This window comes from Diadema setosum, chromosome 4 (genome assembly GCF_964275005.1).
Source record: "Diadema setosum chromosome 4, eeDiaSeto1, whole genome shotgun sequence".
NCBI classification, from domain to species: domain Eukaryota; kingdom Metazoa; phylum Echinodermata; class Echinoidea; order Diadematoida; family Diadematidae; genus Diadema; species Diadema setosum.
In genome coordinates this window covers 9,760,289-9,904,467 of record NC_092688.1, presented here as the reverse complement: position 1 = coordinate 9,904,467, position 144,179 = coordinate 9,760,289, and the positions used below count along the sequence as shown (strand labels likewise).

General features: G+C 38.2%; 7 protein-coding genes across 10 annotated transcripts in view; 2 read left to right on the top strand and 5 right to left on the bottom strand.

The window, feature by feature from the left end:
- Positions 1-52,811, top strand: part of LOC140227550 (branched-chain alpha-ketoacid dehydrogenase kinase-like) — a 53,886-nt gene extending 1,075 nt beyond the window's left edge. The window contains exons 2-11 of the mRNA XM_072307957.1: positions 2,718-3,261; positions 4,261-4,329; positions 4,776-4,934; positions 25,736-25,855; positions 26,442-26,540; positions 27,077-27,150; positions 28,010-28,138; positions 35,336-35,425; positions 51,899-52,057; positions 52,634-52,811. Coding sequence (XP_072164058.1) covers positions 3,019-3,261; positions 4,261-4,329; positions 4,776-4,934; positions 25,736-25,855; positions 26,442-26,540; positions 27,077-27,150; positions 28,010-28,138; positions 35,336-35,425; positions 51,899-52,057; positions 52,634-52,778 — 1,287 coding nt within the window. The 5' untranslated portion in view covers positions 2,718-3,018 and the 3' untranslated portion in view covers positions 52,779-52,811. The remainder of the gene's footprint in view (positions 1-2,717; positions 3,262-4,260; positions 4,330-4,775; positions 4,935-25,735; positions 25,856-26,441; positions 26,541-27,076; positions 27,151-28,009; positions 28,139-35,335; positions 35,426-51,898; positions 52,058-52,633) is intronic.
- Positions 44,594-49,189, bottom strand: LOC140227016 (piggyBac transposable element-derived protein 5-like). The gene is made up of 2 exons (XM_072307448.1): positions 49,122-49,189; positions 44,594-46,652 (listed from the first exon to the last, which is right to left on the bottom strand). Exon 2 carries the CDS (start codon positions 46,649-46,651, stop codon positions 44,594-44,596), a length of 2,058 nt encoding a protein of 685 aa, XP_072163549.1. The 5' UTR covers position 46,652; positions 49,122-49,189.
- Positions 52,812-58,874: 6,063 nt separating the features above from the next.
- On the bottom strand, positions 58,875-103,930 carry LOC140227549 (lysine-specific demethylase 2A-like). 3 transcript variants are annotated; one of them, XM_072307955.1, is made up of 18 exons: positions 103,788-103,930; positions 92,831-92,969; positions 91,854-91,932; positions 90,897-90,943; positions 90,467-90,639; positions 89,680-89,786; positions 88,606-88,699; positions 87,986-88,139; positions 87,390-87,505; positions 84,914-85,489; positions 78,951-79,037; positions 78,096-78,305; positions 77,094-77,318; positions 75,554-75,607; positions 71,725-71,787; positions 68,550-68,600; positions 61,034-61,991; positions 58,875-60,416 (listed from the first exon to the last, which is right to left on the bottom strand). In XM_072307955.1, the coding sequence occupies exons 1-18, from the start codon at positions 103,818-103,820 to the stop codon at positions 60,223-60,225; spliced, it is 3,360 nt and encodes a 1,119-aa protein (XP_072164056.1). In that variant the 5' UTR covers positions 103,821-103,930; the 3' UTR covers positions 58,875-60,222. The 3 variants fall into 3 exon arrangements, with proteins under 3 accessions (XP_072164056.1, XP_072164055.1, XP_072164057.1); XM_072307954.1 differs by lacking the exon at positions 103,788-103,930 and adding an exon at positions 94,529-94,705; XM_072307956.1 differs by lacking the exons at positions 68,550-68,600; positions 103,788-103,930 and adding an exon at positions 94,529-94,706.
- On the top strand, positions 96,449-97,339 carry LOC140226852 (uncharacterized). The gene has a single exon (XM_072307282.1). The coding sequence runs from the start codon at positions 96,466-96,468 to the stop codon at positions 97,321-97,323; it is 858 nt and encodes a 285-aa protein (XP_072163383.1). The 5' UTR covers positions 96,449-96,465; the 3' UTR covers positions 97,324-97,339.
- An 11,098-nt stretch (positions 103,931-115,028) lies between the features above and the next one.
- Positions 115,029-125,094, bottom strand: LOC140226851 (2-Hydroxyacid oxidase 1-like). 2 transcript variants are annotated; one of them, XM_072307279.1, is made up of 9 exons: positions 124,818-125,094; positions 123,852-124,013; positions 123,233-123,384; positions 122,632-122,893; positions 121,022-121,194; positions 119,099-119,190; positions 116,929-117,090; positions 116,186-116,255; positions 115,029-115,179 (listed from the first exon to the last, which is right to left on the bottom strand). In XM_072307279.1, the coding sequence occupies exons 2-9, from the start codon at positions 123,989-123,991 to the stop codon at positions 115,106-115,108; spliced, it is 1,125 nt and encodes a 374-aa protein (XP_072163380.1). In that variant the 5' UTR covers positions 123,992-124,013; positions 124,818-125,094; the 3' UTR covers positions 115,029-115,105. The 2 variants fall into 2 exon arrangements, with proteins under 2 accessions (XP_072163380.1, XP_072163382.1); XM_072307281.1 differs by lacking the exon at positions 124,818-125,094 and having other exon boundaries at positions 123,852-124,069.
- Positions 125,095-136,058: 10,964 nt separating this feature from the next.
- On the bottom strand, positions 136,059-138,174 carry LOC140226850 (calcium release-activated calcium channel protein 1-like). Its single transcript, XM_072307278.1, has 2 exons — positions 137,995-138,174; positions 136,059-136,699 (listed from the first exon to the last, which is right to left on the bottom strand). The coding sequence occupies exons 1-2, from the start codon at positions 138,103-138,105 to the stop codon at positions 136,187-136,189; spliced, it is 624 nt and encodes a 207-aa protein (XP_072163379.1). The 5' UTR covers positions 138,106-138,174; the 3' UTR covers positions 136,059-136,186.
- A 1,902-nt stretch (positions 138,175-140,076) lies between these two features.
- Positions 140,077-144,179, bottom strand: part of LOC140226849 (uncharacterized) — a 10,293-nt gene continuing 6,190 nt past the window's right edge. Inside the window, exon 9 of the mRNA XM_072307277.1 lies at positions 140,077-143,543. Within this exon, the coding sequence (XP_072163378.1) occupies positions 141,954-143,543 (1,590 nt within the window). The 3' untranslated portion in view covers positions 140,077-141,953. The remainder of the gene's footprint in view (positions 143,544-144,179) is intronic.

Genomic DNA, 144,179 nt, shown 5'->3' with positions numbered 1-144,179 from the left:
CGAAAAAACGCGTTTAAGTACGCTTTATACGTATTGTCAATAGAGGGCGGGGTGGTCGGTCGATATGAGCCCGGCAACTGAGTGCGGAAAAAATGACACCCCACGCGTTCGAAGCCGCCATCTAGAGCGCGTACCTCAGATCGCATTTTCAGTGCGCGCTTGTGAATCCGGAGTATTTTCTCCACACGTGAGTAAAATTTCAGGCAAATTGTGAGATTTTTCACGTTTCTATTGATAGAAAAACGTTAGGTGTCCGATATTATGAACACCCAACCATACTGGTTGAGGTGGGGATTCATGTTTTGAACATTCCTAATAAGTGAGATAATGAGAAACCTAATAAAAATATGAAAGAGCATGTAATTTTAAGAAGGATTCAACATTCATTTGATGAAAATTAGTTTTCAAATGGCTGAGATATCTAAAAAAGTGATGAAAAGGTGACAGGCCATGCCTTTTATTAGGATCTCTTTGTTTCACCTTGTTTTTGGATATATCTGAGCCATTTCAAAACCGATTTTCATCAAATAAACTTTTGATACCCCTTAGACTTGCATTCTCTTTTAGCGTGGTTTCTGAATATCTCGCAAAACGTTAAAAGCTAAATCCTCACCTGTACCAGAACTGTACACACCCTTTAAAAGACAAGAAAAGAAAGAAAACAATCAGTCAGTCAGATATTGCTTGATGTCAGTGTGATGATAAGTTGATAATTGTAGACTCTCTGAGTCTGATCCCAGACACTAGACTATGCCATGAAGAGCTAGCTTTTGTTCTTTGTGATTTACATGATGATATTTTGTGATGTGCAGAAACCATAAGTCATCTAGTTACATTATATAACACAGATCTAGTATAAAGATTGTGATTTGGTAATTGTACAGTGTACGGTATCTTTTACAGTTTTACAAACTTGTCCCAAACCTCTGAAATAATGCTCACGCAATAGTGTTAAGTTAAGTTGACAGTGCAGTAAATTTACATGATCAGGTACCAGAGGGGTGAGCCACATGCAAAATACAGCTGCCATATAATATTGTTCTGGGCATATTATGAGTGTCTCCTTCATTTTATCAGGGGGGGTTAAATTTTTCTATGCTTCTTTTCCTAAATACTTGTAGATTTTATAGGGGGCCTATATACTTTTTTTTTCGAATTTCCAATATATCAGTCATGCTAGTAAAGTCCATATCAGGCATTTTCTTTCATCATAAAGGCACTTTTTTGTTGCTATCAAACAAATGACCAATCATCTGTAAAGATATTCACACAATTTCCTGCAGAGTGTGAGAACATTAACCTTATGCAGACATACTGTATGATAATTTGCCATAGAGATGATATGACACTGATGTACATAGACTGATACCACATCGTCATGTAGAGAAGAGCTTTATAATGGCGCGGTAGCTTGGTGCACTGGGACGGCTGCCTAGCCCAATTTAGATAATATCATAGGAGAATCTCCATTTCAAATGAATTTTGTGTAGCTGTATCACTGATCTCTATTCAAGTACCGTACACATGTGGCCAGAGAATTGTGACTGGAGTGTTCGTAATGTTGTTTATGTTAGAGGGAGAATTAATACAGAAAAGTGGTTGTGTCCTTTATCAAATTGGTGACCATATCAAACTTGTTCTGCCTTCCAAGCTGTCTACTCTAGTACTAGTCAAAATGGTCTGGACAGTGTGATAGCCAAACGAGGATCCTTTGATGTTAACAGACAGAAGAGTCTGTCTAGTCTTGAACAGCATGACTGTAATTTCACTCAAAGCTCAATTGTGGTTGTACAAAAGTTGAATAATCCTTGGAAAGATTGGAGAACTTGTCATAAATTCACATGAATGTGAAAATGATTGGTTGGTATATGCAATTGGGCAATTCCGCAGTTAGGTGGACATGACATGGATAAAAGAAATGTGCCTCTTTATCTTACCCTTTAATCTAGGTGTCAACTAATGCCATGGATTTCACCAATCATTAGGGTCTTTCAAATTCAGTATATTTTATTTTTCGTATTCATTGATTTTGTGAGATCTAAAACCATCATTTAAAATGTACATGTGGGACTGGGGACGCTGAAATTCACTTAAATGCAAATTACAGTGGGTTCCTTTGAAATTTTTTCCTCAAAGTTTTGCTAAAGGGTAAAAGATGAATACATTTAAATACTCCAGAAGTCATGTGACATTTTGTCAATTACAAAAGGGTGAAATGACCTGCGGGATTACTCCGGACAAATGTAACGTTACTAACCTTAACGTTACTAACCATGCTTTTGGGGGTCTAGCTAAAAAATTATTGGTCGAACTGCTAAAAAAATTTGCATGAAGATTTGTCATGATGCAATAATTGAAATTAATGCTTATTGCAACACTTTGTGTGAAGTAACTTGAATTTTTGCACACTTTTTGTTACAAGACATTGATTTTTTTGTCATGTTCTTTTTTCGTAACGTTACTAACCAGCCCTTTAAGTTGCTATAGCAATTCTAATATTTCTTGGATTGTGTTCATTCTTTTCTGTATCATAAACCTGGGAAGGATGAACATGTTTTTGACATAATTTTGACTTGAGGTGAATAAATGGTAATTTAGTGGTAAAAACAAATATCTAAATTTGTTCAAATGTAACGTTACTAACCGCGGAATTGCCCAATTGCAATGCAAATTATGGAAAAGTAATCAGTATCAGGATGGTTGTTCTCCTCTTCCAGGTCACGCCCCTTGATGGATTCACTCTCATGATGATAATGATTACAAGCAGCTTGATGACCAAGAGAAAACTTTCATAGATTTTTAAACTTCCAGCTAGAGGAAATTAGGAGTGGAGACATTGGATTCCACATTGTGATGGCCAAAACGAATTGTTTAACTCATTAGCTTTTCCGCAGTGATTCCCAGTCGATTGAAATAACCAGTGGAATAAGAGGGCTACGTGTCCCACCCTTGCAAAGCCCAGCTGAATAATTTGGAGTTTTCTTCAGTGGTGGCATTTTTCGTGAGAATCGCCCAAGCATGGCCCTTTCAACTATGAGATTCCAACAAATCCAGCCGTCCCTCAGGCAAGCGATCAAAGTAGACCTTCTCTCTGGGAGGAAGTGCACTGTTTCTGTTCTTAGAGCGAGCCTCACTGCGTCCAGTCTTCGTTCCCTGAGCAGCTACTCCACTGTACATGACTACAGTCTGCACAAGGAGAAGAAATCGAGGCCGGTAGTGTCATTCTACAACCAAAGTGCAATAGATCTAGCAGCCAAAAAGGTAGGTATATATGCTTGCAGACAATCCATCTTCTGTGGGATAGACAGCCAAAAAATGTACATGTCATTATTGAACGTAACCCAATAGTCAAAATTTGTCTCACAAATCTGTCTCACAAATTTCTGTTCAAGCAAAAGTTTATTGTTTGTGAATATGTTCACACACATTACATGCATCCGAAGTAAAGCCAAAATGTTGTCAGTAACATTGTCAAATTCTGTTTCACAAGCTTCTATACAAACCAAAGTGTTATGGTTTGACTGTGTGTTATATCTAAAACTTATTTCATCCATGTAATATACAAAAGTTGCAATTTAACGGTAACTGCATATAAAAATGTATCATATGTGTTATGTTTACTCTCAGTCCACAAGAGTTGTGTCCTTTGTGAAATATTGCTTTCTCTGTTTGAAGGTTGTGTTTTCAGTAATACATTGCAAGTTATGTGTTTATGAACAATGATATGATTTTTTTTTTTCATCCTTGAAATTAAGACAAAAGAATGCTTTCATATTGAATCGGGGAAAATAAGTTATATTACAAGGGAGTTATTATTCACTTCATATCTAATTGTGCTGTTAAAGGGGACTTGCAATCTAGACAATATTTGGAGTACTCATACAGTAGAAATGTTTCACACTTGGTAAGCCTATGTTTTGTTTGCCCTGAAATTACTGTGAATATCTGTCAGAACTTCTGAGCAGTATTTATGGTTTCCAATTTATTGTTTAAACCCAAGTTAGAAATCCTGTAAAAACACCGAGCACCTTGATTGCAGGGAAAATTAAATGAAGTGCAAGGTATGGTTACATGCCTCAACTTATTATGAGGTCATTGATGCCACTTCCTTAATAATATTCTGCATTATGTGTGTATGTGTGTGCTTTTGTTTTTGTTTTTGTGCATTTGTGTGAGATTCTGTTCATGTTTACTGTCAAATAGTTCACAGTGTTTAGAGTTTGATAGTGAGGCCTGCATTTGATTTCCCTTCACCCTCAGCCATCGGTGCGCCTGACTCCTGCTACTCTGCTCTACACGGGCAAGTCTCCTGATGGAAACCACTTACTGGTGAGTTCAGGGGACTGGTTTATTACGCAGACTCACCTACATATAGTGCCTCACGGTCTTAACTATAGGTGATAAGACAGTCTAACATGCTGTAGTTTTTAGTATAATTTGTCGGTCAACCTTTTCAGCCATGTTCTGTCTGTATGTGAAATGCAATTTTTTCAGTCAGTCATTTCAAAGATTAAGTAAAGGAATTTATTAAACAGCTGTAGAGTATCTAGTGCTCTTTTCTCCAGAATCAGTCATCTTTTGCCAATTGGATTGGATGAAATCTTCAGCAATGTATAGAACTTTAATGTTCAATATTATTGTACTTTAGAAGTTAGTCATACTAGTAATGACCGTTTTATCGCACTCAAATTTACAACATTGCGTTAGATTTTTAAAACATGATTTACAGAACTGATATGATTTGCTCTCCATGCTGCATTTTGTTTTTCCAACAGAGAAGTGCTCAGTATCTGCACAAAGAGCTCCCAGTGCGAGTGGCACACCGCATCGCTGAATTCCGCGGCCTGCCCTTTATCGTCGGCTGCAATCCCACGATCTTACATGTCCATGAGCTCTACATTCGTGCATTTCATCTCTTGTCAGAATTCCCGTCTGTAAGTACCACCTTTGTGTTGTTTGTTTGTTTGTTTGTTGTTGTTGATTTGTATGTGTGTGTTTGTACATAATTTTTGTATCAATTGTGCTCAAACTTGTTTTATTGTAGGCCTACAGTGTATAAGGGCACCCCAACACAAGTTACCTGTTAGTGTACTGTAAAACAAGGAATGTTCGCATGCATTTTAATTTCTCAAATTTCGTGGGTGCCAACATTCACGAAATTAAAATGCACGCGAAAGTTCTTGCCTACACAATATGCATTGGATATCAGTTGCAATTCGCCAAAATTCCATGCTGCGAGAAAGGCCATGGGGGGCCTTTTTGGCCACCCCCCCCCCCCCCCAAGATCTGGGTCGTGGGTCCGTGCAATACTCACGAAAATTTGCACTAAGGTAGAGGCCAATGTAATCTACAAGACTGTATAGTTAGATTTTTCAAATTTTAATTGATGTATTTTATATTAATTAATTTATGCTAATTTATTCAGAATTTTTTTTTTGTTATTTTTTTGCCTATAAATAAAAAAATAAAGCTCCAAGACTTCTAATTTTTGGTGAACATATTTTCAATATCCTCAACAATAATATTGAAGCAAAAATTCCTCTTCATGAATATTTCTTATATATTTTACTGTTTTTTTGAATTTCTTATGTATTTCTTTGTTTTTTTCTTTTTGTTTTTGTTTTCTTTTCATCAAAATTTGTTGCAGAAACTTTTTAAAGCATAATCAGGCTGAAATAAATCATTATCAGCCATTGAAAGTAAAAATATTTATTTTTGTATGAATTAATTGCAAAAACACAATTTACATTGGATTTTTACAAAAAATCATGTTTTTGAGCAATTTTTGGGTCAACAAATTTTTTTTCACAGGGGCATGGCTTCAAAACGGTATGCCTGGGAGCGACAAATTTGGTCTCAAAAGTTGCGCGATACTTGAAAAAAAAAAGTCATAAAATGTCGTGTTGCGGAATAATCATGCAAAACGTCGAGGGGGGGGGGGGCCAAAATGCCCCCCCCCGATATGAGGTCTTGTTTGATCATTTGACTTTCTGGTACAGTGGACTCCTGTTATAACAAAGTCCTGTGGGCCTGGCAGTATTCTTTCATTATAACGAAATTTCGTTATGACCGAATAAATAAATAATGATAAAACATAGAGTGAATAATGTTACAGCCTGAATTTTTACTTAATTGTTCCCGAAAATTTGTTATAATAACCATGTTCGTTATAACAGGAGTGCATAATGAAGTTACACACCGTATAATGAAGTCCTCGGGACCGGCAGTTTTCTTTCGTTATATCAAAATTTCGTTATAACTTAACAAATAAACAATGTAAAGGTGCATAGTCCCGGTAGTGTAGAGGGTGCTGTTGATGATACTGCCGATCACCGTTAGCATTGATACGAAGATTACTGAAGTTGAGCTGTCATCAAGAGTAAAGTGCGTAGGTGTTGCTAAGTAACGTTGCCTTAGTTGTCTTCTTTGCGCATCGCGCAGTCTGTAGTCATGCCAGGGTGCGTGCATATGTGCTTGTCATTATGACATCACAAAAGAAGTTTGCTAAAGCTGTCATCCCCCTCAGCCAAATCATGAGCCGAACTGTGATCGGACCACTGACTACAGTGAATCGGACTTCTTCAGACTCGGGGAAGTGGGCCACAGCGTTTAAGCGCTACAGAAGAGTCGATAGCATAGGTCTCTATAGGAAACTTGCGCCGTGCGCCCGCGTACGCATTTGACTAAAACAACGGGACCATGCACCTTTAAAAGTAGAGCGGATAATGGTGCAGCCTGAATTTTCACTTCATTGTACCCTAAATTTCATTATTCAACCGTGTTTGCTATAACAGTAGTGCACTGTACATTATTTCTCAAGCATTGTTGGCCTCTTCTTCATACAAATTTTGTACTTCTTGTAGGCCTATAGAGACAGCAGTTTGTTCTTTCACAAAGAACTCATAAATATGGTGTTTAAAGTAAACTTAAACTTACATGTAGATCATCAAGAAGCCAGAAATGTTCCGATTGATGATTGTCTGTCTTGTGGAGAACAACTGACATGCATATGATATGTACATCAGTTTCAGTTACTCTCCAATAGAAGACATGGTATTATCATTTCAATGAATTTTCTCAAAGTGTACAATGTATGTGGAGTATATGTACTGATGTTGATGTAATTCATTGTCAGTTATATTCCCCAGTACAACAGATCAACATACACTCTTCAGAGATGAAAGCATTTTAATTTTGAGTATGAATGTAAATATGTTACCATAGTGGCTATCTTGTCTGACTGGCAAAATACTATTCAGTCAGTAAATATGCATTGTAGGAATATGATTAATTGGAATAATATTGCATTTAACAAAGCAATAAGAGACCCCCACCCCACCCTTTTTAGGCTCTAGACAGAGTTTGCATTAGGAGTGAATACACTTCACCTAGCCCCAAAAGTAACAACTCTTTCATTAGTTTCTATATCATGACATATCAAAGGCATAATTTACCATTCGCAGATGAAACAAAAACCCAGCCTTAGTGCTTTAAATAGTTCTAAAATATGAGTTAGGAATAGAAACAACCAATGTAAAAATTTGAATCCATCTTTAATAAATGATATTAAGTAATGTTAAATACACAGAATGTGAACAATAGCTATAACAAAAAATGTTTCCAGACTAAAATACAGTTCTAGTTTATTGAAAAACATACTGATATCTCCTTATATTTTAGGCTTTATTGCAAAAATATTACATGGTAAGATGTTTTGTGATACAACAGACCTACACATAAGTGTCTAATGTGATATGTTGAAAATCTTTTAAATCATTGCTCCCAAAGGTAAACCGAACCTTTAAACTCTGTCACTCAGTTAGTGTGCTTTTCACCAGCACAGAATAAACTGCATTTGGACTGTAAAATCAAGTGTGAAAATATTGAGAGGTCTACATATGATGTAATACTTGCAAAGCTTGGATTGGTATAAGAAGAATAGGTCTTGGTGGTTTACCAAGTAGTGAGTCATTTTTTTTTGTAATGTGATGTTATGTTTTCATGTATTTTTATTATTATTATTATCATTATTATATGATAATAATAATAAAAAATAATAATGATTATTATTATTATTATCATTATTATTATTATTATTATTATTATTATTATTATTATTATCATTATTATCATCATCATTATTATATGTTTCCAAGTGGGTTACATAAACCTGCCACCAAACTGCTTAATTCTTGGATGCTTCCCAGTCCTGTGCGATCAATCATTTTTGTGGATGTGACACTTTGACTATTATGCTGCTTAAAATGCTATTGATCATACTTTGTGTAGACATACTGACCGTAGTGCTTGGATGAAGCATTGTTAACCAATGTTTACTCATTCATGTGTACTTGTATTCAAGTACTGGTAGCAGCTGTTCTGTATGGCTTTATTTAATTAAGCTTGTAATACAAGGAATGTGTTGGGATTATGAAAATAAATGTTATTAGATATGCCGTGTTAACAGAATGAATCTAATAAGCCAGATTGTAATAAGGGGATCCTCAATATAAAATGTGGTTGTAACAAATTTCCACCATTCAAGAGGGGAAAAACGGAGAGAAATGGAAAACACCATATGGTGAAATGTGTACAAACACAGTCATAGAGCTGACAGTGAAAATGAATGATGAGGATTGAAATGTACAAGATTGACATGTAGAACTATATGCGTATGAGTACCCTGTGGTGTAAAAAGACATTATTAGCACCAGCAGAAATAATGAAACAGATAGATAAAAGTATATTTCATAATCACATTCTTTCACACAGAACATCAGTTTGGATTCAGAAACTGTATATTTTTGTACTGTGTTTCGAATACGTAATAATATTGTTATTAAAATTGTAGATTAAAACATTGCTTGAATTCAACTCATTCCACTATACAGGTCCAGTATACAACATGATGACAATAGACTTACAATAATGTATTATCATTGGAAGTAGCCTGATGGCAAAGTGAAAACATAATCTACACGGTAGTGTGATAGGTTTGAACATTAGCGTACATCGTATTATACATTTAATGTACGTAACTTGTACAAACTTTGGATACACTAACCTTCATTGGATATCAACAAATTGACAACCTTATAATAGAATATGAACAGGAAACATGACCATTTTTATAATGGAATAAAGTGAAAATGTTGCATTAAATCAGAGTTATATATGCTTTGGAGGAAAGAAGGTCTCTGTCAATGTAGCAGATCATTATAGCCAGGCTTGCACTTAATGTGGAATAACTGTCAAATGCAATACTTTGAAGAAGGTTTAACTTTCCTCCATATACAAACGTACACTGTAGCAGAATTTATCAGGATAGAATGCAGTGCTGGTTTGAAAAAGAGTGTCCTTGAATCAATACATAGATTAGAACTGAAATTTAATGTTTAGATCAAAATCAAATTTAAATGTAGAGCCGATCAACATGCCATGTTGCCAAAGGAGCCTCATTTTGTTGATTAGATTTGACACAATTTTACACTGAAATACAGAGACCAAAAGAAAATCACACTCCTATCTTTATATTAGTAATTATGCATTGCAAAAGGTGTGCTCACTTCAATGACTTTGTGAATTTCTTGAGTCGGTATACCCAGCGGCTGTTATAACGGCAGTCTCATTCATTGACGCGGAAATGAGCACACAGCAAACCTGGGAAGCAATCTCGTTCGTATACCATGGTACTATTGATTGCCGTCTGTGTACCACCTGTCCCTATCCTGATTTACTCTCACTTGTGTCGCATGACCACAACATGTAAAGACTTCCCCCATCTGATGCGATGATGTCACTCTGAGGGGTGCTTGGCGTTCCAAAAAGCCAATTCCCCTGGCTGCCCTGACAGCAGACGTGTATAATGCCATCGATCTCCCAGTTGAGGTGACAGGCAAGATTAGCAAATCAAAGTGAAGTGCATCCAAGTGTCATAGATACAATTTATAACATATCATATCGAGATCATATCATGAGTGGTCATTCCAGTATTGATCAAAGAAATTTGTCGTGAGATTTCATGGTAGCTTCATGATAGACAAACAAAGAAAAATTGCTCCACAAAAGGTTTTCATTAAGTCAGTCACCAACAATCACAAGCCACATGGCTCTGTCTTTTCATGGCTCTTTCAGACATTAGTATCCGTATGCCCATTGTTTCAATGCACTTTTAAGGGTAGTCTGTAGGTAACCTGATCTTCGGTTTCCCGCTACAAATTGAAGCAAGTCGTGCAGAAGCGTTTCAGGTTCTTTATCAAATTGAATTGCCTGCTAGACCGCCCAGCAGCTCCCAGCAAGTAGCTTTTGCATCCATTTTCTACTCCATGTGCAGATAAATGGGTTTATTACTTACTCCAGTACCTGCCCTGTAGCTGTGGAACCAGCAAGTTGCTGGCAGCCTTGATGTTCCCAGTCATTTGTGTATTATCTCAAAATATTTTGGCATTACTTCATGCAATATGACATCAACAACAAGGGATTAGGTCAAAAGGTCAGCTGGCAGGCCTCTCAATCTCCAACAATGCTTGTCTGTTTTCAAGGTTGTAGGCTGTTTTGTTTTTGAATTATTTCTCCTTTCACCAGAGGTACATGTATGATTTACACAACATGCTTTAAAATTGCAATCAGATTTTCTTTGTTGCCCCCCCCCCCCCCATAGTAGCCTACCTGTAGTGTCAGATATATCATGAGCTTCATTTTTATGACAGCACAAGCAGTATGCCTACATGTACCTGCATCAAAAGAGTTTACTGGATTGATCATTTGCATCGTAAGGGAAAAAAATAGTCAGTATGTTCTGAAAGTAAGGCTAACTGAGTCATGCTCCTTGACATTGCTGGTTTGAGCGTTGAGGTTCAGCAACCTCTGCACGCATGTTTCCATGTGCAGTTCGCATACCATCAAGGTCTGCCATGTCCTAATTACACCATTGAACGTGTGTATGTGTGTGTGTGTGTGTGTGTGTGTGTGTGTGTGTGTGTAGTCAAAGTCATGCAGTCATTGCTGGAAACTGAAACCGACCAGGAATATGGGGGGGGGGGGGGGAGGGTGTGAAGGAGGGTGATAGAGTGTGCATAAATGACTCTTGTTTAGTCCTCTGGACATTTTTTTTTTCTTCAGACTATGTCAAAGACCAAGTTCTTACAATCGATCTCAAAGCTGCAATTGCTGGCCATGCAATCGTGAAAGAGTCAGTTCAATAGAGTGTGGCAAACATCCAAGCAAGTGGGTGCAAAAGCAGTCACTGGCATGCAGGTAGTGTTTGGCAATATATTCCATGATTACAGACATAAATATAGGCCCTACATTCTGTACACTTCTAACCCCTTCTTTGTTGCTCCCTTTCCTTATTCCAAACTCTCACCCATATTAGGTTGGCAGTCCTGCAATAGACTCCGTGAGCATCCTGTTACAGGGTGTCTCATGGATGCTTGCAGGATGAACATTGTATAATATCTTTAAAAACAGAATGTGAATGTCAGGGCTTGCAAGACGTGGTGTACATCATCAATATTTTCAGTGGTTTAGAAAAAGCTGTTCATAATCACGTAATTTAAAAAATATATATGTGAAGCAGGTTTCTCTTGATGTGTTTGGAGTACAGAGTGTTTGGATGCTGTACTGAGTTTCATTGCCGACAGCTATAATCATGACAAATATCTTTCAGTAGAACATCTGTGTCACAAGCTCGTTGGCCTGTAGGTCAATCAAACATTCTCCATACACTGACTAACACACAGTCCATACCCATGTGTGTGATATGATGCATGCGCCAATGGGGAATTACAGAGCTACCAAGTCTCACGCATTCTGCGTGAGACTCAAGCATTTAGGGTCTGTCTCACGATCTCACGTATGGCACCCATTTTTCTCACGCATCTGGTGAAGTCTGCAATTTGGGCCAAAATTAAGGAGCATAGCTCAAAGGATTAGAGTGATAGTTGCAATTGAAGGTATATTTCCCTTTTGCCTTTCAAAATATAGTAAAAAACAGTCACTTAAGTATACACCAGATCGGATCATTAAGAGCTAATAATTTAAAAAAGCTCCCTACCATGGTAGGGGGACGCGCGCGAGGGGGACACCCTCCTCGTTCGCGTGCGCATGCGCCGAGACGCCGAGTCATAAAAATCTCACTCATAAAAGTTTTTTGAACTTGGCATCTCTGGAATTATATGCTAGGTCCAGCTAAGAGCTCTTCCCCCTACTCAATCATGATTTAGAGTCAGACTGTTCAGACTGAATACATGTACACTCATCGAGTTACTCTAATCAAGCCAAACCCAATTTGGAAATACCCTCCTGCCACACAATTGGCCGAAAGTTTATTGAAAAACACATTTAAAGTTTTGAATGTGATTCAAGTTTGTTTTCACACTTTCTAAAATAAACAAGATAAAAGAAGAGATTATTGTTGTAGGCCTAAAACATGTGTTTCAATATTTACAAACAAAGTTCTTTTCTCCTCTGAAAGGATGGACTATATAATATATTGACATTTTGAGCAAAGATCTGAATTGAAACATTTAATACCTGTCATTCTTTTTTTATAGTCATAGATGCTGACTTTTGTTATTGTTTCTTAGAGGATTTTGAACCGGCTTCAAAAATTACTCAATAATGAACCTATTAAGTCTACATTTGATAGTCAAAGATATGCGGATACAGCTGATGGATTTTACAACGGGACATGACTTCAATTCAGTACATTGTGTATAGTGTACATGTAGAACAGCAGAATTGAGAAAACTGTAATAGTCAAGATGGACTATTGATGGATGCCAAGTTAAAAAAAAAAATTTTATGAGTGAGATTTTCATGACTTGGCGTCTTGGTGTGCATACGTGCGCGAGTGGGGGGAGGGTGTACCACAGTAGGGAGCTTTTTCAATTTTTAGCTCTTCTTAATGGTGCAATCTGGTACATACTTAGTGACTATTTTTTTTTGTCCCCGCCGAACGAGTTCGAGCAGGGGACTATGAAACGGGCTCCGTACGTGTGTGTGTCCGTGTGTCCGTCCGTGTGTCCGTCCGTGCGTCCGTGTGTGATCAAAATGTTCAAAATGCTACTCCTTCGCCATTTCTAACCCGATTTTGATTCTGTTTGCTTTATATGATAGCACTACATGAGAGCTTTGAAACTTGTATACAGAATTTCAGTTGTGACCTTTGACCTTGACCTTTGACCTATATTGTACATTTTGCTTCAAAATGCTACTCCTTCGCCATTTCTAACCCGATTTTGATTCCGTTTGCTTTATATGATGGCACTAGGTGAGGGCTTCAAAACTTCTACGCAGAATTTTGACCTTTGACTTCTTTGACCTTTGACCTTGATTTTTGACCTATATTGTACATTGCCTACAAAATGCTACTCCTTCGCCATTTCTAACCCGATTTCGATTCCGTTTGCTTTATGTGATGGCACTAGGTGAGGGCTTCAAAACTTCTACGCAGAATTTTGACCTTTGACTTCTTTGACCTTTGACCTTGATTTTTGACCTATATTGTACATTTTGCTACAAAATGCTACTCCTTCGCCATTTGTAACCCGATTTCAATTCCGTTTGCTTTAAGTGATGGCACTAGGTGAGGGCTTCAAAACTTCTACACAGAATTTTGACCTTTGACTTCTTTGACCTTTGACCTTGATTTTTGACCTGTATTGTACATTTTGCTACCAAATGCTACTCCTTCGCCATTTCTAACCCGATTTCGATTCTGTTTCCTTTATGTGATGGCACTAGGTGAGGGCTTCAAAACTTCTACACAGAATTTTGACCTTTGACTTCTTTGACCTTTGACCTTGATTTTTTTACCTATATTGTACATTGGCTACAAAATGCGTACTCCTTCGCCATTTCTAACCCGATTTCGATTCCGTTTGCTTTATGTGATGGCACTAGGTGAGGGCTTCAAAACTTCTACATAGAATTTTGACCTTTGACTTCTTTGACCTTTGACCTTGATCTTTTTACCTATATTGTACATTTTGCTACTAAATGCTACTTCCGGCGGGGACATATATTACGCACCGCGTGATTTCTACTTTTCCTTGTTTTTACTTATTTTGAAAGACAAAAGGGAAATATACCTTCAGTTGCAACTATCACTTTAATCCTTTGAGCTATGATCCCGATGCGTGAGAAAAGTGGATGCTATGTGCGAGATCGTGAGACAGATCCTAAATGCGTGAGTCTCACGCAGAATGCGTGAGACTGGTAGCTCTGGACTTCTGATAACTCAAACTATGAGGCATGAGGGATACATTATAATTTATTTGGTGATCACCCAGCACCTTTCTGAGTAACACCCCCCCCCCCCCCATCCCTTTTCATTTCTCCTCAGTGTAAACATTTGCATCATATTGAGGCCCACTCACATTACCAGTTAATCAGTCACCCCCACAGTTTCTCATGTTACAGAATGGGCCTATTGGGAGGTTGGTATAATGTGATACTGGAAGTAGTGCCGTTCAGGTACTGTACTATCAGTATCAGGTTACTTGAAATGCTGAATTTAATTAACATATCACAGGGTCATTATTCTTCACTTTATTTACATCCCGTAAAAATGCACATTAAATGCAGTTCAGTTGTTATCATGTCCTAGTTATTAGCATAGTAAAAGGACAGGTTTGTTTAAAACAGAATATGCATCAAACTAGGTCCAATATATGCCTATCTACTACTATAGCTACATGACAGGGCAATGTGTAGCATAGTATGAGATGCAGTGTGTACATTTATTTAAAGCATACATGCAACGTAACATGATTCCCTTCCCAATAGGTCATATTGCAGTACGGTACTTTACGTCATGTATACTGTAGGCCTACTGTACTTCAGATCACCCACAGATACCACCTTTTCCTGTCTTTAATATGAAATTATTTCTCTTTCAGAGTGTCACATTTTTCCTTGGAAGTTATCATCCAAAAATGTAAATAAAAATTTTCCAAAAATGAGATCATTCATCTTTAACATGTCCCACAATATGCTTTTTTGCAAAATCAGTTACATGGTATTACAAAAAATTTGAAATGAAATCAAAGTTTAATATCAACCAGTTCAACCATCACTTGTACACAGGTCAATGTTTGGGACAGTTAGCATTAAATGCAAATACACAAAAATATAAAAATAGGAGCCATTACGTTCATTTGTTCATGTCACTGGGAATTACAGTTTGCATTATTACCAAGTACAGAGTTACATGTAATTGTCAATACATCAAGCAATCAAAGTTGGAGGTGGCTGAATCTTACTCCCCTCCCCGCCCCCCCCCAAAAAAAAAAAAAAAAAAAAAAAAAAAAACAATGTTCTCGGATCATCTAGCAGCACTGATAAGTGAGAAGACTCATTGCTGTTTAATAAACAAGAAATATTTGTGGTGTGAAAATTTCATGAATTGGAGTCAACAGCCTTTTTTTGAGGTAGGAAATTTTTGCAAATTGCCACCACCATTCAATGCATAGTGTAGACAAGAACTTTCACACGAATTTCATCGTGTGAATCTTGGCTCCTTGCAAAATTGCACAAAGTTCTCATTTTACAGCATGTTGGAGATCATGGACTCGATTGTGAGTACCCCCTTAACAATGAAATCCTAGCTGTTACACACCATAAGGCCTAATACATCCATGCATTTTGTTGCATTATCCTTAAAACACACCATGCTATTATCACATACAACCCTCATTCATTGAACCCTTCACAACTATAGCCTGCCTTTATAGCTATCCGTTTGTGATGCCAGCAACATGATACTATGGTGAACTCCACTGAGATTAAAGGGTAAAGATATCTTGGCTGAGGTTACATCAGCACATTGCTCATCACCACAACCCACTATTCGAACACACCCTAGTTCACAGCATGCACCCACTCCTCTACCCCCCCCCCCCACTTTTTTGCAAAAAGGGGGGGGGGGGGGGGGTAGCAGAATGGGAGGAGATACCGGTAGTTGAGATGAAGTATTTTTTACATTTCACATCCAAGTTTAGAAGATGTTAACAAAATGCTGACAATTCGCTCCTTTTTCGGTGTCAATTCCCTGTCCTTGTCCAATTTCTAAGATATATTCTTAATTCTTGTGATATTCTTGCCCTTTTCTTTCTTTTTTTTTTTTTCCTTTTTTTTTTTCCTGGGGTGTGGGGGGGGGGCTTAAATCATGGTACATGTTCATATATCATCTGTGCTCACATGGCAAAACACATGGCTCAGCACGTTATCCAGTGAGTGATTGTAAAATGCTCGATTCATATCAAGTTGCCCTGTCTACGGTGGTGACCTCCTTTTCCACCCCCCTGCCCTCCCCACGCCATGAACAGCACACTGAGGTCAGGAGTTCCTCTGTCTACCTATATGCTCCTAGATCATCATCATAGACAATGAACACAACTTGTCTGTAATAGCTGGAGTGACTCTCACATGTCTGACATTTCTTGGAAAGTGGCGAGGGAAACCCTCTCATTTAAATCCATCGACCCGATTTCCACAGCAAGCTGTGACTCATTTATCGTACATGCAGTAAGAACAAAAAATGCCACACACATTTAGTATTTAATGTTTCATTGATTTACACACATACACACAGCACATGGCGCACCTGACATTACTTGGAAAGTGGCAAGGGAAACCTTCTCATTTAAATCCATCGACCTGATATCCACAGCAAGCTGTGACTCAGTTATCATACACTGTACATGCAGTATGAACAAAAAATGTCAACCACATTTAGTATGTTTCCATAATTTACACACATCCACACAGCACACGACGTACCTGACATTTCTTGGAAAGTAGCAAGGGAAAGCCTTTTTTTTTTTTTTTTAATCCATCAGTCTGCTTTCTACTGCGCTAGCTGTGACTTGCTGTAGTCATCATACATACTTATATGCAATATAATTATGAACAAAAATGTCACACACATTAGTATTGATGTTTCCAGTCATGTGATATGCTTTGTCTACAGCTGTGTAATCCTACATGTAGTGTGTAACATTGAATTGTACTCTAAACATTCAGTGGTGCTCCAAATTGTGTTTTTTTTTTTAGGTCTAATCTTAATTTCTGTCACTGTAAAGCTGTTTAACTGATCATCATCCAGATTACTTTAATTACATACTTGCCAACTCTACCGCTTTGGGCGGTAGACTACCGCTTTTTAGAGGTTTTGACCGGCTACCGATTTTCTCTTCTGATCTACCGATTTTGTAGCAAATCTACCATAAAATGAAATGGAAGTCATATTTTCCCTTCACTGTGCCTTGATTCCCTAAAATAAGCTAGTAATTAGAATACTAATAATAATTTCAAGTAACTCGCTCCTCAAAAATGCCGTGTTCAGCCTTCTAATATGCACACATAGTCATGTATGCACACTGCAGTGGAGTGGCGCACTAGTCTCTATCATAATTATCTACGTGCGTGCAAGACTTACTGTACACGTGTACGTGTAGCTAGAACCACGCGTAATAGTAATGTTTTGGTAGCTCACGTTCTGCAAGAGTGAATGCTACGAATGGATACCCTCCCAAACACTGCAGAAGAGAGCAAAATCTGCCACGTACAGGAATCTCACAGCCAGGTCATCTGCTAATTAATTTAGATTTGGTGAGGGCAACATTATGTCTTATTCATCAAACTAGCTCCACAATAGAAAGTACACTATAAGGGGATAAATTATTTGCCAATATGTTTGATTACTTTTTCACATGCTTCCTTAGCCTACAAAAATTATTTACCAATATGTCTGATTTCATTTTTATATGCATAGTCTACAAAATAGTTCATAAATTAATTTACATGGATTATATGTTTTTTTTATCAATACCAAGAACCCTTTAAAAAGGTTAAAAAGCACGCACCAAATCTCATATTTTGATATTGAAAAACAAAAAAGTCCATATCGTGGGAGGGGGGACATCCCCTCCCACACCCCCCCCCCCCCCCCCCCGCTGAATACAATGCCAAGAAGTTAAAGTGGTCAGAATATAACTTATTTTTTGCTATAGAGCTTGTGACCATGCTTAGTCATTTTACATTTAAATCATGCAAGATCTGCATACCATTTCTTAGTTTGTGTTGTACAACAATAAAATTGGACAATGATTGTGGCTACTACATTTGTATTTGTTGATACTTAATAAAGCAAATGTTGATTTGTATTCTGTTTTGTATAGAGGTCCTTTAATTTGGAATATTTTGCCACAGGCAATTAAAATGAGTCCATATTTAAATGTTTTTAAACGAAGATTTAAATTATTCTTAGTGGAAAAAGAAAAGCAATCTACGCATTCGGGTATTACTCTGTGTCTGTTTGTTTGTTTGTTTGTTTGTTTGTTTTTTTGCCTTGTTTTTATGTGTCTATTGTCTTTCTCTCAGCATGTGTTTTTAATTCTCGCTATCGCCAATGACGTAAAAAGTACCCGGATGTGGCTTTTTCGTCAAGATTTAGTGCACTTCGTAGCAAGGGCACTTCCGGCGCGGGGCATAATTTGCACAGCGCTAGTGTGGACGTATGTGTACCTTGCCTATAGCGCCGCGCCGACCACGGATACTAGTACAATACTGTATATAGGCGGCTATACCGCCCGAGCCAGCGAGTGGCCAGGCCTGTCATACTCGTACACTGTAGTCCCCACATGCATTGCCCCAGGCCGGCGGCCGGCCTTGCATTAGCATGCACCACTGCACGTATAAGCTAACACACACCGGTACAGCGTACTGCTTGATCATGCGATCGATGTGCACATCACAGATCAGTCATCTCTGCATACGCTGAAAATATGCTGGAAAATATTCACCCACCTGGATATCGTCATGGAGTACCCATCTTTTTTTTACTTGTTCTCTGTCAAAATGTCGCGAACACAATCGGGAGCGAACTGTGATCTCGAACTTATCCTGTCTCTGAAGCAACTTCTTCCAAGTAAGTACGTAGGCACTAGGCCTACTACCACTACTAGTAATTAAAGTTGCGCGCGCACGTACTGCGCTGTGGAGTCACCCGCAAACTTCACCCACGCGGCCACGTCACGTCTCGCATGCCAGTAAGGGTCCTATTTCTGCAGATTTTTTTCATTTACTGTCGTGCGAACAACACATGGCAGCTTCGCAGCAACAACCAATAGTCGTATTAACAGCAATTTCTTAAGAATGGAGAAATTTCAAATCATATTAAAGCTGTAATTCAAGTCGAGAAAACAGGAAGTACACGTAGAATACAGTCGTTTGTGTGTGTAAATAGCATTAGTCACGTATCAGGAGCATACGAACGGAAGTGACTTTGCTACCGGACTATCCCATAATGCACCGTAAATGACGCTTAAATCAACATCCGGGTACTTTTTACGTCATTGGCGATAGCGAGAATTACTTTGCTTCTAATTTCTATGCAAATGTATTTGTTTGACTTAATATGACTTTTATTATAAACGCTTTTGTTATGGTGGCAGCTGCTCATAAAATGTTGTTTTTCTTGCTGTCTCCACATTCTGTTCAATATGAATTCATTTATATACCTTGTCTGAATGTTTTTTATCTGTTTGAATGAAGTAGACGCTAATTGCGAATTGCGAATTGCTATACTTTTGCAATAAATCCTGGTCCTTTAAGACTTTTTCAGGCAGAGGTATAGTGAATCAAGTGTTGTAGGAGGTTTTCTGTTCCCAAGAATTGATAGTCTTGTTAAGCCACTATCAGATACATTGTATTTTAATACTACTTCATCAGTAATGTTGATCCAGTGTGGCCTTCTGCAGTGTCATTTCTTGTTTCTTCAAGCATTCAAGGGTAGGGAAGCCATAAAAAACAACAAACAAACATAAATTAATGTTGCACATGATCTATTAATAGTACTTTGAGCAAAACAAGCAGAACATATGTGCAAATGTACGTATGTTGTTCCATTCTTTAAAGGTCCAGTTTACCTTTGGGAGCAGTGATTTCAAAAATGTTCAAGATATCACATTTGATACATATGTGTAGGTCTGTTGTATCACATAACATCCTACCATATAAAATTTTTGCAATAAAGCCTAAAATATGAGGAGATATCAGCATTTTTCTCAGTAAACCATAACTGTATACGGTTTAGTCTGGAAGCATTCTTATTATAACTATTGTTCACAATTTGTGTATTTAAAAATACTTAACATTGATTATACGGATTCAAATTTTTACAGTGGTTGTTTTTATCCCTAACTCACATTTTAGAACTATTTCAAAGCACTAATGTTGGGTTTTTGTTTCATCTGCAAATGGTAAATTATGCCTTTAATGCTGGTACCGAGGTACCTGTAAACACATGTGAACTGTACAGCATTTCCATTCTCTGCACATCTGTGGAATCTACAGACACCTGCAGAGAATTATGATCCATGGCATTTTAATGTGAAGGACAATTCAGACCATTTTCCATGTGCCAACCTCTTAAAATCACATGAAATTGTTGTTTTTATGCCTCCGCCACGAAGTGGTGCCGGAGGCATTATGAATTCGGGTTGTCCGTCCTTCCGTCCGTCCGTCCTTCCGTCCGTCCATAATGAATTTTGTGGACAGCGTAACTAAAAAACCTTTTGAGGTATCCTAAATGAAACTTGGCATGTATGTGTATTAGGGGGTGAAGTACAGTTGTGCCTATCAACTTTTGGGTGCACATGCTCAAGGTCAAAGGTCAAGGTCAAATACGTAAAATTTCACTATTTCCACCATATCTATGCAATGCCTGAAGATATTTTCTTGAAACTTTAGTGTATACATGTATTACCCAATTAAGATTCTCTGGTGAAAGTTTGGGGTTATGAGGTCAAAGGTCAAAGGTCAAAAGGTCGAGTGGAAATATTAAAACTTCACTTTTTTTCTCTGTACCTTGGAAATTGTTCATGGTATCTTCATGGAACATAGTATGTATATATATATAACTGGCAGTGATTATCTATAGAATTTAGGGTTCATGGGGTCAAGGGTCAGGGAACAAAGGTCAAGGGCAACACTTCAAAATTTTACTATTTCCCTCATATTTATGCAGTGCCAGCAGGATTATTATTTTTTTTGTCCCCGCCGAACGAGTTCGAGCAGGGGACTATGAAACGGGCTCCGTACATGTGTGTGTCCGTGTGTCCGTCCGTCCGTCCGTCCGTCCGTCCGTGTGTCCGTCCGTCCGTCCGTGTGTCCGTGTGTGCGTCCGTGTGTGATCAAAATCTTCAATTTGCTACTTCTCTGTCATTTATGAGCCAATTTTGATTCTGTTTGCTTTATATGATAGCACTACATGGGAGCTTTGAAACTTCTACACAGAATTTCAGTCGTGACCTTTGACCTTGACCTTTGACCTATATTGTACATTTTGCTACAAAATGCTACTCCTTCGCCATTTCTAACCCGATTTCGATTCCGTTTGCTTTATGTGATGGCACTAGGTGAGGGCTTCAAAACTTCTACACAGAATTTTGACCTTTGACTTCTTTGACCTTTGACCTTGATTTTTTGACCTATATTGTACATTTTTGCTACAAAATGCTACTCCTTCGCCATTTCTAACCCGATTTCGATTCCGTTTGCTTTATGTGATGGCACTAGGTGAGGGCTTCAAAACTTCTACACAGAATTTTGACCTTTGACTTCTTTGACCTTTGACCTTGATTTTTGACCTGTATTGCACATTTTGCTACGAAATGCTACTCCTTCGCCATTTTTAACCCGATTTCAATTCTGTTTGCTTTATATGATGGCACTAGTTGAGGGCTTCAAAACTTCTACACAGAATTTTGACCTTTGACTTCTATGACCTTTGACCTTGATTTTTGACCTATATTGTGCATTTTGCTACAGAATGCTACTCCTTCGCCATTTCTAACCCGATTTCGATTCCGTTTGCTTTATGTGATAGCACTAGGTGAGGGCTTCAAAACTTCTACACAGAATTTTGACCTTTGTCTTCTTTGACCTTTGACCTTGATTTTTGACCCATATTGTACATTGGCTACAAAATGCTACTCCTTCGCCATTTCTAACCCGATTTCGATTCCGTTTGCTTTATGTGATGGCACTAGGTGAGGGCTTCAAAACTTCTACACAGAATTTTGACCTTTGACTTCTTTGACCTTTGACCTTGATTTTTTGACCTATATTGCACATTTTGTTACAAAATGCTACTTCCGGCGGGGACATATGTTACGCACCGCGTAATTTCTACTTTTCCTTGTTTTTTTACACTTGGTGTATGCATGTATAACCTAATAGAGATTCTCTGGAAACTTTTTTTTTTTTTTTCTTTTTTTTTTGCCAAATAGGTCAAAAGGTCAAAGATCAAGGGAAAGTGCTGAACTAACTTTTTCCTCCACATCTCTGTAGTGGCTCAAGTTATCTTGAAACTTACTACATATTTATGCATGTTCTGCCTGACAGTGATTATCCTATGCATTTTAGGGTCAAAGGCCAGATGAAAATGGTAACAATGTACTTTTCAATACAGAAATTGCACTTTTTCTCCATACCTTGAAAATTACTCAATGAGTAAACTTAGGAATGGGTCAAAGTCAAGTTAAAGTCCTTAAAGGGAAGATAAACCCCAAGAGCAATGTGGATTGAGTGAAAGCAGCAACATTAGTAGAACACATCAGTGAAAGTTTGAAGAAAATCTGACAATCGATGCAAAAGTTATGAATTTTTAAAGTTTTGGTGTTGGAACCGCTGGATGAGGAGACTACTAGAGGTTATGACGTATGAGTGGACAAGAATACCAAGAAAATATAAAGAAAATACTATAAAAATCCATTTTTTCATGAAAATTACAAATTCCATCAACTTGATATTGACATATGTTAAGGGTAGCAATTATTCCCCCTGCTTTCTGAAAGCGGTTGGTCCATTGCTCTTTCATAATTCTAGAAAAGTGAATTTTTGTCGAATTTCCTTTATATTTTCTTTGTATTGTTGTCCACTCATACGTCATATCCTCTAGTAGTCTCCTCATCCAGCGGTTCCAACACCAAAACTTAAAAAATTCATAACTTTTGCATCGACTGTCCAATTTTCCTCAAACTTTCACTGATGTGTTCTGCTAATGTTGCTGCTTTCACTCAATCCACATTGCTCTTTGGGTTTACCTTCCCTTTAATTCCTCAAATACATGCTCTCCTATTCATCCAATTAAACCTAGGTCAAGGTAGGTGAACATTCAACACATTTGTGACAAACTTGTCATTTTGATATTTTGCCAATTTTGTGAAAATGTAATCACACATTGTCCACATGTACTATAGACCTATTAGGAGAATCATGCATTATGGTGGAGGCATACCAGTTGCCTTAGCGACATTTCTAGTTTCCTTTTGTTAAATGTTTTGTTCTGTTGTTGTTTTTAAAGCAAGGAGATATTTGGCTGTTTTAACTTTGGTTATCAATATGTGAGTCTTGTTTTTAATCAGAAACATGCGTACCACTACCAGATCTCAATGAGATATCAAGAGATGCATGTTCGCATGTGTCTGTTCGATATCTTGTTACATCTAGATCCATTGATAGGGCCCATTGTTGATGTGGATAATTGATGGCTGCAATAATACCTTGTAACTGTCATGTAAATATAACTGAGTCACAAAGTCTGTGTTATGACATCAATTTTGTCTTCCAAGAAATTATGCGAGTGCTATCAGGGAGAAATGAGCAGACCATGCATGAATTTTAAATAGTTTGAAATACATCATGAAACTCCAAGATGTATACATGTGTGTAACAACTGTACAACAGAGCTGACACCTATTTTCTCCCAGGATCTTTTCACCTGTGTCATAACTGAAAATCTCTTCACATCTGAAATTCTATGGAATTCACATTGCATATATACAAACAATAGATGTTGCTTGGTCGATAAAGCTTTTGGGTTGTCTCTGGAGGAAAGCCTTCATTCTGGAATTATGTTCATGAGATATGACTGCACCACAAAAATGATCTGATCATCATATCACTCTAGATAGATAGAGTCATCATATGTGAATACTACATACTTGCTATAGAACGATTTTTACACACATACCCTATACTATCTAGGATGTGCCACATGCTTGTATTAGGGTAATGTGTACATAATAAACACAGATGCATAGTAGGCCTACATTGAGATAACTCAGAGTGTAGACATCACATGTAGCACTTGGTAAGTAGTAGTAGTAGCACTACTACTACTACTACTACTACTACTAGTAGTAGTAGTAGTAGTAGTACTTAGTAGTAGTAGTAGTAGTAGTAGTACATGTAGTAGTAGTAGTAGTAGTAGTAGTAGTAGTAGTAGTAGTAGTCGACTACAGGCTTTGCTGGGCCTTCTGTTTCTACTGTAAGATAAAACATGGTGTCAAAATCATGTTAGGTGTCTGAAGTAATGCATCAAATGCCAGGTCAAGTGTCTGCTGCTCTATAGCACTGAGAAATCTTTTCTATTTGATTATATTTTATAACATGTTTTCTAGGTGTGTTCGTATATTTGAGGTATCCCTCCATCCACTTTGGATCCAGATTGTTTCATTAATTAAAGGATTACTTTTGTTTTAAGACTTAATTACCAATGCCATGCTGATTTCCAACCTTAATTGTTGCTGCATTTAGTGCATTATCTATTGCTCTTCATACATGGTGTGGATCTATGCATGTGTATGTATGATTATTATTGGAAAAGATTGACAGTCAAAGAAATGTACCAATATCTTGCAGTATGTTTGGTACATGGCCCCTTGTACCAATGGAAGGTAAAGGGGATTCACAGCAAGTGGAATAATGTGATGCACAATAATTTGTCTTTTGATCTATTGACTTTGCCGAAAATGCTTTAATTAAGACTTAAACAATCATGACACATGTGCTAAAAATGCAGGGTTATATGACTAATATGAACATGATGTATCTGTACTATTTGTTTAAATGTATGATATAATAATAAAAGTGAACATGAACATACAGCTTGCCCCATGTAGGTCTTGCCTCATCCCCAGGCCACCCCATTGATGTTTATACGTACATACTAAACTACATTTGTATGTGAAATGAATTGCACGTACAGCTAGATATATGGAATTGAAACAGTCTAGAGCACAAATCTGAGATGGGAGAAGCAGAACAGCATGATTGTGAGGTTCATACTGTGTGGCCCTGCTAGCATACAGCTACTAGATTGAACAACCAATTGAGAACATTAATCTCAATGAATTAGCTTGCCTTTGGTCCAGGGAGTCTGTGGGAAGGTACATATTTGACGATCGTACTGTAATTGGTTCAGATGTGATGGAGATAATCGCAAAAGATGATATCAAGATGAAGTATGGTGCTGTTAGTGATTAATATGAATGTTGATTAACCCCAAATGAATCTTTTGTAGATGAATACCATAAACACTCTATGTATAAGGTGCACCCTGACTTTGGATATCGGGCAGAAAAAACAACAACAACAAATTTATTTCAGACAAACACATATATGAACACAGGTACTTGCACTTGTGTGTAAGGGGCACCCCAACTTTCGATATTTTTCAGGACAAAAAGGATGTGCCTCATACTTGAGTATTTAAATGGTAATGCATTCATTGATAGATGAGGAGAGAGAGGGGTAAAATGTAGAAAGTGAGACAGATAGGCAGAGCGAAGCTAATTTGTTTTCATGGTTATTTTTTAAAGAGAATCCTCACCGTGACTTTGACGATACTTTGGACTGTTTGTTCGCCCCCTCGCATGCATAGATTCGTGACATGGAGACAGAGAGACAGTACTGCAAGATGGTGAAGACGCTACTGGATGATCACAAGGACGTTGTCACTCACCTGGCCGAAGGATTCAGAGAGTGTAGAAAGCACATCACGGTAGGCTTTCTCAATTCTTGATGTTTCATGAGTGATTGCATGTGGGTGTCCTTGAACTGAGACTATCATGACCTGAATGAATAGTGAATGAAACTGTCATACTCTCACTCTGCCAAAGAGTTGTAGATTTCAGCCTACAAGATCTGACCTAGACTTCCAAGACGTGCATATTTTCAGATGGTGGTGTACTTCATTTCAGACAGATGTTACCAGAGTAAATTTGACTAAAAAACAGTCACACTGTACTATGTTTGTGACATGATGCTGTTTATGGTTCAATGTATCTCTGTTTACAAAATGCTAGAAAAGGCACAAACAATGAAATGTAAACAAAATGGCCTCTTATTATCATCTGTCACTAAACCCCTTCCCAATATAAGAAGAAATACACCCTCTTTTATTTATCTATTTTTTAAAAGTATTTCCTACAGATGACCTCTGATAGACTAGTATAAGTTCACTTTGATATTTGGGTTGAGTGAATGCAGTGATATCAGTAGAACATATCAGTGAAAGTTGCATCATCTATTCATAGACGTTTCACACCCCAGTGAGAAATATGTACCGGTATACATGTATTGTTCAGGATGAAGAGCTGATTCATCGCTTCTTGGATCGCATCCTTACGTCACGGCTCGGAATCAGGATGCTGGCGGAACATCATCTCGCTTTGCACCAAGACAAGGTAGGAATCCCCCCACCCCCTCCTACTTGATCCTGCCTTATGAATAGAAACAACTATAATTTGCAATGTACACGTTATTGTATTGGAAATTAAATTAAACACACTATTCCAATGTGAGGTGACAATTTGTGTCAAGTTTGAATGATCTTTACTAGGTATTATACTCACTCAAGATCAAAGACATCAAAGGTAATATGGAAATGTATAGTGAAAGAGGAAGTAAAATAGTTAACATCAAACCAAAAGATTGTAGTTTCTTGCACTTGAGTTAAATTAGCTTTCCCTCTATCCAACACCTTCAATGTACCTGTGTTTAGAACTGTAGGTATTTTATAGTAGATGTTGGAATGGTGTATAAATAGGGCTAGTTATCATATGCTTGAAGCCTTGTGAAATGTACTCTGTCTTTTGTATACCATGCTTGCTTTTTTTTAAACCAAATGAATTATTTTGTAGTCAGCATGAAATGAGAATGTCAGTCAATGGTTTTCCTGCATTGTAGTTTTTCTTTTTGTGTGTGTGTTTTTGTGTCATAGAATGACTCCATAGGGATCATTGCCACCAAAATGACACTGAAGAATGTAATCGAAAAATGGGCAGGGTTTGTAAGGTAAGTGTTCAGTGCATATTCTACAAATATTGCTGCTTCAAGAGACACAGTTAAAACTATTTGCCCAGTGATGCTCTCTCAACAGTGTTCTATGCCCCAAGATGAAGTCAAGGGGCATAGCGCTGTTGAGAGATCACTGAGGGCAAATAGTTTTGACCGTGACCTGAAATGAAGCAAGCAATATTTGTTTCATATACTGCATCACATTTGATTTAAGATATTTATGCTAAATTAAAGCATTAAAATTAAAGCATTGAAATGTAGTTGTCTGGCTACAGGTCAGAGAAATTACGTAGAGTATGTAATTTCACAATGCGCAAATATACAAAATGTACCTACACACACATTAACCTCGAATTGACTACTGGGCAGTATGGAGAAAACTAGTGACTGCACCTCTGACTAGAAACAATGACGTAAAAAAACGTAGTAAAGAGGATTCGCATGTGTACATTAAAGTCACATGGTAATAGCTGTAAATATTTTGACATTGCATATCTTGTGCAGCTACAAAAAAAGTGTAAAAAACAATGAAAGATTATTACCGTTGCCATCATCAAAATCACAGTTAGAATTCAGGTAGAGATGGGGATCTCCATATTGAGTGTACAGTTATGCTGCTGTTGTGTTGATGTCTATGGCAAAACAAACTTGAAGCTGTACCAAGTGATGGCATTCCTGAGCCTATATTTTGATCTGGACAAAGGGTATCATATTTTGATATGAGCAGAAGGGTGCTTTATCTTGAATGGGCTGGGTTGGTGATGTGGGGCAGTATAGTTTACATGTTATATAGTGGTAGAGGGAGCATAGTAGGGTTTTGCATGCATACTATGGCCTGATGAATATTCATATCCAGGGAGCAGTGTGAACTGAGGTATGGCCACGCACCAAGTGTGAAAATCAACGGACATGTCGGAGCCACATTCCCCTACATTGTCCAGCCCCTGGACTACATGCTGCCCGAACTCATGAAGAATGCTATGAGGTGACAATGGTTTTTCTTTATTTATTATAGTATTTTTTCTTCAATGACCTTACTATACACGTGCAGCAAGATTAATGCTTTATCAAGTTTTTGAGAGATTGTTAGAATTGTTTTGGACATTGATATGTGTTGTATTTTTTTTTAATATTCTATGAGAAATAAATCCAATTCCAATTCAATTCAATATATGTTTGAAAAAGAAAGTAAAGACTGTTTGGATGTCATGAAATTACATATTACGTTAATACAGTGAAAATTTTATTGTAACCTTACCTCTTAATCACCATAAGATGAGAGTCTAGTTCTGTTAAATTGATAATTATTTCATTGTCATCTTTTTGATTGTTTTCTACATAAGATGATATTTGTCAAGTTTTTGAGAGATTGTTAGAATTGTTTTGGACATTGATATGTGTTGTATTTTTTTTTTTATATTCTATGAGAAATAAATCCAATTCCAATTCAATTCAATATATGTTTGAAAAAGAAAGTAAAGACTGTTTGGATGTCATGAAATTACATATTACGTTAATACAGTGAAAATTTTATTGTAACCTTACCTCTTAATCACCATAAGATGAGAGTCTAGTTCTGTTAAATTGATAATTATTTCATTGTCATCTTTTTTATTGTTTTCTACATAAGATGATAGGAAGTCTGGTTTGAAAAACAAGCTGATATCTCATGATATATATAATGTAAATATTGATATCTTAATCTAAAACTTTATGGAAAAGTGAATGTTTATTTAATTACAAAATGATTCTATAGTTTGTTTGTTCAAAGGAAAGATTTTATACAAAGACAACCTTTTCATAGTATTAGTAGTTTGCAGCTCCTAAAAATCAAGACAAAGGCCTAAGACTTTATCACTATTTGATTTATTTCACTGCCTTTTATATTATGTTCCTATATTCAAAACAGAAGCAGCAATTCTTAGTTATGAGGTTCTTCTGTTGTGTTAACACACATGATAGTACAGTATGTCAGTGAAATATATCAGGCAGCAAAATGATGCCATTTGTACAGTACACTCCTGTTATAATGAACACAATTATAACAAAATTCTGGTTACAATGAAGTGAAATTCAGGCCCCAGAATTATCAGCTATACTGGTATATTGTTCTATACTTAATTTGTTTGGTCATAACGAAATTTTGATATATAACGAAAGAAAACTGCCGGTCCCGAGGATTTTGTTGTATTGGGAGTTGACTAAAATCATGTTTGTGGGCAATTCCACGGTAACTCGCGTTACAAATAATGGGTACATTTATGGGATAATGTGCCAATATCTTTGTAATTGGAAGGATCCACAAGTTACTTTTTTCATCATTGGTTAAGTAGACATACATCAACTAAATGAATCCAAAAAGAAAAATAAAGGACAAACATGTTGGGATTCTTGAATCATTTAATTTTGGTAACTCGCGTTACACAAAAAGGACATGGTCAATTCTATAAAGGCCTCTTTTTGGAAAGTCTCCTCATACTAGACAATCCTGATAAAAGTTTTCCTACCTTGAATTGATAGTGGGTTAGGACTCATGAATTAACACTATCAAAGTTGAGTAACAATGACCTGGTAAAATGTAGGGAGCCTTTATATCGGTAACTCGCGTTACGGTAACTCGCGTTACATTATGTCCACTAACACAGGGTGACACAAATTGATGACATACAACTGTTCTGATGGCACTGAATCTTGTGTTGAATATTTTGAGAGATGCTTAGTACATAGTAAAATGAATAAATGTTAAACAAATATTTTACTAATCAACCCAATTGATAGAGAAGAATGTGTTTAAGACTAAAAAGAGCTTCACTCCTCAAAGAGACCCTGAATATGTTTCAATATATACCCAGATGATTTAGGTGTATAAGTACATAATTTTCAGAGTGTACAAATAAAAGATGTTGAATTTTTTTTTTTTTAAACAAAACATAAAGTACCAAACCCTATCGACAAGTTTACAAAAAAGCCTACAATCTTTCAAAAATTAAAATCCTGTCTTTTTGAAAACTCTAATTTCTTTGCAACTGATTGACAAATAGACCAGTTCGTAATTCCACTTTGCGCATGAGCAGAAAAGGTTCATTTGTACCAACAGGCATTTAGGTTTGTAAATTCACTGATATAAGCATCTGTGATGCGATGATTATTCATGTGATCCTTATCTAAATGATGCTTGCCAGCACATCCACCTCACAGCAAGAATGGTATTTCGCAATATAAAAGGAAATAAGCTGTTACTGCATTCAATACAAAACAATGAAATGGATGCTTGCTAAATTATAAAATGATGGGAGTATTCTGATCCCCTGATCCAAATGCAAGTTCATTCTTTTTTTTGAACATGAATTTCATAAATTGTTATGTCGGGCAAGTTTTATGCATTATGCCGCTTTGAAAAAGAGTGAAGTGCCGAACCAACTGAGAGAAAAGAAAGGTCATTTGTACCAATGTGTACATGAGCTACAGTGTAATTACGAACTGGCTTATTACCCTACAAATGTACATCAACTTAAATAAGCACTCAATTGATCAGTGTTTTAGTAGTAGCCATGATAAAAAAGTCATGGGCGTGCATACTCGAGCAGTGTTCGAACTAAGACCTCCTGATCTCCGGACGGGCATCCTTTCGGAACTAGACCACCGAACTTCCGCCCGACAAGAAGTGTTGGTTCTAATCCTTATATCATGCAGCAGGTACTGTGTAATTATTCAAATTCATGAAATTCTTTCGTTGAGATGTTATTGCAACTAATTGACAAATTGCCCTACATCAACATAATAAAAACTGAATTGATCAGTGTTTTATTAGTAGCCATGATAAAAAATCATGGGCACACATACTTGAGCAGGCCGGATTCGAACCCACAACCTCCTGATCTCCGGATAGGCGTCATTTTCACTAGACCACCGAATAAGGATTAGAACCAACACTTGCTGCTTTATAGCATTCTGTAATAAAAATTCTGTAATACTAATGCTGGAATTTCAGAAGATAAATTTTAGGTTAACCTCGTTCACTGCTGGATGTACATATGTACACATGCAGTGAAAGCCGGGCTAGACTCCTCAATGTGGCATGTGATCAGTGGCCTTGATGCTAGTATTATACAATCACAGTTTATTAGGCTACTCTCCTTTGTTTCAGTCCAGCATAGTGTGTATAACACTGGATTTGATTGTTTTCACCATGATATAGCTCAATTAAGTGTTAAAATTTGCTTACGTTGGTGGAAACTTGTGTTTTTGTAGTCGGTAACTCGCGTTACATACCGGTAACTCACGTTACATGGTAACTCGCGTTACACTTTTCATTGACATTTTTTAATGTGATGACAGTGTTTATTCAAGTCAACATCCTGTGTACAGTATCAGGGTGTGATGAATTTAGAAAATTATGATTCCCAACAAATTACCTCCACTGCTTCCTTCAGAATGAAAAATATTTCTTGTTTCGGTAACTCGTGTTACATGGCTCAAGGGCTGAACTTTCATGTGGTGATAAAAATTTTTTGATGGTGGCATAGAAATTTTCTCATGGGAGACTGAAGTAGAACCAATTTGCTTCTTTAAAATGAATTAACTGAAGTGCTAGCAGAATTTTTCTTTTAAAAAAAAATGTATATCAAGTTAAGCATGCATTTTAGCAATTTGGATGACTGAAAAATTGTCTTGAACATTTGTAGCTGTTTCTCGGGAAATATTTGACCGATTGATATAATTCTTTGAGTTTCTTCAACTTCAATATATGGGTAATACATAATCAGTAATTCTTTTGCAATATAATAAACTTGAAATTTTAGTGCCATGTCCACATTCCCATGGAATTGCCCTTGTCAGCAGTTTTCACAATAGTGGCTAGACTCAAGGTCTGTTAGGATGCTGCTAAAAACCAAACAAAAAACTCCTCAGACCAAAAACTGAAAAAAAACACCCACATTTCAAACAACAATGCATCACAGACTCTAAAGCCCAGTCATCCCACCTTCTCCTAGAAATGTGCAAGCATGTAAGAGTACAGTCAGCACCCATGGCATTTGTGGTAAGGGTGTATCCAAAGAGTGTGGAGTATGTTGATAGAGGTGGATTAAATGTCAGGCTAAGCTCTGCTCCCTGCCTGTAAACATGGTTTTGAGGTTAAAGGGATGGTAACAATTGGTTGAGGTGAGGATTCATCTTTTAACTTTTTGCGAGATACTTCATAAATCAGTTCATGAAATGTTAAAGAACATACAGTTCTAAAAGAAATTCAAAGTTTCGATGAAAATTGGTTTTGAAATGGCTGAGATATTCAAAAACAAAGTACAGTTCGACCTCGATTATCCGGCCTCCTTTTATCCGGAAATCTCTATTATCCGGACGCGTTCACGCAGTGAAGGACTTTTTTTCATCCAAAAATTGAGAAAAAACAGTGACTTTCATGGATCTATTTCACTAATTTCATAATGATGTGCATGATAGGTTTCTCTATATCTAATGAGGTAAAACATGTATGATTTCACATAAAGATGTACTTTATTTTTGTGAAGAAGGGACTATAATTTTGCGCAGGCTAGCATAGATTACACCACCGTTCTGGGGTACGCTACCTGCCTAGCTGCCAGTGCACTGGGACGGCAGCTTGGACGGCAGCTATATACATAAACATTGTGTCTCCCATATCAGGCCAATTCGCTTATCCGGATGAGCGCCAGTCCCGACATGGCCGGATAATCGAGGTCGAACTGTAAAACGAAGTGATCCTCTTCAAAGTTGGGTCCCACCTTTTATTCAGATTGCTTTGTTTTGGATATCTCAACCATTTCAAATTAACCAATTTTCATCAAACAAACTTTGAATTCCTCTTGGAATTATATGCTCTTTTATATTTCATAGAGGTTTGCCATTATCTCAGAAAATCATATAAAAAAGTTAGAAACCTGAAGCCCAATTTCAACCAAAACTGTACCATCCCTTTAACCCTATTCTAATGGGGGGAGGGGTTATTTCGCCCCATGGGGGGCATTTCGCGCCATGATTCCGCAACGCGCGAAGATTTTGCCGCGTCGCTTCATGACTTTTTTCATTCGAGTCTCCCGCATATTTTGAGACCAAATTTGCGACATCCGGGTACACCGTTCTGAAGTTATGCAATGTTTTGCATATCAGGCGCGGTGGAGCACTCCAATTTGCATCTCATTATCGCCCCGTTCTATTTGAATTTCCAACGGGCATCAACGGCTGCCCGAAACTGTGTGCATGAAAAAGTCAAATCTTTACCTTCTCCTAGTGCCGCTATGCGTGCCGCTAGTAAACTCAAACTTCCCACACTATCTAAGTTTTTAAAAACCTTCCTTTTGATGAAAAAATTATGAAATTTGCTGCACTAGAACTTGAGATATTAAAGCGTTTTGAAAATCACCTCTCGCAAAACATGCTCTCTGTTTTTTTCCGACTGGACTATGGCCGGGCTCCAATGTGTCCAAAATTGGCAACATAAGTTTATCAGGCCTCAATCCATTTATGGTGGAAGTTTTCGCATGGTTCCACCTGTACTTTTTGAGAAATCAACTTGTTTCTACAGGGTTTGGAATAGAAAATTGTAGTCAGCGAAACAATTGAAAATGACGTCATTTCTTTTCCCGTAATATTGGGCATGCGTGGTACAGAACGTGAGATTCAGGATTTCATGCTCATTGTTGGTTTGCATGTGACGCAGTCAATTTTGCTGAGTGTCGCACGGCGGTGACTGCTGAGCTGCTGCCGCGCACGTTGCATGCAGCAAAGCGTTGTGTGTGCTGTGACATGCAACGCTACAGTCACGCGATTACATATACATGGGACCGACCTGTACGCTTTGCGTTCGTGTCATTTTTGACATCACCTTCTGTTTTTTCCCGACACAACCATGGCCGGGAATATTACGGTATGACATTTAAAACTCAAGCAGATAAATAAATTAAATTTTGGTGTACTTTGTTCGAATGGCGCGTTTGTTCCGCTATCACACTTCGTGAATTTTAGGATGATTTTCGAGGCACATTTTTGGTAATTTTGCTCGCCAGGTTTTCGCTAAAATTTCACATTTTATCATTGTCAAATCCTGTAATATGTTATATGTGCATATTCGGACATGTTTTCAAATTCAAACTAACTCAATTTTAATCCGAAAATAGGTTTCCTTAAATTGTTATTAGCTTGAGAAGTTGTTTACTTTTTCTCAACTACGCGAGTACATGTTGTTTACTTTATGCAAATGAGGCTCGGCTGCCGATGGATTTCTGCGAGATAATTGGGGTGCTCCACCGCGCCTGATATGTATGTCAACCCGAAAAACGCTCAAATTCATGTTTTCGTGTGCAAATCCAATGCAAACTGTGTTTTTTTGTTTAATTGATATAAATTAGATTATTTCAACTTTTAACCATTGAAATAAATCTATTCTAATGTAGATAAGCTTGAAAAAGTGCCTCCGACAAATTTTGGCAAAAAAAAAAAACAAAAACCAAAAGATCGAAAAAACAATAAAATACATAAGAAATTAACAAAACAATAAAAAACAAAAGAAAATGATTTTGATTGCACTATTTTTTTACTAGAAAATTGTTTGATGTGTCTTGAGGAACTCTGACACAAAAATTTAATAATCCTTCAGTCTTTTTGATGGAGTTATAGGTGAAAATATGATTTCATGCATTAATTTGCATAATTAATTTATTAAAAAATATGAAATCAACATTTTTCTATTGTATGACCATGTAATCTTGTAGTTGACATCCGGCTCTATGTTCAGGCAAAATTTTGCGGCGATCGCACGATCGGCGGCCGAGATCTGAAGGGGGGGTCAAATTGACCCCCCTCAGTAAAAACTTGGTCTCAAATAGCCCAGTTAGAATAGGGTTAAAGGATTAGGACAAGAAAACGCCCAGAATCGAGTGCCAAAAATTCAATGATAGCAAAAAGAAACAACGGGAGCATTTACTAATGTATTAAAGATGACTGGAGAAGTATGATCTTTATTTCCTTTCTAATGTCAAAATCACTTTTATCAGCCCCCCAAATATTCCTTAAAACTTTTACAAGTGAGATCTTTTTACACCATGGGAAAAGTCTGAAGCCCAAATTCCCATCCAGTGAGGATGAATGCATGTAATGAAGAAAGGTTTTTCTCTGAATCAAGTGGTCCTCTCAACCTACTGTGTAGAGCCACTGTTGAAAGCCACCTGGACACACCCATGAACCTACCGGACGTTGTCGTCACCATTGCCAACAACGACATCGACTTTATCATCAGGTGAGTATTTCCAGGAGGACGGTGATTTTGTATGGGGTTTCCAGAAATATTTCTTCCATAGCTGTCACATCAATTCTACCTAAGTTTTAACCCAGGAGTAAACAATTGCCAACACAAATATTAGATTTAAAGACATGTAGTGTTCATATCTATTTCAATAGAATTAAATCACATTAAAGAAATTGTTTAAGTTTCAGTCAAGAATGGCTCTTTGAACAAAAAGTTGTGGAATAAGCATTTTTACAGTTTAACATGTTTTTATAAAACTGATAGTGGTCATAATCACATTTTACTTTTATTGTTGCTTCACAGGTTTCCCTCTAATAAGTATGTACTGGCACACAAAATTGCACTGAGTATTGTTCTTTTGAAATGTAATGAAAAGTTATGTAGTACATATCCATTGCATTAAGATTTTCTAGGGATGAAATAACTCGGCAATGACTTTTCAGTGGGAGGATGTATAGTTAGAAATTTGTTGACCAATAATGATTTTCATCTTTCGTCTGAAGCCGAGACATTATCACTTATATAATATGCACTTATTCATATACAACTGTATTATGTGGTTGTATTCAATGTCAGTTTTCTGTTAAAGTCTGCAAAACTTTAAATTCCATGTTTTGTTTTGTTTTTTTGTTTTTGGCCAAATGGACTGTACAGTTCTGGTTGAGGTGAGGATTTAGCTTTTAACATTTTGCGAGATATTCAGAAACCACTTTCTGAGATGTCAAAGAGCATGCAATTCTAAGGGATATCAAAAGTTAATTCGATGAAAATCAGTTTTGAAATGGCTGAGATATCCAAAAACAAGGTTATTATTACTTTTTTGGATATCTCAGCCATTTGAAAACCAATTTTTGTCAAATAAATGTTGAATCCTTCTTAAAATTACATGCTCTTTCATATTTCATAAGAGGTTTCTCATTATCTCACTTAGGAATATTATAAACCTGAATCCCCACCTCAACCAGTGCTGTAAAGTCCCTTTAATGCAACTTGATTTTGTTTTTGTTTTTTGCATTTTTTTTTAATTCTGTTTATGACAGTCAATATGTAGTACATGTAGTTACTTTCACACAAGAAACTTAACAAGTATTGCTAAGTGATCAGGCAGGGGTCACATGAAGTTGCTATCCATAAGCATTTAGAGTGCTTGAGTTTTACTAAAGTATTCTTCATAAATGATGTTCAAAAATCTAACTGTCTTCAGTCTGTTTTACATAAAGAACATTTGATCTTAGTAAAACTCAACTCTAATATAGAGGAAAACAAAAGGGACCTAATGGCAGGATATCAATTTGTACCTTGAAATGCTATCCCTTTTAAACCATGTTGAAACATTTTAGTCACTGTCATAGCAAATATTGACTGGAGATTTCCCAAACAAAAGAAAAAGGGGGAAAAGGTAATTATATAATGTAAAGCCAAAGTATTGGCTTGATAGCATTAACATGGCATAACTTGACCAAACATGTCCAAACTTTTGTGCAAAGAACTACCAACACTGGGATACATGGGGCAAATAGTAAAATACTCATTAGAGCAGTATTTTTTTTTTTTCTTCTTCTTCTGAAGATTCAAGTTAGAGTGGCAATAGAACATACCATTATAATAATAAGATAGTATCTTATATTTGAATACTGCCAAAAGAATATCTTACATTAGAATATTTTCAAATACATCGTTATAGAATGTTTGCCTCCAGAAATTCTGGCATCTCACCCACTTGCAGAATACAACATGGGCAGCCTGTAGAAAGGCTGTCAAGGATAAGTCTAACGTTTAATTATCCTGATGATGTTGGTGGTGATGATGAAAGTGATATGTCCTATGATGGCAGAGTAAGAGCCATTATCATCCTGGTCTGAATGCATTGCTTGATGTTGTTGTTGGTGTTATACTAGACTTACCTGAAAATATCTCATGCATTTAGTTATTTTTTAGATGAGTGAATGTTATATCAGAGTGTTCCTTTTCCTTGCTTTTCCTCATTTTAACATTCTGTACAATAGCTCTTAGTCCTAAACCGCAGGTTGTTCCTTATACAAATCACCTATGGATTAACTGTCCCATTTCGGAAAACATTTCTATCTACCAGCAAGTCAGAAACAATGACAAAAGTATGCAGCAGTCATATGACTTATTACTACAGAAGCAGTCTGAAGGTGTATGCCCTTTGCTGAAATGGCAAGTGAAGTTACTAAATGGCAATATTTGGCTCTTAACAACATTCTAAAAGAGGTGGGAAAAGAAGTAGAGTGCACTCCCGTTATAACGAACATGGTTATAACAAATTTCCGCTTACAACGAAGTAAAAATTCAGGCCGCAACACTATCAGCTCTATGTATTTTTATTGTTTGTTTGGTTGTAACAAAATTTTGATATAATGAAAGATAACTGCCGGTCCAAAGGACTTCGTAATAACAGGAGTCCACTGTGCTGTTAACAAGTACCTAGTTTGTAACATGTATGCAGCTTTAACAGAGCGATTAAAGATCAAACTGTAACAAAAGTACACTGTATTAAACATCAAACAGTTCAGTAGACTTTTGATACTAATTTTATTTTAATTGAGTTTGCATCACATGTAGTACATCTGTGCTGAATGGTACACAAAAGGGAATTGATTAAAAAGCGTGAGGATAATAACTAAGGCTGATTAGGTATCATTAAAAATGTATTAGTGTTGTGCTAGAATTTAATACATACAAAACGTGTCCACCACTACCCATACACATGCCAATGTACAAAAAACTGGAGTAAAGATTTGAGATACATATCATTCTTCCCTCTTTCTCTTTCTCTTCCTCTCTCTCTCTCTCTCCTCTCTTACACCTTTGGCCACATACTACAATTACATAACATCTAAAATCTGCATTATGTGATATTTACAATGAACAGGAAATCACGTACAGTGGCATGCTAGGGTTAACACAGTAATAAGAGTGTTGTACAATAATCTTCACCTCTCTAGAATATCTTGATATGTAATTCTAACTCAATTAATTACATGTACAGCAATATCGTCATAGCAACCTTCAGTTGTGGCACAGGGAATCCATACGAATGACATCTTTCATGATACAGATTACACAATAAATATTCACACATCAGATGGATCAAGTGCATGCGTCATCTTGGGGATAATTATCCAAGGATATTTGTCCTTAAGGGGACTTATGTCCGACTAATTTATTGTCCCTTCATCTGGCTAATTGATGGAAAGAAAGTTAAGTAGGCCTCGAGAGGAATATTGTTATCATTTCAAGTCCTTTCAATAAAAAAAAAAAGCCACAGGCAGCTGAGCACAAGAGTTTACATCATGTCAGAATATACGACAGTGGGTATATTGCCACGAGTACATTGTATATCACAAGTATCACAGACAATCCAAGGGTTTCTCCTTGTGAAAATCGTTAACCAAGGGAATAATGTTGAACCATGGCATTGGTTTCACAGTGTACCAGCTCCACCCCTGTATGATCTGTAGGGATATCCTTAGATCCTGTCTCCAGACATGATAAATAATCATATAATTTTTACATCTTGGTCAGCACAGCAATCACAAAAGTCTTAAAAGTAATGCTGGGACATTTCCTTCATTCTACTAAGCAAAGGAGACATGAACAGTTAGTTTGTGCCTGGGAGGTTTAGGTATGCTATCTTGGATTTTGAAATAAATAACTTTAATTATCACTAGAAATGTGATAACCTCCAATGTAGACATCATTCTCATCTTAATATGGAAGAATGCCATTGGGTGCAAATATGCCAGCTTCCACTTGGACCCTCAAAAACATATACATGTACACACAAATTCTTTCTTCTTTTTTTTTTTTGGTGGAGTTGATACCAACTTGGAAAATGTGCAATAAAACTTGATAATTTCAAAAGCTCAAAAAGTAGAGTGATTAACCATGAATATATCCTGCAGACAGTAAAGAATTTCCTTCGCTGCTGTCTACTAAATCCCTACAACATACAAAATTGTTTGGATTGTCATTAATAAAAACAAAGAAAAAGCACCCACAGATGTATCAGCACAATTCAAAAGGTTGTGTGTATGAAATTATGACTCCCATCAAAAAGAAAGAAAAGAAAACAGTTTTGTGTAGTGGATGTTCGATGACTGATAACTGTATCACTGCATTTTGAATTTGGCAGAAGAAACTTACGGTGAGAAAAAGGACAAACTGTCATCCTTTATTTCTATTTTTTCATGAAAATTTGAAGATATATTGTCTGTTCAGTCAGAGGCAGATATTTCTATTAGAGCCACCCATTCATCAGATGGCTGTTAGCACAGGCGTAGAAAGTATATTATCATGAATATGCACAAAATGATACATTGTAATAATCCACACAAGTACATTGTATAACTAGTTCATTGCAAGAAAAAAAAAAATACTAGAATCATACTCTACAAACACTTGTTTTTCCCATTGCAAAGTTGATAGAATCCAGACAAGTGAACCAATAAATGTGCAACTTGACATCTGCCTAATATGATTGAATCTACTGAACAAGGAATACGTATGCATATTTTCCTTTTTTAGCAAATCACCTTATGCATTATTGACTGTGTGTCAGTACAAGTATATAAAAAAATCTGCAGCTTTAAATCGATAGCATCAGATGTGTAAATAAGAAGATACAGCGCTACACCAACAGCAGTTGTGGATTTGAGGAAAATCAGGGTTCAACTATGAGTATGACATAGACTTTGAGACATGTGAATCATAATTTACATAATCAGAGTGATACCACTATAATGTGTAATAGAATGTGAACATACGGTGTAAGATGTCATATGAATGTACACTGTAAAGCCGCAATGCATATCATACATCATTATATGTCTATGCGCAAAGCTGTTAGTTTTGGTTCATGTACCCCAACAGAGAGTATTAAAACTGATCTACCATCAAAAGGCAGCATTTGCAGTGGCGTATGCAGCTGTGCCATGATCAATGCATGCACGGTCATTCAGATCTTAATGGTCAAGAAAATCACAACATATGCTACAATGTTTTCCCTCCGGTAAATAAAACAAGCATCATTGAGATAGAAATTAAGCACATTCAATTCCATTGATACATACAATGTACCCTTCCCATGCATATCAGTTCATCAACTCCTTATTTCCATATGACTGTGGTCTCGCATGTGTGGGCACACTTCACCTGTTTTGTTACCAGGGCAACAAATACTATGAGTCACTTTGATCTGCATTGAGGGATAAATATCCTACATGTAAGTAAACATACTTTGTGGGAAAGTTACATTCTTAATTACTTGTGAACAGACACATGAAGATATTTTCTCTTCTCTATCTCTACCGAGAAAAGTGACATTCATCTGTGCGACAATGGAGTAAAATGCAAGCTACATCGTAGTCAAATATTTGGGTTCCCTCGCGATACTTTGCACCTTCACTGACAATAAACAAGTGCTAGCCTCTAGGTAGCATACATTTGTTGAGAGAAAAACAACAACTTGAATTTCATTCTATTTTTCAAGTGATAATGTGTCATTAGTCTCAACATATTTCCAATTTATTACCAAAATTGTGCATGTATTAGAAGAATTAAGAATAAAGCAAATATGCCAAAAGAAAGGGGAGTGAATACAATTCATGCAACAAGATATTAGCTCCTAGCCTAGCTCTGCGAGATAAAATGCTTTGACTAGATTTTTAAGTAGCCAGGTGTCACACAGTGGATTCCATGAGGATTGCAAATATGCAGATTTTCCTCCTGAACTCCAGACACCAGTGCTGCTGCCCGCATTTACGATCTAGCATGACTCAAATTCAAATGTTTATCAAGTGTTGAGTGTGTTTGCAGTGCATGTACCATTTATGACGTTGAAATTGCCCATGCTTTCAAGAGTAACAGAGTTTATGAGGATGTGGAAAAGATGATTTTAGCAGGTGTTTCCTTTTTCTTAGACAACACACAGACATGTTAGTTTTTGTTTTCTTATTATGAGTTGTCAAAATCATGCCCAGTGTAAGATAATATTTGGGTAGATTGGTACATACTCCAGATTAGATAAAAGCCAGGCATATACTAGTGAAAGGATAACATCTGCACCCAAGAAGTTACAGAACAAGGAGCATTTGTTTTTAGAGTTAAGCATCATGTGCAGAATTCAATGTCACAAATTAGAAGCTAGCATCTTAAAAACCTTGAGTGAAATGGTGATCACAAAAACATGAAACTAGCACTCTTTATTAGTTTCAGTCGAAATATACACTTTGCAGCTATAACCATGCAGAATACTTTACAGTGGCTGGATTTCAGAATTCCTCTTATACTTATTTCTTATTTATTTCTTGTTAAGCATACCACAGAAATTGTAAAAAAATAACACGAACACAGATGCACGTACTCTTTGGCATTAGATTATTAAACAATGAAGTTTACTGGAACTGAATGCCCACAATGTGCTTAGCTTTTATACATAAGTCAAGTAGCATGTGCTTCTCCATATTTTTTCCACTTTATGATGACACTGTAAGTCTTGGAACCACAAGGCAGCTACCTCTATAAAATACAAATGGGTGTTTTCTGTGAAGGTGACAAATGCAATCTGCTTTATACAGGTCAATGGCAAGATTGTTCTCTTGGAAACAACTTGAAGAGATGTCCCATATTATTTTACCAATTATTGCAATGATGTCCCCCCCCCCCCCCCCCCCCCCCCGGAAAAAAAAAAAAAAAGCTACCACAGCAGACATTGGTTTGCACAGTATGCACATTGGGAATGCACAGAAAAAAAAAATCACCTTATCACATTTCTGTGTCATCAAATGAAAGAATATCACATTACACACATTTTGATGTTAGTAATCATGCTCTTTGTTGCAATGGGAGGAAAGTTGAAATTACAAAGATGGTCATGATTGTACTATAGTATGAATGCCCAAAATATTGGTGACAGAGAGATCTATGTTAAAAGTACTTAAGCTTAATGAGAAACTCTGAGTTGATATGAACTGTGGTTAGCGTCAAAAATTTAAAGCGCAGTGAAATTATAACCATTAGCTACAATATTTGCATGGTTCTTTACTATTTTTGTTTTGATATTAATTAGTCCCAAACAAGCAACGACATCGCTACAATGTATGGTTTTTTTTTGTACATGGGTACTTGATGTTAGGATGTGTTTCCACGGGTAACACTACAGTCAACATTGCAATTCAAAAGAAAAAATTTGAAAGTTTGACTTCACTCAAACTGACAGATGAACCATATATTGGGTGTTGCTACCGAAAGAGCCAAACTCAGAGATCAGCTTCTTGAGAGACGGTTTACTCTGCCAGATTCAAACAGTGAAACTAAGCTTATCTTGTGAACTTGATATTTGATAACTTTCTCCCACATACTGTTAACATGACCTACAGTATCTCAATTTACACAAATATTATTCTACCATCTTGTTACACTACTATGTACAATGCTGCTTATGACAGTGTGGTGTATTGCAGTATGCTAGTCATGTTGTGCCCGACAGTGTGGCTAAATAAAAGCATAGCATGTACAGAGGAAAGGTCAAACTGCTGCTCCCATCTTACCATATTAGCACCAGTAAAGCAAGAGAGTGTTTAAATGTTCATGATATAGTATATTCTGTTTGGCAATGCTCCACTACCTCAATGCATAATTATCTCTTAATTTCCAAGACTTCATTGATTGTTGCATCGTGTCTACACAATATCCATCCTACAGTGAAGGAGAATTGGGACCATACAACTATTAAACAACTTGTGCTTTTCTATCATTTGCTTTCGCCAAATATGGCTGCTTATACTAATGACTATTGTTTGCTTGCCATGTGATGTGCAAACCATATTAGAAATGTGCATTCGAAGATTGAACCAACACAAGTGAACCAAGTGCTCCTTCTGCAATAAGCCAGACCACAATGCAAAAGTGAAGAATTTGCTAACCTTGATTTTCACACCATCACTGTGCAACAGGATCTAAACATTGTACATTGACTTGCCACACAAGTAATAATTGGGTCAGCTGAATTATCGGTCAAGTCAAAGTTCCACTCAGATGACCAACATGATTTGAATCGATGTAATCAAATTTAACTTCATGTATACTAAATGTGTTCCCTGACCAAAATCCTTTGTCAGAAAAGTTTTGATCATCCAAGCACAGACCAGCCAAGCAAGACACTTTAACGTTCAGCAAGGACCAGTATTGCAAGCTCTGAACTTGTATAATACACAGGTGAAAGAAGAGCTTATGGAAAAGTCCTAGATCAGAGGAAAAAACAACAACAAAAAAACCTGATATGAACCCATATTTTGGCACATAATATAACATATGAAAACAGACTGTACATGTGAATTTCAGGGATTAGAAATTAGCGAGCTTCACATCTGCGACATGAACGCTAAGATAATACGCTAAGACAATAAAAATGGCTATCTTACGCATGTGCAGAACACCATTTTTTGCCTAATCAACGTCATCTTAGCCTTCGCATCACAGATCTAGAGCTTGCTATTAAGGCTGAAGAGGTAAGTATTATACTTCAAGTTTGGCTTCAAACTACTACAAAACAACTTATCTTGATTCAGTGTGCTACAAAAAAATAATGTGAAAATAAAACAAGAAAATTCTGGGGCGGAGCACATGCTTATATTCATAGTGAATTTTTAAGGTCAAGTACCATTCCTTATGTTCTTGTTTGCTCGTGTATCTCAAATTTGATGTCACATATATGACATAATATGATTGCCTGAATTTGGAGGTCTGACAAACTAGTTTCAAGCACATGATCAGGGACCCCATTTTGTTATCACTCGTACTAATTGTAAGTTGCAATAACTGCAGCTACTGTTGCAAATTTGTAACTATTACTGACTGCTGTTTTCTGGCTGCAACCATGGTAATTGCAATCATTCCACCTCACAATAATCACAAACAGGTCTGATTGATTCTGACCTCAGCTGTTTTGTGTTACAATGTACCTACAAACAAATACATAATCATCAATGGCTAATATCAATGATATTCAGAGATGTGATATGGTAAGCACACTGTGGAAATCTCTATTTTCACCTGTGCATGATCAAATCCTAGTCATTACATAGCTTGGTACAATACTTGTGTTGACATTTCATTACAAAACCAGCAATGCCTCTACTCGGTGGACGTCCCAGGTGACTGTGACACTTCTGGTACTTCACCAACAGCAGGGGTGACCTCGTCTGCTGTGCTATTGTCCTCATCGGCTTTGATAGCCTCGCTGGACACATACATGGCTGCAGCTTCAATGCCAATTTTCAGTTTCTTTGGTGAGCTTTTCTTTCGGCGAGTGGACTCTTTCTTGTCGCTCTTCTTCGACTTGACCTTCTTGAACTTGACCTTCAGCGGGCCGCCTGAGCTGCTCTCTGGGCTCTTCCTCTTCTTTCCATTCATCATTTGCTCCGAGACCAGCTGTTTGGCAAGATTTTTCTTGAATTCGAGGGTGCACATCTTGCGTGTACCAGCGAGAGAGCCACTGTTATGTTGAATGTAGGTCTCTTTCATGATGATGTAGGCATTGGCCATGCATGTATCAAAGATGAACCAGAACAAGTAGTGCCACCACTTGTTGGATGTTCGTGATGAGGGATACTCGAGCCTCAGCTGGTTGGCGTGTGAAACTCCGTGGAGATATTTGTTGCAGTTGGAGATTGCCTGCGGACAAGGCACCGGCTTGACCCATCCATCCCGCTGCTTCCGTGTCACGTTGTCGGTCACAGTGGCATCGTCAGCTGTCGACAGCACATGCACAACTCGTTTGTCCTTCCATGCATAAGCACATGTGTTCCCTTTCTGAACCACTGCCGACTGGCCATGCTGAGTGAAGGACTTGGACCCCAGCTGGGCTTCTGGGAAGTCCTTCCGCTCTGCTTTCACAGTCCCTCGACACCTGATCCCCAAGTCATAGAGTCTTTCGAATAAGTAAGGGCTGGTGAAAAAGCCCTTCATGTTCAAAATGGCATTGGTATTGTGAAGATCTTTTGAGAGATCTAATGCTACTCTGGTTGCCAGTCCACCCTCCATCTTACCCTCCTGTGACTTCCCGGTATAAAACTGGAAATCGTTGACATAGCCGTTGGTCGAGTCGGCTCTCATCCACACCTTGATACCTACAGTGGTCCCATCGGCCGACCTCTGTCGCCAGCCAAGCTTCCCTTTGTATGTGATTATGGTCTCATCAATGCACATGTTCTGGTGGGGGTGATAATGCTCTTTGATGGTGCGTAATACAGTATCAAGGATGGGTCGTATGGCATGAAGCTTGTCATGATCAGGGGCAGTCACAGGAGGATTGGTGGTCATATCATTGGCATTCAAGTTCCTTGCTATGTTCTGAAAGCGGTTCTTGGGCATGATTTGCGAACATGCTAGACTTCCAAAAAGCCAATCAGTTGACCAATACATGTCCTGGTGGGGCAGACTCAAGATGCTCATGTAGATGCGAATCCCAAGATATGCCTTCATTTCAGTAAAAGTGAGTGGCTTCCAGTTAGCATTAGCCTTGTCTGATTGTGTGTGTTCGGCATATCGGTTGGTCTCTATCATCAACTGCTCAATGAGCGATTCTGGAAAGAGCATGTTGAAGAAGGCCAACTCTGGGGTGCCATGGGGTAGCAAGGGCGAAGGTCCAGGTTTGGCAGCGTTGAACGGTGGGGCTGGGGTGGCGCGGACGTGATGAGTCCACCCAGACGGTTGGTTACCGTGCTCTGCTCTGCCTTTTAAGGACGACTGTGTCGACGTTGGAGGTGGGGGCAGTTGAAGACCGTGGAATGGCATGTTGGCGGCGTTGCCCTGGACACTCATGTCTGAAGCATGCCTGGCAGCCTGCTGCACTAGCCCAAGCCCAATACTCTGAGCAAAGGCCTGCTGTATCATGCTTGAATTCAGCATTTCCTTTCTGCTGCCATCCAAGTTGGTGTAAGTCTTCTCAATATCATCTGCCCCGTCTGACTGATCATCAACGCTTATGTCATCGGAGTCTATATCTGAACAGTCAAATGGAACAGGATGATGCAGCATTGAGGCAGAGTTGTCACCCATGTTGGCACTCATATTGGGACCAAGACCAGGAGTCATATTGGGAGGCACACCTGGAGTCATTCCTGTACTCATGCCTTGTCCACCTCTTGCTGGGTCATATACACCACCTGCCATTTGCTGGATGTTTGCCATTCTGCAAAAGAAAGCATACAAATTTCTAATGGGTAATATGCAAGTCCATGAATCCATTCAAAAGTCATGAAGTTTTGAAGTTTCAGTGCCGCTTTTGCTGGACGAGAAGACTTACTTCAGTTTGTGATATAATATGCGTAGAACAATACAAAGAAAATACAAGAAACTTCATATTTTCACTTTCTTGCATAGTAAAAGAGTACTTGACTTGGACCTTCCAGAAAGCAGGGGGAAGAATATTACCCTCAACATACATCGGTAATTAGTCAAGGGAATATGTGTGTGTGTGTGTGTGTGTGTATTTTAAAGGAAATTTTGTGGAAATCTCTTTACATTTTTATGTGACATCACAAACTCTAGTCTTCTCATCTAGCAATGGCAGCATTGAAAGTTACAAAATTCTTAACTTTTGAACAGATTGTCTGATTTTTTTTTTTTTTTTTAAATTTTCACTGATGTGTTCTACACTACCGGTACTAATATTGTTGCGTTCACCCAATCCACACACTAAGGCAAACTTGTTCTTGTATGAGGTTTTTATGCATTGAAAAAAATAAAATAAAACCCAACAACAGAGAGAATAATGCACATATTTCGAGCTCTGGACTAAGATGGTTATTTTTAAAGTGGCCAACGGTGCAATATCCAGAAAATGTAATCATATAATGTTATCACCTCAGTCGTCCCAATTTGATAAGAATGTAGAATGGAAAAGGTTCATCATAGTGTAGAACGAAAAGACAGAACACTTCATTAGTTGTCACAGACATAGCCAATGAAGAGTGTTGCTCTTTGTTTGTTACGTTGCATGTCAACTGAACAGCAACAGACTTTGTATGTTGCTGTATCATCTGTGTCTTTATTCAAAATCAATTTCTCTTTGGAGAAAGTTTTTTTTTTTAAGGTCCCAACTGTACGATATAGGATGCATTGATAACATAACTCAATTTACATGTATTGGCAGATGAAGGAGACTGCACTGCACTGTTTGCAAAGGGCCTACATGTAAGCTAAAGCAGAAAGTGTGTATCCGTGTAGATGTTGGCTGAAAGTTATTCTGGTAGACTTGTCATCTAAATTATTCATACAAATTTTCCATACAGTATCAGAATAAGTCTACCAGCCCTCTTGGATGACAACACAAGTGGCTGAAAGCCTTGCACTTCAAGAGCTCTTTGGATTGTACTGTTAAACATGGATCCAGACAAGGGTATGGTGAACTGGAGTTTTTCACACATATTGTAGAGGATAGAAAGGAAAGACCCTTGTACGTGGAGGGAAAACAACATACAAAGGAAACACAGAACAACAAGGCAGAAGGTAGAATCTACAGTTGAATAGGAAATTGAGAAAGTAACACAAGTGGAAAACAACACAAAAATGATTGATAGGAAGGAAAGGAAAAGTAGGTATAGATTCTACCTGAAAATGAAAGAAAAGATAGAAAAAAAAAGAGAGAGATACAAGTGGCAGCACACATTCGTGCAGGCGCTCAACCGCTTTGAAGCTACAACGACCGCTAACACAAGACTAGGCCGAGGAAGAGAAAAACAAATTATAGCTTTTTATTGACACCACAGAGAAAGCCGGTGTGTTCAGACCGAATGCTCGACCCTGGCCTTAATTAGCATGCACTGAATGTATTTGTACTGTGCTTGTGTACAGAGCAGCATTTCAAACTACTGTAGACTCTATACATACTTGTACGCCGTTATTTTCGCATAGAGATATTTTCGCAAATGAGGTCACGGACATTTTCGCGAGATGTTGTTTTCACGAATTGTCATGGCACATGGAGGTCTACATAAGCACACTACTACCTTAGCGTATGGTGACATTTTCGCGTGTTGTTAATTTTGCGGTCCAACTGTGATTCGCGAAATTCTCAAAAATTTTAAACCCTTGCAAAAATAACAGCTTATAGAGCATCAAGATTTTCCAACAATTTTCCGACACTTGTAAATACTAAAAGTGTTAAAACTCAACATCTATTCGACTTTGGAGATTCAGATGCAAGTTTAGGTTACTGAGTAACAAGGGTGAGTATGTGCATGTTTGGAGATCATTTGACAAACAAACAGATGCGAAAGTACACTGGTCACTAGTAAACAATTAAACTTATGTCCTAAAATCTCATGGACATGTTCATAAACCATGTGAAAAATACGTATTCCTTGCTGTAAACTGTAAGGTTCATTACCCAAACATACGTCATTCATACACTCTAAAATATCATGAATACTGACACGTATTTATCGCTGCGTAATTTTGTTACCTTGAAGCAAAAGTAAACCCTCCCTTGAATATGAATTAGTGGGACTACGCTACACGGACGCGCTGTTTCGGGTAGAAAGTCTTCGCCGCAAATAAGTGCAAAATAATATCTCTTCCCCGTTATCTGAATACTTCGATTTGGACTCGGTGAAAGGCGACATGTTAATGATTTCGTATTTTATTCGATTGTACCTACCTGACAGGCAAATCGGTGCAATAGCGCCGAAATAATATGACATGTACAGGTACGATTCTTCTCTCTCGTGTCCCATGAAAAGCCACCAATACTTATTGTTTGTATTGAGTGCAAGCTGACCTCGATGTACGTAGCAGGTCAGCGTGGCATTTTGCTTCCGGGATCGGCGGCCGAATGTTTTATGTTAGATTCGCCAATCAAACTGCAGCACCTAAAAATGCACAACTTTGTGCGCGCCAGGACTAATATTATTATGGGAAAGAAATTAATGTATACTGTATAGGTACACTTGTACTAGTATCGAAATGTTTTCCCCCTTTGAGAAACGAATGATTGATATGATGTGAAATGAGCAATAACATAATAAAAAAGAAGTATCGAAATAGTTTCACGCATCAAACAAAATTTAGATATATTGTACTAGGCCTAATGTTACTACGCGAATCGTGTACCAGGTACAAGGGTCCAGGGTCAGGGGGGTGAGCACCGGTACCTGGATTCCCAGGGGTGCCCTGCTCTTTTGACATACTAGTAGATCTTATAGCTCTTATCAGGGAGGTCCCTGCTCCTATACAATGTAGCTCTGCCGCTGATTTTTTTTTTTTTTTTTTCCAAAGGGGGATCGAGGGGGGGGGGGGGGGGAGGGATTTTGTTTTGGCTAATGTTATGTGGCATTGATTCTTGGAGGTGTTGCCATTTCAGGCAAAACAGTGTGCATTCATTTCAGTATGAGCCCACAGGGTGATTTTTATTATTTCCTAATAACAAAGCACAAATCCACCTTCATATATTGAGTGAAATGCAGCAATATTAGTAGAATACATCGGTGAAAGTTAGGGGGAAATTCGATAGGTACCGGTACGGTAATCCATTCTAAAGTTTTGAATTTTCAAGGTACCCGGTATACCGGTATATTTGCACAGTCATTCCTTGATGAGAAGACTACTATGTACAGTGTATGATTTCACATGCGAAGAACAATATAGGAAAATATGTGTACTGGTATAAAGAGATAGATTCCACAAAATTTCATTTTTTGAAAAAAAAAAGTACCGGTAGGACCTACACAATATATTCCCTTGAGTCACCACTGACTTTAGTGTTAAGGGTAATATTATTCCCCCTGCCTTCTGAAAGAGGCAAAAATGCTTTAATATTATGTGAGAAAAGTGAAAATATGTTGGCTGTTCTTTGTATACTTTCCGTAATTCTACGTATGTGACTTCACAAGCTGTAGTATGGTACCGGGGTAGTCTTCTCATCCAACAATGACGGCAGTGAAATTTCAAAAATTCATAACTTTTGAACGGATTGTCCAATTTTCCTCTAACTTTCACTGATGTGTATATATACACTATAACTACTGGTATTGCTGCATTAATTCTCTCAATCCTTCATATGAATATGAAGGTGGACTTGTCCTTCCTCGGGGGCCTATGTTATAGCTGTTTCACAAAGAAGCCAAGTCAATCTTAAAATTTATAAAGAATGACTTTAAAATTGCTGTCCTGTGTGTGTCTTCAATATTGCTCAACTTTCAAGTGAAAATGAAGATTTTGGAGGCATTTTTCAATTAGCCATTGATAATACAAGATCAAAGTAGATAACAAAGGAATTAATCTAACATTAATGATAATGTGAAGTGGGTGGTGATTATGCTAATAAAATTGAACAGGGAAACCAGTGGCATACCATAATATTTGTCAATGTTGAATTTTAAGTTTGACTTAATTCTTTGGGAAACACCCCCTTGGTTACACACAAACTCCGTATGCATGCCTAGACATGTGCTTACCGTATCCGAAAATGAAATGGCCGGGGTTTGTTGATCCTTTAATGTTAATCCATTTTCGTTTTCAAATAAAGAAACGTTCAGAATATGACAAACCGTTTTTCCTTTTCAGATTAAACCTTCCGAATAATGAATGAATGTTGTTTCATTTTCGAAAATACAAACCTTTGGAATGATGAGCTATAACCTACATAGCACTACATATTCAGCCAAGTAGGGATTGCCAGTAAGGAAGTATAGGTTCCTACCCCCTGGACTATAGCTACCGGTAGGCCCTACCGGTAAATAGACACAGCATGGATCTGTCACTTGCTTGGCAACAGTCATTGGAGGATTATATAGAAACACTACCATGTATACTATAAAAGCTGTTCTTCTCATTAGGGTCAATATTTTTCATGAATTTCGCGAATCACATTTTTATATGAAAAGTACACATTACATCAATCTACTCGTTACTGACGTATATCATTCCCCCTGCTTTCTGAAAAAGGCAATAAGTCAAGTGCTCTTTCATTATATGCTAGAAAAGTGAAAATATGTTACATTTTCTTTCTATTTTCCTCATATTGTTGTCCATACCTGACGGCATAAACTGTAGGTAGCCTAGCAATGACAGCACCAAAAGGCAAAACTGAAAATTTATAACTTTTGAATCATTTGTTTAATCTTCTTCAAACTTTCACTGAATGTATTCTATAATACTGCTGCTTTCCCTCAGTCCATATTCATATTTGGGCTCTTGTTTCCTATAAAAGAGAAAAAGCAAGGCCGGGGTTTCAAAAGTAGAGGAGAGAGAGTTTGAGAGAGATATATTGAGGATTGGTTTGATGTGAAGTTCTTCATCCCAAATTTTCTGTTGATCTGTTTCACTAACCCACACAGCTTTTATACATGTGCAATTTCAAGATACACAGGAAGCATATTCTTAGAACATGGACAAGCAAGTACCATAACCCGTTTTGATTTATTTGTTAACTACCAGGATCTCCGACAGGGGCGGCGGTATCCCCCACTCCATGGTGAACAAGGTGCTCCAGTATCACTACACCACAGCTAATGATGATGCGGCCAACCAGGCGGGTGGGGCCTTTGGGACATTCATGGACACTGTGAACCAGACCACAGCTGGGCCTCTGTGTGGGTGAGTCGCTGATGATGCCATATTTCTTACATATTGCCGAAGTACACAACACCAAGTGAGAATGTCATTTATAGGGTGGTAAGATTATCACCTTTAAAGCTGATTTCCACACAAATGGTTAACTTGTGATTTGTAATTATCAACAAATGTAGAGTTCATACTGTTGTTGTTATCATTTTGTGTGACTCTTTTAAGTAGATACTCCTGGTTGAGTACTTTAAATGTGTAAATATTTTCGGTACTTTGTATATTTTCACGTATTTCGCGCCACTTTTTGCTAGCAAGAATTCTAAAATCCATGAAAATATTTTCAGAATTTTCTCTGCACATTTAATGGGTTGGCAATTGCACAGTGCGAATTCAAGAACCCGGCAATATGTTTTTGAGCAGCTCAGCACTAAAAATTAATCATGTGAAAATATCAACGTTTACAGTAGGCCTCTGTACTAATAGAATGACAATTGCTTATGAACAAAAAGTGCACATACCAGCAACGAGCCATTAGGCCTACTGATGATTAACATATCTCTTTCTTCTTCTTTTTATCATGCCATCACCTCCACCCCACAAATGCAGCTTTGGGTTTGGACTTCCCGTCTCTAAGGCCTACGCAGAGTACCTTGGAGGAAGCCTGGCCCTGGAGACCATGCAAGGGATTGGAACAGACGTCTACCTTCGCCTCAGGCACATCGATGGCAAGCAGGAGAGCTTTAGGATCTAGGAGAGCATTAAGCAACCTTTGGGGAGCTTTGAGATCTTGTTCTTTATTGGGTGGTGGGGGGAGGGTTTCATCTCAATCTTACTACTGGTGAGCCGATTTGGTTCCCCAATAATTGCAGTGTATGGAACAGCAAAATTTTAGAATATCCTGGATTATCACGCAGCTGGAAATCGATACATACAGTCTGTAACTAACTCACTCATGGGAGTGAACTCATCAAGTTCATGTTGTGTCATGTTCATTTGGAATAGGGCGGGAGAAGAAAAGGGCTGAGAATGAGCTTTTAAACCTCCTAAAACGTTAAACTCTTTCTCACTGTGCTCAGGAGTGCCATGTATTTATTCTGTGGGGAATAAAAATCACTAAATCACTCTTGGCATTGGGACTGGATGCAGATGTATAGGTTCTCACTTTCAGACAGGGTTACAATTCTGCTAAAAAAAAAAAGGTAATAATAATAATAAAAAAAAAAAAATATGTGCCATGCACTTATATGTTATGAGACTCGCAGGGATTCGACTTTAATAGCTACTGCAGTACCATGAGCAGTTTGTCACAATGCATAAAGGTTCTAGCATTTGACCTCACTTTCTTTCTTTTTTTTTAAAGTTAATCATTATGCATGGGGAAAGCAAGGTCCTTCAAACTTGCTATGCTCTTATTTAATAGGCGAGACCAATTGACCATTCCTTTAATTCATCATGCGTAGGTGCATGATGGAGTGGTGGTCATGGTCCTTTATTGTGGGAACAGATTCTTGGTGGCCACTGGACAAGCTGCTGAGGGTTGAAACGGATCTCTTGTGGTAGACATGGTAGTGACATCATCTTATAATCACCATTTACATCACAGCCATGCTACAAAGATGATGTAGAGATGTACTCTCTGCTTTGGCAGTCATCTCGTACTTCCATCAGCAACCTGTATTGTGTATCTAAATCTTGAATGTGGATGTGTTATCTAAGCTTTGCCAATCAGCAATTATAGTTATTGTCATTGTAATTCATGTCAATGCATATCATCTACTATGTTACCTGTAATTGGGACAGCAGAGAACAGCATGCAATGCCTCGGATCTGAATAGTACCCTGGGCCGTTACTCTCAGCGGCCATCTTTCCACTTTGAACAAAATTGATTGCAAGTGATAGGATGATGTTCCACGTTGAATTGCTTTACTGAAGAGTAGCACTTTATGGATATCATTCATTTCATAGAGAAATTTTATTTATTTTTTTCTTCTCTCTTTAGTACGTTACAAACATATCAAGTTTTCAATATTGTATATTTTTTGTGCCCTGCATACTTGTCATATTGACAGTAAAAAGTGTGCCCTGGCTAATCATATGCTGCATGATATTGCTGTACTTTACCTATTGTAAAGCGCCTTGAGCATTTAATCAAAGTGGAGAACGGCGCTATAGAAATTGTATGTATTATTATTATTATTATTACTATTTGGTTGGTATTGATATATTCGAGTCTTGATACGCTTTCATTCATGTTAATCTGCAGCTCAGTGAATGTATCTTTCTCCTTGATCAATAAGACGGCAACACAGAGAATTTCGCACATTTTTGGGCCCTGTGCCAATCGCAGTAGTGTATTATGCGTACGTAGTGCATGTAGGTAGGAAGAAATTTCACTTTTCATACAAATCATATTGGTAGATTTTAAAGAATCTGCATCGCAAATTAATATGTCCATTCTAGGAGATGTACATACACCATCTAATCATGCCATAGTTCATCTAGTACTGGTGCTATGGTCCACAGGCCAGTAGTTGTCTATTTGTATGCGATTATTGTGGTCGAGTTGTCGGGTGTTGGAATACATTCACGTGACATGGCAACATGGGGTTCCTGGCATTTCTGTCAAGGTGAAGTGTAGAATTTAGAGATGTATTCAGTGGTGAGATGTTGTATTCCAAACGCTATGAATCTGGGTATCTCTCGTAACCTCTGTTGTTGATGTACACGGCTGTGTTCCATATGTCTACATGTTGTACCAAACAGTATAGAAACAAAGGTATATTACCAGGTATGCCATGTTGTAAATAGTAGAGACCATTGTTAGGATGGTCTGACATGGCAACAGCAATAATGTAGCAACCCGGGGGTGTTTCATACAGCTGTTCGTAAAGTTACAAATGACTTACGAGTGACTGTTGATCAGTTCTTATGCTGAATTATGGAAATTCTGATAAGTATTTCACATCAGAACTTATCCCCAGTCGCTCCTAAGTTGTTCGTAACTTTACGAACAGCTTTATGAAACAGGGCCCTGTTCATGTAGATGCTTTACAACAAAAGATGTCTCTTGCCAAATTAGATATGATTCAGGGTGGTAGTGTCTGTTCCTGGGATCCAGCACACCCCACACATTGTGCATATTTTACTGGCTGAATATTTTTACACAATGTTCACAGTCGTGATATCTGAAGAAGTGTTCTGTCTCATGTTTGGAGACTCGGATAAGGTAATATGATGTGGGTGTGACCTGCTATAAGCTGTATTCGTTTGTCTTATCTTTCTGTTACAAATGCTTATTCTATTTTATTTTTGAAGGTGTATGTGTTCTAACAAATTGTGCAAAGTTTTTAAAATCAAATGCAAATGTAATACAGTAATCATTTTGCTAATCCAAAGAACACATTAAGTACATATAGCAGTGCCAAAGATACTGTATGTGTTCAGTAACATACAAATTATGACTCTCACTCAATACTGTATTCTCCCATAAATGGTGTAATAACCACTAATAATATTGATTGTATACTGCATTATATTACGATTGTTTTATTTCTAAGCCCATACCTGACATGCTGGACATACCTCTCGTTACAAAATTTTCCTAGGAATGCCAAAAACAGAGTACATGTAGAAATGTAAATTTTAAAGTTTTTGTTACTTTGATAACCCATTGTTAAGGCAAAATCTTGTATTTCGTGACAATACACGGTGTACTGTACAATGTGATTAATTCTAGCAACCTGAAGCACCATTATATTTTATTAATCACACACACACGCACGTACATACGCCCAAATGTTACAGTGATCGATTCAGCTCCTTGAAGAATGTTTTGTAGATACCAAGCTCGGGTTGAAGGAAATGAGGGTCTCCTGTGAAAAATTGAAATTGATTACGAATAATGGTACAATGTATATGTACTTTGTACCAATAATTATGGTTTCGCAAAATGTTTGTCTTTTGGGCATGTATCCATTCTTGAAACAGTGCTTTGTCAATGAAACTGCTGTTGTCAATCAGTGCCATGATGCTGTAGTGCTATATGTTGCCTGGTTATGAGGTGTATACCAGTGTGCTGTTAACTACTGGCACGCCCGTTATAATGTAGGTGTCCCTGTCAAAAAGTGACCTGGTCCTATGGCGTGGGCTGTACTCATCATGCTATACCAGTTGTGCTAAAATATTTATTGCGTGGCTTTTGATGTGCTCTTTGCTACAAGTATTGTCTGCTGGCGTAATTCCCAGCTAATTTCAGAAACTCGGCTTTCAGCCGACCTCGTAGTGGTACGCTTTTACTGTGATATTCCAATTTTGTCGTTTCTCCAGCAGCAAGGCATGGGCAACATCTTCACAAAATGGCTAATAAAGGTTGGAGTAGTGGATATGGATGATTGCAAGAACCAAGTGTAATGCAAAATGAACCGTGCACCTCAGTGTTGGGGGTATGATTTCTTGCAGAGTACATCAAAACTTTTTTCAACAATTTTATTCATTAACTCTGAACATGTGTGACATATTCATGTTTACTGTGGTTCCATTTTAGCATATATGGTAGTTTAATAGAGGCTGAAATATTTCAGACCACGTAGGAGGCTGACTTACCGAACATTAAAAAAAAAAGAAATTTCAATATGTTGGAAAGAGATAAGTGTGTACAGTACATTTCTTGTGTATTAAGTCATACCAAGAAGGTGAATTTATTTTTTTTTTTTTTCATTACAGCCATGGAGTCATTCATATGAAAAAAAGGGTACAGCTGTAATATCTAAATATGGAGGTCTCTGTTACTTGAATTTGTACAGTTTTTCCCACTAACAACAAAAAACCAAACAAACAAAAGTAACCAAGTAATATTGAATTGGAGTGATGGGTGAACATCCATCTGTGTTATGACTATCAATTGACGATTTCACTTCCTGCAATAGACTACTACACCTTGTGGAGGCAGGGTTTGTATTCAAGTAAAATACACGTATAAGGCTAGTTGACATAAACTGTGTATATGTTGTTGATGATGGTCATGTTTCTATGAGACGGTTTGTCAGGCGACATTAAGAATGACCACGCCCTTGCTTTTAGGGGTGATGCGACATATTCTTCAAATAGATTACTGTGATGGAGGTTGAAAAAAAAAATGAACCCGAGGCACAGTGTATTATTTCATTTTCATTGCAATGGACGCCGATGACCAAGTTTTTAAGTTTCTTGCCAGAAATCAAGCAGTAGTGCTGTGGCGTTCATGTTAATCTGACCAGCCCTTCCGAAAGGTGTTGTGCTCCACAGGAGTAGAAAAAAGGAAAGAAGCCCTGACCTGGATATTAAGACCAATGGCTTTGTATCGTACGGATTATTTGCTCGTGCTGGAACCACAGTTTATACAATTGAAATTGAAAGAAATGAGACTAATGATCAATGCAGTTAAGATTTAGAGAAGACTGAGATAGAAATCTGGCAAGAGTGTTTGTGATGGTATACCACTATATTAGTATATTGAGTTTGAATGAGTGTTAACATGTATGTGTTCATAAGCATGTGTAATGCCGGCATGGTTTATCAGCTAGTGTTTGTTTCAACTCTGAAAAACGCGCCTTGTATGCTGTACATGACGTGGATACATGTGTGAGGTATGGGACGAGACCTCTGTTGCGCACACCCATACCAAATGGTTGTGACATTCTAAATAAAAGCTTGTACATAAATATATTATACAGCTGTTCATGTTCTGCATCCACTGGAGTGTGTGATGTACATAATTATAAGTGATGTGATGCGTAGTCCTGGGGGGCATTTCATGACGGAACTTGTCGGATAAAATGTCTGAAAAGTCAATTATATCCGACAAGTTCAGAGAAATCAGCCAATCAGACTAAAGAATTTCTCAAAACTTGTCGGATATAATTGACTTGTCAGATATTTTATCCAACAAGTTCCTTCATGAAATGCCCCCCTGAACACTGGAATCATCAATCATGAGTCACTGTTTCTTTTTTCTTTGCTGTAGAAACTTAGGCTTACATCCGTGCACAAGCCAGCTTTGTAATGTATTTGAATCTACAAGTCTCTTTTGTAATAAAATAACCTACAATCACATGCAATCTACATGCACACCTTGCCCAAGGCTTACCTCAGATGGCAATGACCATAACATACGAACAGAGATACCCAGTACAGGAACAGGATGCATTTTAGTGGGAACACAAGTTGCAAAGCTCATTACAAAGTCCCAGTGCAAAAGATTCCATCATTTTTTCCGCCATTATACAGGCTGTAAAACACGCAAGTCAATTGTATTGCCAGGCCTACAAGCACAGAGGGGAGAAAACCTTGACAGTGTCCATAAACTCTGCAACACAGGCATATTCATTTGTACACATCTTGAAACAGACTCCATGTCTTGACTGGAGAACTCTTGTGCCACAAAGATTGATTAAGGTTAAGAGGATGAAACACTTGACAAAGCACATCTTATACATTTGTATATCTCAAGTTCAGTGGCACAAAGGCAGGACTCTTGTGTATGATCATCTGCCTTTAACTTTTGCATGTTTGACAACCCTTTGCTCATCAAGCCGGGTCAAGCAGTATCTGGATGACATCCTACAAATTGAACTTCAGGGGTATCTTCCAAACGTGACTCAACTGTTTTCCTTAATTTGGGGGTAATTCTCGTGATTCAAAGCAACACAGTGGGCTACCAGAGAGGAGCCAAAATTAACCAGGCACAATGTCAGATAGCATTATGTAATGGAGTTCAATCCATTTCAGAGAAAAAAAAAACACTCTATGTCAAAATTATGAGTCTCAAATGTCTTTGACAGTTATATGGCTCACAAACGTCATTTAAGGGTGTCCATCATTTTTGCCTATTTGCATGATCATTCCACGTCATGGTACATAATCGCAGAAGTTTCAAAATGGACAAAAAACTCAAAACAAAAATTTACATGGATGGATCTTAAACTTCTCAATCTTTTGCCAGTGTGACTGCAGCTAATGACACTTTGTCTGAGAGAGTCACAACATATGCATCGGTGGCACATCACTTGAAATGAACATAAACTGTAATCAATTATAAATTTTTTTTTTTTTTTTGACAACCTCTCTGTGATTTAAAACAAAATATGCTTACCTGGTTCTTAACAATGAAAGCTGGCCAAAATTACTCTGACTCATCAAGACAGTGACAGTGGATGAAAAATATCTATATTGTCGGCAGTGGATTTTTGTTTACTGTATGATCAACACTTACAATGTGTGCTGCTTCAACTCGGGGGGGGGGGGGGGGGTACCCAATTATCATGATATCACAGTTACAGGTAGCTGCCAAATAACCTGCACACAAAGAACATACAAGTGGAGCATACAGAAGTTTTTGCAACCTTCATAAAACTGTGCTGTGACCTTGAATTTGACACAGAATGTTCAAAGGAAAGACATAGCTGCATTCTGAATATAAATTTAAACAGGAATATTGATGGAACTCTTAAGGGATGGCAAGAACCTCTATGACCAAGAGTACTTTTAAAACAAAATGCGTAGTAGCTATGACGTAGCAATTTTGCAACAGCTCAGAGCTCATGAAATGTACAAGCATTTTATCTACGAAAGCAATACACAAGTTGTTTGCTACGAAGGTAGATAAGATCGACAAATACTGTAAACGCTTTTATTTTTGCGTACAGATATTTGCGGCAATGACTGGGTCATAGACATTTTCATGAGATTTTCTATTTGGAGTTTGACATGGAGGCTATTACAAGTGCACTGCTGTCTGTCCGTTTGCGATATTTATATGTCGTCAAATTCGCAATCGACGATACATCTCTCATTGTATACACACACTCTAGAAAAACTTCTGGGATAAGCAAAACCTGCCCCGGAAGCGTAGTCATTTTCATTAGCCTAGTCCCCAATGTGAATGTTACTGCATCCACACAACTATTCCCACATATATAGAAAAATACCCATGATATCAACACCACGTCATATTTCACAGTGTTCATTGCACTGCGCACTGTTTCTATTGCAGGACTAACAGGGTGTCACCCACAGACTGGACTGTTGCATGCTGCCATGCCCTGTGCGATCACTACGCACTTCGGCCCCACAGGTATCATAATAGCAATCTGTACAGATGCCACTCTCTGGCACACACGGCCACTGGGGGCAGTCAATATTTCCTGCGACACAAATGTCAGTGCCTGGGAGTGCACATTCTCCTGGGTTTGTTCAGCACCATCTCCACCCCTTTCGTCTCTGTGAATTTCAGGCAGGCCTCCTGAGCAAGGTTTGGACAAGAATGCACCACCAGCTTCTTGAGTTTGGGACATGACTCCAGTTCACTGAAGACTGCCAGAGTCATCTTGCGGCAGCCAGCAATGTTCAGATCTACAAAGTAGATGTACAGGAAAGATCAAAGCATTATTCTTGGTGCCATGCCATGCCATGCCATGCAAATTGTTTACCTTCTGCCTCAATCATGGAGTAGTGTAAAAGATACTCATTCAGCTTTCCCAACCAGTGCATAATCACTTTCATTCTAATAACTTGGCATGTGTGTGAATATTAATCATATATACAGAGGTGAAGTAATTACAAAGGACTTTCAGAAACCAGTCAATGGTCGCTGTGAAATGAGGCTAGGCTATACCTAATCACCTATGACATAAGAGATCTACAAGTGCTACAAAATTAGTCATAGCCAAAATACCTTGTGATGTATGTATCTCAGCATTAGGGCACATGAAAGCTTCTGTCAGAATTGGGCATCTTTGAATACATATGTAGAGCCTGTTACAAGACTAGATTCTAAACTTCTATCAACGATTTAGCTTCAATCAAGTAACTTCTACATTTCAACCTATTCTTGTGCCTTGTCTTGCCTACTGATAAAATAGAACCATTTCAGATAGTCGAGACAGTTTTGGAGGATCCCTGACCATCATCTTCATTGGGAATCCATGATTATCATCTCACCAAGGACCAGGTAACCCTGGCAATCTTACCTCTCAGTGTCATCCTGACTGGTGACTTCTCATCCAGGAGGATTCTGACACTTGCATCGGTCAGGTTGCCACAGAAACTGACATCTAGGTGAGTTAGAAGAGGAGTGTACTGGACAATCTCCGACAGGGTGGCATCGGTGATGTCTGCCCCAGCTAGGCAGAGGGTCTCCAGATTAGAGAGACGGGATCTCTCATCAAAGTAGCCAGGTCTGTGGTCCACTGGAGGGGAGAGGAGGGCCTGGAGGGAGGCGTCGTTGAGGGCGCTGACCCACTGAAGGTCAAGGGAGGTCAGGAAGGGACAGACCACCGAGGCCAGGCTGGAGACAACCGGCCAAGTGGAGCCACCAAGTTTGAGCTCCTTGAGATTGGGCAGCCGCGGGAGGAGCCACGAGAGTTGTTTGGCAGAGATGTTGGTCCAGGAGAGGTCAAGAGAGGTCGGCTGCCGCCTCACGATGCCGCACAGGGCAGACTTCGGCACTGGTGAGATGCGGGCCAGGCTAAGGTGCTTCCACAGTGAGGGATGAATGCACCACCGGTTCCAGGTCTTGCAAACTGCCATGCACTCATTGAGAGAGCACTTGTCCAGGAACCGAAAGATATTCATCCAGTTGTCCCTGCTGAAGGGGTGCTTGGAGTCATCCTCCATGACAACAAACTCAGGAGGAGGACTGACTGGGGCAGGTCTGACCACGAACTTGGGCGCTGCGCACACAGGTAGCTTCTCCATCATGATGGGCTTCGGTTGGACTTCCGCCCGCAGCTTCGGAGGACGGCCCGGCCGCCCCTTCTTCTTCCCTTGCCACTGCCGCCAGCGCAGTCCGCTTTGGCTCTTGCGCGAGGATTGCATGTGATACTTCGCCTGCAGGACTTTCTGTTTGGCTAGCTGCTGGGTGGTGCCCTTTGAGCTGCGCAGCCTGGCCTGGAAGCTTCCTTGATAGCTGGAGCTTGGTTGTAGTCTCTGGAGAAGGGAGGGGAATAACCACAGGAAGATGGCCGATCAATGTCATTTTCTCTTCAATCTACCACATACTTGCTACACTTGAACGAACACTTCCTACAACGTAATCCCCAAACTATGGGTTAGCTCTGTCCACCACCGTGTCCATCCCTTCATGCCCGCTGACCTTGTTAAGGATACTTCTTCCAAAAAAGTGAGAGAGTCAGAGGAAGTGGCATTTCGTATTTCACTGCGCAAGAGACTTGGTATTGCCAGACGCAAGATGTTCAGCCATGACCACAATCCATGGTACATTTTCATCACCATCAAGACTGACGTTCGCAAGTATGTGGTGATCACTTCATCTTGTCTTGGAAGATGTTGTTCCATTCTCACTAGCTCATTCATTGTTACAGGAAAGTAAAAATGCATTGAAGGCTAAACAAGACCTTCCTGTTGCTAGCCTGCACTTTCAAAAAGACAAAAACATCCAACACAAACTTTGCAAGCATCCTCCACAAAGTCACATGCAGGACTCTACTTTCAAAGTTTCTCTCTCTCTCTCTCTCTCTCTCTCTCTCTCAATGTTTACAACTAGCAAAAAAAAAAAAAAAACAATCCTTTGAGAGAAACAAGAAAGGCTTTGATCTGTACTTAGTAACATAACATGTAGAAGCAGAGTCAGCTGTTACATAGTGCTTGACTTGCCAAGCAGAAAATTGAATTTGCAACATTGGTTGTGTATCTTTCCCTACTCACAAAATACAGGGTGACTTACAGGAATCTTTTCAATGTCCCTAAAAAATCACATCAAGGCAGAGATATACACTGTAATTGAGCAGCCATTGACCAAATTCCATTTGTAGACTAGTTAGATGGAAGACACATCATCAGCATCCAACTCAGAAGAGGCAGTAAAAACATACCCCTCCCTTCCCCCCCCCCCCCCAAAAAAAAGAGAAATTCAATGTTGCAGTCCAGATTTCAATCATACGGCAACTTTTATTCCTCATGGAACCAGCCTTCATCATTGCTGTCAGAATGCAATGTACACAGAAAGAATTTCAATATACATGTGATAAACATAGAATAGAGGGGATGATCATATTTCTACATTTTCTCCTAGATGTGAGACAAGCACACAGGCAAAAGTACGTAACCATTCTGTCTCAAGATTTTTGTTGCCTTTCTTATGTATGTCAATTTTCAGCAAAATTCATAAAAAATGAAATTTGCCTCACTTGATCTTGATCTAGAGTGACAAATTACTGTACACACCATATATTTAGCAAGTTTCCGACAAATTCGCAGGTGGTTAAATTCACGATTGTGGTGTTCAGTACTGAACAAAGAGTTGTCTGTACGTGTGCACGTCACATTCATGTCGGGATTGGAGTACATATTTTCTCGCATTTTTAAATTCGCGAATAGCACCCAAGTTGTGAAATTCGCGAAAATAAAAACCTCAAAAAATATTTGGCATATACAGTAATCAACTACGAATTTAAGATTTGAGAGTACACACATACTCAGTGCATTTGCAGCATATATTTCAGCAGCCTGCCTTTAAAGTGAGATATCAGATAATATCGTACTCCTGTTGTCAAATGCAACATTTGTATACAGTCAGCTCCATATCAGTGTGGTTAATGTCAAATGTTCATGAAACACGAAACTGTAATTAGCCCATGGCCTTCGTTTGTACCTACTTTTAGTCAATAATTTTTTCATTGGCTGCCACACCATACATTAGTGTGCCATACCACGTAACAATGTGTTAATGACATATCATTTAGCGTTCTTGATATCACATTTGCTATCTTTGTTCTTTGTTGTTAGCCGCTATTATCACTACCAACCTCACTTCAGGGCAACTGGACATGACTTCCAGGATGGCTGGCCATGTCCAGTTGCTCTGAATTGTCACAGGGGACAAAACAAAACAAAACAAAACAAAGCAGAAGGGAATATTGTGATTTTACTTTACACTTGATGTATCTGAGCATTTCAGCCATCTATAGTCACATTGAGAAGGGGGAGGGGATTGTTTTTCTTTTTTAATATAACAAGTCACTCACTCTTTCTATTTTCTGGTTTACACTTAAAGGCCCGAATTCACAAAGGTGGTACAAATGAAACCATGGTTTAAACCATGGACAAAAACCATGGAGCGCCAAGTGTCGCACGGAATATTTCGTTACGAAATTGGTAATTTCGATGACAAAATGGCCGTTTCATTAACGAAATCATCATTTAGTTACAAAATGTCATTTCGTTACAAAATAATCATTTCATCGACGAAATGACTGATTTCGTAACGAAATATTCCATGCGACACTTGGCGCTCCATGGTTTTTGTCCATGGTTTAAACCATGGTTTTATTTGTACCACCTTCGTGAATTCGGGCCTATGTGACTCACCTTGCAAGTGAAGGTGTCATCTACCCGTATATCATCAACATAAGTGTGAACTATTCTTTAGCTGTATGCATTATACGTACACAGGCACATCTTGAACAGCATTGCCTTTTTGAGGGACTCACCTCCCCCCCCCCCAAAAAAAAAAAAAAAGACCACCCCAGATTTAACTGTAGGTAACCTGATCTTCTGTATAGCCTCTTGCATCTAGACATCCTTCTTATGCCATATGTGCCAAAAAAAAATTACTTACGGACCCTCCGCAACGATGACCTTAAAATTATTAAATCAATCCAAGTACAATTTTTGGGTATGAAACAATAACTGATTACCCACATCTTACAGAAAACCCCTCCAAGTTCTGTCCACTGTGTTCACACATTACGCAGTTCCAAGAGCATCCAAGTGCTAAACTTGGAACAATCAGACTCATGACATGCTTTACAAAAATCCACATTTCTCTGTGACCAATTAACCACATTGAATGGGGTCTTCTGCAAAATATAGGCAAGATGTTATATTTTTAGACCCTGAAATTGCATTCAGTTTAATCATATTGGAAGTTATCAATGCCAAAATCCAATTGTAATTCTTTTTTTTTCTTTTTTCTTGACATACTGAAGATAACACTCCCATAGGCACACCCGCTTTTGTGTGTCCTTGGTGACCTCAATAGCAAGACTTGACACTAAGTTTTTTCTTTTGGTGGCCCAACAAAGAAATTTGGTCGCCCGATCGGGCCACCAACACATATTTTTCCTTAAAAAGTGGTGACCTCCATCTATTTCTGGTAGCCCTGGGCCACTGGGACACTGCTAGTGTCAAACCCCGAATAGACAGGTTTGAAAGTAACTTATGGTTGAATTCTTACTGTTCTGCATTCAAACATTGTCACAACCTTGACTGACAAAGTAGAAAAAGTAATCACTACATGGTAACACAATGATTTTCATGAAGCAAAGTAGTGGTGCAATGCTTAATTGATAAATGCATCAAAACAGAGAAAAAAAAAATCTCTTTTATTTCAATTTTCATTCAACATCGATAAGCATATTTGTGTAAGAAAACAAAAACAAGGTACTGATAGAAGGTTCTATACATATTTACAGATTTTCTTCATGTACAATCCAATATGTACAGCCATCATTTGGGGTCGGTAGCTGGTAATAGGGTTATTTTGCATTTCATGTGCAATTCTTTTTTAAGTGCTGATATTTCAAAAATACATACACATATTTCATGCAGAAGTCATCTGCACTTGGGATATACGCATTTATGTAAAGTGGCAAACTTGATGACATCAACATGAAATTCCTTTGATTATCATTTATCCCCCCCCCCCCCAATTTGCTGACCAATCACAAAGATAGACACTAATAACTTTTATATGCTTTGATGCGATTTGACTAGGCCGAACATATGCTGAAAATTCGAGGCCACATCGAGCAAGAGAATGTGTACTACGTGTGTCAAAGATGTACAGTGCATCATATGAAAATGAACATTTATCACATATCATATCACTTTTTTTCTCTTTCCCCTCCTCCCCCCCCCACCCCCCCACCCCCCCCCCCCCCCCCCTTTGATTGCACTTAGTGTAGAAGTACAGTACACCATACACCTTGAACATTCAGAACATTGTTGCATCGGCAGTATTTGATATGATTTCTGGTCACAAGTGTCCTAACATCGTGGTGCAAATGGTGTTTTCATTGTAAATACACACACAGTCGTTTTCTATATTTTTGGAACCGTCAGTACATACACTCAAATCAGTATTTATCTCCAAGGAGAATGGAACCCCAATAAACATGCATAATGTGAGCTGAGTGAATGCCGCAATACAGCTGTATCAGTTTAACACATACGTGAAGTTTGAGGAAAAAAGGACAATCCGTTCAAAAAGTCATGAACTGGTAAAACTTTGGTGGTGTCATTGCTGGATGAGAAGACTACAACAGTTTGAGACGTCACAAATGGACAGCCATATAAAGAAAATATAACGAGAATTCAGCATATTTTCACTTTTCTAGCAATATGAAAAAGCACTTGACTTAAAAAAACGGGGAAAATAATCTCATCCTTAACACATATCATTATCAAGAGGTGGGAATTTGTACTTTTAATAAGAAATATATAAGTTTGTAGAATTTTCTTGCATCTTTTTTTTTATCCAGTTATACATACATGCAACATTACAACCTGTTGTAGTCTTCTCATCAAGTGATGGTGGCACCACAACTTTAAAAATTCATAACTTTTGAACGGATTGCCAGAACTTATTTCATTGATGTGTTCCACAAATATTGCTGCATTTGTCCATAATCATATCTAGGTTTCATTCCCTTTAAAGAACTAAATGTGATGTTAAAGCAAAATATTTCTTCTAGGGACCCACCATGCTGTTTAGAGATTTGACACTTTCTCATAGATAGTCTCTGAAATTTTTCAAATTTCTAATTATAAAAAAAAAAAAATACAAGACTTTCCAGTTCTTCTGTCTCCTTTTGACATTTATACTGGCACATTCAAACATCGGACATTTCATGCCCAAATTGGCAACGCCATACTGACACTGTTGCTAGCAATACACACATCAACAAAAACAACAACAAAGGAACAGTGGAAGAAACCTGATATTTTGTACAATGACCATTCAACTACAGCCACAATAACAACAACTCTGAATGTTTTCTCTCACTATATCTCATGTCAGGAAAATATAAGTTTTGGCAACAGTACAAGTAGTCAACACAACTGAAGATATATGTGTATGAACTGCTTCGAAAAGCACTACATTCAATGGATGCGGACAAGCAAATTACAACAAAAAAATTGCAATGATTTGATTGCTAAAATAAAGAATTCGTAACAAATCTGTATTCTATGCCGAATCATCTCTGATGAAATTGAATCACAAAAGGGAAAGCTTTGGTTTCGTGGTTTCTCACAATTAACAAAGGGCTGACAATAATGCTCACTGATAATGGTTGTGTACATTAATTCTCTTAAAGCCACAAATACTTTACCTGTTCAAAAAATCATCACACAGAGAAGTGCCAAAACTTCTAACAGTACATCAAGCAATATCTCATAAGTATGTGTGTGACATCATGAATCTTAGCTAACGGTACTGGCATATTAATCTTTAGCATTCTTCAGTTAGATGGACTCTGATTGGTAGAAAATAAGCAGAAGATCATAGCACATCAGGGTATGAATTTGAGATTTTTATAATACCGCTCGACAAATGCATTTGGTTAATTAAAGCTGAGTGAATCAAAGTAGAGGAAAGATGAACCAAGGTAAAAGCTTATGATTTGAAACGGTAATTAATCCCAAATTATTTTTATTGACTCCTTGAATTTCTTTCTAGTCATTTAGCCACCAATCTTGCTTGTGTAGAAGTATGCAAGGTGGAACATAACACATCAAGGGCATTAAAAGCACATTTTCCATGTACACACCTGATTTCATCCTTTTAAATCAAATGATAGTTGATAGATGAAGTGTACATCTACACACACTTTTCACAGGGACGGGTAAATGTTGCAAGAAGCGACACTTAAGATTGAAATAAAATTTGTAATGCTGAAAACTTAGTTCCTGGATGATGACGCTACATTTTCATTTCATTACTACACGCATCTTTCTGCGTCAAAGGGCCACAGATTATGTCCATCTGATAATTCTTCCAAGTATACTTGGTAACATAGAAAAATAAAGGTTGAGCTTTCTGATTACCAACTCTCATCTTAACTTCAAAAGCATTTCAAATATTGGTGCAAAAAAAAAGGGAATTTAAAAGTCCTAGAATACTGAATGTACATGGTCACTACAGGTGGGTACAACAGCTTCTCAAGGCTGCATAAATTTTGCCAATCCTTGTGAGAAAACAAACATTTCTAATTTTCTGTTCAATAGTACTTAAAATGCTATTTCTGCCCACAAGAAATTTCCTCTTCCCTGTAACCATTACTATCTTCATTCTGTGGTAAGCTGCACACCATCCAGTACGACGCAAAAAAAAAGATAATGCTCCTTTCGCGCATTTCACACACAGATAAACATACACACACACACACACACACACATGAATAGAATTCTACATAGAAGTGGGGAGGATTGTTATCTGAGACACTGTCTCGGAGAGCTAGCTACCTTTCCCCCTCGCAGCTTCCTTTCCATCAATGAGAGGCTGCCAACACTCTCCTGAAATAAACCAATAGAAAGAGAAGGGGAAGTTCAACATGAGGATTGCAACATGCAAACAGAGCTTGGGGTTTCTTCCTTTTCATCCATACAGAATCCAAGGTTAACAAAATATTTAACAACAAATCAGTACCTGGTGAATAAAGAATTTGGCCTGGATGTTGCATTTGCTACAGTAAGTAGCAGGTACTGCCAAAACAGAAATTTTCGCATGCGTGAAACTTGCGTGAATTTCGCGACATGCCAAGATTCGCGAAAGTACAAAATGCACACGAAAGTGTTTGTCTACAGAATGTATCGCATGCCAGTGGCGCTTCACAAACTTTCGTGCCGCAAATAAAGGCAGTCAGCACCAATTCGTGAGAGTTTCATGCCACAAATGTGTCTGGTCCTGCAGTAACGAGTTCGGCAGCATGTGATTTGAAAATCTAGACAGGCTGATACAACAGTGTTATCTGATGACATAAGGGAGATCTGATTTACACAACTGACGTGACTAAAAAATGGAATACTGGCACATCTCTGTACTAGTTCCCTTTTCCATGAACGAACATCTTATCACACCGCAATATAACAAGACCCTGATCACATGATCACAACCTCAAAGTTGCGATTACCACCACAGTGCAAACCACGTACAGCATGCAGCTGCAGTAGCAGGACTCCTATGTGATCCTCAGCTCGACACATTCATGAACCCAAACTACATGCCCACTAAGTGTTGCGTAATCATCATTTCGGTCATGCCAATAAGAGCTGACTTTTGTGTTTGCCGTTTGGGAGTTGTGAAGTTCAATCAATTTGTTTGACGTCATGAAATGTGAGATGCGAAAATTCATTACTGCTACCTTCAGAGTAGTAGCAGTAGTTGTTAAAAACTACTGGATGGATGTAAACTTAGCTAGTTTCATAATGATAATGTCAATGATATGGTGCCCTTACAACTGAAAGGTGCATTGACCTCCAAACATCTCAAGAAAAGTCAATGCTCATCAGGGGAAATCCTGCTTGCTTGCTTGTAGGCAGTCTTTGAACAAGTCAATTATAGCCTACATTGTACTAGAGGTGGGCTATAGAGGGTGACATTTTCAGAACATGCTCATCACACCTTAGTTTGATGACTTTGTGCCTACTGACACCATTTTTGAAAAAAAGAACGAAAAAAATGCGAAATCCAGGGTGCCCCGGCCAAAATCGTTAAAAATCCAAGATGGCCGCCGTTTCGGCTTTAAAAAGACATTTTTGGCTATAACTCGGCTATTTTTTGGTCAATTGTGATAGTTTTGGTGTCTAACCCCATGTTTTAGGGGTCAAGGAAATGGAATATAATGATGATTTTAGTGTAAAACCAGATCTTCCAGATGATACTAACCTTTTTCCCATATTTAGGGTTAAATTTTCCTCGTCCTTTAACCCCTACCCCACCCGCCATTTTTGCACTTTTCTCTGTATTTTTTTAAAGTCATGTTATCTACCATACTCTTAATAACAAGTTCTAGCTATTGATCTGGTATTTTCTACCAACGATACAACAAGAAATATACAAATAACTTACGTTTTATGTGTATGTGTCATGCAGATACCGGTATGTGGCTGGTACATTCAGGATGCATGGTAACTGTGCATACAGTGCTAATACTGTATCTGCTTTATGGTTCCCATTGACATTTGGTCATTAGACTTTACCAATTAGTCAAAGTGTACAATTCTACTGTAGGTGTACAATTTTGTAAAATGACTTGAATAAGAGTTCTTTATATGCCAATTGTCCTGCACAAAGGTACTTGACTGGATGATGTACATTGTATCTGCCGTCTTGCCTAGAAAACACATTTTTTTTCATCTTTTAGCCTAGTTTTTGTGTTTCTCCATCACCACTTGGTCCCTTATTTCTCATGGCTGCTTTTCCCTACCATGTATGGTATATTGCTGTACTTTTATAAGGCAAGAGTCCTCACGTTTCATGGGAAATTTGATAGCATTTGAGTCATTATCCAACCAGTTCTATGACAAACAAATGTTATGTACAATGTATGTTCCTCACATCTATATCATCATAATGGTAGAGTCATCATCTCACTCTCTGTGACTGAAAGTTACAGTAGAACTGTACAATACAGTGTATGACTACACGTCTAAAGACCAAATGTTAATAAAGCAGATACCATAAAGTTTAGCCACTGGCTTCACAGTGACCATGCATCCTGAATGCACCAGCCACATACCGGTACCTGCATGACACATACACGTATAACGTAAGTTATTTGTATATTTCTTGTTGTATTATTGGTAGAAAACACCAGATTGATAGCTAGAACTTGATATTAAGAGTATGTTAGTCAACATGACTTGAAAAAAATACAGAAAAAAGTGCAAAAAATGGCGGTTGGGGTAGGGGTAAAGGACAAGGAAAATCTAACCTTAAATATGGGAAAAAGGTTAGTATCATGCAGAAGATCTGGTTTTACACTAAAATTATTATTATAATCCACTTCCTTGACCCCTAAAACATGGGTTTAGACACCAAAACCATCACAATTGACCAAAAAATAGCCCAGTTAATAGCAAAAATGTCTTTTTTAAGCCGAAACGGCGGCCATCTTGGATTTTTAACGATTTTGGTCGGGGCACCCTGGATTTCGCATTTTTTTCGTTCGTTTTTTCAAAAATGGTGTCAGTAGGCACAAAGTCATCAAACTAAGGTGTGATGAGCATGTTCTGAAAATGTGACCAAAAATTGACCCTCTATAGCCCACCTCTAATTGTACATTGTATCAGCTGCCATTTCTTGCTACAGGTGGCTACATTGACAGTGTCATCGTATAAAATGATGCATTATTACAGCTAATGATTTTCCCTCTCCAAGACCACATTAATAATGCATCCAGATTTACAATGTTTCTGGCCTAAACTCTTTGTGATCATATTTTCTTCACTTCAGTTGATCCTTATACCTCTTCAAAAGGGATTATTGTGAATACAGTCATTACTGGATGGTTTAGCACGAAGTTGACTTGTTAAGTCTACACAGGACTTGGAGAATAAAATGGATCAATTTTCTTTGAGCTATGCACATAGCAAGTTTGGGCCTATAATAAATACATTTTCTGTTTAATGTACTCACCCTCCTCAGTGCTCCCACATCGCCTCCACCAGACTTCTTGCCCCCTCTGCCTTCACTGTCCACCTGTTGGGGGAAACTAAGTCAGTGGTAATTACATGCTTAACACAAACATGAGAACTTGTTTTGAAATATAATAAAATACATGTTTCACGCTGACTCAGTTAAACTAGTAAGTCTGAAAGCAGACTTAAATCATGTTTCTCGACTTCTATTTGGCTTATCAGGTGTCACAGGTGTTTCCCAATCAGGTTATGCTAGATTCTGAGCGCTCATTTGCAGTCTGAAGAGTTTAACCTTTGACACACAATTGAGGAAGTGGGGCTTAGCTTGACCTTGTGCACTCTTCCACCACAGGGCAAGCACATTTGTACATACACTTGGATGTAAGTATATCAAGGATTGTGTGTTTCCTTGACTTTAACACCAAGTTAGTGACACAGCTGTTGAATAGAATGCAATCTATGGTTTGTAGTCAACAAGGAAACTCATTTACTGTAAAAGTGGATATTTTCGCGCGACTAATTTTTCACGCTCGGCCGGATAAGAAGAGTTTCCTGTGTTTTTAATTCCGTGGAATCAAGACATCAACTACTGGAACATATGGCAAGCAAAACTATTCGCGTGCTTTTATTTTCGCGCAAGTTTCTGGTTGCGCGAAATGCGCGAAAATTTCAACACCGCGAAAATTTCAACTTTGACAGTACGTGTCTCAACACTCCAGAAACTATTTGATCATTTCAAAATGCGTTTCGGAAATGTGATAACATTTGAAGTTCTGAGTAGATATGACATCCACTGAGAGTTATCATATCGTGATGATGTTGATCAATCCTCTGTCTCAGAGAACAGCAGCAGCACACTGATGAGCACACGGCTCAAACCAGAATTCAAAATCAACATTCAGCCCCAATCTTACTGGTCTCTCACGGTATATCCTCTCTAAATTACCAGACAATAAATGCCGTGACATTGTGCATTACTGCCACGGCTGGTATCTCAAAAATTCACACCTGTTACTGATACTCAAGCTTACACGATGCCTCACCGTACCTTTGCTTGTCGTTTCGTTCGCAAAGCTTCCCCTCGTCTCGTTTGCAGAAAACCCTGCCACATCACAACGTTCAAAATGATTATCTACGCTCAAATGCTCGACAGAATGAGATTCACGCTCGAGTAAATAGCCAAGAAGTCTAGCACCACTTCTGTTTGCTTTCTCCTAAGTGGACTAATAAGAAACTTTAGTTTTGAAAACAGATGTTCTTTGCACCCCTGTCCAAGTTTTCACAAGGGGGAAAAAAAAATCATATACTGGTCCTGCAGGACAAATCTGAAGAGGTACATACTTGATGGGTTGCGGTCAGCTCCATTCTAAGAAAATGTTTAGGGAGAGAGTAATCGTGAACAAAACTGAAAATACTCCTTCCAATTTTTTTCTCCCCATCACTTGTTATCCTTATGTCAGATCCAGCCAAGTGTCCTGGGCTTGTAATGAGAACCTTGGTTTCACTTTCACTATAGCTTCCTATGCAGTGGCACGGAATAAGATGAGGCCACTCAGACAAAAACAAGCGACACACTAACTTGGCTTTCAGAGTGTGGATAGAAATAGATCAACGTGTCACTTGATTCTCTATGCAAGCAGAAAAAAAAAATTAATAAAAAAAAATACCTGCGCACAAACACACACACACACACACACACATAAAACACACAAACTGAGCCATGCTAAAAAGTGGGAAATGTGTAGTTGCATCAAAGACAACTTACACCATCTGTAGTATCAGCCACTCCTTTTGATACAGGGGGTTTTACAAAACTTACAGGAGGATCATCATTGCTATAAAGGGCTCCAAAGTCTTTTTGCAGAATTGCATATACCGGTACATAATTCAGACTGCCACAAAACAGTGCTACTGCTGTGTAACGCGATCCGTTTGAGAGTCTTGTAAATCTTATAACAATACATACTCAACCCGTCATGTGCCCAGGCACTAATTTTTAACTTGGAAAGTTAGTTCACTAGTATTCAGTAATCCTTCTAAACTTGACCTAGTTGTAAAGTTAGCAAGCCCATTCTGGTGTAGCAATGTGCCTCAGTCCAACAGGATGGTCATGGTGACACAATATGTATTATGGGGACAAGGTAATCTCTATTCATTGGAAATTAGTTTTGAGACACCTGCCCCTATTGGTAAAGAGGTAAAGAAAGCCCTCCAACCTGCTTACCAATCGACAAAAAAAGCACAGTGAGTAAGGGTTAAAAAGATTCCCAACTATGCTCTGGAGGTCAGTATGCCAACTTTTTCACTAAGTTTCCCGGTTGTTTTCACAGGGTGAATGTTTAATGATCTATATCATCAATTTAATAGAAACACAAGTATGAAGTGCCATATAAATGCAATTATTATCATTACTATTATTATCATCATCATCATCATCATCATTATTAAATCAACTGTAATAGTGACTTCTGTCACTGGTCTGTTGAAACAAAAGCTCAACAAAGAGCACTGTAAGAAATGACAACGATAATCCTCTATCAGGTTGGTAGAGTTGTGGCCACCCTATGCAGCATCTTAGAGAGCAAACCGGCAAATTCCCCTCCCTCTTTTTTTTTTTTTTTTTAATTTCCTGTTTTGCTGCCTCCTATGGCCATCTGCAAAATACCTCTGTCTACAGAAAAGGGCAACTTCTGCAAAATTAGATAAGAACATCTCCATCTGACAAGCTGAAGCTACATGTTCCCATTGACCATCAACCTTGTCCCGCATACCAAAATGCCATAAAGATTTTCCCTTCTTTTGCTTAAAAAAACAAAAATCTTGCGAGCATCAAAGTTAATATAACAAGGAAAAGTAGAAATTACGCAGTGCAGTGTCCCCGCCGGAAGTAGCATTTTGTAGCCAATGTACAATACAGGTAAAAAATCAAGGTCAAAGGTCAAAGAAGTCAAAGGTCAAAATTCTGTGTAGAAGTTTTGAAGCCCTCACCTAGTGCCATCACATAAAGCAAACGGAATCGAAATCGGGTTAGAAATGGCGAAGGAGCAGCATTTTGTAGCAAAATGTACAATACAGGTCAAAAATCAAGGTCAAAGGTCAAAGAAGTCAAAGGTCAAAATTCTGTGTAGAAGTTTTGAAGCCCTCACCTAGTGCCATCACATAAAGCAAACGGAATCGAAATCGGGTTAGAAATGGCGAAGGAGTAGCATTTTGTAGCAAAATGTATAATACAGGTCAAAAATCAAGGTCAAAGGTCAAAGAAGTCAAAGGTCAAAATTCTGTGTAGAAGTTTTGAAGCCCTCACATAGTGCCATCACATAAAGCAAACGGAATCGAAATCGGGTTAGAAATGGCGAAGGAGTAGCATTTTGTAACCAATGTACAATATAGGTAAAAAATCGAGGTCAAAGGTCAAAGAAGTCAAAGGTCAAAATTCTGTTTAGAAGTTTTCAAGCCCTCACCTAGTGCCATCACATAAAGCAAACGGAATCGAAATCGGATTAGAAATGGCGAAGGAGTAGCATTTTGAAGCAAAATATACAATATAGGTCAAAGGTCAAGGTCAAAGGTCACAAATGAAATTCTGTGTAGCAGTTTCAAAGCTCCCATGTAGTGCTACCAGATAAAGCAAACAGAATCAAAATTGGCTCATAAATGACAGAGAAGTAGCAAATTGAACATTTTGATCACACACGGACGCACACACAGACAGACAGACGGACGGACACATGGACACACACACGTACGGAGCCTGTTTCATAGTCCCCTGCTCGAACTTGTTCGGCGGGGACAAAAATAGTTAGGGAGTGAATGAAGGAGTGACTTACACTTTTTCTTTTCCGTCCCCTCCTGGATGGCAATGTTTCTGAGTCACTATTGGACTGGAAAGATATAAAGCAAAGCAAAACAATTAACACAAAACTTTTATTTTCAGCATATCACAGTCACAAAGGTCACATGAGTTTACTTGCTTATATCTGGAATTAAACAATTCATTACAACCTTGCCTGATTTAATTTTTATGTCGAGAGTTGGTATGAATCTCTCCATATTTCTATGTATCATTTCATCAATCCATATCTTCTTTCCTCTTTTATTTATGCACAGAAAGCATTGGGCATATATGCATGAAAGGCAATAAGTACATGATAGCATTTCTACAGTCAAAGATAGCATAAAGGTCTTCTTTATAGACTTACTTATTTGTGAACTGATATTTTTTGTATATGTGTGTGTGTATTGAAAGTAAATTGTTACAGTATGTTTTGTGATGAGATTGTAAAGCGCATAGGGAACATTCATTTGTTATATGAATTACAAAAGCTACAAAATGCCGCTGCACGTATTGTTTCTTTGTCAAGTAAACGCAGTCATATCACACCTATCCTGAAGAGTCTTCATTGGTTGCCTGTACAGGAGCGTTTAAGATACTTCTTTTGGTTTATCATGTTATTGAGGGAACAGCTCCTGATTACAATGTTTGTTTGTTTCGTCAATACCAACCTTCACGAACTCTTCGATCCTCAACTTCAGGTCTCTTACATATTCCATTTTCTAGAAAATCTTGGGGGGAACAAGCTTTCGCTCACGCTGGACCAACACTGTGGAATTCACTTCCTTGTGAGCTGAAAGACTCAAGCTCTATAACATCTTTCAGGAGTAATTTAAAATCCTATTTGTTTAGCAGTGCATTTTGAAGACCAGTGCCTTTTGAAGACAGACTTTCATGTCTTTTTTTTTTTTTCCTTCTGCTTCTTCATCTTCTTCTATTACGGTGATGTACTTGTATCTTCAGTCTGTTTGCTTTGATGTAAAGCGCCTTGAGCATTTAATCAAAGTGGAGAATGGCGCTATAGAAATTGTATGTATTATTATTATTATTATTATTATTACGCACTATAAAAATTTCATTATCATTATTATTATAAAGGTTCATTTGAAATTGGTGAATATTTTTGCATAGAAACCAATGTGTGACATACAATACACAATATCAGTAAACTGTTCTTTTTTCTTTCTTTCCAGACAGTCATACTTAAATGAATTAAAATTTATCTACTTTTAACATAGCAAGACACTGAAATCTGTTAAGCTTGTTCTAATTTCTTTCTACTACATTCATGTCAAAAGATATGGTGCAGGAAATGGGGGACTGAAAACTCACTGTCCACTATTCATTTCTTTATAAATATATGTGGAAAGCAGGCTGAAATCAAGGCTAACACTTGCATATTTCAGGTTTTTCCCATTACCAACTTTGTAACTTTGCCTGCACAAGGTTATTCACAATGAATCATGGAGCACTTGCAAGTGCCTTATCACGTAATATCTTGAAGTCATCTTATCAATGACGATGTGGCTCGCTACCTGTTCGTCCGATTCCTCATCCTCCTCCCTCATGCACTTGGGGCACTCCCAGCTGTTCCTCAGGTCCTCGTTGATGATGCCCTCCTCCTCGTAACCCTGGAGACGGAGGCAGGCCGGGTGGGCGATGTCCCCGCACTGGTGGCACTCCATCAGCGAGGTGTTGCCCTCCGCGTCGCAGTCCTCCTGTTGGCAGACCGAGCAGTTCGACTTGCTCGGCAGGATGGGCTGCGGGGGAACAGCAGAGCCGAGATATCAACCATAAGAAGATGGATGAATGAATGGAAGGAAGGTATTATATACACAAGGAATGAAGCTACCTGACTTGCAGTGACAAGTTATCAAGAAACAGCTTTCTTTAGCCTATCAAATCCAGGGGAACTTTAGGTGCAGAAATTACAATTTTATTATCATTAGATTTGCAACTCAAAATTTTACCAAACTGTCTTAATTGGAAAGAAAATAAGATGGTCAAATTCATTAAAGTAGAAATATATTTTTCAAAAAATGCCAGTTTGAGAGAGAAACAGACACTTTATACAACTCAGTGTTGCAACTTCAAAAATGGTTTAAAGACTGAGCGACTAAGAGTCTTTTGAACATTCTGCACCTAGAATGTGTAATTATACTTGAAAAACAAAGGGTTTAAATGAAAGGTGTTCTTGTTTCATCTTTCCTTCATATGAAACAAATAATCAATGAACATAAAAAAAAATGATAATACAAAGATACAGCTCCAAACCTAAGAAATATAGTGTAACAAGTGAAAAAAAAAAGCATTGGAAAAAAATCAGAGGACAATGAAAACTTGAGTAAATTTTAACAAAATCATATGGATTGCACGACTATCCAACTGTCAGAAGGTCATCAATGTAGGTATGTGTGTGTATGTGTGATGGGGGGGGGGGGGGGACCTTGACAAGCTAAATGTTAAACAGGAGGATTTCAAAAGCACCAGTGACAAGAGCCCCACTGAGGAAATTTTTTATCATGAGCACTTCTTACCGACAGACACTGTCGCATGATGCAAGTCTGCTTCATCCGACCCGGACCGCCAAACTTCTTCATGTCCCGGCAGAAGTTGCACTTGCCGCACTCCGGTCGCGTGCAGTTGGCACACTTCTTGCACCGTGAGCGCCGTTTCCGGCTCTTCAGCATGGCCTTCTTGCTCGGTGGTCTGTGGTGGTGCACCGGCTTCAGTTTCAGTGGACGCATCTGTGTGTTTGTATGTGTGTGTGTGTTGGGCAAAGCAGCAAAGGAAAGTGCGATATAAACAACAAATTTCCCCACACCCACATGAAATGGTAGGTACATTAGCACACTCTTTATCAGTATATTTTCCCTCAAGAAGCGCAAGGAAGCGGACCATACTTCAATAGGGGGTGGAGTGCAAGTCATCTTCTCCACGAATCACAGACTTACGGACTACCCCAAGACTACCACATACACAAATATGTTTCTTTCCTGATCAAAAGTACTATGACATCTTGAAAAAAAAACAAACCCAACTAACTATGTAATCTTACTCACAAAGATCATTTTGATTTTGAGAAAGGACACTTGAAAGTCATGTGACATTGCACGGTATCAAAGGTCATCTTCACACTTACATTTGTCCATCCAGATGTGCATAGTTGAACAGCAGTACATTGTACCATAGTCTGATCCATTTGTACATTTTCTACATCACTGTGTCCATTGGTCACATTAACTGATCATAACATGAGTTGTGTAATACCTGTGACACGTGAACCAAATCATGTCTTAACTGAAAAAGAAAGACACAAACAAAAATAAAACAAACACTAAATGGGATTAAATCAACAAAATGAAATCACAGGTAGGACACAGTTGTCTCACCTTTCGAGGCGGGTCTGGCCACTTGACCACTGGCACCCCGGTCACACCCTTGGCGGGGTCATCATATTGGTGTACCTCTAGCATCTCCTGTACGGGGACACAGACAGATCAGTGTTTCATTTGTTGCTTTGGTAACTGCAATGATTGTCACTTGTAATGGCTGCATCTCTCTTCATAAACTGAAGCCCTGGCCAGTTGACAGTGAGCCTCATACAGGTATTTAAGTTGTACAACCACGCACAGGATGCCCAAACTTTACTACCACAGACCTTCATGTTATAGTAATGTTGTACAAGCTTTAACAAAAACGTCAGCCAAAAGTATTTCTTCTGTAAGTAGTGAGGTTAGGCAAGATCAACTGCACTACAGAAGATTCTACCTGAAAAACAGCTGCTAGTGGCCCGAAAACTACATTGACTTCAGTTTTGTTTATAGTGGAGCGGCATAGCCGAACAATTGTGCATTTTGTGATAAAAGCACCAAATTTCGTACACAGGTTGACAATCACGTTCAGATTAAATTTAGATATTGGGCCGTCGTAAATAGCGCCCTCAACGTCCATGGCAGCCATTTTTCAAAATGACTGCCATAAATGCCATGTTTTCGTAAAATTTGCTAATTTTAGGAGAGAAAAGTAAACAAGATTTTGGTTACAAATGGGAAATTACATTCAAAATAAATCTAGATATCGAGCCATCGGAAATAGCGCCCTCAACGCCCATGGCAGCCATTTTTCAAAATGGCCGCCATAAATGCCATTTTTTCAAAACATTTGCTAACTTCAGAAGGGAAAGCCAGTAAGATTTTGCAGACAAGTGGGAAATTACATTCAAAATGAATTTGAATATTTTGCCATTGTTAACTGCGCCCTCAACGTCCATGACAGCCATTTTCTAAAATGGCTGTCTAATGTGCCACTTCTTCGATGATTTTGCAAATTTCAGAAGGGAAAAGTAAATAAGATTTTGCCAATAAATGTTAATTACATTCAAAATATATCTACATATTCCGCCATCGGAAATTGCGCCCTCCACGGCCATGGTAGCCATTTTTTTTTCAAAATGGCCGCCATAAATGCCATTTTTTGTTTAAAAAAATGCAAATTTCAGAAGGGAAAGCCATTTTTTTTCTCTTTAGTGCAAACAAGCGGGAAATTACATCCAAAATAAATCCAGATATTTGGCAATTGAAAATTGCGCCCTCAATGGCTATGGCAGCCATTTTTTTTAATGGTCACCATAAGTGCCACTTTTTCATAAAAAAAAATGCTAATTTCAAAAGGAAAAGTCAATGAAATTCTTGTTACAAATGGGAAATGACATTTAAAATAAATCTCGATATTGGGCCATCGGCCAACGGTCATGACAGCCATTTTTCAAAATGGCCGCCATAAATGCTATATTTTCGAAAAGATTTACTAAAATCAGAAGGGAAAGCCACCGAGATTTTGCAATCAGGTGGGAAATTACATTCAAAAGTAAACTTATTGGGCCATTGCAAATTGCCCCCTCAATGGCCATTCAAGCCATTTTTTTCAAAATGGCCACCATGAATGTCTTTTTTTCGTTAAGTGTTGCAGACGTCAATCAGAATTTCCACAAAGGTGGAAAATTACATTCAAACTGAATTTGATAATAGGCCATCCAAAAGTGCACCCTCAACAGCCATAGCAGCCAAGTTTCAAACAGCTGCCATGGATGCCCCCCCCCCCCCACCATTTTTTTTTCAAAAATTTGCTGATGTCAGAAGGAAAAGTCAATAAGACTTTGCAAACAAGTTGAAAATTCTGCTCAAAAATAAATTTAAGTATAAGGTCTTCTTAGAAGGCGCCCTCAAGGGCCATGCTGACCGCCATGGATGTCTGCTTCTTTTTTATTTTCTTTTTTTTGGGAAAGATTTGCTAATTTCAGAGAGAAAATCAATGAAATTTGTACATATGTTGAAAATCATATTCAAAAGAAAATAATGAGGCCATTACAAATGGCACCATCAACAACCATGGCAGCCATTTTCCAAATGGCCACTATAAATGCTATTTATTTCTTGAAAATATGACAATGCCAGAAGACAATACAATTTCTTGTGGAAATTGACAAAAGACATTCAAATAAATTCAAGTTTGAATTTGAATTTGAATTTGAAATGAAGATATTGAGCCACCATTTAAACATCGTCCCCAACGGCTACGGCAGCTCTTTGTCAAAATGGCTTCCACACACACTTTTTTTTTTTTTTTTGCCTATTCCAGAAGGAGAAAGCAATAGAATACTGCTAAAGAGCAATTATATTTAATGCAATCTGGTGTTCAAAGAAATTTAAATAAAAAAAAAAAGATTTCATGAATGGGTTAGTTCTAAATTCATGTTTTCAGTTTAGTTCTAATTGTAGTATTTCGCGTGTGACGGCTAACAGTATGTATATCAAATGTATGTGTTTTTATGGAAGCATAGCATAAAGTAAATTAACTTTTTTCGTAAAATGAAAGGCGATTAAGAATGTCTTTGAAATGTTTAGGAAGTTACATTTTAGAATAGATACAGGTCATATAGTCCCATATATTCAGTGATATGGTGTTACTGTCAAAGCTGATACATGGCGCCATTATCCCTGGATATTCATATTACTCTTTTTCGGAAATTTTTCATGTTTGCCACCTAAAATATGCATTCATCATTGGTGAGATTGGTAATCACTAAGCATTTGCCTTGTTTATTTTAGTTGTTCCTCAAATGATTTCTTTAACACCATATTTCAGATTACACAATGTCTCTGTGAGTATTCTACTGTCTTCTCCTTCTAAAGTTAAGCAAATTTTCAAAAAAAGAAAAGAAAAAGAAGAGTGTATTGTAGCCATTTTGACAAATAGCTGAAATAGCTATTGAGAACACAGCTTATGATGGCTCAATGTTTAAACTTCTTTGTATGTAATTGTCAACTTGCGCAAAAAAAAAAAAAAAAAAAATGTTTGTCTTCTTCCGGCATTAGGACATCTTCATAAAAGAAAAATGGCATCTATGACAGCCATTTTGGAAAATGGCTGCAATTACCGTTATTAGCATTTTTTTTCTTCTTAAAAATTTGCGAAGGAACAATTTCTAGAGTCAGTGCAACCTGGATATATTGTTTGATTTTAAACATGATTTTCAATTCATGTACACATTTGTTGACTTTTCTTCCTGAAATTACCATTTTTTTAAAACAAAATGATTATGACAATTGCAGCCATTTTGGAATATGGCGGCAATGGCCGTTGAGGGCAGTATTATAATAATCTAATACAAATATTTATTATAATAATCTAATACAAATATTTACTTCAATCATGATTTTCAAATTGTGTGCAAAATCTTATTGACTTTTCCTTTTGTGAAATCAGGAAATAAAAAATAATGGAATCCATGGTGGCCATTTTGAAAAATGGCTGCAATGGCCATTGAGGGCGCTATTTACAATAATGTAATACATAGGCGCAAGATATATTTCAAACAGAATTTCTGATTTGAGTGCAAGATCTTATTGACTTTTCTTGTGGAATTAGTAAATTCAGAGAAAAAAATTGCATTTATGGCGACCATTTTGAAAAAAATGGCAGCCATGACCATTGGGGGCACAATTTGCGATGGCCCAATATCTAAATTTATTTTAAATGTTATATTCCACTCGTTTGCAAAATCTTATTGATTTTTCCTTCTGAAATTTTTAAAATTTTACGAAAACTGGCATTTATGGCAGCCATTTTAAAAAAAAACCCTGTCATCGCCATTGAGGGCGCAATTTGCGATGGCCCAATATCTGAATTTATTTTAAAAGCTATTTCCCACACATTTGCAAAATCTTATTGATTTTCCCTTCTGAAATTTGTAAATTTTTACGAAAAATGGCATTTATGGCGGCCATTTTGAAAAAAATGGCTGCTATGGCCGTTGACGGCGCTATTTACGATGGCCCAATATCTGAGCTTATTTTGAATGTTATTTCCCACTCGTTTGCAAACTCTTACTGGTTTTCCCTTCTGAAATTTTTAATTTTTTTTTGCGAAAAATGGCATTTATGGCGGCCATTTTGAAAATGGCTGCCATTTCCGTTGAGGGCGCAATTTGCTGTGGCCCAATATTTAAATCTATTTTAAATGTTATTTCCCACTCGTTTGTAAATCCTTATTGATTTTTCCTTCTGAAATTTGTAAATTTTTACGAAGAATGGCATTTTATGGCGGCCATTTTGAAAATGGCTGCCATTTCCGTTGAGGGCGCAATTTGCTGTGGCCCAATATCTAAATCTATTTTAAATGTTATTTCCCACTCGTTTGCAAATCCTTATTGATTTTTCCTTCTGAAATTTGTAAATTTTTACGAAAAATGGCATTTATGGCGGCCATTTTGAAAAATGGCTGCCATGGCCGCTGAGGGTGCTATTTATGATGGCCCAATATCTGAATTTATTTCAAATGTCATTGTCAACATGTGTGCGAAATTTGGTGCTTTTATCATAAAATGCACAATTCCTCTAATTTTTCAAGCTATGCCGCTCCACTATTAGGAGCGATTCAGGCTTACTTGTTTCCCTACGATGGATAAACACTTTGTGAAGTGTGCAGTGCGTGTTGTCTTGGGTGATAACCATCGTCACTGTGTGCATTAGCTGAATAGCCGATATGAGCACTAAATAGTTTAGAAACGACAAGAGTACATTTCATGTGTGCTTCCCCCACACACGATGTGATTTGACTTTAATACATGCGCTTTCTATACCTAATGAGTTTTTGCTAAATTTCTTTATTTGAGTAAGAAGCATGTTTTCTTGTTGCACACTCTTATTTAAAAGTGATTCGCAGATTTGTAATAAGCTTCCAAAACTTGGATCAAAGAATTTGACCATAAGAAATCCCAACATTTATTCAATCTTTTTAAATTATTGTGCAAATAAGGATAAGCACTTTTATCTGCCCTGGTAAGATTTTGCTTAATGTACACCGGTATTTAGGTACATGTACTTTCTATACCTAAGGCAAAAAAAAAAAAATTGTTGTATTGGCGTAACCCGCCCGACCCTAAAAATTCCGCCGACCCTATGTTTTTTTATTATTTAATTTGCTATCGATATCAAGTATCTTCTTGACTGCGATCGCGATCGCAAAAAACCCGAAAGTGGAAACGGCTCTGGGGATATCGGATGTACGAGGGAGAGATATCTCGCTAGCGCCTCGCATAGCCTCGCTTGATCAGTACGTCATCTGTTTCCAACACGGACGCGTACTCTATCAAGATTTATACAGTGTATACTTAGCATTCAGACTGCAATATATTGTGCACAGTTTTGCCATAGGTTTCTTGTGTTACACGAATCTGTATATGTGGGACTGTAATAGAGATCGCCGTGTGCGATGAAAAAATCGTACATATGGGTCAATTTGCATCTATCTTATCTAAGTCAAAATAGTAAAATATGAAGTGAAAACATTCAGGATAGGGATTTCAACATCTTTAAATTCTGTGAAGGGGTATAATTCGAGTAATATCGGCCTCATAAATGATTTGTAGAATAGATGAACACAGCACATACGGTGCAGCAGTTGTAACTGTTTACTGAGCACGAGTTATACACGTAAAATGCAGGTAGCAAAAAAAAAATCCGCCCGACCGACCCTATATGAAAATCTTGTGTTATGCCAATACAACCTTTTTTTTTTTTTTTGGCCTAATGAGTGTTGTTTAATTTCTTCATGTGAGAAGGGAGGCTCTTGTTACACACTCTTGCTTGTCAGTGACTCACAGATTTGTAATAAGTTTCCAAAATTTTGATCAAAGAATTTGACCAGAAAAAATCCCAACATTTATTCAGTCTTTTTAAATTGCGCAACTGAGGGTGTGCACTTTTATCTGCCCTAGTAAGATTTTGTTTCAATTCATTCTCATTTGTCTGCAGGTGAACCCTAACTCTTTGACCCATCTGACCTCACTCACCTTGGCATCCTCCAGAAGTTTGTCTGGATCCTCGATGAGGTCTGGCACCTGGCGCCTGCTCCTTGGCAGCTCGCTCAGGAACTCCACCAGGTTGATGAGCCCCTCCATCTCCGCCCAGCACAGGTGGATGTGCTCCTTGACCTTCTCCGACGACTCCCCCTCCTCCTCCTTGGGCTCCGTCTTCACCGCCTCCTCCTTCTTCACATCCTCTGAGCAGGCCTTCCGCGGCGGCGGAATCTCGTCGGATGTGTCGAGGTCCATCTTCTGTCCGGATGCCAGGGACTTGAGGATGGCATCCGACATCTCATCCTCGTCTTCCACATTCAGGTTGCCACGGAAATCGCCGTTCTCGCTGGTCTCATCCTCCTCCTCCTCTTCATCTTTGGCATTGTTAAAGTCATATCGCACCATACCGTTGGCATTTGTTCCGTTTGTATTATCGGGGTCGTTCCTGTGGAGGTTTTTGGCACAGTCAGGCAACTTGATGTGGGCTCTGCCCATCAGGGCCTCAACGTACTGGGCAAGGGCATACCAGTGAATCTCAAAGAAAAACGGGTAGCGGAACTTAGCCGGAACCTGCAAATGACAAAAAGAAGCAAACAGACTTATGGAATCTTTTACAATGTCAAAGATAGAGACAACAGCAATTAATTCAGAAACCCAAATATTAAAACGGACCACGACAAATGATTCTACGAATTGAAACTGTTGCTTGGTTTGTTTTCATAGCAAATTGTATCATGTCATGTGAAATAGGCCATTTTCCAAACCCCCCTTAATTACTTGTCTGACGATGATGATGTTGTCTCCACTGACCTGTTCAGCATCTGTTCATAAGTTTTGAAAATCTAACACCACACATTTTAGCATTCAGGGAGTTTGAGACAAGACCCACCCTTAACATGCAATGAGAACCATTTTAGACTGCTAAGGAGACATACATTGTACTTCCATCTGAAAAGGAAACTCGGCCTGGACTCACAAGATTCCCTCTTGTCCCACAAGAAAAAACAGACATTCTTTAGCCACAACGAAACCCACCTCCAGTAAATAAATTCTGCTCTTGACTTATGAGACCAACCCTTATCCCACAAGGAGACCAATCATTATCCAATAAGGACATCCACCCTTATACCACAAGGACACTCATTCTTTTACCATAAGGACACCCACCCTTATACCACAAAGACACTCATTCTTTTACCATAAGGACATCCACCCTTATACCACAAGGACACTCATTCTTTTACCATAAGGACATCCACCCTTATACCACAAGGACACTCATTCTTTTACCATAAGGACATCCACCCTTATACCACAAGGACACTCATTCTTTTACCATAAGGACATCCACCCTTATACCACAAGGACACTCATTCTTTTACCATAAGGACATCCACCCTTATACCACAAGGACACTCATTCTTTTACCATAAGGACATCCACCCTTATACCACAAGGACACTCATTCTTTTACCATAAGGACATCCACCCTTATACCACAAGGACACTCATTCTTTTACCATAAGGACATCCACCCTTATACCACAAGGACACTCATTCTTTTACCGTAAGGACATCTACCCTTATACCACAAGGACACTCATTCTTTTACCGTAAGGACATCCACCCTTATACCACAAGGACACTCATTCTTTTACCATAAGGACACCCACCCTTATACCACAAGGACACTCATTCTTTTACCGTAAGGACACCCACCCTTATACCACAAGGACACTCATTCTTTTACCACAAGGACACTCATTCTTTTACCATAAGGACACCCACCCTTATACCACAAGGACACTCATTCTTTTACCACAAGGACACCCACCCTTATACCACAAGGACACTCATTCTTTTACCACAAGGACACTCATTCTTTTACCATAAGGACATCCACCCGTATACCACAAGGACACTCATTCTTTTACCGTAAGGACATCCACCCTTATACCACAAGGACACTCATTCTTTTACCGTAAGGACATCCACCCTTATACCACAAGGACACTCATTCTTTTACCGTAAGGACATCCACCCTTATACCACAAGGACACTCATTCTTTTACCATAAGGACATCCACCCTTATACCACAAGGACACTCATTCTTTTACCATAAGGACATCCACCCTTATACCACAAGGACACTCATTCTTTTACCATAAGGACACCCACCCTTATTCCACAAGAAGACACGTCCTTATACCACAATGCCCACCTCTTATCCCACAAGAACACTCGCCCTTATCCTACAAGGATACCCACCCTTATTCCACAAGGACACCGACCCTTACTCCACAAGGAGACTCATCCTTATAAACATCCACGTCTTATCCTACAAGGACACCCACCCTTATCATACAAGGATACACACCAATATTCCACAAGGACACCCACCATTATCCTACAAGGAAACCCACCCTAATTCCACAAGGACACCCATCTGTATCCCCTAAGGATACCCACCCTTGTTCTGTCTTCAATCTCCATGACTCTCAGCTGCTTGCGGACATTGAGTGTGTGCAGGATGTTGCCTCCAAAGACCAGGGAGTCCTCAGGGGTGTACACGGCATGGATCCACCCTAATCAAACAGTCACAAGAGAGGAATTCAAAATTAGACAAAAGAGAGTGTAGGATTTAATGTACTATCATGAAAAAAAAAAAAAAAAAACATACAAGCATTTAAATTGCTTGATAGGAAGATGAGGATTTCAGTATTTATCCTTTTTAACACAACATATTGCATCATGAAACATTACAGACAAAGAAGGAGCTTCCAAACATGCCAATTCAGAGGAGCTTCCTTTTGTTTAATTTGTTTTGCTCTCAAAACAATATAACCCACCCCCCCCCCCCATCAATTTGAAGCATCAAGGATACCACAAAAAAGAAGTAATGAAGCAATCATTTCTAGCCAGTAGAAGTATTTCTTTTGATAAAGTCACCATAAGACATGGAAGCACACAGGGTTGGAGCTCCTTTTACATATCATTAGCCTGTCCTACGCCCAACCAGTTTTATGTAAGATTTAAAGGTAATGGAGAAGGCATGCGATTAATACCTGTTGGTATCATGAAGGTATCCCCCGCCTCCAGTCTGATCCTGCCACACTCCAGCACCCTGTCACCGAGGAAGATGTCCCCCTGCTTGCCTGACAGCACCCAGTTCTCATACGTCTCTATGTTCTCGTCCGTCGGGGGTATCAACCAGAACACCTGGCAAAAGAGATTCAAGACACTTTTTATAGAGCTTCAAGGCGATAGACTAATGCAACAGTGTTTTCAAATGCGTTTAGAACACCGATTTGAAATGCCATTCAAAGGGCAACTTGAAACGCGTTTAAGACCACAACTGCCTTTCTGTGCATAGATAAACGCAATGCCCTTTTGAAACACATTTACATCTCCGAGCTGCCAAGGTCAACTTCCAGTATACGCCCCATCAGTTAAAAAAATGTGTGCCTCAGTTGACCTCTACTTCCAAAGGTTAAATGGTGCAAAGCAGCTTCGCAGTGACAACTCTCGAATCACAATTTTATGACGTTTAGATAAACTTGGTACACTGAGAATTGTGTTTCAAAGCACGCTTGTAAACACCATTCAAAATGCATTTTGAAACATAATTCTCTCTCTCTCCAGTTAGATAAACACAGCCTCAGAGAGGTTCAGACTCTAATCTCACCTTTGACCCCCGGAGGATGTGGTACCAGACTGAAGTGCCTCCAAAGTCCACATGGAAGTCTGTGTAGCAACCTTTCACACTCATCAAGCAATATCTGCAGGAACAGAGACACAGGGCTTGTTAAAAACTTCATCACAATTTCCCCTACACCCAATTTCTAGTAGCACAAATATATTTCGGCTAAGTCACTTTTAAAAGAAGAAATCATTATCCTCTGCTTTTCTTTAACGATCAGAAAAAAAAAAATCAGACAACATGTTAACCAGTTGAGGACAGACTGATTTTGTTTCAACACGCATTTCCCATAGACACATGTCATAGTATACTTGGGACTCGTCCTCAATGGGTTAAAGGGTGTGTACAGTTCTGGTCGAGGTGAGGATTTAGCTTTTAACGTTTTGCGAGATATTCAGAAACTACTCTGTGAGATGTCAAAGAGCATGCAGCTCTAAGGGGTATCAAAAGTTTATTCGATGAAAATCGGTTTTGAAATGGCTGAGATGTCCAAAAACAAGGTGAAACAAAGAGATCCTAATAAAGTTGTGGCATGTCGCCTCTTATTATTAGCACTTTTTTGGATATCTCAGCCATTTGAAAACCAATTTTCATCAAATAAACGTTGAATCCTTCTTAAAATTACATGCTCTTTCATATTTCATAAGAGGCTTTTCATTATCTCACTTAGGAATGTTCAAAACATGAATCCCCACCACAACCAGTACTGTACAGTCCCTCTAAGGAAACTCTGCCACAGCTTGTTACTGTCTCGTCTCAAATTCTTTCACAATTTTGTAGTTTGAAGCTTGAGCATAGTGCAGGAAGTCTTCTGAAATACAATGTAAGCTGTTTTGGTTCATTCTTCCTTGGACAATCATAAGACTTAATATCTTAAGACTATCACTGGAGTATGCCATGGAGGTTTAAACATAAGAGGACTGTCGTCAGGGGTTGGAAAGCAGTTCATTCCATCTTCTGCACTAAAGTACTACCAATATAACCCTTCTTTTCAACAGATGACTGTACAAGTCCCAACTGGAGAGATATGAAAAAGAAAGGGACAAATTGTTAACTTACTTTTGAACCTTTGGGTACTTCATTTCAGCCAGGACATTGGTGCTGTCCCTCTGTGTTTCAATGAGGTGCTGAGGCCAGACGGTGTTGACCCAGTCAATTTGTCGTACCTGAAACAGAGTTTTGATAATAAGGTTACTGTCATTTCCAGGGATGATCTTGGATGCTGCAGGCAACATGGCAGCTGCAATGTATCATAACTACGAGGCTACAGAAAGGTCTTTCAGGTGATAGAAAAATGTCTCTCATAATCTTGTTCATAAATTGTGATTGTAATTGTGATTTGAGAATTGGAGGTACACACTTCCTGACCTGTCAATCAAACTCATGATGTATGCATGGCAAGAGCTAGAGCAGTACAGGCAGATTGCATCACATTATGTGTTGTCTCTGGGCGGAAGTAAATAATGTAGGGTTGAGCTAAGCTCCATCTCCTCAATCATGCTTTGGAGGTCAAGCTTTTCAGACAGGAAGTGCACACCATGAATCGCGCAAATCAAGATTGGAAAACACCTCCTGACCTCAATTTCCAAATCAGGATTCTAGAATCGAGACTACAACAACTTGCTTTCAGATGCAAGAAATACATCGATTACAATCATGATTCTTCTAAAAGTGACATTTTACAATTACAGACAAGCATGATTTGTGAAAGCTTGCATACAAAATAAGGTACCAAAATCCTGCTTCACAATACAAAATTTGACACTTTTTCTAGCATCACACACCACAGACAACAGTACTCTTACATTTGTTGATTTGTGGCTGCCAATGACAGCAACATTCTCACCACTTTGGGCTGCTGAATGGCCTCGGCCAGGCGGGTGTGGCTGAACTCCAGGCTGATGACATTGTAGAGCTCCTTGCGGTCCGGGCTCTCGTAGTACCGGGCAAACTGGGCCATGGACATCTCAATGCCCTTCTGTGTGTTGACGTCCATCACGTCCACCATGCGGCGGCTCCCTGTGAGCAAATAATTTGAAGTGAAGCCGCCCCTCTGGCATTAAGCATTCTGGTTGTTAAACATTCTGGACATGAACACTTCCATGAACTCTACACAATGATCTCTAACTTGGAATGACATCGTTTACTGCAGCAGCAGCTATGTGCACACACACATAAAAAGTATCGACTGTTACCATGGCAACTTCAATTGATATCATTTACTCGATGGCAAACTTCATTATGTAGCTTTGGATGACAAAGTACGGTATACTTACCGACGAATTGCTTGACATCACTGACAGTGAAATTGCTGTCCGGCATCCTGGGGGAAGCATGAACAAAGAAAAATATGAGCACATGTGGCTTGGGTTCTCAACACAAACAGAGGTCAAGTTTCTTCAACAGCTTGTCACAGTAACAAGTACAAAGGCTTTGTGAAACATTGCACACACCTCAAATTAATGTCCACCTGTAGATATAATCAACTACCACTGATGACTACAAAGTCAGTCTGTAAATGTGACTTCATGCATTCTCATTTTTTTTTTTCAGTACACTTCAGCGTGGATAGATAACCCCCTAAAGAATTACTTTCTAGGCCAGTAAATACTCATGGACTATGGCAAACACCACAAAATACTGAGAGACTTATCTCTGTCAAATGTAAAGTTGAAAAGTTCTCATGACAAAAAAAAAAATATATATATATATATATTTTTAAACAACGCAATCTTCTAAAACATGCTGTCCAATAAAGCTGACTCCTCAACAGCAGTGGTTACGGAAGCAAAGTGTGATGACTGTAACACACCAGTTAATAATGTAGGTGCGATTAATTCCTCATGTTATTACCATACGTGTTTCTCAATGAATGCAATACGCTCCCCGCCCCCCCCCCCCCTCCTGTCTTGCAAGCTGCAACCATTCTAGACCTTTCTATTAATTTTGCATGCTTCTTGTTATTTGTCACACAGTTATCATTGTTCACAGAAGGAAGACACTGCATCACATGAAATGTATAATTCAGTTTTCCACGATGACGATACAAAAAAAAAAAAACAAGGAATCTGATCAAATTCAATACAAACAGTTAACTTTCAATACATGTTTAAATATGTTTCAATACATGTTTAAATATGCATACTGATTGTTGATTCTTAGACTTGACCAAGTGCCTTGGTACAGCGTACAGATAATTCATTTCTGCAGGGCGAGACAGGATGGTGACTTACTTGATGTCCAGGTAAACAGACTCCTTGAACAGGAGAGGGGTGTCGAAGCCATGTTCCTGGAGCCACTTCAGGGTGAAGTCTAGTAAGAGAGAGAATTCAAATTCAATGGAAGTGTACATTATGTCTTGACAGATACTTGGGAGACACCTACACATCAAAACAGCTGAGCACATTTAACAATGTGTTACCAAGCAACCTTAGTGATGAGAACATTTATATTGATATAGCACGACAAAAAAAAAAACCCAAATCAAACCAAAAAAACAGAAACATACATAATGTATTTCCTCAAAACCAGCACAAAAATATGCTGGTTTCTTATACCCAATGGTCAAAGCTGTTACAATTTACAATGTAGTTGTTTCATAGTCTTGCGGTTTGAAAGTACAGCTCCAGAACTGTTCATTATGTATGACTTAAACCAGGAAGACCAAACACGTACAGATGGACACATAGTGCATGTTTTTCTACAGGACATCTCACATTACCTTGCATCACCATGAATTTTTTGTTACCTGTATTACCTCATATTTTACTACTACCCAAAATGTTTCTACTGAGCAATAAAATATGCAGTGATATAGGGTAATGGGAGGAAACTTGCAAAATGCAGTGAACCAGGAAATTGCAAATTACAAGGTCAAAGATCAAGTCGCGTACACACTGCCTTATGATCAATTGAATACAAGCGTGTACGTTAAACAGAATCTCCCAACAAGAATTTGAGACTTTGAATTTGGTGAACAGCAAATTGAAACCCTCTGTTTCAACTGAAAATAGGCCTCACATCATCCCGCATCTGCTTCCTACAGTATGAAACACCCAGTACGTGGATGATGCATTACCTCGCATCACCCACTGCTTGGTGTCTCTCTATCACAGAAAAAATTTGAGCCTCTACTCGCATCGCCTCAAATTTTCATTATTCTGAAGAAACACACTGATACATGATCTATTCACGCAGCTCGCCAACCCACCTTCACTACTCATCGTCTTCACCATGGGAGAGTTGTAGCGATCCGCCGTGAGTTTGTCGTCCAGGGTGAACGTCCGTTTGCCCTCGATTTCGTCATCCTGGTGCTCACCCTCGTCGTAGTGACGCCTCACTTTGTGGCGCTGCGGGCACAAGAATGAGGACTCGGTCAGCTTTTCTGATCTTCACACTGTCTCCCTACACCTTTGAACTTTGAGAATGACCCATTCATACATGGTGATGTGGTGTGAATATTTGAAAAAAGGTACTACCCCTAACAGCAAAATATTGTGGGAGGTCTCTCACTGCTCAAAAAGTAACAATTCATACAAAAGATCATCATCAATTTTACAGATTAAAGCTGCTAAACCACTGACAATTACTATTTCCACAAAATTTCTTCCACATACAAATCAGTTGGAAGTTTGTAGGACAATGATATCATTAATCTCTTCTAATTTACACACACATGTACACTTTGTGACAGCAATCACTGTTTCATGCTAACATTCAATAATGTTCTTACACTTCTTGTTCAACTGTACTATAAATTCCTCTTTTCTATTTAATTTCATATTTTCTAACAGTCAACTTGCTATAGACGGAGTGGAGTTTCCAGCAATTCTGTACTAAAAATAGTGCCAATAACTTATGAAAATTACCATACTATTCACAAGCAAAGTAACTGGCATCATTCACTGTGAATAAAGGTATTTTCAAATTAAAAAGGATATAAACAAAGAAAGGCGACTCCCATTAAAACAAAGTCCTCAGGACGGGCAGTTCTCTTTCGTTATATCGAAAATTCATTATATTCTACAAATAAAGTGCATTTAAAAGATATCTAGATGATAATTTTGGGCCTTGAATTTTACTTCCTTGTTATCTAAATTTTTGTTACAACTGTGTACGTTACGGTATAATGGGAGTGCACTATAAAATGCTCTTGGGAAGGCTAACTCCTAGTACACTACACAAAAAAATACCTACAATGCATGCAAACGCACAAGTGTACACACATACACACATACACACATACCACTCGGTACTGTAAAACGAGGAATGTTCGCGTGCATTTTAATTTCGCGAAATTAAAATGCACGCAAAAGTTCTTACCTACACTATATGTACGGTATTGAGTGCCAGTGGCAATATGGAAAATTTCATGCCGCGAAAAAGGCCATTGGCTCCAATTCGCAAAAAATTCATGCCGCGAAAAAGGCCATGTTGGCTCCAATTTGCGAAAATTTCATGCCACGAATATGTCATGTTTTACAGTACACACACTGGGTGTTACAAATCCTCTTGCCCACTAGACCCTGGCAGCCAAAACTCAAGTACGGTACCACTGCCAGGTACGGCACAGTACAGGCCAAGGCCCCCAATTGCCCAAACGCCAATGTTTGGCAATGAGCAGCAAAAGCAGGAGAAATATTTTATCAAAGAGCTCTTTCAAGATTTTTGGTAATATTATGTACCGGTACCACCTTGCACATATAGACCTACACACACAACAAACTACTGATCCCCCTCCATCTCCCATTCCACACACACAAACACACACATTATGTTGTACACTGGCAGTACTCTCTGTCAACACAAAAGATGGTGGTAATTACGGTGAAGTGGAACTGAGCAAGCACACATACACAAGCAGGATCTAGAGGAGGCAAGAGCTCCTTATACAGTTCATTGCCCTCACCGAAAAGGGGTCATCCCTGTGCACAAAGGAGGCAAGTGGCGGCTGGTTTGGACAGGGTGCAGCTGACAGCATGTTGGCTGGTGTGTATTGTCACGGCCTAGACCAATCACAGGGCTGCCCGGCCAATCAAAGCCCCTCCAGACCTTTGTTCTTCTCCCCACCACTGGGGCACCGACCTAGTGTCGCATCTCCAACACAAAGCACCTCCCTCCCTTTGACAGTGTGTGGAGTATACCACGCACAAGGCTGTGTACAGTGTATGTGTACGGATCCAATGACCTACTGTAGCAAGTATCTATCACAGGGCCACACCACAATAACAACCTCCATTCCTCCATGTGCCTGTCATACATATGTACTCTATGAATGAAGTTCTAGCTTTATTTCCCCTTTTAACATCTTGAGCTGCTAATCTGAATTCTCAACTCTCTCACGTCACTGGCCTGATCAAGAATCAACATCAGCCTTCACTCTCCAGGCATCATACAAATATACCACCAGCCAAGACAGCTACAGGTATGTTTTCATCTTTACCACTGAAATTCAAGCTACCAAGTGTATTGTGCAAGTCCTTGCATTGAGCGGGGACATTTCATTTTCTGTGCATCCGAAAGCGTACCTACCAGCTGATGCAGCATACCTCGGCCCCAGGTTCAATGTACATGGCTGCATGCTTCATTGGGAAGCTCTATCTAAAGTGCACATGGTGGGTGGGGTGTGCTATTCATAGAAATGATTGCTATCCCATGATTGAATCAATGTGATTTACATGCTTGGAATTATGGTAGCAAAACACAAAGGGTAAGGAATGATGGCATTGCATTGTAGCTCTCTCTCTCCTGTATATAGCCACTCTATCAAAGTAAAGGCGAAAATTTTCCTCCCTAGAAATTTTCATGCTCTGCTGCCATGGTATGATGAATTATGGCACTATACACATGCTTTCAGAGATGCCAAGTTCAAAAAACTTTTATGAGTGAGATTTTTATGACTCGGCATCTCGGCGCTCGCACACATGCGCGCGCGAACGAGGGGGGTGTCCCCCTCCCATGGTAGGGAGCTTTTTTAAATTATTAGCTCTTAATGATGCGATCTGGTGCATACTTAAGTGACTATGTTTTACTAATTTTGAAAAGCAAAAGGGAAATATACCTTCAATTGCAACTATCACTTTAATCCTTTGAGCTATATGCTCCTTATTTTTGGCCCAAATTGCAGACTTCACCAGATGCGTGAGAAAAATGGGTGCCATGCGTGAGATCGTGAGACAGACCCTAAATGCTTGAGTCTCACGCAGAATGCGTGAGACTTGGTAGCTCTGTGCTTTTAGTTTCATGGATGGTTTCAACAGGAGGAGCACTTCAAAGAGCTACCACTGTAAAAATAACTGGTCCTTATTAAACACACACACATTTGCACCGGAACTGCATGCTTTTATTCTTGCTCTAGATTCATGATGCATAAAATGCACCAAAAATTCTTCTTTTGCAGTACTCACTGAAAGTTGCAATGGGATATCTGTGGCAGGTTATCCAGCATTTTATCCCTTTGTGATGTTTTTGGTAGCCTTTGTGTAAATAAAACATACAAGGTGACATGCTCCATCAAATTAAAGAGCACCTCCTTTAATGTTTAGTGCCTACTTGTACATTGCATTGTAGTATGCAGCAAAGAACTCTTGGGATAATGTTGGTCATAAAATGAACAGTTACAGTGCTGTAAGGCAGTTCCTACTCCCAAGAAATCATACAGGGAACTCCTTGTTATCTTCTGTGAGTGTGACTAAAACACAAGTCCGCCCTTTCCAATCACTGCCACTAGGGTCTACTTGCCCGCACCTGTAACTCAGCTCTTTCTTGATATCCATAGTTGTCTAATTCCCCCTCTTCCTTTATTCCCTGGGATGCATGCAGCGCTCTCATCGGAACATCGCCACTATGATGCCAGCAGCAAAGTCGTCGTACCAGCGGTGGCACGAATGGCGACAGCGCATCATCGCGGACACCGACCAGCACGAGACCGTCAAACAGAGGCAGCGGGAGCAGAAGAGAAGCGAGCGGGCCAAGTTCAAGATGCGGGCCTCCGAGGAGCAGCTGGAGGCCAAGAGGGCCGCCGACAGACTCCGGCAGAGGCGTCGCCGGGCGCGGCTGAAGGCGGCCAAGCTGAGAAGTCTCATGGAATCCAACGGCACCCCAGTGCAGGCCATTCAAGAAGCGCTCAACTGTCACGCCGGTAATCTTGCCAGCAGCAGCCACAGCAGCGGCAGTCCAAGGGAAAGAGTACGGACAAAGCCAAGTGGGTCTCCGATGAAGATCATGGTCGGTGGGTTGATTGCAGGGAGAAAGACCAAGAGGGCAGGGGATGTCGTTCAAACTGGTGGCAACGTCCGTTTTGTTGGTCCTGCAAAGCACAGTTTGGACCTCAGTGGCATCATGGGAGTGTCCTCAACCTCAACAGTGTTTCATGAAACTCGGTACAAAACACCAAATGTCGTTGGGTCAAGATCAGCTGCCCAAACACAAGTTCGTGGCCGCCACTCAGAAATTCACGCCTATGTAACTGATGTGCCTGTGACACGCACTCATCCGATCAAACAACTGAAACATGACGTCAGAGTGAGAACAGCGCACGGCAGCTCACAAGTCATAGATATACCACAGGAAAATCCAATGCCATTATGCTACAAGAACAGTAATGGAGCACCATCATCATCAGGAAAGCCCAAGGATGTTTTGCCAGGCAGAAAAAAGGCTCGAAAACAGTCATTACCACTGAAATATGTGGCAGAATATTAGATAGAGAGATACAATGTACTTACAGTACTAACATACATGTATGTCATTATTGTCAACTTACTGTACACTGTATTGAACAGATGACTTAATCTATCATATTCATACAGTATCAAAACACATTTACCACTACAGTACTAATTGTAGTAGTACGTGTACATTGCTGATCCCACATCGGTCGATTCAGTCAGTTGTGTGCTGCATGCACCAAGTGGCAGGAGTATCCCACGAAATCAAAATGCCCTCAAAATTTCTCTCAATTCGACATGATCCTTGTTTTGTTTATTTTTTTTTTTTTTTTAATGTTTGGTTTTGCTTATGAGGTGTCATCTAGTCTGTATTCCACTGCATGAAAGTAAGCGATTCTTAAAAACCTGGTAGCAAGGAAGGATGGCCAGGCTCATACATACTGTAAGTTGAGAATCCCAGTGACAAATTGTGTTCACTTACAATAGTTGTATAGCTTTATCACTGATTTCTGTACACACTTGGCAAAACATTAAGATGCACAAAATTCGCTGAGTGGTACTATTCATGTTTTCAAATGTACAGCAAATGAATTGGGCCACTAATGAATCCATGACCAAACTATTGTTTGTTTGTTTTTTCACAAACATGAATGCTTGTTCAACAAACACCAAACTGAATATGTGGCCATTCAATGTTAAAAGATTATACACTGTAAACAAACGCAAACAGAAAAACTGACCAGAATGGATATTATTTATTAGTGGAAAATTGAGCAAAGAAAATGGGATGGAATCCAATTTTCTTTGCTCAATTTTCCACTAAAAGATTACAAAGTTACAATTTCTCTCACATAGCATGAGGATTACACCTGTACAGGTGTACACATGAGAATGAATGTGAGCATGTGAATTATATTTCTTCTTCACAAACCTACACTGTTGTAATGACAAAACACATTTATTCTCCTTGCAGTGGGAAATTATATGAAGTGGTGTGTTCAGTCAGATTGAAAACCCACTGTAATAGCTATGAGTGACACATGGCTACATTTGCAAGTGCTTCACACATTAGTGTTGTTGGCGATATCAATGGGCTTACGGTAGCAATGTGAAATGGAAAGGTTTCATGGTCTTCATCCAGTATTATTTTGTGTTAAAATCTACCTTGATCTATGTATCATATCTAAACAGTACAAAGTCCACAAAATCATGTGAAACTGCATGATATGATCTAAATTGAATGGTACATGATACAATCGTATGATGACGCATCTAGCAGATGAGCTTTCAGTTCATGAGCTGCACTACAATAAGCCATGATGGCCAAACAATGTTTTGCTTTCAAAGGGGGCTGCAAAAATTGTACACGTTACCCATGTGTGCACTTCTCTCTCAAAAAAAAAAGATGATTTTGCATGATAAAAGACCGGTAAAGTCATGTGACCAGTGATAGCAGTTTTGAGGTGTTCATTGTCACTGACAGTGAACAGCCACATCTTGAATAAAACAAGGAAGTGATTAACAATGTTGTATGCACAGGACTCATGAAACTACTATACAATTTATCTTAATCTGTACTGCATAAAAAAAAAAAAAAGAAAACATGGTTTGATATGTATACAGGAACACAATATGAGAAACTCAGTCTGCTCAGGAAATAGTGCACTGCCTTCGCAAATTCCAAAGTCTGAAAGAATACACTGGTGCAATGCTGGTTTACCATCCATCAACTCAACAATGATTGTGATACACTGATGCCATTTTGTTCAATTTTTGATAAATATCCCACTTTCAAGCAATTAAAAATACCTCAATTTTTTCATGTCTTTGTGATACAGTGTGGCAAGTACCTCTGTTGAAAGTTATACAAATCCGACATGGATGCACCACTGATACAGAGTGAGGCAATAAGAAAAAAAAAAATAGCAGAGCTTTAGATTGTCCAAGGCTTGTCTTACAATTTTGAAAGCATCTACAGTGCACATAATGTACAATGTACAATGTACATCTGAGTATCATATAAAGAATTCTAACATTTTATCTCTAACTTTTAATTCTGACACTCTTTTCAGCAAATTATGAGAACAAAAAATTGGCCACTAAGAGTTTGAAAGCTTGATCTTTTTTTTTTTTCTTTTAATTCTAACATTTTATCTCTAACTTAATTCTGACACTCTTTTCAGCAAATTTTGAAAAAAAAAAAAATTGGCCACTAAGAGTTTGAAAGCGTTATCATTTTTTTTTTTCTTTTACAATCCATGGACATGTACACAATTTCATATTTTCAGATGGCACTGCCACTAGTGCCAAAAGAAGAAAACAAAAACATTCATTATTTTGTATGCTGACTTATCCTTTTTTTTTTTCCTTGTTGTTGTTGTCTTTCACTTCTTGGCAAGTAACATTAACAGAGTTGCAGTACATCAGGATATTGCTACCAGATCTCCAGGGAAGAAGTCACATTAATGAAGGATGTGGATTGATTGTGTGTATAATTTAGTACCCATGCCATCATGTCCTGAAATTGTGCAATGTTTTTAAAAGTAAACTAACGTAGATACAGTTACGAGCTGAAAGGCACAATACTGTACTGTATCAGGAGAATGTGATACGCAAAATACAATTTACACTGTATGTGTATTTTATTGCTTTTTCTCTTTCTTTGATTAGAAAAGGCAAATAAAACTGTCTTTTGTGGAATCAAGTAAGGAACTCTATAGCACAGCATTATATTCTTCGTGAAAGGCATCCATATCATATACATGTGTACTATAAAGAGAAGAGAGAGAGAGAGAGAGAGAGAATGAAATAAGAACGATGAAATCTCTAATACATGTAATTTGCTTTGCTGACTGAAAATACAGGTTGTAGAATAAACCCAGCAGAAGAATAGTGTCAAACATTGTAAGCTGTACCTGAGACTCTGTATTGGGTCTATGACACTTCCTGTTGTACACCGGTTATATTCCCCTTTATAGACATTGTCCAGAATCACACATTTTCAAATCTGACTTCAGGTAACTAAGATATTACATTGTATTTAGCGAGTCTAATTTTTCATGAATCAGGACTTCTGACAATTTTGCGAGTGGTTAAATTTGCGAATGTGGAGCACAGTGAACAGAGAAATGCATAAAAGTGCACATCACATTCATGTCAGACACAGCGTTAATATTTTCTCATGTTTATGAATTCACAAATAGCACCCGACTCGCGAAAATTGTGAGAATAAAAACCTTGTGAAATATTTGGTGTATACAGTACATACATGTACGTAATACACTGTAGCCTTCAACTTCATTGTACATACCATGTAATAAGGCTAAACTGTAGCAAATTTTTGCTTTTAGGCCTATAGTGCCCTCTTTTTCTTTCTTCTTTAATCCCGACAGCAAGCTATTCAGTCACCTGATAAAGGGCAAAGGGTGGAGTCTTATAATATTATACCTTACGTAGCAGAATGGCCACTACTAGTGCTCAATGAAAGATTATGATTAAGTATTCATGATAGATCACATCACAATGGGATGACATTTACACTTAACTTATTCAATCGCTTTCTTGACATAATGACATTTAGGAAAAGAAATGCTCTCTTGCGCTTTCATCATTTCCTTGGTAACAGCATAGCACACTACTGTATGTGACTTTCACAAGCAAAAGAAAATCAAGGTACATGTACATGTACCATCCTACGTACCGGTATTCATACTGCAACATTTGTGTATAATGCAGGCATAACTACTGTCATCCTGTACAGTAACACCCTATATATTTTGCGAGCATGACATTCTGGGCTTCAAGCCTTGAAAAACAGTTTCATGAGTGGGTGACATTTGACAAGAATCACAATGATGAAATCAGAAACCAGCTCATTATCCCCTCTAAAGAGAAAACTTGGTGATATTCCACATTTACCTTTTAATTTCATTGTATCTTTCTTACACAAGACAATATTTCCATGAATACCAGTTGACTACAGAAATTTGTTTAAAAAAAAATATATAAGCAATGTGAAACATGGCATATATCCAGTGTCTATCAGAAAATCTTCAAATAGTATGTGATTTGTGACCTTTAATGGGTTGTAACAAGACACCTCTGACACTGTACACGTAGTGTTGCATTGTTTTCCAGAAACAAAAATCTGTTTGCAGTACAAATGTACTTGCAATAACAGAGTGAGTAAAGTTTGATGATCCAATTACTGAGGGCCTACACAGTGCTTGGAGTTTATCAAATTGTTGATGTACAAATTGCAAGCTGATGGCATTCAACAAAGAATTTAACACTGACAGTCCCACTCACTGTGAATAATTTGAATAAATGGGATTGCAAAATTGTAGTTGGTAACCATCCAAACGCACACAAAATGTAGTAAAAAATCCCTCCTGAACAGATATTTGTCTGGCATTGCAGTTTGATGCCACTGACAGAGTACACCATGTGCAGTGTGATTTGCTAATTTCTCTTTACACTGTAAATACAGGTTGTATTGTGAGAGAGAACCAATTTTAGTAATTTTAGTAAAGCTTGCAAGGCATATCGATATTTTAGTCCTCCCAAGTATAATTGTGTGTTTTTGTGTGGATATCAATCAAAGGTAATGTACCATTTTCCTTTTCAACAGCATTATTCATTGCCAAAGATACCCCCCCCCCCCCATTTCGTAATGTCTTAAACAGTAATGGAGGGCACGTGTGACAACTTTGGTTTGATATTGGTGCACATGTATAGAGTTGGAATTTGAAGGTCCCTTGTTTATCTCTCTGATGGTTGCCTTCAATTTCAAAATTACATGTAGTTGAAACTGTTTAAATCAACACACCTATTACTACTTGATACAATTTTTCATCCCATAACATAAATACTGCAGTCATCACCCAAACTACTGTTACTTGTGTACTAGGCAATGCAGCCACCGCCCCCCCCCCCCCCATACACATGTAATTGTTCATCACTTACAACACAATAAGTTACATTACTGCATCAAGTTGTACAACATGCATAAAATAAAGCTCTAACACAAGTATGACAAATGACCCATATTAGCCATACATGTGTTTTAATCCCTGTCAAATGTTTAGCCTGTGACTCAGTCACCATATTTCACTATGTACATGGACTTAGAAAGCAAGTCCTTGTACATTTGTACAATGTGGGTCTATCTATGCAAAAAAAAAAAAAAAAGTTTTTTTGGTGTTTTTTTTTTTACATTAAAAAAAAAAATCAGAAAACAAACAATTTTGTATTAACTCTGCAAATGCGACTGACATGTGACACCATAACCCTGACCCCTACTGGAAAACAGTAAAATAGAATTCTGTCGTATGGCTTCCTGAACTTGAATTCAGTTCAGAAGAGATAACAAGCACAGGTTATCTGCATTTGTGCATTAACACACCATTCCTGTGTTCACTTGTTGAAGCATACACAGTGTAGACCTCTATACTGGGTAATAACCACTAACCTGTCTACAAGTTTGATCCCATGTTTGCCATACTTGATGTCGACTCAATCTGACCTAAATGTTTGTCTTGCATACGATACATACATAATGAGCCACTGCCCTTGGCATCTTGACAGCTACCACAAAGGCATCAAGTCAGGTATTAACACTCAAGGTGTGTGTGCATTGAGGATATACATGTGTGTGAGGTGTGTTTCTGCTCTTTGACCATTTCTGGTAATTTTCTGTTGTCTAGGATATATTCTCCAAATTCCCAAATCTCATGGAGACTGGAGGAGCTTCTGATGTGCACATTGATCATGTTTGTAAACAGAGCTATCCTGGCACGTGAGATTGACCAATGATAATTGAGGATAGAAGTGGCAACACCTCCTCATGAATACTTTGCTCATCAACAAAATAACTCACAACCCATTCAGCACAAAGTAGTGGTCTCCAGAAAAGTCCACACTCAATTGCATTTGTCAAACATGGTGGTGGATAAAAGGTCTCAATGTGGTCATGGAACAAAAAGGCATAATGCAAGTCACACTGGTGATTGCTGTTGATGACAGAGGGGTAAATTTGGGGGAAAGAGCGCAAAATTCAAAATCAATGTTGTCACGACATAAACGAAACACATGCGGACGCACACGAATTTCCCACACCCGCACACACATCCCATCACAGAACATGTACACAAGCGAAGCCTCGCGGGTATCACACTCGCAACAACCCGAAAGCGCCCAGAACCGCTGAACCTGCAAGCTTTGACAACTAGATTTTAATTATTATTGATGGAAGGAGTCAAATGGCGGGTTATATTTCAGTTGACTTTGTTAGAACTTCTTTACATTGCCCCAAAAATGTAACTTATACATCATTTCTTAGAACTTCCACGAAAAAATCCAAAATTTTTCATTTGCAAGAACTCGCGAGCGTGCTGGGCCATTCTGAGCCAGCGGATTCTATGCATAAACGTTGGCGTGTCCGAACGACAAAGGCCATTCATATCGGCTGATTTCTACATATGTACCCGACGAACTCACCAAAGAACGACCAGATTCCGTTTGTGATGCCATCCTGAGCACTAACTTTTACTAAGACAATTACTCCAGCGCCGAAATTCGATAATGAATACCAATTTTCTTCACTGTTTTTAGCGGCAGTCACAAGGCAACTCTTTCATGGCTGCCTATTTCGTCACGTAAGCCAAATTAACATATATTTGCATAGTAGTCTCTTATCAGACGTTGTAGATATAGTTCCGTGTGTCAAATGCAACTACTTTGTATTACTGTGTGGAAGCGACGCAATATTGCCATGTAGGTTTACTCAAAATGTCTTCACAGTAAGGCTATTCCATTTGTCTGTCGAGATCGCAAATCGGTATCCGACATTATGTCCAATAGACATTATCATAATAGGTACCGATACTGCCTGTGCTCTGTAAAACAAAATGGTAATGGTCGTTTTTTTCTTTTATTTTCTGTACTGTGAAATCAGCTGTCTCTCTCTTTGGACAGTTTATATTTCGACTTCAAACGAATCAGAGGAAACCATTTATCGAAAGACTGTAGAAGAGACCCGATCCCGGTTCCGATTCTTGCTTCAGTTCTGAACATGCGCTGCGTTTCTTGCAACTACCATGTCATTTTTTGTAGGGTCACATAAACTTTTATTGTTTTATTGAAACTTGCAAGGTGCGAAGGAGGGGTGATTATTGACATCCAGGGGTGAGAATTTACGCGAAGAAAAACCAAACCAAACCGTCCAAGTTCCAGCTGTCTTATAATTCAAATGAATGGAATAAAGCCAAACAAATTTCATTTATAGAATAAAGGATATCAACCAAGTAAAGCCACACACGTTTTCACGAAACACATAGGCCTACTGTAGGCCTACCAATTAATTGCGATTCTTATCGTAATTATTCATCTTATAAGCAATCATTCTCAATGGATCACCCGAGCTAGGACATTATCTAAAATTCACGTTCTAATATCAGTTCATTTGCATGGTTTCTGTTCTTGTCACGTGAGCAGAAACGGTATTCGTGGGTTCACTTTTGATTCTTTATTGGGCCTATAAGAATAAAGTCACTCTGCAGGGTGTATCATCCTATATGCCACAATTTCAGAGGGCTGGAGTATGAATTATAATATTATATTATGCTCTGCCTATATATATAGGCCCACCACAAGTTCCTAAATCTGGATCTCATAAAAGAATATTCCAGTTCCAAACAATTTCAGGTCTGCCAACATTCCCACATCCAAATCGGGGAGATTCCACACAGCAGTAAGGGAGATATATGTGTTTACATACATTTCAATGTGAAAAATTGATACCCAAATCAGGGAGATTTTAAATATTTTCTTATTTAGACATTAACAGATTTTCATGGAGACTCAATCCTGTAGAATCAGGAAGACTTGGCAGCTCTGCCCTTTCCTAATTATAATAGGCTCTATAATATATACTCTGTCAATAAACAGAGGCAAGGGTCGACTAGACCACTTTGGCCGCATCCACAACAATTCTACAAAAATTAGGCCTATACACTGGCAGTAACTTAAAAAGATATTATGCCACGGTAACATGAAAATGAGACTCTAAGAAAATCCAGATGACCATGCGGGTTTTGCGTTACACTGCAAAAAGTCCAGTGTTAAATAGTGAACACCGAGCTGGTGTTAGATTTTCGGTGCTCATTTATGTCGTTAAATTAACACCTCCGGGTGTCATTTCCAAATATAAAACCGTTTTTTGAAGAGTTTCTTAATAACTGCACTTCTTGTTGAATTTTAATTTAAACAAGACGATCAAAAATTTTACATTAAAATACTAGATTGTTGAAAAATGTGAAAATAAATTTACACCACAGTAACACCAGCTGGTGTGGTCTCTTATTGAAGCTGGACAGGTGTTAAACCATTGATATTAACACCAGCAATATCAAATCAACACCATTGTTTATGGTGTCATTTTTGAATTAACACAATATCAGTACAGTGTCAAAATATCACCAGGCACAGTGTCAAATTAACACCACGAAGTGTCAGGTGAACACTTTTCAACACCATCACAGTGCATTTTCTGCACCTGTGGGTGTGGTCCTCTATTAACACTTGATCGGTGTTAAATTTAACATCCATGGTGTTAAATCTAACACTGTGTTTTTACAGTGTACAGTTGAAAAAAAAGAAGGAAAAAGAAAAATCTCACTGAAAAAAAAAACAATTATTGAAAGTTCGCGTGATGCTAAAGCGACTGTGATGGTCTCGGGCAGTTTCATTCCTGTTGAGTTATGTGGGAAGTTTTCAATTCCTTGTGCATATTAGGCATAAATATGCATCTGGGAATCTACACCAAGGGCGGATACAGGAATTCCATAAAAGGGAGGGGCGCCTTTACAAAATTAAACGGGGTGCCCCCACCCCCCCCCCCATTTTTTTCGTTTTATTTCTTTCGTTTTAACAAAAAATAAAGAGACTGCGTGCGCCCGGTGTGAGTCCCTTCGGATCCGCCACTGCACACCCTAAAACATTGCTTCTATGTATAGATTCCCGTAGAGTTGTCTTTATTGCTGTTCACCCATTCATTATTTTTTAATGACATATTTATGATTTATAGGCCCTATTTTTTGAAACGTGGAATATGTGGAACAATAAAAATATACAAACAATATGCGCTGATTATATTATCATGCGTTTAATGCTGATCGTCGTGTTTCCCCGTCGGATATCATTATGTTGATGAACATAATGGCAATTAAAAATTCAGCAACCACAAAGCATCTGCTATGTTTTTCTTGTTTTTTTTTTTCGTTTTTTTTTTTGTATGGAATTATTCTTTATCTATAGTTTGTAAGATATAAATTATATGTGATTGATTGCGACTTTGAAACGAAACGAAAACGAAACGAAACAATCGGGAGTTTTCGCAAGCACGACGCAGCCGGTATTTGAGCGTGCCGTGTGCAACATTTGCTTCTGCGCATGATCAAATCCGAGTCGTTTAATTATAGTATTATATAATGTTTATGTTATGTACGTTTAAGCCTTTATATGCTCCCACGGGGCCAAAAGGTGTTATTCTCAATAAAGTTCATAAAGTTCATAAAGAGAAACGTCCCGTCCTGGGGAAAACGAGTACGGTATTCGGCCAAAATAACGTTCGGTCCCGATACAGCTGGGCATGCAGGAGTGAGCCAGCCAGCCAGCCAGCCAATCAGCGATCTTGTCCCCACGCTTCCGTCCTAACGGGAAAGCGAAACTCAGTAGAAAGGAGGACGGGATTCCGAGTACGAGGTCTGTCACAGATGATTGCTTCCGTGTATTCTCGGTTTTGAAACTCCCTAATTTATGGTGGGGGCGTCATCGCATTCATGCACATTGTATACGTACTTTGCGTTGTGACGTAAGAGTAATCCGCGATTGGACACTGTACTGAAATCTGATTGGTTGAAAGTATATAGTTACTTACTGTTGTGGTGTTTTTCTGGTCAATTTTTAGCTATAGCGCTGAGGAAGGGGTCCATTATGATTCATCAAGAACTGAATAAAGACATGAATACGATTGATCATAACAAGATTGCATAATATACAGTGTATATATTTCATTTGAAAATTAGAGAAAGAAATTATTTCAGCACTCCAGGCATGCTCACGAAATCTTCGGGGCCACTATCACATCAGTGCAAGCCTCCAACTGTGCATAGGCTATAACTATGTGATTACAAAATGGCAGGATCTAATTCTTTTACAAGCTGCGACAAAAATTATATTTCACCCCTTGTTTTCGATAAGCGAAACTTTTTATTATTATTTAAGAACAAAATACAGATTAAAACAATATATCTACTGGTGTCTCTATTTGGCTAGTCTATTTTTCAAGCGTAATCACGAAAGAATGGTTCCACATTGGTGGTAGTTTATGACAGATATATATTTTAAAAATATAATATCTCACAACTTGCAATTAGGACGACCAGCCTTCAACAAGCCACCTATCATCTCCGGCAAAGCTATATCCATTATGATATCATCACGCGTCACGACAGTATAGGGGACGTCAACAAAGAGCTTATGCCGATATCTGTCACTTCTTTAACCGTTATGGATTGTGATGTTTTCTTAGCCGGTATGCAAAATCATATTTCAGTCACTTCTTTTGCCCTTTTCTATACGACAAAAAATTTCCTTCGGTTTGTGCTGGAATTTAGACAGTCACAGAAATTTCTCTAAGTTGCTTCAGGGGATTGTCAATTGAAATTGCAGTGCAACTTTACCTATACCGTACGTATACCAAAAAAAAAAAAAAAAAAAAAAAATGTGTCTTCACGTAGTGTGTATTCTGAATACGCAGAAACTGGACAGCAACAAAGAATTGACCACTGTTCATCAGTTGCAGCAGCTGGCCAAAGAAGCATGGTGGCAAAACCTTCTTTATAACACATGTACATGTAGGTCGAACTTGCACGATGAGATACAAAATGTATTATAGACCAGCCATGAATTAACAAAACTGAAATAATGAAACTTCCAGGGTCAGGTACCAAATACTGCCAGTTAAGTTACCTGGTAAAAAATCTCAAAAGAAAAGGTAAACTTTTAATATATAAATGACATGCACAACTTGCCATTTGGTCATGTAATTGTGTGTATAAAAATCTTGAATTTCTACTTTTCGTTTTCATTTGTATTTTTTTTTGTGCTTCTTTGTTTTGTTTTGTTTTGTTTTTGTTCAACTGCAAATATGCCCAACTTTCAAATCCTTATGATTTATATCTAAATTATCATTATTTCAAGTTATCCCGCTGGGAATATCATTAGATCGTGCAATCTTTATAGCAGAAAAATGGCCATGACCATTGAAATATGACTGTGAGGTATCAGCTCACTCATTAGCATATGAAGAGTTTGTTTGCAAAAACCGATAAGTCCATATTTGCCAAACGGAGAAATTTGCGATTAAAGGTCAAGAAATATAAAGAGAATAATAAGAAAATTTTGGCTTCTTTTGACCATAACTTAAAAAATGTACCTTTATATGTAGTGACCAATATATCATTTAAAAGGTATTATTTTGTACTTTATGACAGAGACCGTACTTCAAAATCTTCAAAAATGGACTTATCGGTTTTTGCAAACAAACTTGTCATATTCATATCAAGTGTTTATGAACTACAGGGTTTTTGTTTTATTGCTGTTAAGAGAATTGCTTTGCAAAACAAAAACAAAACAAAAAACTTTCCAATTTCACAACTTCCTAACTTTGTGTTGTTTGAAGGTTTAACTTTATCTGATTTATCAGATTTTGGTTGTTATTGTGCTTATAAAACTTTATTGTGTTTTGATCTCAGACTAACTTTTAACTGTAGAATTCTCTAACCATGCCAAACATAACAAAAACAAAAACAAAACACCCCTCCCCAAAAAAAGCAAAAACACAAACAAACAAACAAAGGATATTCAGTACGTACTTTACCATCAGAAACCCACCTTGATGACACTAAGTGCTATAGCACAACAATGGCATACCATGATTCTTAAAATTTCTTCATATGATGCTTTAGTTACAGAGCCCATGCATGCATATGATGGTAAGTGGGGCCACTACGGTTTATATAGTACAGTTACATGCTTATCACAGTTAGTATACATGTACAATGTACTTTATAAGACAATCATCCTTTGAAAATTTCTGCTTTGTAGTATGATTCATCTTTATCAAGACCTATTGTTTAATGAAGAAATTTAATAGCATTTGAGCAATGTTAACGTTACAGACATGCATATACACTGTATGATGTCGGTATATACACGTATTGAAGTCATAAGAACATAATTATATAGATATTGAAGTAAATGAGGGATTTTCTTTTTCTTTTTGTAAGTGATCACGACATGCTCTTCAGAAGACACAAAGTAAGCGATTTGCTTGAGCTGAAGTGCAGTATCATTATGTGCATAGTATGACACATTTTTTAATACATCATAATGCACATCCAATACAGTAAATAATCCATCTCTCCATATGTACGGTAACAACAGCATAAAAGTATATGTGATGCTTCTACGCAGTTTTTCTGGTTTCAAAAATTCCTTTTACAAAGGCATTTGATCTATTCCTCTACATGACATAAGCTCACTGGGCAAAATGTTCATTTTCGTATGTAATAATCTTGTTAATCTTACAATATATTGATACACTGTATCATCATAGTTCTGAAGGCTTCCTCAATTCTTACAAAATGTAATCTCTGCAAGCTACCCGTGTGCCAAAACCTGCATCAAAATGTACCCTTGCTTGTACTTGAAAAGACCAAAATGGACATTTCTGAAAGACGATTGTTGTTTGAATTTGAGGAAGTGAAGCTGTATGACCATGCCCACTGAGGGCGCTATAATGATCATGCCACGACAGTGACTCCAAACTCTTGGTCTTCCAACACACCCGGTACAATGCATGTCCCCTCCCTGTACATGTACTGTGAAGTTGACAAAAAAATGTAGTCGTTCTATGAAATGTGCCATTATGACTGATGAAATACAAAAGACTGTACATGTCATATTTGCAGCATTTTTATTTTTGCAAATTTCACAGGTAGACAGATACAGTTAAACTCGCATAAGTCGATCTTCTCGGGACTGGGCAAAACACATCGACTTAGGCGATTTTCGACTTGTGCGTAAGTCGAAAAAAAATCGACTTAACAACAGTTATACACCACACGTACATTATGTATAAATGTACATGAGATTGTTTGTCTACTCTGGAGCCGAGAGCTGGAGAGGTGTGCCGCAGCACGGGTCGCCCGGCAAGGCCGCGGCTAACTTTGCATGGACAGTGCATTAGTATTGGCACAGGTCCAATTACTTTACACCCTTGTTAAACCTTGGGGAAGTGAATATGAACGATATTTGAGCAATGATTGATTCCAGTATACCATACCATGGCTTGAAATGCGTGTAGAGGTGTAATTCTGATTTACCCGTGCCCGTAACTTTTCCCCTACTTTCCGCTTTGAAAATTCAGCAGCTTCATCCATCCACTGCACAGCGCAGACTGCAAACATACACAGACTATACACAGCCCAGTCGCTGTACACATAACTATACACAGCCCAGTCGCTGTACGTACGTAGCGCTAGAGCGACAGGGCTAGATCATTTTTTTGTCACCTGTCTGGTCGGGCTAGTTCTTATGTAAACAAAAACTGGTGTCTTGTGATTTTGACAGTGATTTATTGCACAATAAAATCTTATTCGACTTAGGTCCAGTGAATTTAATTGTTTTTCCGTGAAAGTGTTCTTGTAATTTCATCGACTTAGGCGAGTATTCGACTTACAAAATTCGACTTGTGAGTGAATTAATACACGTAAGTCAATGGGGAAAAATCGGGACTTTTTAAAATCATTGACTTGCGCGATTATTCGACATATGCGATGTCGACTTAGGCGAGTTTAACTGTATTCATCAAAACTAGCAACTCATGGAAACATAGACTACAATAGTAGAAATGTAGCCTACATGTATATTGGTAATGCATTACATCTTCAAGGTGGAGAGGGCAAAGACTTTCCTTGAAAGAGGATAATACAGACAAACCCCATTACAAGAACACATATACCATAAGATTTTATACATGTAGTACGTGTACTACAGGATTTTACTTGTAAAATTGTCATTAAATCCCATGGTCACATTGTCCAGTTTGATGAAATTTTGTTCAAATGACAAAATTATTGTGGTCCCAACTATCTTGCCAAAATAGGGTTTACTAGTACTCATTACAAGAACACATATACAATGAGATTTTATACACGTAGTACGTGTACTAGAGGATTTTACTCGTAAAATTGTCATTAAATCCCATAGTCACATTGTCCAGTTTGATGAAATTTTGTTCAAATGACAAAATTATTGTGGTCCCGACTATCTTGCCAAAATAGGGTTTACCAGTACTCATTCCTCATTCTGTAACTATGGTTCTGGCATTCCAGCCACTTGAAAAATTGTGCTACAAGTTGATATTAAAGACTCCTCATGAAATACGTGCCATGTATGCTAGATTCCATGGGAGAAATAGAAATGGACAGACCCTTTCTAAGCCCACGACTTTAGACATTGTGTTCAATGCTATGGGGTTTTCTATGCCAATCAGCTTTCAATTAAGGCACACAAAAGATTTACTGAAGATACCAACTTGTTCATTCGAGACCAACTTATTGTCATCCAACAATAGCATTAGCTTTTCTGGATGTCTGCTTAGGTGTCTTAGGTGTCAAAGCAGAAGGAATGATAACATGTGACCTTTAGTAAATAAGCAATCACAAGAAGGGATTTTTAAAGCGCCCCCTTGAGGTGTCTAGTGTGCACATGTTCATCCAGTTGTAACTGCCTCAAGTCCAAGCTAAATATGAAGCTTGGATCATCAGGCCTACATATATCTGAGTGCCATGACCAAAATGTAATTTGATCTAATAATCCTACTCTTTGATGCAACCATTTTCCTGTTTCTGGGAACCACCATGAGTTTGTTCCAATTGGGATTACTGGTGTTTAAAGTGGCACACTCGTACAGTATTGGAATGCCAAGCAAATATCTCTATGTCAGTACAATATGCAAAAAAGACGACAAATTACAGAGTCATCTACATAATACAGACCTTCTTAAAAATCTGAACAAAAACTACAAATATTGTTAAATCAACACTAATTTAACAAAATTTCACAATATCAATATGACAGATTAAACTTTATCCCTTTATAAAGAGAAGGTAAAAACAAAACAACAAACATCAAACAATAATGCCTCCGGCACCACTTCGTGGCGGAGGCATAAAAATCATACATAACACAATAACACTTTGAAGCCTGCGATATTCATAATTTTCATATTTCATATATAATTATATATATATTTTTTCTGTATCCTCATGTACAACATTAATATAAAATAGTAAATTTCACTGGCCCTGAGCATTTCAAGCATGCTACATAATCACTGCAGGACATAATGTGGCATATTATGAAAGACCCACATTTGCATGATAAAATGGATATGTAACAACTCCAAGGAAAAAAAAAAGGAATGTAAATATTGATATTGTTGGAAATATTGTTAAACAAGGCAGCACAAAGAGGATATACACACACACACACACACAATTTTCCAATATCATCTCTATGACACCAAAATAAAAAAAAAAATACTGAATTTCACATATATAATCTCAAAATATATGTTTCCATAATGCAAATACGATAAGAAACAGACTTTCTTGATAATTAGAGGTAGCTTATCAAATTCAGTACAAACTTGAACATAGCATGATCTTAAAAACTTGATTCTCAATCAAAGATCATACACTCCTATAACGTCTTGGAATGTCACTTGGAATGTCAGAACATTGGCACGCTAAAAATTCTTGTTTACCTACTGTTCAGAGCATATTCAGTTACCTAATTATCACAGCGATGAAAAGCAGTAACGAATGACATACACATTTGTACCTTTCAAGACAAAAACCATCACTTTGTTCCTGTTTTATCATTTGAAATTTGAACATGTATTTTACTCTGCACCCAGTATTTGGTTTGTTTGTTGTTGGGTTTTTTATGCCTCCGAGCTCCGCCACGAAGTGGTGCCGGAGGCATTATGTTTTCGGGTTGTCCGTCCGTCCGTACGTCCTACGTACGTCCGTCCGCTTTCGTTTACGCGATAACTTGAGTAATATTTACTGGAATTTTACCAAACTTGGTCCAAGTATGAAGTATGATGGGGCAATTATTTGATTAGATTTTGGGTGAAATCGGCGGAAGGTCAAAGGTCAAGGTCAAATCATGAAATTGTATCCGTTTACGTGATAACTCAAGACTGGATGGAGCAAATTTCACCAAACTTTGTTGGAGGATGATGTATGATGGGACAATTACTTTATTAGTTTTTCAGTGAAATCGGACAGAGGTCAAAGGTCAAAGATCAAGGTCAAATCCTAAAATTTATCTGTTTACGTGATAACTCAAATCTGGATGAAGCAGCTTTCACCAAACTTGGTCCAAGGATGATGTATGATGGGACAATTAGTTGAGTAGATTTTAGTGACATTGGCAAGAGGTCAAAGGTCAAAAGGTCAAGGTCAAATGCTACAAATGTTGCAATTTCCCCCATATCTATGCAATGCCCGAATGTATTTTCTTGAAACTTGGTGTGGACATGTACTACTGCGTAAAGATTCTCCAGAGAGAGTTTCATGTCATAAGGTCAAAGGTCAAAAGGTCAAAGGTTAGGTGAAAATGTTGCAATATTACTTTTCTCTCAAATGCTTTAATGTATCTTCGTGGAACTTGGTACATATGCATGTACTGTCTGGCAGGGATTATCTAGGGAATTTAGGGGTCATAGGTCAATAGTCAGGGGTCAAAGGTCAAGGTCAACTCATCAAAATTTTATTATTTCCCTCATATACTAGTATATGCAATGCTTGCATTATTAGTTTCAAAACTTAATACATGCATTACCTAATGGAGATTCTCCGGGAAATTTCCAGCCAGAAAGTCAAAGGTTAAGGGTCAAAGGCCAGGTTTCAATGCCCCCCCCCCCCCCCAAAAAAAAAAAAAAAAAAATCTTTTTTGTACCGTAATCACACTCTTTCTTCCTACCTTGGAAATCACTCATTGCATAAACTTTCCCAAAATTCCCCAAATATGTGTACCTGCACTCTTAGCAAAATTATAGCAAACCCAGTTCAAGACATTTCTGACAAACCTGTCATTTCAATATTTTGCCAGTTATGTGAAACTGTCATGGATCACACATTGTGAAGACATTGTACTATACGCCTATTGGGAGAATCATGCATTATGGCGGAGGCATCAGTCGCCATAGCGACATTTCTAGTTTTTGATACTACGGCGTAGAAATTGCAATTTCTTAAAGGGGATGGCTAGTAAGTGATCAGTGGGAATCAGTGGGAATGCTGAGGGATGATTGTTCCAATCCTTGTGGGATTCATTTAAGAGTACATTGTATATCTATTCTTGTGTGAAAATTATTTGCTTCAGAATGGTCTCATATTCAAGTTATGTGCAGTTTAATGTTTCCAGGTAAGCGTCCCTGGTCAGTGACGGGGCATTAATCTGCACATTACTTGAATATGAGATCGTTCTGAAGCAAATAATTTTCACACAACAGTAGATTATAATGTACTCTTAAATGAATCCCACAAGGATTGGAACAATCATCCCTCAGCATTCCCACTGATTCCCACTGATCGGTTACTAGCCATCCCCTTTAAATCTTTGCTCCACATTGTCCCTGCTTCTTGGCTAACATGGGTGCAATCAGTTGCGAATATTCAGAGTTTGGCACTGTGATAGTAGGACTCATGCACCACCATGGATGGCTGAATGTCACTGAGCTTGGCACAACCTGCAAGACAAAGAAACAGATGAACTTGACAAAAGCCAGACAGAGACAGACATAAAGGACGGAAGATACGGCAAAAAAAAAAAAAAAAAAAAAAAAAAAAAAAAAAAAAAAAAATCGGTACACGTACAGCATCTACCAGTAATACAGTGCACTTCCATTAAAACGAACAAGTTTAAAATGAAATTCCTGTTAGAACAAAGTGAAAATTCAGGTCACATCATTATCCACTCTACACAGCTTTATTGTTCATTTGTTTCATATAATGAAAGAAAAGTGCCGGTCCAGACGACTTTGTTATGACGGGAGTCCACTGCACTTGTTTTCTGTAACAGTCATACAGAGCCTTTAAGCCCCAATTTGCTGAGAATCACTGAAATATCAACTATACTCTTATCAACAAAATAAGAAAGGGATAATTTTCTCTTGTTTTCAATCGTAAATAAGCATCCTCTTATCAACATCTCCAGGTAAAAGTCTGCGAGTAGCATTGCACTTCAGATGGAAGTAGGTGTAACTGGTTCAAGTAAAGACAGACATTATAATGCTTTGTGAGTACATGTTGAACAGTTTGTCACATTGCAAAAATATCTCTCACACATTAGATTTTGAGGTTTCTTCGTGGCATTCTGCATTTTCCACACAAAATATTTTTTAATTATGGCTCTATTTCTGTTGCTCAAATGGTTCTGATAAACGATTGATCATATTATGCTATTCATCTTCATGTGCTCATGAAGGATTTGATTTTGTTGATAGTGTCAAAGTTTTAGTGAAAGTGAAAGTTTCAGTCACACAGTGATTCAATCATATCTCGCTGCAAATATCCACATACAAATTTTAGTTTGCTAAAGGCAACTGAAAACTTAGCTTTTAACCCATTGAGGACGAATCCCGAGTATACTTGGGCATGTATCAATGAGAAATGCGTGTTGTAGCAAAATCAGTCTGTCCTCAAATGTTTAAGAATGTGTGGTCATGAAGTAAAAAGTAACCACAGATTACTCACCACTTAAAGCCATCGCAAGACTGAACTCTTCTCTTAGTATTTCTAGCACTTGCTTGACTCCTTCTTCTCCCTGCACATCAGAAACAAAAAGAAAATAAAAATGAAAAGGTGTGATTCTTCAGTGCTGGAAAACTGTCCAGATCCAGGCAAAAATTTACTTCATTATACATTGTATCATTCAATATCCTGTCTCTTGCGTGTAATGAACAGAAAGTTTGTGAATAAAAATACAGCCCTCTTTATTACTACAAGATAATAATAAAAAACAAAACAAAATATGAGGTACCCAACTTGTTTATCTGCTTGGGTTAAAGGTATGTTTCTGTCTGGTATTACTAGTACTTGTATGCCAAAATACAAGCAGAGCAACATAGGGATTTCAAGCAAATGTATCTGCAACAGCCCACTACACTATAACCAGTTCACTAACCTCATTACAAGATGTCCATTTCTTGATTTATAATTTTGTGAGAACTTGCCACAGATGTTTTATCTGTTGATAACATCATGTCATTTCAATCCATTCTAGGCTGTACCTAGTCAGAATTTTTGTTTTTATTTTCATATGTGAAAGGAGAGAGACATACAGGTAACTGAACTAAAAAGTGAATGAGAATGATGACATGTTAATGCACTACTCCTAATAATAGTAATACAAGATTTGTTTTGTTTTCCCCTCTCTTCACCTCCATCTTTTTGTCACTCAAAAGGGAAAAAAAAAATCATTGTTGACACAAACTTACCTCACAAGCCAGGCCCCAAATTATAGGCCTCCCAATAAACACCGCCCTCGCCCCACGAGCCAAGGCCTTGAAGACATCAGTCCCCGTCCTCACTCCACCGTCCATGTAAACTTCGACAGGAAAGCCTCTGACTGCCTCCACCACCTCAGGTAAAGCATCCAGCTGAAAGAAGCACGGAACAATCCAACTGTACAGTCAGCGTAGTACTTAGTAGTTTTCACCTACTTTCGGGGTAATTTGTAATTCACAATGTAGTAACACCAATGAGCAACTTGGCACAAGGAAAAAGACAGAATTCTCCGTTTTATGCCAAAAAGGTTTCGAGTACAGTGGAACCTTGTTAAAAAGCGGGCTGACAAGACACTCTTGTAACAAGCAGGTTTTAACTTTCTATTTATGTGTTATTTATGTGTATCAATCTCTCTCTCTCTCTCTCTCTCTCTCTCTCTCTATATATATATATATATATATGATATATATTTGTACCTTGAAACAGTGAGAAACCTAATAAAACAAGATAATTGTCATGGTTTTTATGTCCTTGTTACAATAAGGTTCCCCTGTACTCAGCTCACATAAAAGTACAGACCTGTATCTTTCAGCTTTGATCTTTTTTTCTTCTCATTCAGAGTCTATAGAAGCATCTACATTGAAAAATATCAAAGAAATGTGATATATTGATATTTTGGATAATGGAGTGAGATAGACCCTGATATTAACAATATCATTCTTGTAACTTACATAACACAACTATATCTATACACTATGAAATGCAGATCATATCTTTCATGAAACGGTCCAATCTATAATTCTATACATCAGGGGGGGCATTTCATGAAGGAACTTGTCGGATAAAATATCTGACAATCAATTATATTCGACAAGTTTTGAGAAATTCTTTAGTCTGATTGGCTGATGTCTCTGAACTTGTCGGATATAATTGACTTGTCGGACATTTTATCCGACAAGTTCCTTCATGAAATGCCCCCCTGGTCTTCATGCGTAAGTGATAAAGCATGTCATATGATAACTAGAAATGTCGCTATGGCGACTGGTATGCCTCCGCCATAATGCATGGTTCTCCTAATAATACAATGTCTTGGCAATGTGTGATGATAGTTTCGCATAATTGGCAAAATATCAAAATGACAGGCTTGTCACAAATGTGTTGAATGTTCACTTTCCTTGAACTAGGTATTATTGGATGAATGGCTACATTGTTTAAGAGTGCAGGTATTTGGGGATTTGGGGATTTTTACCTAACTTTTGACCTTTTAATAAGTTTATGCATTAAGTAATTTTCAAAGTATGGAGAAAAAGTGTAATTTCAGTATTAAATAGTAAAATTTTAGCATTTTAATCTGGCCTTTGTCCTTTGACCTTTGACACTTTGACCCTAAAATTCCCAAGAGAATCACTGTCAGGTAGAATATGCATAGATAATCACCAAGTTTCATGATGATACCTTGAGTCACTTTCGAGATATGGTGGAAGAAGTGAAATTTAGCACTTTCACTTGACCTTTGACATTTTTTGGCAAGAAACTTCCAAGAGAATCTCTATTAGGTAAGACATGTATATATTCTGTTTCAAGAAAAATCCTGTAGGCATTGCATTTAGAGGGAAATATTGACATTTTAAGGAGTTGTTCTTGACCTTTTAACCCCCTGACCTTTGACCCATGACCCCAAATTTCCTACATAATCACTGCCAGTCAGTACATGCATATGTACTAAGTTCCATGAAGATACCTTGAACCATTTGCGAGATATGGAAAAAAAAATGAAATTTTAATATTTCCACTTGACGTTTGACCTTTGACCTCATGACCCAAAACTCTCTCTGAAGAATCCTCATTTAGCAGTACATATATACACTAAGTTTCAGGAAAATACCTTCAGGCATTGTATAGATATGGGGGAAATAGTGAAATTTTGAGTATTTGACCTTGACCTCGAGCATGTGCACCCAAAAGTTGATAGGCACAACTTTGCCCACTCATACATATACATATTAAGTTTCATTAGGATACCTCAAACAGTTTTTCAGTTACGCTGTCCACAAAAATTGATTACGGACGGACGGACGGACAACCCGAAAACATAATGCCTCCGGCGACACTTCATGGCGGAGGCATAAAAAAAGGTGCAAAATCAAACATCCAATTTACCGGAGCTGGGACATAATCCAGTTGCCGTCCCCCATGCGCTGATACAATGATTCCATCTACACCAGCTTCAGCCAGCTCTCGAGCAGTTTCACCTGACAAAATTTTAATAAAAGAAAACAGATATTTGAAATTATTCGCGAAAGCGATACAAATGATACTGTAAAGCTCTTTCCACAGTGTGTGTGCTTTTTCTACAAGTCACGCCACCATTCTAGAATGTAAATACAGTTTTAGCATGATAACACGCATAATTGCAAGCACAGTACTAGCATCATTACTGGTATAGTTTGTGACAAGCCTTGATTTTATTACAGTTCTGCCAGTTATTTGTGACACATCTTGTACTGGCAGTTTGCTCTTATTTATGTACTTGCCTTCATTCTGATGGTCAGACTCAGTGAATCAAGTGCACGTAGATTACATAATGGCAACTAAGAGGATTGGCCAAAACATTCTTATGAGTACTCTTGATTGATATTCAGTATTTGTGACTAGATGAAGCCTAGGTTTAACTATATACATAGAGAAAACAAATTTATTGTGGCCATGTAAAACCATGAAAACTGAAACTTCACAAGTACACAGTGCCATACGTTCAACAAACATTGATGTGGCTGCGTATGTGTGGCCTGTGCATGAATTATGACAAATAGCTTGACATGCAAAGTCACGCTATGCTCACTTTTTTTGTCCCTGCCGAACGACTTCGAGCAGGGGACTATGAAACAGGCTCCGTACGTGTGTGTGTCCGTGTGTATGTGTGTGCATTCGTGTGTTATCAAAATGTTCAATTTGCTACTTCTCTGTCATTTATGAGCCAATTTTGATTCTGTTTGCTTTATATGATAGCACTACATGGGAGCTTTGAAACTTCTACACAGAATTTCAGTTGTGACCTTTGACCTTGACCTTTGACCTATATTGTACATTTTGCTACAAAATGCTACTCCTTCGCCATTTCTAACCCAATTTCGATTCCATTTGCTTTATGTGATGGCACTAGGTGAGGGCTTCAAAACTTCTACACAGAATTTTGACCTTTGACTTCTTTGACCTTTGACCTTGATTTTTTACCTTATTGTACAATGGCTACAAAATGCTACTCCTTTGCCATTTTTAACCCGATGCTTTATGTGATGGCACTAGGTGAGGGCTTTAAAACTTCTACACAGAATTTTGACCTTTGACTTCTTTGACCTTTGACCTTGTTTTTTGACCTTATTGTACATTTTGCTACAAAATGCTACTCCTTCGCCATTTCTAACCCGATTTTGATTCTGCTTGCATTATGTGATGGCACTAGGTGAGGGCTTCAAAACTTCTACACAGAATTTTGAACTTTGACTTCTTTGACCTTTGACCTTGATTTTTTACCTTATTGTACATTTTGCTACAAAATGCTACTCCTTCGCCATTTCTAACCTGATTTCGATTCTGTTTGCTTTATGTGATGGCACTAGGTGAGGGCTTCAAAACCTCTACACAGAATTTTGACCTTTGACTTCTTTGACCTTTGACCTTGATTTTTGACGATGCCAGTCCAAAGATTTAAACTTCCTGCGGGGACATATATTTCGCACCGCGTAATTTCTACTTTTCCTTGTTTTTCATATAAAACTGAAGCAGAATGACAAAAAGGTGGAGTAATTCCTCAAAAAGGGTGCATGTTTGGCAGTGTAGTAGTTCTCTTCTTTTTAATAGTCCATATGGTGACTTTTTTTAAGCACTGATAGCAATCAAGTTTGTTTTTGATGGATGATGAATTCTTCATAAATTTTCCTGGGTCCTTGTGATCTTCCATGGAAAAACTTGCGGTACATGTGGATGATTACTTCAGGAGTGCAAGAATGACTGAGCAGTGTTCACTGATGAGATCACACAAAGCCACACTGCACAAGTTACATTCACAGTCCAGTTCCTTACCTGTCAAGACTCCCTTGCAAATGATCGGTAGCTTTGTGATGCTCCTCAGCCATCGCACTTCCTTTGTCGTCACACACGCCGAGATCCGGGGTGGGAAGAAACCAAGCATTGTGGGCTGGAGCTTCTTGTGTTCCTGAGTCTCTTGAATTTCAGGGATGTCAAAATTGGCTAACCTGAGAGAACAGATCATCAGAGACAGACAGATAAGACAGAAAAAAATAAATAAAAACTGGAGCTGCCACTGAATGTGATTAACACCCCACTTAAATCTGAAGGAGTTAGCTCAACCCACAATATATTTGTATGCTTTTGATTGAAAAAAAAAAAATGCTGTTACCATTGCAAAACATTGTGTAAAATGAACGACAGAAGCATTTTGTTCAGTAACAAATTACACTGGTCACATATACACGTATGCCAACTCTTGAGAGTTATTCCAATAAAACCCCATAAACACTATGTATAATGTTTGGGTAGGGGTATAAAAAGGCCATCCCTGTGTAACTAATTGAATAGAGATGCTTACACTGGTGGCTCGTTTAAGAACTGTTGTGCTTTGCTAACTGAGCAGTATGGTGCATGCGAAGATGCATGAAATAACACTGTGGCATTTTAAGTTATGAGAACTATGCTGCTACTCTGAAGAGATCTATGAACAACTATCACCATGAATGATAACACAGGTGAAGCTTGCTACAGCAAGGACCTCAAAACCATGACAAGTACCATGACATTTACCTTGTCATATCAGTTTTCCCATGATATCAGGGTGCAAAACAAAGAAATATACAGAGTTGGGGACTGCCAAATCACCTTGCCAAAAGAGGATGTTGTTAAATCCAGGCTCTTTCTGATGGGCTAAGTTTCCACTGTATACCATTTACTCAGTAGTTTTTCTACCTCTGTTGTCTATGAAAAATATTGAGTATGCTGACACCAGTCACTCAAAATGTCTTCTCTCTTTTTTTTTTTTTAATACTGTGTAGCATTATTTCCTAACCCTGACTTTTAATAACATCATTTTCACAAAAGAGACTCTGGAAGCAAGTAGGACCAAGCAGATCAGATTTTACAAACTCGAAACATGGCTAAATTAGTGCCTATAAAATGTAAATTGTGTGAAGTCAAAATAATCTGCTGAAAACCTTCCATCAATGAAGCCTCATAACACAAATTTGTTCTTTTTAAACCATGCACACTGTCATTGTATGCACATAGACTGTGAAAAAAAGGAAAAATCCCAGTGAGGTGCACATCAGATAAGCATTGAGAACACCAAATATGCAATACGTCAAAAGTACCGTAATCGTGGTAAAGTATGAAAAATGTCTGCCAGCATCTTATGGTGCTCACATTCTGTGGAGCCATGAGATACTAATTACAAGTTCAGTATGTCTACCGGTAAGTATGGAATTCAATAGTGAAGCCTATTCAGTAGTCTACATGTATTTACCAGTTACACTAAAAAAGAGCACGGCTTGTACAGATTACTTATAAAAAAAAAAATCCTATGATGTACACTGTCTCATAAGAAGACAATATTGTAAAGCAAAATTGATGCAAATCATATCACCACAAAGCAAGCCCAGCTGAGGTAGCAACAAACATACTTGATGGTCATGTCGTCGTATCTGTTGAGTCGTTTGTGTGCAGTTTTAATGTGGTTGCCCAGTCTTGCAGAGTCAAGAGTCAAAACTAAGCCCTGGTAGCCGCACCGCCCTGCTTCTCTCGCAAAGTACGCCGTGATCTCACGATTCTGCATCATGTAGATGTTCATCCAGAGGGGAGTGCCGGGGGCCGCCGCGGCAACGTCGGCCATGGTGGTGTTGGAGATCATACTCTGGACCATCAGTGTGCCACAATCGCGAGCAGCTAGAGGAATTAATGCACAGAGTGCTGGTAATTTTCATTACTCACTTTATACTCTCTGAGAAAGAGATTCTATTCAGCAAGTAATCAGCCAACTAGGAAAATTGCTTCCGGTTAAAAAACACCAACTAAGTATATAAAATGTTTAATTCATCACTGTTGAACAGAATTTATTTCCCTTGAATTCCCCACATAAACAGTATTTCCAAAGCTTTACAATAAAGGGTGTTGTTTGTTTTTTTCTGTCAAAGCAATTCCCTTCCTTCCCCCAACCCACAAAACTGTCAAAAACCAACATAAATAGTACAAAATAAGAGGCAAGTAGTTTCCTTGAGATCACACCTCTTGCAGTCGCCTTTTCACCTTCCAGATCAGCAGCACAATGGAAGGCTGTCGGTGATATAGCAATGGGCATGGTGACACGAGTGCCTAGGATGGTGGTTGAAAGGTCCCTCTTGGATACGTCTCGCAAAATCCTGGGTCGCAGGCGATACCTTGATACAACCAACATGTTAAAGGAGGAGATTGGACAGCTGACTGTTTCGAATTGAATCCACTATAATCATAAACCATGCTCAGCACCTTTTTCTATTTCTTATTTTTCATCTTCATGTACCAGTATTTTGATGATGTCGACACATGGAAAACTGCTGAATACTGCATTCGAAATTCTTGATTATTGAATACCTTTTCAATCTCTGTGTCTTCTCTATTAATGAAATAAGAGTACTGGTGAGTATTTCTATGAATAAAAGCTCATGTGATCTTCACTTGCTTGCAACTTCGGAAATAAAAGTATTTTTGCACATATGAACATATACATGTACTTTAATGATTTTAATAATATCTACTTTGTACATTTGTTCAGTAGAACCCGACATTCAACAAAATTTTTAGACATATAATGTACTTTAAAGTGTTCCACTGATTTTACAGTATTTTATTTTCTGGGAGATTGTACCTCTTGAATGCCAGCCTGCTATCTCTCAGTGTACTCTCTTCATCACATCCTGTCTGGTAGTAGAGCTTAAACCATCCCGACACCACTCCAAGCCCTTCCTCCTCAAAGTCTTCTACACAGGCATACTTGTGGGTCGCCATGACGATGATTGGTTCAGGACAACTTTCCAGAATCTGTTACAACAGATAAAAGAGATCTGGCATCAGGATAGAACTTGATGTAATTGAGGAAGTTGTTTGAAGCACATTAATAAGTAGGGCCTATTAACAGGCAAGAGCCTACACAATTTTGCCTTCCAATATTGTGTAGAAATTTGCCAAGGCAGTCAAGAAATTTCACATTTAACAGTTTTCTGAAATGCAACTGAAACACAATTTCCATTATCATGCCACGTTTTCAAAAGTGGGGGGGGGGGGCACTTCAGACTTCCTGATGCCACTTCCAGGTTTCATCAGCTATTAAGGTGGGGAAAAAAAAAGGTCTTCACTGTTCTGCGCAAAAACACAGCCTTTGCCGCGCTCACACTTCAAGGTTTCTATCTATTTCTTTCTAGTGCCACTTACGCACTTCTGGTGGGGTGAAAAAAGTGGGGGCCAAAGTGGTGACACCTTATGTATTCCTTTATGGTGCAAAAAAACAACAAAACAAAAACAAAAACAAAAAACAAAAACCGAAGTGTGGCCACTGTGGGGCCTTTTTTTTCCATGAGTCAAAAATGGGTGATTAAAAAGTCCCCTAATACCATATTTTACAGGACAGAATTAAAGTATTACAGAATAAACTACAAGTATGTAGTGAATTGTAACGTTAAAGATTTTGATTGGCGTTTGGGTTTTATCACAGCATAAATAAATCAGTGCTGAACAAATACATCATGTCTCGAAATAAACAACACAAATTCAGTCAATGACAATTTTTTATCTGAACTAGACGTCTACTAACGTTAGATCAGATCATATACCTCACCTGTCTAATATATAAACCTGTAAATCTGTATATATTTATCTCAGAGTTGAGACTGTCAGTGATGCAATGATGCTGATGAGATGAAGCAGAGCGGCCTCGGCTTGGTTCAGACGATCAACGATCACACACCCCAGTGAGTCTCCATGCATGCCCGTCCGGTCATCCGCAGCTGTGCCAAATTGACCTAGACCTAGACCACTAATAATAAGTTAAATTTACATAAGTTTTCGTAGACAGAGATTGATCACAATCGTATGAAATGCAATCACGCATCTGCTGCCGATATGCTCCACTAAATAAACTCATTGATGTGAGGCATTGCGTGTACTTTTCATTCTTGATCGTGACTTTGAGTCCCCGGGATCCACAACCGCGCCGCTCCGCACGTATGTAGCCAGTTAGCCTGAATTGTTTGCCACACAAGCAAGAGCTCCCGGATCGATCCCAGCAGGGCCGCCTCCCGCGGCGGCGAGGTATGGTACGGTGTTTCCGGCTAGCTGCTAAAAGCGCAGCGCAGCAGCTCGACGTAAGTACGTACGTGTACATACATCCACCTGTTAGTGCGGCGAAGTAGTAGTTGTGTAGTATCTGTTCCTGCGCCATCAACGACGAGATCTAGCATAGTTCATGGCATGGCGATGGCACTGCGACAAACTGCCGACACAGCAAGAAAGTTTGACAAGACTAAAAAGTTCATGACGTCATGTATGGACTAAGTACCAGTAAATGAAAATGATTTGAACAAATCAATCAATCATTAAAGACATGTACATATTTTCACTTTTCTGGCACAATGAAAGAGCATTTGACTTACCTCTTTCAGAAAGTATGGGAATAACGCCATTAACAAATCGATAGGATGTGTACTCTTCCTGACAAAATGATATTTATTTTGTGGGGTTATCCTTTCTTTGTCGCTCATGCTTGCATAGCGCTTCCATGACGTAATGAACTGTAGCCGTCTTTTTTTACCAACCTAGCCATGACGGATGTAAGGTCGTGACTGATAGGACACTGTCAACCTGAGTTACCATGATAACAGAATGATTGAAGTCGAATTTTGATTATATAATATGTACTAGTATTTGAACTGGTAACTTTAAGTTAAAAAATTTAGTCACCTTCGTTGCCGTTTATACTGCAAAATGAGAAGTATTTTCTATATATATTTTATTTTCCAAAAATAATTCATTACCATGGCAACAGATGTCCCAGAATAACTAGGACTTTAATTGCAATTGCAGTGGCATGGCAGATCCAGAAGGGGGTGCACTGGGTGCCCCCCCCCCTTTATTTTTGTTATTTGTTTTGTTATTTATTGTTACAACAAAAGAAATAAAAAGAAAAAAATGGTAAAAGCGCCTCCCCTTTACGGAATTCCTGGATCCGCCCCTGAATTGAGTTATTCTAAATCTAAAAAAGTCATTTTTATTACAATTTGATATAAATGAATTTAAAACAAGTGTTTTATTTTATAATTCATTACCAACAGATAAGACTTAAAAGAATAACTAGGACTTTATAGCAATTGTATGAGTAATTCTACATCAACAAATTCAATAATTTTTCTTATATATTGGTATGGTCAACTGTAAATATATCCCCTCAAAAAAAAAATCCTTACATGGCAATGGAAGAAGATGTCACATTTGTAAGAGTATAGTATCCAAAACTGCTTAGAATATGTCAGTCTACATGTGTACCGAATTCAGTGCTTTTAGACAAATTTGAAAAAAAAACAAACAAACAACAACAACAACACTATGCTGCTGGACTAAGAGACTATTACACGATTTGACCTTTAGTAGCTGCTGGTTAATTTTTTTTTCTTTTGAACTATTACAATAGTTCATAAAATGAACACTTGAGAAGTCTTGTTACACTGTAGACCCTACTTCCTGGGGAAGTTATGACAATGTTGGATAAATCAAGAACAGAAGTTATGAAATCCTGTACTCCTTCAGGTTTTCACAAAGCAGTGTCAGTGCTATATAACACTCATCTACACACTGGATAAAACTATAAAAACAGAAGTTATAGGATCTTGTTACTGAGTATTGCCCAGCACAATCTTGGCTCAGCTTTTTTTTTTTTTTTTTTTCTTGTATAGGGTCCTATATGAACACAGAAGTGTTTTATCCCAATGGGTTACACACTATCTTTAAACATTCTTAAGAATGCCGGGTCTACCATGCAACAAATCACAGTAAAACATTTCCAATAGTATCTCACTTGTTACACAAGAGATATTCTTTCAAAAATGTCATATATTTCTATCATTTCCTTTGCTGTATAGTAGTTCTAATCACAAATATCTCAAATTGACAAGAATGGAGTTAACTTGTTTTGCAATGAAACTCACCATATTTTTGTCAAAACTTGAAACAATTCATTTCAAATGCTATTTTGTATAAACTTGGTGTAGAAAAATCTTAACATGAAGCAAGACTGTTTTTCCTGTTTGAATAACTCAAAAGACTATATTTATTGTAAAGAGCAAATATTTGCACAAGCCAATATAATCATGTAGATACGTGAAGATGTGTTTAACTGTTACTTTGTAACAGTAATATGTCACAATATTGTGTTTCTCATATCACATTGTTCCATTTTAGTGGCAAAGATTTTCACTTACTAGTTAGTATTCATGATCGATTTTCACTTCTTATATTTCAAGCTGGGTGGCAAACATGTACATATTATGACACAGAAATTTTGATAGTGGATGCTGGAATGCATGTTGAGGATCACTTATGAAGAGGACAGCTAAAACTGGTAATGAACTGAGCTTTTTCTCTACTTTTCATGGAAGCAAAAACTGAAAATTGATCATCCAACAAATAGCCATCAAAAACATCAGTGACAGCTCAGGAAGTTACAAATCATTCTTTTCTTTGCAACTGATTGACAAATTGCCCTACATCGACGTAAATATTTGTCAATCAGTTGCAATGAAAACATCTCGACGGAAAACTTCATTCTTTTCTGTTCTAATTTTGATACAGGAAGCAAAATAAAGGGTTATCATGAAAACACACGCACACACACACACACATATGCACAAGCAGAGGCGCAGTCATTCTTTATCGTAAGAGGATACATATTGACTACCTATGAGTGTATACCAGGAAATTTCCTCAAATACCAAGATGCATCATGTATCACAGTCACATGTTGTGCATGTATTACATAACAAATCCTAGTTATCACATAAGAAAATGCAAAGAAAATAAAACATCCACAAAAAGAACAAGAAGACAATACAGTTTTAGCAGCTATAAATAACTGTCTACAAAGAATGCAAATGCAAATTTATTCATAGACAAAAAAAATCTGTATATATACACATAAGATAGTACTATTTTTTCTTCCAGTTTACCATGTTTACGATGAAAATCCTTGCATTCTATAAATCACAGTTGATCAGTATTTCATTTTGTCTGAGAGACTGTACCATGAAGGCAATATTCATATTGCATGAGTGCAGACAAAACTGAAGATATGCCTAGAACAGAAAGTCTGAGAAATCTTGAGTGAAATCAGTGACAAGAGATAGTTCAGACTGTGACATTATCAGAGTATACTTGCTTCTCAATCATTTCTTGGATGAAATATATCTTGGAAATCTCACTCTCTCTCTCCCTCTAATGAGTATATCAGATCATTTTTTTTTCCATAACTCTGCTGTAAGATATATCATGGATATCAAGCTCCAATATATTTCTGTGACTTGGGTAGGTATTATTTCTTAATCTTTCAAATATTTCACATATCGCATATTTTTTAGTAGGTTTTTTTTTTCAATCTACAATATATATCCCTATATCCTTCCTTTCAAAAGTTTGGTAATATATGGTATTTTACAGCATACCATGGTCACAGCCCTTTGACCAAGACGGCTATTTAGGGGTCAAAAAGCATAAGTTGGACTACTTGCTTGCATGATTGCCAATGCAACATTATCAAGTTCTGTCATAATTGGCCCAGATTGGTCAATAGCATTTGCTGTGATTTCACCAATATCTTTCTGAACATTTTTCTCTTCCGAAGAAATATTATATTTAACGTGAAACACTCCAGAAATTGCAAGGTACTTTAAGGGTTTTTATTTTCACTACAGAAGTAAAAGATGACTCTTAGTTGCAACACTTTCTTCGCATCATAAGACAAGACACTGAGGAGATTCACACATTCTTTGCCGATTCTGGCAAGCTCCCTGCTATAAATCCAAGCATGAGCTAAAAATGATTGCTTGTTGCTCTGTAAGCATGTGGTTAGTTCAACAACTTAGTCCAAGGGGAAACAGTCCAAGGGGAAAAAGTATTGTCCAAAGGAAAGGGATGGTGCATGGTGTAAAACAACAACAAAGTACTGTAGCAGGCCAGTGGCAGCTGGTATAAACTTCCCCTCCACAGCTAAAATTTATCTAGACAAAACACAGTCACATTAAATATCCAAATTACTTTCATATAGACAAATTTTAGATGAGATATGAAAAATTTAACATCAATTTTTTTCTTGGGCAGGGTTGGATTGGATGATGCAACAAATATTGGTACATACAATGGAGAAATATTTTTATTCCTCACAGCTGGCAAGGCAGGAAAGCAGTTTGGGACCATTAACTGAGAGAGGCTATTCAAGTGACAACCTCGCTTTCATAAAGAAGATATCACTTGGTTCAAGGGAGAGCTGCACAATGGACAAATGACCATTTCAATGGCCAAGACTGTGGTCTACCCTCATATTTCTGCATGGTTGGAGGCTGGTAAAATGAAAATGAGCCAGGTGAGATCACATCATTAAAGGGACTGTACAGTACTGGTTGAAGTGAGGATTCAGCTTGTAATGTTTTGTGAGATATTTAGAAACCACTCTATAAACAAGGTAAAACAAGGAGATCCTAATAAAAGTTGTGGCCTGTCAATTTTATTACGATTACTTTTTTGGATATCTCAGCCATTTCAAGGCTAATTTTCATCAAATAAACATTGAATCCTTCTTGAAATTACATGCTCTTTCATATTTCATAAGAGGTTTCTCATTATCTCACCAAAAAAATGTTATAATGGATAAACCTGAATCCTCACCTCAACCAGTACTGTACAATCCCTTTAAACTGGTCGAAAGATGCTATTACAATCACGAACTAACAACACACTTTAAAGACTCTGTCTGAACAATTCATGCAACACTTCACGTAAAATCAAACACTGAACACTTCAATGAATACTCTGCTGCAACGTACATTACGTGCTGTAATCACTTTCTATGGAGAACTCTGTATTATTCACGGCTTCAAATAAAAATAGCCTGGTCTGCTTCACTTGTGAATCTGCTCAGCCTGAAAACAACACTGGAATATGTCACCCACCATTTATGGGCCCTACGTAAATCAAGGAAAGGAAGGATCCGCTTTATAAGTGACAAGTTACCATGAAATTCAAATTGTATTGATGCATTGTTGCACTTGTTGTACAATTTACATGCCTACTAAATGTACAACTTTGTACTCCTTCCACACAAATATGAAGTGCTTGTCACACGTAGAATTTCTCTTGTCTTGATGCACAACAATGTCACAGTTGTTCATAAAGCTTCTGGACATCTTCTTTTGTAACCTTGCATCCAGTGCCATGATAGCACAATGCCACAGTAAGCACAGCTTGATGACACGTCTCAAGCACACCAAAATACAAATTATCTTTTACCCACCACACAGCTATATTATATTGTCAAGGTCTGAAGCTCAGACTATAATAATCATTTCACTCAATGAAGGGCATTCATAATTTTTAGGTTTGATAATATACCGGGGACTCTGGAGAAAAATAAACAGCAACATCAATAATGTTTAGACAACAACCTTCAAGAGCCATATGCTACTCATCCTGCTGCTACAATAAATGTATATCATCAAGTACCTTGTCACAGGGTCGAAAATACATGTAATTCAGTGCATGATTGAAGTTTATCTACCTTTTCCATAATTAATTTATCAAACAAAGTAATTTTAAAACACAGGTATCCATCTGTAATGAATGTTTCATACAAGAAGAAATGAAGGCATCTCTGGTTTGGTCTCTTGTCAAATGAGTACTGTAAAAGTGGAAATTTTCACGCATTTCGCGCAACCCGCAACTAGCAAGAAAATAAAAGCACACAAATTTTTTTTTGTTCTAGCAGTTGATGACTTGAAACTCTTCTTACCCCGCCGAGCGCGAAAAAATTAGTCGCACGAAAATATCCACTTTTACAGTATTACAAGCAAGATACAGGCAAATACAATATCAATGTCCTCAGGAGTGCTTCCAGTCAACAAATGTCATTTTCTTATACCACAAAAGGCATCAAAGTGTAACAAATGAACCTTCCGAATCTACTGTTGCAGGCGACATATTACTGTCATCACCGACCAAGCAGGCCAGTACAATGCATATGAACAAAGGAGTACATTGGACATGGGACTCTGTAGACACACATGAGAATGATCTTTATCCAACCAGACATTCATTATTCCACTACAGTAATGAAATTTACAGTACAGTCAGTCCTCCACCATATCCTTATTCCTGCTTTAATATTTCTTACAGTTTCATGGTTATTATTTCTGTCAGCAACAGAAATAAAGGGTCAAATATGGGTTGCAAATATTCCACTAAACATGTGAACAAAGATTCATTATGCATGTCAATGACTGAAAGATGATAAAAATCCCCATGGCAACATGTAATATGAATTCCTAAAAGCCAGTTGATGTTTACAATGGAAGTGTAAGCAATCCTCACGCCATTCAGGAATGTTCCCGAAGTCGAAACAGGGGATTTTTGTCTGAAAATTCAAAGATTCTTTGCACTGTATAAGCTGTTATTTTTGCATACATACATGTACATATGCATACAGGCTTGAACATACATGTACATGTACATGTTTGCAAATGAATTCATGGACATTTTCGCGAGATGTTGTTTCCGTGATTTTGACACCGACACTTCATAAGTCCACTTACAGTATGCCTGTACTTTTGCATAAGTGTGTGTTGTTAAATTTGCGGTCCAACAATGATTTATAAACAAAATTCATGAAAATCAAACCTTTGAGAAAATAACAGCTTAGACAGTTTTGTATTTTTGTTCAAACCCTCATATAGCAACAATAAAAAAATAAAAAAAAAATATATATAGCATACTATAGTGAGTGATATGGTGGTTCCCAAGCAAGCATTAGAATGAACGTCCACTTTACAACCTTCCATATTACATTGTATCTGAAAAGGTTTCTCATATCAGGTTACGTGCAGGAAAGTTTGGACAAATGCAGTGCATACACGTACATGGTACAATTACAGATTGAATATACCTGGACCTTTAAATGTGGATAAATGATACAATTAACAATACATGTACAGTACATGGTTTGTACCAGCAAAAGTACACATATGACACAGGATAAGAAAGAAACTGTAAGCTTGCATGAATGTTAACAATGCATGAGTTGTAAATGAGATAATGCAGCTTTAGAAATTAAAAATTATGCAGCCAGCTGCACTTTAAGTGTAATGTGATATACATGTATACAAAATGTATTCCTGTTAAGGAAAGCATCACACTGGCACAACTAGAGTTCAGAAAATTTGGCCTACATTGTAACATTGCATACTGTAACAACTAAAATAGAACCACTTCACAACAGGTCACTTAAAACAAAACAGGTTTACCTAAATCACTCCTTTCAGTATTTGGATCTGTAATAGGAAAAAGATTAGGCATACAGAAAAAAAAAAAAAAATAAGTATGAAAAGTACACGTGTATCTCTCCATACTGCTTCTCCCTGCTCCCTAACCCCCCCCCCAAAAAAAAAAAAAATAAATAAAAAAAGAAAGAAAGAAATAGAGGGGAAAAATTAAATCAGAAACCACACAGGGAAATACACTGTAAGCATGTTATTTGAATTCAAATGTAAAAAATCCATCTGAATGACTCAGGAAATGCTCCCCCAGTGAAATAAATCTGAAGTCTTTCATTCTCTCTCTTTTAACAAAATCTTATGTCATCCAAACTGTCGTCTTTTGGGGAAGAATGCACTATGAAAGATTTAACCCAATATACATTTATCTACATGTATAGAAAGAGCATACCGGTAATGAAAGGAAACACATTTTCTTAAATAATTATCACCTGCTCTCCTAAAAAATAATTGCACTAGATCGTAGACACCAAATGAACTACTCAACCTCTTAACCATGGCAACAACAACACAAAAAAAAAAAAAAAAAATCAAAAAAAAAATCAAAAAATGTCAAAGGATAAAGCCAATGTTTATCATAGTATTTACAGAAGTACAGCTGTAACCCATTTATAAAACGCAAGGCAGGGAATACAGTGTACATTGTACAATGTACCTTTGTACAACTTAAATCATACGAGGACAGTACATGCAAAGATACAGTATGTTCAGTTGTTTTCTTGTGACACTGAATCAGAGAAATTCAGATCAGACAGATTCCTACCACAGAAATTATCCTACCAATCTCAATTAATTCAATGTTTGACAAACTGTAGGCCCTACATGTCACCTACACTTGTACATCTACAATTTGTAGATGCCAGGGACAATAGGCCCATTCAACCCCCCCCCCCCCCCCCCAATTTAGACAATTTTATCTTTGCAACATGACAAAAAATTTACAATCCTGTGAGTGGATGCACATACAAAAAAGAAGCTAATTATCGCGATCTGCACTGTGCTGCACGAACTGGTCTGTCCAGATTTTATATAAATGTGTCTTCCCTCATTATGACTTCCCTGAATTTTACTGCTTCCTTCAGCTAGAAGAGACTGACTTTACAAAAAAAAAAAAACTTTGAAGCAAATAACCTGGTAATTAAGAGGGGACTTTCTGTGATGTGTCAAATATCATGTGACAAGGATATGCAATATCAGTAAATACCCAGTGCATTTGTTACGGATAGGTGAAATAAAACAAGCCATCTCTTCCAAGCTAGTAGGACGTATGAGGTATGATTGTGGTCAAGGCTAGAACTTATGAAATTTCTTTATAAAAAGTAAACTGATCCAAATATGAGCTCCCAAGTCCTTACACGTGATTTCTAAACCTGCTGATGTGCACAAAGTGTATGTCATCATGCCAGCATAATAGGACTACTTTATACATAGTGAGCATTCCAATGAACTTTAAAATTAGCAAAGTTGGGTCCTAGAAACTTCCTAAAAAGCTGCGATGAAGCTCCTGACAATCCAACATAATAAACAGAACCAGCTGCTGAAAAGATAAAGACATTCAATGGAAGTCAAAAGTTTGTCTGTCACACTCAGAAAGATTTACATCATGACAAAAACACAAAAATTGCAAGTTAACATTCCAACTGAACTATTTAGCCCTACCAGCTCCTTGAAAGATAGTCAGTAATTTCATACAATCAACAATGGAGAGGATATTATGGTAACAACACAAAGATCATCTATTCTTGTACATGGTAGCAAATTAACTGTAAAGGTGATGTCCCAACAATCTGTGTATTGCTGTTATATCCACCATTGCTTCCTCAATACCAAGGCTCACTTATATACAATGCATATACTCAGCTGAACTTTGAGAGCTACCTCACTCCCTTTAGTTTGTAAGCGCTCTGCGCACAGTATACAATTTCTGCAATTTCTCACACTCAGTTTGCAAGATGCTCAAATTTCAAATTGTGGACCACCCTGTTATATTTCTTAAAGATAGTACTTCCTTGTTGAGAAGTAAATAAAGCCAATAAGGAAAGAAGATCACTTTAATATCTGTTTACCTTAAATGCACTGTTGTATTACCTACACTGCACATACGGGTTGTACAATGTACATACCGGTGATAAAAAGCACCAAGACTGCAAGTTACTGTAAGATGGTATGGAACAAGAAACCTGGGAGAACATAACACCAAAAAAGATCCTTTACATTTCAGATCATTTCAGAAACCTTCAGGAAGTCAGTTTGGGTACAAGTGAGACTAGAAAGCTCCTTGACCGTTCCTTGTCCCTTGCTACTTTGTTTTTCTTTCCCTGCTTTTATATTTTTTTTCTTCTGTCTGCAGCATTTTGCTTTTTAAACTAAGACAAAATGAAGATAAAACGAACCTAAAGAAATGTCCACTCAAGCACCATTGTCTGATACAAACAGACAAGCAGAGTAAAACAACAACAAAAAGTTTCTATCGAGCATTTCCATTTTTTTTAAATCTGGCCAGCTTTGTAAGATGATTCCCATGTCATAGACACCTTTGCAATTTTTGACCAATTTACCAGCAATTGGTCAAATGATTGCCTACAGTACATCAGGAATAGGAAGAGAAAAGTTGCAAAATAGAACCTTTAAACAGAATCTACAGTATGTCCTTATCACTAAGCAGTGAAGGCTGAGAGATCTTAACAAAAAACAAACAAAAAATGCCACAAGCAAATTAACCCCTTACAGGATATTGTTTTGAATACAAGCAGTCATATCATTCAAAACAAAGGCAGAAAACCTGCAATGCCAAATGCAGACATTCATAACATACCAAACATACCAAAAAAGGGCAAAGACCAGCACAGCATCCCGTGGGCACCAAAACATCTTACCAATCTTAATGCCACTCCAACCGCTATCATTTCCGAATGTTTTGTACGGACAAAAATTAATGTAGATTTGAAAACAAGGCTCCATTGATTACTAACTTTTTTCTTTGGTGGCCAATTTGGGCCACTGATATCTTGAAATATCACATTTTCGTAGCCTGAAAAATGTGCAATGGTCAGAAAGAAGAGAAAACATAACAATGCATTTTGAATCCAAGATGCCCGATCTGGCCACTACAGGATAACATTTCTGGAAATTGGTGGCGCAACGTGTCAATTTTTTGTGGCTCCGGGCCACAGGGCCACGGCTAATGTCGGAGTCCTGTTTGAAGACCTAAACTTTGTCTGTCTCGCAGGATGGGTGAGAATGTAATCCCCTTCGATATATAGCTTGGAGGGTTATCAAGCAAAAGTATACAATTTTATTCTGTGTGACTATAAAAATGTGACATCCTGAAGAAAAGCTCTCACAAAAAGTTATCTATGGATGCAAAATTGTATTTCAAAAGCATAATATGACCACAGTGGTGTACATTGTACGTGTACATCTGAAATGACCATATAAAGTTATATTGGATCAATTTACTTATGCTAAGTCATACAGTCAACCCTCATCTTCAGAATCAACATTTCCATCTCACCACTCACAATCCTGACTGAAACGCAACGCAGACAGTTTCTGCACTGCTTTCATTCAGAACAATATTCCAACTTGGGGGCTAAATTTTCCTGCATGCCAGCGATGCCCTCTACACTATCTGTATTTGGTGGCCATTGTCCAGCTGATTGTTAATGCTCTCCAGTTCCTCCAGTCCCCTGGTCTGGCTTTCCGTTTTGTGGGAGACCAGCTTCCGATAAAAGTGGAAGGCGAACACCACCAGCACTACGAGCACGGGGACGGTGATGGCAGTGGCTGCCCAGGCCGCCTTCTCAAAGCTGGCCATGCCAAACTTCACCCAGGCCAGGAGGATGATCTCGACGAGGAAGAGGAAGATGCCCAGGATGGTGGAGAAGGCCCAGGACATCTCGATGTAGAAGGCCAAGCTGTTGTGCGGGGACTCCTTGACGGCGTTGACGTTGTGCACGTTGCTGACCGCTTCAATGTTAGGCAGAATGCATGTGCTGATGAGGAGGGCTGCCATGTGTATGACCACCAGTAGGGTGGTATTGATGCTAAAAGCTATCATCAGCGGATCATATTCCCTGCCACTGCTTTGTCCATTTGTCCCACCAACTTGAAGATCCACTTCGACCATGGCCACCTTTTTCAGACAAAGAGCAAGTAATGATTGGACACAGTAACTTTCCTCTACAAATCCATGATCAAAACTGCAATTACTCGGTTCAAAGGAGATAAAAAGTACATTTTCAACCATTTATAGCCACAAAATTAATTACCAGGTATGGAGATTATGTAGCTGATAGTGATGGTATTTGGGACTATAGATCTTCATTCCTACATACTTAAAATTCAAAATGAAACATGTAGAAACCTATGCTTTGGCGTGCTGTGGAATTTTGGCATAGAAGGTCGAACCTTGGTGCAGTAGGATCTATGTTGCTTTGTATGTTAACACTAAAAGAAGTTTCAAAACAGAGCTCTTGTAGGTAAAAAAAAAAAACAACTAAAAACCAACACAACTTTTTCTCTGCTTTAAAATTTAATAAACAGGGGTCTATACAATTTTAAAACAAAATAAGACTTTTACATTGTACCAGGGAGATGGAAGAGTCTCTTCCACTCTTCTACCTCCCTGCTTATTACAGCTGTAAATACAAAACTCCATCACCTAACTACAACAGCAACCCCAACACGTACAGCGCCCCACAACGAGGTTATCCATCATCATGAATATTATTGAATAGGCACCTACATACAAATAAATTTTATAACACAATGTAAAATTCCCTTTATGGCTTTAGAAAAAAAGCAACTGCAAACACACACTACAAACGAACAAAACTTCCAAATCATAGGAAAAATGTTTTATATAACTTGTTCATGTTTTAACAAGTTAAGAAATTTACTTGCGACTCTTTCGATGTCCTTCAACTTTGTCTTTTGTTTGGAGGTTCGTACTCCTGTATGTACGTGTTACAGATGCAGATTCATCAATAATAATGCCATTTATTAAATGGACAATGCAATGCGAGATAAATTTCAGCAAGGCATGGTACGGTAAGAAAAAAAAAAGTCTAAATTTTACCTTTTACTGCGTCAACATTTTATTCACTTCAGTTACTAAAGTCAATAGATAAGTCTAACCACATATGCATGTTGTTACTGAATGTTAGTAATTGTACTTTGTAGCTCTCTACAGCAATATCCACGTTATCATACAACGCTTTTATATGTAAACTTATAATACGGGCGAATGCCGAATGGTCTCGACGGCACCACCGCACTGCCACTGCACTGGCTCCCGCGATCTCGTCGGCCTGAGTAGCCAGTTCGTCGGGGTTTGAATGGGGATGATACACATGCATGCATCATGCATTCTGTCCTTCGACCTTCAGCTACAAAGTGTTCAACCTGACAGGAAGGACGAAAACTTACCATGGCAAATCCTGCCAGCAAGGCAGATGTTCTGCTTGCTGCTTTCAGCTTTGCTCTGCTCAGGTACAATTTGCGCCAGTTCAGCGCTTGAGCGGAGTGTTGATTCGACATCTCCCTGACGTAGGATTGGTAAACCCAATCCGAGTAACTGCTTTCTTGCGCTTGGGGCTGAATTTTGCCTGATAACTTGACAAAGCTTTGGAAACGAGTTGGGTACACACTCAATTGTACCCTTGGGCTTTATCTGCCTGATCTTTGAACGTTCCGTGGGTAGGGCTAGACGCACAAAAATACAAAATAGCTCACAGGACAAAGGCCAAGCGGGTCATGACTTTCAGCTGAGATATCTACTGCAGTAGTATTCGGTGTAGTTTCGTAAGTACACTCACTGAACTACTCTACTTCGGTGATCATTGTGATCGGCGGTGCGCATTTGTTATAAACTGTTCAACACCGAGTACTGTAATCAGCGCCAAGACTGTGTAGTGTAAACAGCAGCTGTACCGATGTGTCAAATGCATTGAATGTTGAAATGCAATTTTTATCACATGTGTTTACGCGCACACACACACACACACACCCTGATTGTTCTGCGAGTCTAGTCAACGCTCTGTAAGGAGCGATTCCCGCCCCCCCCCCACACACACGCACACGCACACCCACACACGCACAAATACACAACCAAAATACATAAGAGCATAGACAGTGATTCATCGTGTATTCTATTTCATTTTCAGCTAGATAAACAAGAGATGTTGTTATGTCTTCATTTCCTTTTTGTACAGTATAATTGTGATTTTTTTTTGCTTTTTTTTTGTGGGGGGGGGGGGGGGAGTAAATAGTAGGCCTATCGTCATCAAAATCATTACAAACTTTATGAAGCCAGACAATTAATTGTGGAATAAAACTCCATGTAGTTTATAGGCCTACATAAATAGACTTGGAGACAGCAAGACCGAGCTATAGTTATAATAGGTGCCATGAGCCCAGGATTTTAAGTAAAAATTCTTCAATATTGCCCATTCATCCACCTGCAAGCTAGGAATATGGTCTCGTTTTGGTTAGGATGGGGAATTCAGAATTCAACTTTTGCTAAATACGTTGAAGCCAAACACTGATTAAAATACTATTCTAAGAGGAATTCAAAGTATGTTTGTTTTATAAATGAAAATCAGTTTTGAAATGGCAGAGATTCCTATAAAAAACAAAAAAGTAAAGTGGTCATAATAAAAGGTGGGTCACACCTTATTACGACCCCTTTGTTTTGGTAAAACCCATGAGTAAAAGCAGCAACATTTAATAGTACAATACATCAGTGAAAGTTTGAGGAAAATCTGACAATCGATGCAAAAGTTATGAATTTGTAAAGTTTTGGTGTTGGAACTGCACTGCATGATGAGGATCACGACTACTAGAGGTATATGGCGTCATGTGTGGACAACAATACAAAGAAAATATAAAGGAAATTCCAAAAAAAAATCATTTTTCATGAAAATTACACATTCCATTAACTTGATACTGACATAATAAAGGTAGCAATTATTCTCCCTGCTTTCTTAAAGTGGTTAGTCAAAATGCTCTTACATTACACTAGAAAAGCGAATTTTTGTGGAATCCCCTTCATATCTTCTTTACATTGTTGTCCACACATGACATCATAACCTCTAGTAGTCTCCTCATCCAGTGGTTCCAACACCAAAAATTCATAACTTTTGCATTGATTGTCTGATTTTCCTCAAACATTCACTGATGTATTCTACATGTTGCAGCTTTCACTCAATCCACATTTCTTGTTGCTATCATGAATGTTTAACAACTGTCGTACGTATATGTGTGTATGATGTAGGCGTAAGTATTTAGATGCATGTATGAATTATGTGCTGATAGACAGATACGGATAAGAACCCCCTCCCCCCCAAAAAAAAAAAAACAACAACAACAACAACAACAACAACAACAACAACATCAACAGCAACAAAAGATGACAAAACATGCAGAATGACAAAAACAGCCAATTTACCGTCACATCATATGGCTATAGGGAAACCAAACATTTTTATTTATTTTTCATTTTTTGGTTGTTGTGGTGGTTTTTAGGACTTAAAATTCTTTCATTGAACAGTACACTGCTTCTGCATCAACTTACTGCACACATCTTCACGAAAGACAGTGGCGGATCTAGAGGGCGCCCCCTCTTCATTTTTGGTTAAAACAAAAGAAATAACAAGAACAAAACGGGGGGTGCGTGCGCCGCCCCCCCCCCCCTTTAATTTTGCAAAGGTGCCTCCGCTTTACGGAATTCCTGGATCTGCCCCTGCAAGAAAACTCTTACTTTCTTTACCAAAACTTACCACAAATGATTGCAATGGTCTTGGTAAACTGTTTTGTGACATAGTCCAGCAATGTCAAGTTATCCTGCATCAATTTTGTTTCATCTGAAATACCCTTTATTTTATATTTCAGCTTGCATATCAAAGCATTTTGCATTCCAACCTACACATAAATTTCACACACACTGAAGCAGTAACAAGGGCAACAAATCATAAACAGCCCAATGTCAGTTGTTAGTGTGTCTTTATTGCAGAGCTTCATCACATATATATTTTTTTATCTTATATATATAAGACAAACATTTTAATAAGCTACACAAATCTTTTTTTTTTCTCTCAAACAAAATAAGATCTCCATAAATCTCTTCATAGGCTGCCACAAAGCACAGCTAGATGAAAAAGTTGTCATGAGGATGAGAAAGAAAGAAAGTACATAGTGGTGCAAATGGAAGGTATGCAATGAAGCACAGTACCAATGTCTCCCTGTACACACATGGTAACTTTGATTTCAAATATAACTTTTGTGCATGCAGCGGTCCTGGTTAGCTTGCTAACACACACACACATGAGATATATTCCAATAGCCACTGTGTGGGCGTTCATATACCTTTTGTGAATCCATAAAAACCCAAGATCATGTATTTATAACTTATTAGGTTGGTAACAGTTGTCCAATCCAGGCCAGAAGCCCAGAGTACGGTTAGACTACTGCCCATGAAGAATATGCAGAGACAGTAGACGCAAACTACTTTCTTCCATGCTTACATGTTATAAAACTGTAGTTTTCAATGGAAACGCACGACGGTGGTGGGGAAGGCTCTAGTCTTGCAAACAAATTATATAATTCTTGCACAGAGTAAATCAAAACGTTTAAGTTATGTTCAAGAATATAATGAATATGAGAGACTTTTTAATTTCTTATCATTGAGATGGTAACTTGCTACCAGTAAACTAACAAGCTGTACCTATATGCACTTGCATCTACCAATAAAAAAAATACTGTGCAGACTTCTTATTTGAGCTGAAATCTGAAACATGTTTAATAACCTGATAAATACCATTTTCTGATATGCCTGATGGAAAGGAAAAAATCAATAGAGCTAGCAATGCAAGAATTATTAAATCTTCCGTCCCCATTGCTTAAAAACCCTGAGTGTACACAATGTCACTGTCAAAGACTTATAAAGAAACAATTTGTCCTGTAAAATTGTACCAGTTGTTGGCAACCATGGTTACTGAGAAATATCTGGCTATATTCAGTATTTTACCAAAGATTCTGCTAACATGTAGTGTCACTTTCATCTTACTGATGCTGTAACAGTATACATCCAGTCTCAACAGCTGACTTACAGCATACATGGGGAAAAGGTGATTACAGATTAGTGGCAGTAATGCAGTGAAAACTTGTTCGACAGTAATTCTGATTGCTCTTTTCAACTGTGCTTATACAGTATTATGTAAGATGTGTTTGTAGCATGAGACTAAAGGATTTTAACATTACCTTCTAACACAATTTTTAAAACCATAAGATAAGTGTGATATAAACCTCGCATATATCATAAGTACATTTCTCTTATCATACATGAGTAGACTTAATCTATGGCCAAGATAATGGACAAAAAGCAAATGTCATCTAAAGTCTTCAAAGCCAGGTGGGGGCTTCACCGTTCTTGGCCGATAGTCTTTGGGGATGTCTGTTTTTGCACTGAAACCTGGTGGGGGATTTACTTGAGAAGTGCCCTTTAACTTTGTAAGAGATTCTTCAACTCCCTTTTCTTTGGGCGCCAATCCCATTTTGTGCTTTTCTTGATTCTGATTGTGAGGTTTTGCAGAAATCTCCTTAGCACCCTCTGAACCCCCATCTTCACCTCTGGTCTTCGAGCTATCGCTTCTTTGTGATTTGATATCATTCTTATTTGGCTTCTGTTTGTAAGAGGAATCTTGCACTGAGCCCTGGATGTCGCAGGAGTCCCTGCCACTACTTCGAGTAGACCCTCTTCCACCCCCATGCTGTCGAGGGAAAGCATCCTGTTTCTGTACCCCATCTGACCTACCCCTTCGACCTCCTCCTCTACCACCACCTCCTCCTCCTTCTCTTCCTCCTGAATTTCCTCTACCTCTACCTGCTTCCCCTCCTCTCCCTCTATTCCCTCGGTCCTCTCTACTTGAATTTCTCCCACTCCTAAACTCCAGTCCATCATGCTCTTTTTCTTGTTCCTCTTGTCTACTTTGCCTTTCACTCTCTCTTTTGCTTAATGTTTCACTTCGTCTTCCTTGCTTTCTTGAGCCAACCGCATTCCTCTCTCCTAGATCATGACCAGAAACTGACTGTGTATTACTAGGGCCCCTTTTGGCTCTACCGGTTACATCCTCATAGTATATATCTTCATCATCTTCCCCTCTTCTGTTCTCTTCAATCCTGCCATCTCGTCTTTGGTGGGCCCTGCCACTCCCAGCCCTTCCTTGACCTCTTGAACTCCCTCCTCTAACAGTATCCTTCCTGTAATTGTCCCTCCTACCATCACCCTTCCTGACATCCGACTCTTCAGCCTTGATGCCATCTGAGGACCGGTCTTTCTCATCATCCAGAAACCCCTTCTTCTCACTTTCCCCATACCTTTCTGCTGTGTCATCCTGTTCTCTTACCTCCTCTGCTCTCTCAGAACAAGCTTTGTCAAGCTGGGTATTCTTATCAACATTGTCACTACCTGAAGAGGATTTCCCCTCCCTGACCCCCTGTCTCAATTCATCAACCTCTTGTCCTGCTCTCACCTCAGAAAGTTTTTTCTCTCTCTCCTCCTTCTGCTGGGCAGTGTCTTCTTTCTTTTCATATCTCTTGTCTGCTCTCCTTTCCCACCTCTCCGGTCTCTGTCGATGACCATGTGGACCAGACTGTGGCCGGTCCTCCCTATGGCTAGAGTCTCTTGACCCGGTGTGGCCCCGTCCTCTCCCTCTCCCTCGCCCCCGACCCCCTGAACCGTGATGTCTCTCTCCATGTCCACCACGTCTGTCACCGCCAAACCTGCTGCGATCATCTCTTCTGTCTGACGGATGGCTGGCAGACTGGTTTGCTCTGTAATTACCTCCAGAGCCAGGTCTGGCTGAGTTTCTCTGTTCTTCCTGAGGGAGTCCGGTTTTTCCTTTCTCTTTATCAGCAGAGTTCAGGGTGGAATTTCTGAGCTGCTGGGACAGCATCTCTTCCATGGTTGTTGTGGGTATCTGTGGTGACAATGAAAGAGTCATCATGCCTCAAGACATAAACCATAAGCATTGTAAGATATAATGCAAGGATTAAAAAACAACATAAATTTGGCATCAAATCTTCTACCCATTTGTATTTGTTAATGTGTGAATAAAAATATATGGAGAGACAGATGGCTAGAGAAATTGGCAAAAAAAGGAAGGATTACTTGTCCAAAGTCACTGGAGTGCAGGCTAACCCAAATGTTTTCAGGTTCTTATTGCATTGTTCCACAGAATGTTACCCAGTAGAAGAGCATTGCTATTACAGATTTGTTCATATACGAGTGAGGATGGTACAGTTTGAATTGAGATGGGGATTCAGGTTTCCAACTTTTTTTTAATGATTTTTGGAGATAATGAGAAACATCTCATAAAATATGGAATAGCATATAACTCTAACAGGGATTCAAAGTTTATTTTTGAAAAGGCTGAGCTATCAAAAACAAAGCAATCTTAATAAAAGGTGGGACCTACCTTCTAAATAGGATCGATTTGTTTCACTTCGTTTTTTGATATCTCAGCCATTTCAAAATTGATTTTAATCAAGTAAACTTTGAATTCCCCTTAGAATTGTATGCTCTTTAACATTTCATAAAGCAGCTTCTAAGTATC

Coding starts and splice junctions, on each gene's coding strand:
- LOC140227016 (XM_072307448.1), bottom strand. CDS start 46,651: ATGGCAAACATCCAGCAAATGGCAGGTGGTGTATATGACCCAGCAAGA.
- LOC140227549 (XM_072307954.1), bottom strand. CDS start 94,600: ATGCTGTCAGCTGCACCCTGTCCAAACCAGCCGCCACTTGCCTCCTTT. Junction 89,787..90,466: donor CCATTCAGCAGCCCAAAGTG/GTGAGAATGTTG, acceptor ACTCTGTTTCAG/GTACGACAAATTGACTGGGT. Junction 88,140..88,605: donor ACATCCTCCGGGGGTCAAAG/GTGAGATTAGAG, acceptor CTCTTTTGCCAG/GTGTTCTGGTTGATACCCCC.
- LOC140226852 (XM_072307282.1), top strand. CDS start 96,466: ATGATGCCAGCAGCAAAGTCGTCGTACCAGCGGTGGCACGAATGGCGA.
- LOC140226851 (XM_072307279.1), bottom strand. CDS start 123,991: ATGGCGACCCACAAGTATGCCTGTGTAGAAGACTTTGAGGAGGAAGGG. Junction 123,385..123,851: donor AGCAGGCTGGCATTCAAGAG/GTACAATCTCCC, acceptor GGTTGTATCAAG/GTATCGCCTGCGACCCAGGA. Junction 116,256..116,928: donor TTTGGGGCCTGGCTTGTGAG/GTAAGTTTGTGT, acceptor TCTGATGTGCAG/GGAGAAGAAGGAGTCAAGCA.
- LOC140226850 (XM_072307278.1), bottom strand. CDS start 138,105: ATGTCGAATCAACACTCCGCTCAAGCGCTGAACTGGCGCAAATTGTAC. Junction 136,700..137,994: donor TGCTGGCAGGATTTGCCATG/GTAAGTTTTCGT, acceptor TGTCTGAAAAAG/GTGGCCATGGTCGAAGTGGA.